Source organism: Tachyglossus aculeatus, unplaced genomic scaffold (assembly GCF_015852505.1).
Source record: "Tachyglossus aculeatus isolate mTacAcu1 unplaced genomic scaffold, mTacAcu1.pri SUPER_34, whole genome shotgun sequence".
NCBI lineage: Eukaryota > Metazoa > Chordata > Mammalia > Monotremata > Tachyglossidae > Tachyglossus > Tachyglossus aculeatus.
Genome location: NW_024044839.1, coordinates 2,197,071 through 2,339,758, shown reverse-complemented (window position 1 = coordinate 2,339,758; position 142,688 = coordinate 2,197,071). Strand labels below are relative to the sequence as shown.

The 142,688-nt window shown below is 52.3% G+C and overlaps 1 protein-coding gene across 3 annotated transcripts; it reads left to right on the top strand.

The window, feature by feature from the left end:
- Positions 1-35,785: 35,785 nt before the first annotated feature.
- Positions 35,786-135,907, top strand: RBFOX3 (RNA binding fox-1 homolog 3). 3 transcript variants are annotated; one of them, XM_038742023.1, is made up of 13 exons: positions 35,786-35,912; positions 47,396-47,436; positions 121,730-121,999; positions 123,392-123,532; positions 124,067-124,120; positions 125,039-125,131; positions 128,730-128,790; positions 129,748-129,801; positions 129,928-130,072; positions 130,259-130,298; positions 131,374-131,435; positions 132,509-132,611; positions 134,763-135,907. In XM_038742023.1, the coding sequence occupies exons 3-13, from the start codon at positions 121,760-121,762 to the stop codon at positions 134,763-134,765; spliced, it is 996 nt and encodes a 331-aa protein (XP_038597951.1). In that variant the 5' UTR covers positions 35,786-35,912; positions 47,396-47,436; positions 121,730-121,759; the 3' UTR covers positions 134,766-135,907. The 3 variants fall into 3 exon arrangements, with proteins under 3 accessions (XP_038597951.1, XP_038597950.1, XP_038597949.1); XM_038742021.1 differs by lacking the exons at positions 35,786-35,912; positions 47,396-47,436 and adding an exon at positions 93,203-93,465; XM_038742022.1 differs by lacking the exons at positions 35,786-35,912; positions 47,396-47,436; positions 125,039-125,131 and adding an exon at positions 93,197-93,465.
- The last annotated feature ends 6,781 nt before the right edge of the window (positions 135,908-142,688 follow it).

Here is a 142,688-nt window from a genome sequence, read left to right as displayed (position 1 = left end):
GCTGTGGGAGAGGGATGGGTCTGGGGGCGCTGAGCAGAGCCCGGGGGGCTGGGTTGGGGGGCCGGGGTCACTGAGCAGGGTCCGCGAGACAGGCAGCCTTCCCCCGGCGATGGTGTCCTGGACCAGCTCGCAGAGGAAGAGAGAAGCAGCGTGGTTTAGTGAAAAGAGCCCAGGCTTGGGAGTCAGAGGACGTGGGTTCTAATCCCAGCTCTGCCACTTGTCTGCCATGTGACCTTGGGCAAGTCGCTTCACTTCTCTGTGCCTCAGTGACCTCATCTGGAAAATGGAGATTAAGACTGTGAGCCCCATATGGGTTTTGCCTCCCCCTTTTAGACTGTGAGCCCACTGTTGGGTAGGGACTGTCTCTATATGTTGCCAATTTGTACTTCCCAAGCGCTCAGTACAGTGCTCTGCACACAGTAAGCGCTCAATAAATACGATTGATGATGATGATGATGATGATGATGATGACAACCTGATTACCGTGTATCTACCCTAGTGCTTAGGATAGTGCTTGGCACATATTACTCTATTTTATTTGTACATATTTATTCCATTTATTTTATTTTGTTAATACGTTTTGTTTTGTTCTCTGGCTCCCCCTTCTAGACTGTGAGCCCACTGTTGGGTAGGGACCGTCTCTATATCTTGCCAACTTGTACTTCCCAAGCAGTTAGTACAGTGCTCTGCACACAGTAAGCGCTCAATAAATACGATTGAAAGAATGAATGAATGAATAGTAAGTGCTTAATAAATACCCTTAGGCTGGGGAACATTACCCCTGAATCCTTTTAGGCCGCTCCCAGCGGCAGATTCACTCTAGGATGGGGACAGTACTGGAGCCGAGGGGAAGGGGGCCGGATGCTTACTCCCTTTATTCATCCCCCCCTCTCCCAGCCCCACAGTACTCATGTCCAGATCTGTCAGTTTGTTTCTTTCTATTCATGTCTGTCTCCCCCTCTAGACTGTGAGCTTGTTGTGGGCAGGGAATGTTTTATATTGTTGGATTGTATTCTCCCAAGCGCTTAGTCCAGTGCTCTGCCCACAGTAAGCACTCAGTAAATAGGATTGAATGAATAGAGGGCTGGGGGCACTGAGTAGAGTCTCAGGGGGTGGGATTGGGGGGCCTGGGGCTTGGAATGGAGGCCCAGGCTCTCGGGTGGGTATCCGGCCTAGGCTGAAGTGAAGAGGAAGAAGAGGGGTGAAGGAGGAGTGGATTTTGGGGTTCGGAGGTGGGGCTGGAGAACGAGAAGCAGGTCCACGTCCAGGGGTAAAGATGATAAGCTCCCGCTGCGGATTCTTTGTTATTTAAGTGCTTACTATGTGCCAGGCACAGTACTAAGTGCTAAGGTTGATACAAGCTAATTAGCCTATCACACAGGTCTGCTGTATGATCTTGGGCAAGTCACTTCACTTCTCTGGGCCTCAATTCCCTCATCTGTAAAATGGGGATGAAGACTGTGAGGCCCACATGGGACAGGGATCGGGTTCAACCTGATCAGCTTGTGTCTACCCCAGCGCTTAGGTCGGTGCCTGGCGCATAGTAAGTGCTTCATAAAGACCATTAAGAAAAAAAAAGTGAAGGGGAAAATCTTCATGGACATTTCCTTCCTTGAAGACAGTCTTTGTGCCTCCCCGCTGCTTAGAGGGCTTTTCTTCTAGCCAGACTTGACCGCACCTTTTAATCGCACCATCGGCATCCCTCGACTAGCTGAGAATCCCTGGTGCTACTCCCCAGCTTCATGAAACATTCAGGCATCCTAAGCAACTTATTCGCTGCTGCCCCTAGGAAGCAGGGCTCTCTGCACTCTGGCCATCTCCTTTTATAGCTTATTTCTGCTCTGTTTCTTATTTGTTCTCCTGTTAAATACTTTCTCTCTCCTCTCTCTCTTCTCTTACCCTTATTGACTGTTTATTTTCCTTTCTCTCCCCCTTGTCTCTCCCCCTATTTTTCCCTCCCTCCCTGTTTCTCTGCTTCCTACCCTCCCTCTCTCCCTCCTTACCTCCCCCTCTCTCTCCCTCTTTCCCTTCCTCCCTCTCTACCTCCATCCCTCCCTGTCTCTCCCTCCCTTTTTCTGTCCCTCCCTCTCTCCCCCTCACTCTCGCTTTCTCTCTCTCTCTCACTCACTCACATATACAGACACATCATTACTTTTTTTGTCCATCTAGACATGTAAGTTCCTTGTTTAGACTGGAAGCTCCTTGTGGGCAGGGAGCGGGTCTACCAACTGTATTGCATTATACTCTCCCAAGCATTTAGTATAATGCTCTACACCCAGTAAATACTCAATAAGTGCCACTTCTTGATTGATTGGTTCTTAATTTATTAAGTACTGACATGTGCTAAGTGCTGGGATAGATAGAGGATGATCAGTTGGGTCCCAGTTTCCGTCCCGCTATGGGCTCACAATCGATTTTTATCCCCACTTTACAGAGGAGAAAAGTGAGGCTCGGAGAGGTTCAGTGACTTGCCCAGGACTACACAGCAGGTCAGGGGCCAAGGTGGGACTCAAACCCAGGAATCCAGATTCCCAGTCCCATGCGCTTTTCACTAGGCCGCACTGGCCCTTTTCCATACATAGCGAGGGATGTGGATGACTAGATTTCACGCTTCTAAGTTGACTCTGGGAGCCTGGAGTTTCATAATGAAATGAATGAGTAATGGTAGCCATTCTAAACTGGCACATCTAGAATTGAACCGATAATTATGGTATTTTTGGTATTTGTTAAGCACTAACTATGGGCCTGGCACTGTACTAAGTACTGGGGTGGATACAAGCAGTTGGGTTGGACAGATGAGGCCCTTCACTGAAATCAGTCATTAGTTTTTATTGAACTCAACTCTCCATGATGTGTACTCTGAGAAGTGCTGGGGACAGTTCAACAGAGTTCATTCACTCCTATTTCCTGAGCACTTACTTCTAGAGCACCATACTAAGCACTTGGGAGAGTAAATATAGCAATAAAGAGACACATTCCCTGCCCACAATGAGCTTACAGTCCAGAGGGGGAGGCAGGCATTAATAGAAACAAATCAGTGACAGATATGGACAGAAATCCTGTGGGGCCGCGAGGGGGGAATGAATGAAGGGACCAAGTCCGGGCGACGCAGAAGGGAGAGGGAGAAGAGGAAAGGAGGGCTTAGTCGGGGAAGACCTCTTGGAGGAGATGGGCCTTCAGTGAGGCTTTGAAGGGGGAGAGAGTAAGAGTTAATACACTCTATCCTTGCCCTCAAGGTGCTTAAGTAAAATCTAGCCAACTGTGAGCAGATCACTGTGCCTAAGCACTGGGGAGAGTACTATAGAGTAAGTAGACATAATCCTTGTCCTCAGGGAGCTTACAGGCTAGTCAACTATGTGCAGAGCCATTATCTAGAGCTTACAAACTAGTTGGAGAGATAGGCACTAAAATCAAGTACAGGTAGGGAGAAGCAGCAGAATTTAAAGATTCATTCATTCAGTCATATTTATTGAGCGCTTACCATGTGTAAAGCACTGTACTAACCGCTCGGGAGAGTACAATATAACAAACAGACTTATTCCTGCCCACAGCAAGTTCACATGTAAGTACAAGGAATGGAGGGGGGTGGGGGCTGAAGAAGTGGGATCCAAGGCTATCGGTGGAAGACCCTTGGGAAGCTCCGCTCTCCATCACCTCGCCCCCTCCTACCTCACCTCCCTTCTCTCCTTCTACTGCCCAGCCCGCACCCTCCGCTCCTCCACCACTAATCTCCTCACTGTACCTCGCTCTCGCCTGTCCCGCCATCGACCCCCGGCCCACGTCATCCCCCGGGCCTGGAATGCCCTCCCTCTGCCCATCCGCCAAGCTAGCTCTCTTCCTCCCTTCAAGGCCCTGCTGAGAGCTCACCTCCTCCAGGAGGCCTTCCCAGATTGAGCCCCTTCTTTCCTCTCCCCCTCGTCCCCCTCTCCATCCCCCCGCCTTACCGCCTTCCCCTCCCCACAGCACCTGTATATATGTATATATGGTTGTACATATTTATTACTCTGTTTATTTATTTATTTATTTATTTTACTTGTACATTTCTATCCTACTTATTTTATTTTGTTGGTATGTTTGGTTCTGTTCTCTGTCTCCCCCTTTCAGACTGTGAGCCCACTATCGGGTAGGGACTGTCTCTATGTGATGCCAATTTGTACTTCCCAAGCGCTTAGTACAGTGCTCTGCACATAGTAAGCGCTCAATAAATACGATTGATTGATTGATTGATTGATTGAAGCCCTAAACGGGTGTCCCAATGAAGATTTTTTTTTTTTTTAAATTTAAGTGCACGCATTTGCGGAACAAACCTGCCACCTCAATTTTTCAAAAGCAAAGCAGACTGCAGATAAACGTCCGGGAAAATTTATTGAGGTAATAAATAGCATGAGAGGAGTTTTATCATTTATGTGGGAGGCTTGGGAGGGTCCAGGTTAACGGTCTGTTTTTTTTTTCCTTTTTTTATTAATCTGAGAAAAGAGTGCCCAACCAATCGGTGGTATGTATTGAGTGCTTACTATATGCAGTGCACTCTACTAAGCGCTTGGGAGAGTCTACTGCAACAGACTTGGTAGATACAGTCCCTGCCTGCAACGAGCTTGCAGTCTAGAGAAATTGTGGGGATGATATGAACAAATAAATAAATCATTGGTATTTACTGAGCACTTACCGTGTGCAGGGCACTGTACTAAGCTCTTGGGGGAGTCCAGTACAGCAGAATTAGTAGAAACATTCCCTGCCCACAGTGAGTGTACAATCTAGAGAGATTGTATGGCTGATATGAGTGAATGAATCAAACAGTGGTATCTGAGTGCTTACCTTGCGTGGCTCAGTGGAAAGAGCCCGGGCTTGGGAGTCAGAGGTCATGGGTTCAAATTCCGCTCCACTGCTTGCCAGCTGTGTGACTTTGGGCAAGTCACTTAACTTCTCTGTGCCTCAGTTAACTCATCTGTAAAATGGGGATTAAGACTGTGAGCCCCCCATGGGACAACCTGATCACCTCGTATCCTCCCCAGTGCTTAGAACAGTGCTTTGCACATAGTAAGCGCTTAACAAATGCCATCATTATTTATTATTATTACCTTGTGCAGGGTGCTATACATTCACTTGGGAGAGTTCAGTATAACAGAGTTGGTAGACCCATTTCCGGCCCTCAACGAGCTGACAGTCTAAAGAAATTGTGTGGATGATGTGAATGAAAGAATCAATGAATGGTATTTATTGAGCGCTTATTGTGTCCATAGCAGTGTACTAAGCACTTGGGAGAGTCCAGTACAACAGAGTTGGTAGACAAGTTTCCCTGTCCACAAGGAGTTTCCAGTCTTGAGGTCATGTCCGCCAACTCTACTGGATTGTGCTCTCCCAAGCGCTTATTCATTCAATCGTATTTGAGCGCTTACTGTGTGCAGAGCACTGTACTAAGCGCTTGGGAAGTACAAGTTGGCAACATATAGAGACGGTCCCTACCCAACAACAGGCTCACAGTCTAGAAGGGGGAGACATACAACAAAACAAAACATGTGGGCAGGTGTCAAGTCAACAGAACAAATAGAATTAAAGCTAGATGCACATCATTAACAAAATAAATAGAATATTAAATAGGTACAAGTAAAATAGAGTAATAAATCTCTACAAACATATATACAGGTGCTGTGGGGAGGGGAAGGAGGTAGGGTGGGTGGAATGGGGAGGAGGAGAGGAAAAAGGGGGCTCAGTAGTGAGATACTCTGCGCATTGTAGACTGGAAGCTTCCCTGGGCAGGGATTGTAGTCTCCCAGCCACTTAGTGCAGTGCTTTGCACACAATCAATCAATCAATCAATCATATTTATTGAGCGCTTACTATGTGCAGAGCACTGTGCTAAGCGCTTGGGAAGTACAAATTGGCAACATACAGAGACAGTCCCTACCCAACATTGGGCTCACAGTCTAAAAGGGGGAGACAGAGAACAAAACCAAACATACTAACAAAATAAAATAAATAGAATAGATATGTACAAGCAAAATAAATAAATAAATAGAGTAATAAGCACCCAATAAATATGATTAGATGAGTGTATAGTGTCTTCCAACTCTACTATAGTGTCCTCTCCCAAGTGCTTAGTGCAGCGTTCTGCCCACTGTAGACTGGAAGCTACCCGTGGGCGGGGAGCATGTCTACCAACTGTGTTCCGCTGTCGTCTCCCAAGCGCTTAGTCCAGCGCTCCGCACACAGTAAGCGTTTAGTAAATGCCATCAATCGCTCAGTGCCGAGTGCTGTTTCCTGGGGCGGTCTCTGAGCCTGGAGCTGGGCGTTTGGGGTATCTTGGTGAGGATGCCACCTGAAACCCTCCTTGTCTGTGCATGTGTGTGTCCCTCTCCCTCTCTCCCTCCCTCCCTCTGAGTCCCAGGCCTCGTCAAACTGCTGGACTCTAGATCAGAGTGTCTCCCTGCTCCCTAGGAGCTGGGGAAGGTACCTTAGGGATGCTGTGCAGCCTGGAGGTCAACCTGGGAGAGGGTTTTAGGTAGTAATAGAATTTATTAAGTGCTTACTGTATGCAGAGCACAGTACGCAAGAAGAAGTGGGGGAAAGGAGGAGGAAGGGGGGTACCATCTTACCTCCTTCCCTTCCCCACACCACCTGTATATATGTCTTTATGTTTGTACATATTTATTACTCTATTTATTTTACTTGTACGTGTCTATTCTATTTATTTTATTTTGTTAGTATGTTTGGTTTTGTTCTCCATCTCCCCCTTTTAGACTGTGAGCCCACTGTTGGGTAGGGACTGCCTCTATGTGTTGCCAACTTGTACTTCCCAAGCGCTTAGTGCAGTGCTCTGCACACAGGAAGCGCTCAATAAATACGATTGATGATGATGATGATAAAAGAGGAGGAGGGGGAGTTAGTCGAATCTGAGTCTTTTGACTCCCAACCCATACTCTTTGCACTGACCCACCCTGTCTTCCTCAGGGGTGGGCAGGGTTGGGGGTGCAGGATGTGGTGTCCCACTTAGGTGGGATCATGTAATTTAAAGGTGGGAAGAGTCCGATGCCTCCCCTTCCTGCCCGCCCAGGGATGTGGGGCAGGAGCCAGGGCAGTCGTCGCTCGTCCTGCCCTGCTTCCCTTCCAAGGGGATTAGAAGTCAGGAGCTGCTCTGTTTTGGATTTCCTGCCCCCACAGCTCATGAAAGCAGTATTCAGGAACCCTGTGATCTTTGGGGGGAAAAAAACAAAACCCAAAACTCAAAAAATCCACTCGAACAACCCACCAACTTTTTTTTTTTTTAAATTCGGTGACATCACCATGGTTACCACCCCGTTTGGCTCCCTCGCCCCCGTCGGCTTCAGCAGGACTGGCGGCGGTCGGAATTGAAACCAGTACCCTTGGGGGCGTCTGTGCCCTCGATGCCCGCCCCCCGGAAAATTCGCCGGTGCCCTCGGGAGGGGCAGAGCGGCCATGGATTTGAGGTTCGTTTGGCTCGGGGCCGGGGAACGCCATAGCCTGATGTCGGCACTTTGGAGTTATTGGAGACAGCAGAATTTCTCTCCCACGCTAAAATAATTATAGCCGGGAGAACAGATAATCCAGCATGCTAAGTTAAGGTCCTTAACAACGAGAAAGAGAGCGAGGGAGTGTGTAGGGAGGGGTGTGTGTGTGTGGGGGGGGGGTGCTCGCATGCACACACACACTCACACACAGACATCTCTCCCTGTGAAACAGCACGGCTTAGTGTCAAGAGCCCAGGCCTAGGAGTCTGAAGGACCTGGGTTCTAATCCTGGCTCTGCAAACGCAGGCAAGTCACTTCACTTCTCTGGGCCTCAGCCACCTCATCTGTAAAATAGGGATGATGACTGTGAGCCCCATTTGAGTCATGGACTGTGTCCAATCTGATTAGCTTGGTCCTACCCCAGTGCTTAATACAGTGCCTGGCAGATAGTAAATGCTTAACAAATACCATTGGAAAAAAAACTTGAAAAGTCCGTGTCGATGCGTTGGGGAGAATTGAGGCAGGCACGGGAGGCTAAGGATGGTGAAGATGGAGAGGAAGGGGTCAATCAATCAAGCAGTGTGGCTTAGTGGAAACAGCACGGTCTTGGGAGTCAGAGAATGTGGTTTCTAATCCTGGTTCCGCCACTTATCTGCTGTGTGACTTTGGGCAAGCCACTTAACTTCTCTGTGCCTCAGTTCCCTTATCTGTAAAATGGAGATTAAGACTGTGAACCCCACGTGGGACAACCTAATTACCCTGTATCAACCCCAGAACTTAGAAGAGTGTTTGGCATAAAGTAAGCGCTGAACAAATACCGTTATTATTATTGTTATCTATTGAGCGCTTACTATGTGCAGAGCACTGTTCTAAGGGCTTGTAGAAGCTTGTATGTTTGCACCGAGGGCCCCCCCCCCCGGCCTGCTGGCCTCCAGCTGGCAGAGGCAGGCCTGAAACGCCCACGCCAGAGGGCACGGACTCTTCTCCGCCCACTCCGGAGGGGAAGTCCGGCCGGCCAAACCTCCCCCTCCCCCTGGCCAGGGTCAGCTCCCCCCGCCCGTCCGGAGCAGCTCGGGACCCTGCCGCGGCGGGTTCTGAGAGCCAGAAATGGACGGCATGCTCGGAGGAGGTCTCGGGAGCCAGTCGGGTGGACCAGGGCCAGGAACTCTCCGGATGCTGTCGGGGTGCTGAGTGGCCAGCTGCTGGGCTGAGGAGGAGGGGGCCCACGTCCTGGCTGGCACCCAGAGAGGAGTCCCCTCTACCACCACCCCTCAATCTTGTCTGTCTCACCGCCGACTTCTCGCCCGCACCTGTACCAGCCTCCCTCTAAATATCTCTTTCCTCTTCAAAGCCTTATTGAAGGCTCATCTCTTCCAAGAGGCCTTCCCTGACTAATCACCCCCTTTCCTCTTCTCCCGTTGCCTTCTGCATCACCCTGACTTGCTCCCTTTATTCATCCCCCCTCCCAGCCCCACAGCACTTATGTTCATATCCATAATTTATTTATATTGACGTCTGTCTCCCCTTCTAGACTGTGAGTTCACTGTGGGCAGGGAATGTGTCTGTTCTGTTCTGTTGTACTGTCCCCAGTGCTTAGTACAGTGCTGTGTACACGGTAAATGCCCAATAAATACGGTTGACTGACTGACTGACCACCCTCTGCCCCGTCTTCTCCTCCTTTTCCTTGGGAGCTCCTGGAGGCATCGTTGGTCCGGTGGTGGATGTGTTGTCATAGCAACAAGTGTAGGGTACCAAGGTCTTGGCCTTGGGATGGGCAGATGGGGAGCCTCCCAGCATTAGAGCCAGTTTCCTCCCTGCAAGGAGAGAGGAGGGCTGGTTCCATCACCCTCCTCATTGTGGTAGTTGGTAAATGCTTTCTATTTCCCCATCATGGTACTCAGTGCTGGGGTGGACGCAAGATTATCAGATTGGACAAGGCCCCTGTCCCATGAGGGGCTCACAGTCTAAGTAGGAGGGGAGAACAGGTATGGAATCCCCATTTTACAGATGAGGAAACTGCGGCCAGAGAAGCAGCGCAGGTCTCACACGTAAGAGATGGCACTTGGGGGGTCACAGGGATGATAATAGTGGTATTCGTTAAGCACTTGCCCTGTGCTAAGTGCTGGGAGAGGCAAAAGAAGGCTGATGAGGTCGAACACAGTCTGCATCCCACACAGGCCTCATAGTCTGAGAAGGAGGGAGAGGGAGCAGGGATATGATCCCCATTTTACAGATAAGGAAACTGAGGCCCATTGTCCTTCCCGCTGCCTCCCTGGGAGGGTGAGTTGGGAAAGACTTCTAGACTGTGAGCCCGCTGTTGGGTAGGGGCCATCTCTATATGTTGCCAACTTGTACTTCCCAAGCGCTTAGTACAGTGCTCTGCACACAGTAAGCGCTCAATAAATACGATTGAATGAATGAAAGAGTTGCTCATGACTGCAGGGAAGAAGGGGTTTCTAGGGTTGGCTTCTACGGTTGGCTTGTCTTGAGCAATTAAGCATTGTGTGGGGGTGGTCCTTCGGGCCTGGGGGAGAACGAAAGAACAGCTGTTAGTGTTCCACAGCTCCTCCTTTCCCCTCTCCTCCTCCTCCACCTCCTGTTCCCAGACAGGCCCGAGATGGGAATTGGGAAGGATTGGGGAAAACCCTGACAGAGGGCTTCCCTGTCTCACTCCGAAAAATAAGACCACCCAGGGAAGGAGGAGGGTGGGGAACCCTCCTCCTCCTTCAAGCGCTTAGTACAGTGCTCTGCACACAGTAAGCGCTCAATAAATACGATTGATGATGATGATGAACCACTTAGGCCTTCTTGAGGGTCGTTCTACTCCGGTATCACCTGCCACTGACCCGCTGCCATTGTTGGTGACCCACCGGGCAGCCAGGGAGATGCCCCGGGCCGATAGTCCTGAGGTGGGCGGGAACTGAACTGGGCATCCTCCATGTCTTTCCCTTCATCCTGCCCTTCGGCCCGGTTCTCCTTCTCCCCCTGTCCCTCCTCCTGTGGTTTTTCAGCTCTGACCAAGCCTAGGAAACTGACACTTTGGGAATTTCTGCTAACAAAGGGAGCCCCTTCTGTTTGCTCCATGCAGTCTGTCATCAGAAGGATGATAATGAGGGGAAGGGTTAATGACTTACTATGTGCTAAGCGCTAGGGAAGAGAAAGGGCAATCAGATCAGACCCAGTTTCTGTCCTACAAGGGGTTCAGAGTCTAATCAGTGGTCTCTATTGAGCCCTTACTGTGTGCAGAACACTATATCAATCAGTGGTATTTATTGAGCGCTTACTATGTGCAAAAGCCCTATACCAACCACTTGGGCGAGTCCAATATGACAATAAAAAGATACATTCCCTGCCCACAATGAGCTTATAATCTGGAGGAGAGAGTGGAGATTAATAATAATAATTATGGTGTTTGTTAAGCACTTACTATGTGCCAGGCACTCTATTAAGTGCTGGGATGGATACAAACAAATCAGGTTAGGACACAGCCCCTGTCCCATGTGGGGCTCATGGCCTCAATCCCCATTTTACAGGTGAGGTAACTGAGGCCCAGAGAAGTGAAGTGACTTACCCAGGGTCCCACAGCAGACAAGTGGCAGAGCCTGGGATTAGAACCCATGACCTTCTCACTCCCAGGCCCGTGCTCTACCCATTATGCCAGGCTGATTGAATCCCTGTTTTCCAGAGGAGGAAACTGAGGCCCAGAGAAGTGAAGGGGCTCAGCCAGGGTCACCCAGCAGGCAAGCGGCTGAGCCAGGATTAGAACTCAGCTACGAGCGCTTTCCACCACCAGGTCATGCCTGTCCGTCTGCGGGTCTGCCCACTTGTTTTTCCCACCACCCCCTTCCTGGGCGACGCAAGATTTTTCTGGCAGCGTCAAGGCAACGTGACCCTGTTTGGTAATAAAGAGGAGGCTTATTAGAATTAAAGCCCAGCGCCGTTAAAAAAAAGCAGCCTCTGCAAGATTCAGGCCACAGGGGAATTGCAAATTCTCCGTAAAGGCCTCGTCCGAGCATTGGAACGAGAAGGAAACGCATGTGCTGGAGGAGAGACCCACATTTAGGAGCCCTGAGCCAAGCAGAAGGAGCCCAGAACCTCTTTAACAAAGACGAAAAGGAAAAAAGGAAGGAAGTCCCTCTAGACTTGAAAGACTGGAAGCTCCTTTTTTTTTTTTTTTTTTTAGGTTTTTTAGGTATTTAAGTGCTGGGGTAGATACAAGGTTGTCAGGTTGGACCCAGCCCCTGTCTTCATCCTCTTTTTACAGATGAGGGAACTGAGGCTCAGAGAAGTGAAGTCACTGGGCCAAGGTCATACAGCAGACAAGTGGCAGAGTGGGGATTCTGATGATTCTGATCGTATTTATTGAGCGCTTAGTACAGTGCTCTGCACATAGTAAGTGCTCAGTAAATACGATTGATGATGACTTGACACCTGTCCACATGTTTTGTTTTGTTGTCTGTCTCCCCCTTCTAGACTGTGAGCCCGTTGTTGGGTAGGGACCGTCACTATATGTTGCCAACTTGTACTTCCCAAGCGCTTAGTACAGTGCCCTGCACACAGTAAGCGCTCAATAAATACGATTGAATGAATAAATGAATTAGAACCCAGGTCTTTCTGACTCTCAGGTGTGGGCTCTTTCCACTAGGCCATGTTTGCTTCCTTATAGGCAGGGAACGTGTCTACCTACTCTTTTATATTGTACTCTCCCAAGTGTTTAGTTCAGTGCTTGCACGCAAAGTGCTCAGTAAATACCGTTGATTGATTGAGGGGCAGGAAAATGGCCATAAGCAGCCAGGAGAGTGGGTTGTTCCGTCCTTATCGGGGTCACGGTCGGTCTTTCAGAAGAGGGATATCAAAAGACGTTTTCCCCGTGAGTGTCGGAGCCCCTGCCCAGCCCCTCACCCACCTCTGGGACTGGGGGGGTGTTGCACGCGGAGTAAGGTACATCTGGGTGTGGAGATCACAGGACTAAGGATAAAGGAGGTTGCGGTCGTAACCACAACAGCAATTTTATTGTAAAAGTTGCCACAAAGAAAAGCAGTCACCAGTAAATCAAGGATCTGCAGGGGATCACCAGGGCCTCCTGGTTAATATGATTACGATGGTAGTTATTAAGCGCTTCCTACATTCATTTCATTCAATCGTATTTATTGAGCGCTTACTGTGTGCAGAGCACTGTACTAAGCACTTGGGAAGTACAAGGGAGCCCGCTGTTGGGTAGGGACTGTCTCTATTTGTTACCAACTTGTACTTCCCAAGCGCTTAGTACAGTGCTCTGCACACAGTAAGCGCTCAATACATACGATTGAATGAATGAAGTTGGCAACATATAGAGACGGTCCCTACCCAACAGTGGGCTCACAGTCTAGAAGGGGGAGACAGAACAAAACAAAACATGTTAACAAAATAAAATAAATAGAATAAATATGTACAAATAAAATAAATAGAGTAATTATATATATATATATATATATAATACTATATATCAGCACTGTTCTAAGCGCTGGGGTAGATCCAAGCCAATCAGGTTGGACACCATTCCTGCCCCACATGGGGCTCCCAGTCTTCATCCCCATTTTACAGATGAGGGAACTGAGGCCTAGAGAAGTGAAGCGATTTGCCCAAGGTCACAACCGGCTGACATGCAGCAGAGCCAGGATGAGAACCTACGTCCTGTGACTCGGTGGCCCGGGCTGTATCTACTAGACCGCGCCGCTTCTCTGGTTTGAAGGGGGAGGAAATTGCGGGTGGGAGAGTTGAGAGCCTGGCACAGCTATGAGTGGGCACCGGGGCCGCTCCTCTTGGGGCGGGGGAAGCCCGGCCTGCCCCCGCCTCCCGGCTCTCATCCCTTCCCGGCTGCCAGGGCATGGCTGTATATATGTTTGTACATATTTATTACTCTATTTATTTATTTTACTTGTACATATCTATTCTATTTATTTTATTTTGTTAGTATGTTTGGTTTTGTTCTCTGTCTCCCCCTTTTCGACTGTGAGCCCACTGGTGGGTAGGGACTGTCTCTATATGTTGCCAACTTGTACTTCCCAAGCGCTTAGTACAGTGCTCTGCACACAGTAAGCACTAAATAAATACAATTGATTGATTGATCCCAGCTGGCTGTCCTTCCTGTTTTCAAGGCCGGCCGGAGGCAGCGGCCCAGAGGGCCAAGCCCGGCGGAGACGCGTATTTTTAGGAACCAACCTGATGGCGCAGGAAGACTGCGCGGGAAAACCTCACAGGAAGAGCAGGAGCCTCACTGGAGCCGGGCTTTGGGGCCAGGGAAGTGTGGGCTTGACCTCCCCAAGGAGGGAAATCAATCAGTCATTTGAGAAACAGCATGGCCTAGTCGGTAGAGCCCGGGCTTGGGAGTCAGAGGACTTGGATTCATTCATTCAGTCGTATTTATGGAGCGCTTACTGTGTGCAGAGCACTGTACTAAGCGCTTGGGAAGTACAAGTCGGCAACATGTAGAGACGGGCCCTACCCAACAGCGGGCTCACAGTCTGGAAGGGGGAGACGGACAACAAGACAAAACATGTGGACAGGTGTCAAGTCATCAGAATAAATAGAAGTAAAGCTAGATGCCCATCATGAACAAAATAAATAGAATAGTAAATATGTACAAGTAAAATAAATAGAGTAATAAATCTGTACAAACATATATGCAAGTGCTGTGGGGAGGGGAAGGAGGTAGGGCGGGGGGGGATGGGGAGGATGAGGGGGAAAAGGGGGCTCAGTCCTGGGTTCGCACGCAAACCTGCCCACTCATTGCCTTAAACCGCCTCATTCCATCGTATTTATTGAGCGCTTTCTGGGTGCAGAGCACTGGACTAAGCGCTTGGGAAGTACAAGTCGGCAACAGATAGAGGCGGTCCCTACCCAACAACGGGCTCACAGCCTAGAAGCAACGTGGCTTCTCTAAGGCTCCCGGGCTGGGGAGTCAGACGTCATGGGTTCTAACCCTGCCTCCGCCACTTGTCTGCTGTGTGACCCTGGGCAAGTCACTTCACCTCTCTGGGCCTCACCTCCCTCATCTGGAAAATGGGGATTGACACTGTGAGCCCCATGTGGGATAACTAATTCCAGCTCCACCTCTGACCTGCTAAGGGTGACCTCAGGCTAGTCATTTAACCTCTCCTCTTCAAATCTGACAATTACTCCCCCGCACCCCCAATACCTTATTGTAGGCACATCTCCTCCAGGAGGCCTTCCCTGACTAAACCTTCCTTTCCTTTTCTCCCATTCCCTTCTGCCTCGCCCTGGCTTCCTTCCTTCATTCCCTGCTCCCAGTCCTACAGCACTTATTTATATGCCTGTCGTTTATTTATTTCTATTAATGTCTGTCTCCCCCTCCAGATTGTCATCTTGTTATGGGCAGGGAATGTGTCTGTCTTGTTATTATAGTGTCCTCTCCCAAGTGCTTAGTACAGTGTTCTGCACACAGTAACCATTCAGTCAATATGTTCGACTGACCGACTCTCTGGCCTTTGGTTTTCTCACCTGGAAAATGGGGAGAAGATCTCGGCTGCCCCTTCAGTCAGTCAATCCATGGTATTTATTGAGCGCTTACTGTATGCAGGGCACTGTACTAAGCGCTTGGGAGAGGACAACACAACAGTCTGAGACATTCCCTGCCCGCAACCATATAAAGGGGGAGGCAGACATTGATATAAATCAATAAATGACAGAGATGGACATAAGTGCTCCTTTCCTCTTTGACTGTGAGCTCCACGTGGGCAGGGACTGTGTCCACCCTGGTGATCCTGTATCCCCCAGCTCCCAACTTTGAGAAGATGTGTGTCGTGGGGTGGTGAGTTTCAGGGGTGAAGCTGTAGTGGTCTCTTTTCTTGGGGAAAGAGACAGGTTCTTTAATCTTTCATTTTAAAATAGCCCAAACAGGCACTGGCTTTAAAACTGGTTTGCATTTCTTTTCCATATCTGTTATATTGGTCATTTATTTATATTAATGTCCGTCTCCAAACTGTAAGCTTGTGGGCAGGGAATGTGTCTACCGACTCTACTATATTGTATTCTACCAAGCACTTAGTACAGTGCTGTGCACACAATAAGCACTCAGTAAATACGGTTGATTGATTGATTCCAAGATCATTAACAGTCTCCTTGAAGAGGCTGAAATGGGAAGTGTGGGAGGGAGTTTCCTTTGGAGAGCTAAGTTGTTTCCAGCCTGAGGCTGGTTTTTACCTGGCCAGCCCACCCCCTGGGGGCTTCTCCCTTTGGAAGGGCTTTCCTAGCTCGAGAAGGAGGGAGTACAGTGCTCTGCACATAGGAAGCGCTCAATAAATACGATTGATGATGATGTAGAGGAAGAGAGAGAAGGAGACAGAGAGGAAGGAGAGAGAGTGGTGAAAGAGAGAGAGAGGAGAAAATGGAGGGGGAGAGTGGAGAAAAAGGAGGGAGAGGGAGGAGAAAGAGAGAAATAGAGGAGAAATGAGGGGGGAGAGAGGAGAAAAAGAGGAGGAGATAGAGGGGGAGAGAGGGGAGAAGAAAATGCCATCATTATTATTAAAAAGGAATGGGAGAGAGAAGAGAAAAAAGGGAGAGGAGAGAGAAGAGAAAGAAGACATGGTTGGTGGGAGATGTCTTTACTCTCTGCCCGTAGTAATAATAATTGTGGTATTTGTTAAGCACTGTACTAAGCTCTAAGGTAGATACAGGATAATCACTTCCCATACTGGGCTCACAGAGTAAGTAGGAGGGAAACAGGTAAAGTAGAGATTAAGATTGTGGGACCTGGACTGTGTCCAACCTGATTAGGTTTTATCAATCCCAGCGCTTAGTACAGCGCCTGGCAGATAGCACTTAAAAATACCAATAAAAACAAACAAGTCAGGTATTGAATTCCCATTTTGCGGACAAGGGAATTGAGGCCCAGAGGAGTGAAGTGACAGACCCAAAGCCACCCAGCAGGTAAGTGGTGGAGCCAGAATTAGAACCCAGGGCCTCAAACTCCAAGGCCCAGGCTCTTTCCATTAGGCCACAATGCTCACTGCCTCTTGGATTAAAAAACAACCCACTCACCCCCGCAGCACCTTAAGACTACCCTGTTCTGTGTTTCCCCCTTCTCCCCCGTGCCCTTGGTGCTGTTTCTTTTTGTCCAGGGGAACCGAGGGTCCGTTAGTTGGCTGCCGCTCCCCCATTTCTTTAGCACATGGTTGAGGCTCCCGTGCCCCGTGAATTAGACGGGAGCGGCTGAGGGGGTTTGGGGCTGAGTCTTCACCAGACGTGTCCTGATGCCCTCCCCGGGACCACCACGAGGTGCTCGGTGAGAGGATAAAATACGAGGCCCGGAATGCTTTGACTTAAAACTTAATTAAAACTATAGATCAAAAATGTAAGACCTCAGGCTTCATAAAACCCGGTCAAACGATCCAAATACACATGAATTTCAAGCCGGGTGGGGGAGAGGGAGCCTGGAATCCATTCGCTGAGGAGAACTTTTTCCTAGGCAGGGTTTAAGGAGCTGCCTTGCTTACATGGCAATAATTGTGGTATTTGTTAAGCACTTACTAGGTGCCAGGCACTGTATTAAGCGCTGGGATGGGTACAAGCAAATCTGGTTGGACACAGCCCCGTCGCACGTGGGGCTCACAGTCTCAATCCCCATTTTACAGATGAGGCAACGGAGGCCTTGGGAAGTGATGTGACTTGCCCAAGGTCACCCCGCAGACAAGTGGCAGAGCCAGAATTAGAACCCATGACCTTCTGACTCTCAGGCCCAGAGTGCTTTTGCCACTATGCCAATACATCCAAGGCAGGAGAGTTGTTTTTTTTTTTATGGTATTTAAGCACTTACTATGAGCCCCCCCCCCCCCCCCCCTTTTAGACTGTGAGCCCACTGTTGGGTAGGGACTGTCTCTATATGTTGCCAATTTGTACTTCCCAAGTGCTTAGTCCAGTGCTCTGCACATAGTAAGCGCTCAATAAATACGATTGATGATGATGATGATGAGCCAGGCTCTGTACTAACTGCTGGAAGAGGTACAGCTAATCAGGTTGGACACAGTCCATGTCCCACAAAGGGCTCATAGTTCTTAATCCCCATTTTAGACTGTGAGCCCACTGTTGGGTAGGGACTGTCTCTATATGTTGCCAACTTGTACTTCCCAAGCGCTTAGTACAGTGCTCTGCACACAGTAAGCACTCAATAAATACGATTGATTGATTTTCCAAACGAGGTCACAGTCCCGGAGAAGTGGTTACTTGCCCAAGGTCACAGAGCAGACAAATGGTGCCAGGATGAGAACCCAGGCCCTTCGGACTGGGCTTTGTCTATTGGGCCATGCTGGGGTGTACACTAAAGTTAGTAGGTGTGATCCCTGCCCTCGAGGAGCTGACAGTCCACCGTGGGCAGAGCACTGGACTGAGCCCCCACTCCCCTCTGCATCGCCCTGATTTGCTCCCTTTGTTCTTTCTCCCTCCCAGCCCCACTGCCCTTATGACCATATCGTCACTTAACTTCTCTGTGCCTCAGTTACCTCATCTGTAAAGTGGGGATTAAGACTGTGAGCCCCCCGTGGGACAACCTGATCACCTTGTAACCTCCCCAGTGCTTAGAACAGTGCTTTGCTCATAGTAAGCGCTTAATAAATAATGATAGCATTTATTAATAATGGCATTATATGCCATAATGATAATTATGCCGTCATTGTTATTATTATCAGTTATTATGTTATTGTTATGTTATTATATGTTATTATTATCACTGTTATTATTATTATCTGTGATTTATTTGTATTGATGTCTGTCTTCTCACCTCTAGACTGTAAGCTTGTTGTGGGTATGGACTGCGTCTGTTTATTGTTGCATTGTGCTCTTCCAAGCACTTGGTACAGTGCTCTGTACACAGTAAGTGCTCAGTAAATACGATTGAATGAATGAATGAAGGAATGAATGAGAAGTAGAGTTAGTAATAATAATAATAATGGTATTTGTTAAGCACTTACTATGTGCAAAGCACTGTTCTAAGCGCTGGGGAGGTCACAGGGTGATCAGGTTGTCCCACAGGGGGCTCACAGTTTTAATCCCCATTTTACAGATGAGGTAACTGAGGCACAGAGAAGTGACTTGCCCAAAGTCACACAGCTGACAGTTGGCAGAGCCGGGATTTGAACCCACGACCTCTGACTCCAAATCCCGGGCTGTTTCCACTGAGCCATGCTGCTTCTTATAGTAATAATAATAATAATAATGATGGCATTTATTAAGCGCTTACTATGTGCAAAGCACTGTTCTAAGCGCTGGGGGAGATACAAGGTGATCAGGTTGTCCCACAGGGGGCTCACAGTCTTCATCCCCATTTTACAGATGAGGGAACTGAGGCCCGAAGAAGTGAAGTGACTTGCCCAAAGTCACCCAGCTGACAAGTGGCGGAGCCAGGATTTGAACCCATGACCTCTGACTCCAAAGCCCGGGCTCTTTCCATTGAGCCACGCTGCTTCTCAGAAAACCGCTGAATGAATGAATGATAATAATATAAGCGCTTATAATAATGATGAAGGCATTTATTACGCGCGCTTACTACTGTTCTAAGCGCTGGGGAGGATAAAAGGCGATCAGTCCTCCTAGACTGTGAGCCCGCTGTTGGGTAGGGACCGTCTCTATATGTTGCAAACCTGTCCTTCCCAAGTGCTTAGGACAGTGTTCTGCACACAGTAAGCGCTCAATAAATACGATACGATTTATATGTAAATTTAGCTATTTAGCTACGATAAATAGTAGACACAATCCCTTCTGTCAAGGAACTTCCAGTCTAGCAGGCAGCTTAATTCACGCGTTTTTCCCTTGCCCTGTTAAGCCCTTGACCCCCTCTTTATCCCGTGGTCTTTCCTGTGGTCTATCTCGGATCCCCTAGATTCCAAGACAGCCTCACTCCGGGAACATAGATACGTCTATTCCCGAGGCGGAGGGGACCCTCCGCTCCGCGTGTAAAATTAGCACTGTCTTGTTAGCCCTTTTCAGCCTAATTCGGAGTGAAATGTTTTAGCAATGGCGGGCTGATTCTATCAGGAGAACAAGAACTAATTAAATTCACTCTGACCATCAAGCCGTAAATTATTTATATCCAGACAGATGCAATCTAATCTGCGGCCCCCGGTTCAACCGAACACGCGCCGGACTTGGGTCCGAGGAGGCTTGGGTTCGGCTGGGACGAGGAGAAGGTTAAACACATAAATGAGTCGGAGGGGGAGGAGGAGTTGGAGAGGGGAAGAAGGTGACTTTTTCCAGCGGACATTAACGCCCCAAAATTGTGCAGCAGCCTGAGAACGTTGACTTCGTTTCTGGCGAAAGTTTCTCTTTCCCATCTCTTCCTGGTTTCCCGCAGACTCGTGTGGTCTTTTCTTTTTCTTTTTTATTACGATGTGCCCGGCACTGGGGGAGATAGAGGCTAATCAGGTTGGACACAGCCCGTGTCCCACGTGGGGCTCACTGGCTTCATCCCCGTTTTACAGATGAAGGAACGAGGCCCAGAGAAGTGAAGCGACTCGCCCCAAGTCACACAGCAGACAAGCGGTAGAGCGGGGCTTAAAACCCTAGGTCTTTCTGACTCCCAGCCTTCTGTCCTCTCCTCCTCGCCATATCTCCTTCCCCTCCCCACAGCACTTGTATGTATTTGTACAGATTTATTACCCTATTTATTTTACTTGTACATATTTACTATTCTATTTATTTTGTTAATGATGTGCATATAGCTTTAATTTTGTTTGTTCAGATGATTTCAACACCCGTCTCCATGTTTTGTTTTGTTGTCTGTCTCCCCCTTCTAGATGGTGAGCCCGTTGTTGGGTAAGGACCGTCTCTATATGTTGCCGACTTGTACTCCCAAGCGCTTAGTACAGTGCTCTGCACACAGTAAGGGCTCAATAAATACGATTGAATGAATGAATGTATGAATGAATTGGCCGTGCTGCTTCTCTTTTGTTTGTAGGTTTGATGCTTTGTCTCAGAGTTAATCCATGCATTTATCCTGTCCCACCTTGATTACTGTATCAGCTGGAGAGAAGCAGCGTGGCTCAGTGGAAAGAGCCTGGGCTTTGGAGTCAGAAGTCATGGGTTCAAATCCTGCCTCTGCCAATTGTCAGCTGTGTGACTTTGGGCAAGTCACTTCACTTCTCTGTGCCTCAGTTACCTCATCTGTAAAATGGGGATTAAGACTGTGAGCCCCATGTGGGACAACCTGATCACCTTGTAACCTCCCCAGCGCTTAGAACAGTGCTTTGCACATAGTAAGTGCTTAGTAAATGCCATCATTATTATTATTATCAGCTTCCTTGCTGACCTCCCTGCCTCCTGTCTTTCCCTACTCCAGTCCATACTTCGCTCCGCTGCCCGGATCATTTTTCTACAAAAAGTTCAGGCCATGTTTCCCCACTCCACAAGGAGCTTCCAATCTCAAGGACGGAAACAATCTAGGTTTCGGTGGTGCCGCAGGTCAGAGTGGCTGAGCAGTGTGGTCCAGTGGATAGAGCCCAGGCCTGGGTGTCAGGAGGACCTGAGTTGTATTTCTGGCTCTGCCACTTGCCCGATGTGTGACCTGGGGCAAGCCACTTCACTTCTCTATGCCTCAGTTTCCTCATCTGGAAAACGGGGATGAAGACTGTGAGCCCCATGTGGAACAGGGACTGTGTCCGACCTGATTATCTTGTATCCCTCCCATGCTTAATGCAGTGCCTGGCACATAGGACGTGCTTAACAAATACCCGAAAAAAAAAAAAGAAAGGGGGGAAAGCCTCTCTTTCAGGCAGATGGGGCTGCCCCTCTCTGCCTCCTGGACTCCCCTCCCACTGCCCCCACCTCCCTGGGGGTCCGGCCGAAGGGGAATATGTCAGGCTTCGTTGAAGTTCCCCACTCTAATAATAATAATAATGGCATTTATTAAGTGCTTGCTATGTCCAAAGCACTGTTCTATGCGCTGGGGAGGTTACAAGGTGATCAGGTTGTCCCACATGGGGCTCACAGTCTTCATCCCCATTTTCCAGATGAGGCAACTGAAGCCCAGAGAAGTTAAGTGACTTGCCCAAAGTCACACAGCTGACAATTGGCGGAGCCGGGATTTGAACCCATGATCTCTGACTCCGAAGCCCCTGTGAACTCATTGTGGGCAGGGAATGAGTCACTTTATTGTTGTATTGTACTCTCCCAAGTACTTGGTACACACATTGAGCGCTCTGCACACAGTAAGCAGAGCAGCAGCGTGGCTCAGTGGAAAGAGCACGGGCTTGGAAGCCAGAGGTCATGGGTTCTAATGCCACCTCTGCCACTTAGCTGTGTGACTTTGGGCAAGTCACTTCACTTCTCTGGGCCTCAGCTACCTCATCTGTAAAATGGGGATGAAGACGGTGAGCCTTACCTGGGACAACCTGATCACCTTTTATTCCCCCCCACCCCCAGCGCTTAGAACAGTGTTTTGCATATAGTAAGCGCTTAACAAATGCCATTATTATTATTATTATTAGCGCTCAATAAATTTGATTGGCTGAATGAATGAATCAAGGAATAAAGCCCACAGCCTGGGGGGTGGTCTCATATCCCCTTCCTTGGCCCCATCCAGGAGCAAGCCGGGTGGCAGGCCCGGTCCCAGACGGACCAGACGGGACCCAAGCTGTTGAGTCCCCAGCAGAAGGCCCAGCAGGCACCCAATTTCCTGTTCCTCCTTTCATGCTGAAATGTGGCCCCGTTTCCCAGGGTTTTTAACCCTTTCCGTAGAATGCCTTCCTCTTCCCCAAGTCCCGTTCCTTTCTGTCAGTTCCGTCAGCGGGGATTCTTGAGAAGCAGCAGGGCCCAGGGGACCGAGCCGGGCCCCCAGAATCAGAGGACCGGGGTTCTAACCCCGGGTCTGCCATTGGTCCGCTGAGTGACCTTGAGCAAGTCACTTCACTTCTCTGGGCCTCAGTTACCTCATCTGTAAGATGGAGTTCAAGGCTCTGAGCCCCATGTGGGGCAGGGATTGTGGCCAACTTGATTAGTTTGGATCTACCCCAGTGCTTAGTATGGTGCCTGGCACATAGTAAGGGGTTAACAAGTACCATTAAAAAAATGTACTGGAAGACTTCCTTTTCCCCTTGGACTGGGAGCCCCATGCAGGGCAGGGACTGTGCCCAATCCGATGATCTTGGAGATACCCAAGTGCTTAGAACAGTGCCTGACACACAGTAACAGGGCTTACCTGTTCCGTGACCTTGGGTAAGTCACTTCATTTAGACTGTGAGCCCACTGTTGGGTAGGCACTGTCTCTATATGTTGCCAACTTGTACTTCCCAAGCGCTTAGTACAGTGCTCTGCACATAGTAAGCGCTCAATAAATACGACATGATGATGATGATGATTTCTCTGGGTCTAAGGTCCCTCAACTGCAGAATGATGATGCTGAGGATGGTATTTGTTAAGCGCTTACTATGTGCAAAGCAGTGTTCTAAGCGCTGGCGGGGGGATACAAGGTGATCAGGTTGTTCCACGTGGGGCTCACAATTTTCATCCCCATTTTACAGATGAGGCAACTGAGGCCCAGAGAAGTGAAGTGACTTGCCCAAAGTCACACAGCTGACACTTGGCGCAGCCGGAATTTGAACCCACACCCTCTGAATCCAAAGCCTGGGCTCTTTCCACTGAGCCACGCAGAATGGAGATTCAATCCCTGTTCTCCCTCATTCTTAGACCGTGAGCCCCATGTGGGCCACGGACTGTGTCCAACGTGATTAACTCGTATCTATCCCAGTGCTCGGAATAGTGCTTGACACGTAGTAAGCACTTAATAAATACCTTAAAAAGGGAAGGGCTTAACAAATGCAATCATATTAATAATTTAGAAAAGAGCATTGTACTAAGAGCTGGGGACCAGTAATAATAACTGTAGTATTTGTTAATACCAAGCACTGTGCTGAGCAGAGGGAGAGATTCAGGCTAATCAGGGCAGGCACGGCCCTTGTTCTACATGGGGCTCACAGTTGAAGTAAGGGGGAGACCAGGTGTGGAACCCCCATTTTACAGAGGAGGAAACTGAGGCCTAGAGAAGTGTCACAGAGCAGACAGGTGGGATTAGAACCTAGGTCCTCTGAGGTGGTATGGCTGGTGAGCTGGGACCTTTTTTTTTTTATGGTACTTTCATTCAGTCATATTTATTGAGCACTTACTGTGTACAGAGCACTGTACTAAGCGCTTGGGAAGTGCAAGTTGGAACGTATAGAGACGGCCCCTACCCAGCAGCGGGCTCACAGTCTAGAACGGGGAGACAGACAACAAAACAAAACATATTAACGAAATAAAACGTACCTGTTACATAACGTAACTAGTTACATGCTTTCCACGTACTAGGCACTGAACCAAGTGCAGGGGTAGATTCAAGATAATCGGATCTGACACAGTGCCTGTCCTACATTGGACTCACAGTCTTAACCCCCATTTTACAGATGATGGAACTGAGGCCAGAGAGGGAAGGTGACTTGCCTAAGGTCACACGCGGCTGAGGATTGGCGGAGCTGGGATTAGAACCCAGGTCCTCTAACTCCCAGGGCCGGAGTCTTTCCACGAGGCTGTGCTGCTTCTTATTTGTCTTTTCTCTCCCCTCCTCCCTCACCTGGACTTCAGGGTGGGCTCTGAAGAGAGCTCTTTGGGGTGGGGAGGGCGTCTTGAACCCATGGCTCTTAGTCACAGAAGCCCCTAGACAAGACCTCAACATCATACCCCCACACTGATCTCCGTCAATTCCCGCCGCAGTATTTGAGCCCTAACCAGCTTTAAATTGAATCAGGACGGAGTCATCAGTAGAAAAAGAGCCCAAGCCACACAGCCTTTCAATTTGAGAGAGAGGGAGGAGAGAGAGAAAGTTATACATTTCATAACGGCCATCTACCTCATAATGAACAGGAAAAATAAATTAGATTCCAAGCTGAGGGTATATTTATGCAATTTCATTATGTGCCTATGAGCAAAGCCCGGCTTTCCCAAAGATAAAAATGAGCCCTAAGCAACACTTGCACTAAATAAATGGAGTGATTTAGCGGCTTAATGAGGAGTTGTGAAAGGGGGATTTGGGGACAGAGGCCCAAACGGGCAAATAAAAAGATAAAGGTGGGACGTCGGTCCGGGGCCGGACGGGCCCCTCCTGGAGTTGCCCATCTGGTCACTGCTCCCCGGCCACCGTCCGGCTTTCCCTCGCTCGGTTCACCCGGCTGTGGCTGATAATGTGCTGTTTGTTCAGCGCTTACTCTGTGTCAGGCACTGTACTAAGCGCTGGGGTGGATCCAACTAACCTGACTCCGAGACCCGCACATTTGGCTCCTCTAATGCCAGCCTTCTCACTGTGCCTCCATCCTCGTCGATCCCACTGCCAGCTTCTCGCCCACGTCCCGCCTCTGGCATGGATCGCCCTCCCTCCTCATATCCGACTAACAGTGACTCTCCGCGCCATCAAAGCCTTACTGAAGTGCTTTCTCTTCCAAGAGGCCTTTTAGACTGTGAGCCCACTGTTGGGTAGGGACTGTCTCTATATGTTGCCAATTTGTACTTCCCAAGCGCTTAGTACAGTGCTCTGCACATAGGAAGCGCTCAATAAATACGATTGATGATGATGAAGAGGCCTTTCCTGACTAAGCCCTTTTTTCCTCTTCTCCCTCTCCCTCTGCATCTCCATGATCCAGGCCGGAGACCGATCTGTCCGTTGCTGTTTGTCTGGGTGGTGTTGTAATGGTGCTGTGATGTCGGGCTTCTCAGAGGGGAAGCAGTGTGGCTTAGTGGAAAGAGCCCGGGCTTGGGAATCAGAGGTCGTGGGTTCTAATCCCGCCTCTGCCACTTGTCAGCTGTGTGACTTTGGGCAAGTCACTTAACTTCCTCTGTGCCTCAGTTACCTCATCTGGAAAATGGGGATTAAGACCGTGAGCCCCATGTGGGACAACCTGATTACCTTGTATGTACCGTAGTGCTTAGAACAGTGCTTGGCACAGAGTAAGCGCTTAACAAATACCATCATTATACTGAGAAGCAGTGTGGCTCAGTGGTAAGAGCCCAGGATTTGGAGTCAGAGGTCATCAGTTCAAATCCCGGCTCCGCCACTTGTCAGCTGTGTGACTTTGGGCAAGTCACTTTACTTCTCTAGGCCTCAGTTACCTCATCTGTAAAAATGGGGATTAAGACTGTGAGCCCCCCGTGGGACAACCTCATCACCTTGTAACCTCCCAGCGCTTAGAACAGTGCTTTGCACAGAGTAAGCGCTTAATAGACTGTGACTGTGAGCCCACTGTTGGGTAGGGACCGTCTCGATATGTTGCCAACTTGTACTTCCCAAGCGCTTAGTACAGTGCTCTGCACACAGTAAGTGCTCAATAAATACGATTGAATGAATGAATGAATGAATAAATGCAATTAATAATAATAATGGCATTTATTAAGCGCTTCCTATGTGCAAAGCACTGTTCTAAGCGCTGGGGAGATACAAGGTGATCAGGTTGCCCCATGGGGGGCTCACAGTCTTATTATTATTATTGTTAAGGGGAGGGGAGAGGTGCCGGGCAGAGGTAGGGAGTCCTGTCTCCACGGGAAGCCGGTTTGAGTTCCTGAGGGTTGGGTGCCACCCCCTCTAGGCTGTAAACTAGTTGTGGTCAGGGAACGTGGCTACCAGCTCCATTGTGTTGGATGTCCCAAGCGCTTAGTACAGTGCTCTGCACACAGTAAGCACTCAATAAATACGATTGATGATTGAGCGGCTCCAGCTCGGCTGCCCCGGGCAGGCCCAGCCGCCCCGGGGTCAGACCCAGATGGTGTGGCCAGACGGCGAGCGGGGGAGGCCGGGCTGGGAGCCGGCCAGCTGGAGACGGCCAGGCCGGGAGCTGGCTGGTCTGGCCCTCCGGCAGGCGGTCGGTCCTCCGGTGGGCTTGGGTGGTCGCCAGGGGCTGAGGCCAACGGCCCACCCCCGGCCCGGGAACTGGCTCAGGCCCCAGGGGGACGCGGCTGCGGGCAGCACCCCCTTCCTGCCCCGGACCGAGGGGTTGTTGTGCTTTGTTTGTTTCTCTACTTGCTTTGTTTTGTTATTTGTCTCCCCCTTCTAGACTGTGAGCCCGCTGTTGGGTAGGGACCGTCTCTCGATGTTTCCAACTTGTACTTCCCAACAGTAAGCACTCAATAAATATGATTGAATGAATGGATGAATGTGCTTCTCCTTCAGGGATGATTACCGGGGAAGAACGTGTGTGCTCATCAACCCCAGATAATCCCTCGTCCCTTTCCACCCCCATTCTCTATTGAACAAATAGAGCCCTACTGAGAGATCACTTCCTCCAGGAGGCCTTCCCAGACTGAGCCCCTTTCTTCCTCTCCCCCTCGTCCCCCTCTCCATCCCCCATCTTACCTCCTTCCCTTCCCCACATCACCTGTATATATGTATATATGTATGTACATATTTATTACTCTATCTATTTATTTTACTTGTACATATCTATTCTATTTATTTTATTTTGTTAGTATGTTTGGTTTTTTTCTCTGTCTCCCCCTTATAGACTGTGAGCCCACTGTTGGGTAGGGACTGTCTCTATATGTTGCCAAATTGTACTTCCCAAGCGCTTAGTACAGTGCTCTGCACACAGTAAGTGCTCAATAAATACGATTGATGATGATGATGATGAATGAATGAATGTGCTTCTCCTTCAGGGATGATTACCGGGGAAGAACCTGTGTGCTCATCACCCCCAGATAATCCCCCGTCCCTTTCCACCCCCATTCTCAGGGTGACGAGGAGACAGATGCTCCGGTACTTAAAGTTGAGAAGAGTTTCTAGTGAGGGCCGAAGACAGTCAAGATGACAGCTTGTGGGCCTGACAGCTCTTCGAAGCCTGCCCCCTCCCAATCCTCATCCCTCCTCACCCTTACACAAACACACAGCGCGGTCCCTACCCCCTCTCCACCAACGTACTCAGAGTGAGAGCTGACAACACCTGAGAATTTTCTGTCAGGACTGAAGATGCCCCAAATGGTGGCTTGTGGGCCCGTTGGTTGTTTGAAGACTTCCCCCTCCCAATCCTCACCCCCTCACAACCACAGTCCCCGCCCGTTTTCCACCCTCATACTCAGAGTGAGAGCTGACAAGACCTGAGATTTTCCAGTCAAGACGGAAGAGACCTATAATGGCGGCTCTCGGGCCCGTTGGTTCTTTCATTCACTCATTCAGTCGTATTTATTGAGCGCTTACTGTGTGCAGAGCACTGTACCAAGCGCTTGGGAAGTACAAGTCGGCAACATATAGAGACGATCCCTCCCCGGCAACGGGCTCACAGTCTAGAAGGGGGAGACAGACAACAAAACAGAACACGTAGACAGGTGTCAAAATCGTCAGAACAAATTGAATTAAAGCTAGATGCCCATCATTAACAAAATAAATAGAAGGCTGCCTTTGAAGCCTGCCCTTCCCAATCCTCATCTCCCCCAACACCCCCTTTTCAGTTCCTGTCCCCTTTCCACCGTCGTAGAGTGTGAGCTGACAAGACCTGAGAGTTTCTTGTCAGGACTGAAGAGGCCCAGAATGGCGGCTTATGGGCCTGTTGGCTCTTAATCAATCAATCTTAGAGGCCCGCCCCCTCCCAGTCAGTCAGTCAGTCAATTAATGACATTTATTGAGCGCTTACTGTGTGCAGAGCACCAGAATAAGCGCTTGGAGGAAGGTGATATAGCATCATCAATCGTATTTATTGAGCGCTTACTGTGTGCAGAGCACCGTACTAAGCGCTTGGGAAGTACAAGTTGGCAACATATAGAGACAGTCCCTACCCAACAGTGGGCTCACAGTCTAAAAGACTGTATCAGAGTCGGTAGACACGTTCTGTACCCGCAAGTGGCTTCCAGTCTAGAGGGGGAGACCGACGTTACTGTCCGTTACTAAAGCTCCAGATTCTCCGCCTGTTCCGTGAGCTTATCTTGATGTCCCACTGCCTCTCTCCTGCTCCGTTTCTTCTTGGACAGGCGACTGGAGGGTGGGGATTTCCAAAGTATCCGCCTGAGAACTGGGAAAACGAGAACTCCACATCCCCTGGGGTCAGGGGCAGTGAAGCCACCCGGCCTGCAGGCAGGAGCGTTCCCCATCTGCTCACAGTGCTCTGTACTGTACTGAACTCTGCGGGGAGATCCAAGCTAATGAGGTTGGACACAGCCCCTGTCATCAATCATATTTATTGAGTGCTTACTGTGTGCAGAGCACTGTACTAAGCGCTTGGGAAGTACAAATTGGCAACATATAGAGACAGTCCCTACCCAACAGTGGGCTCACAGTCTAAAATGGGGCTCCCAGTCTTCATTCCCATTTTATAGATGAGGGAATTGAGGCCCAGTGAAGTGACTTGCCCCAGGCCCCTCAGTAGACAAGTGGCTTTGGAGTCAGAGGTCATGGGTTCAAATCCCGACTCCGCCAATTGTCGGCCGTGTGACTTTAGGCAAGTCACTTCACTTCTCTGGGCCTCAGTTCCCTCATCTGGAAAATGGGGATGAAGACTGTCAGCCCTCCCGTGGGACAACCTGATCACATTGTAGCCTCCCCAGCGCTTAGAACAGTGCTTGGCACATAGTAAGCGCTTAATAAATGCTATCATTATTATTATTATTATTAAGTGGCAGAGCCAGGACGAGAAGTTAGTTGCTTCTGACCCAAGCCTGGGCTCTATCCACTAGGCCACACTGCTTCGGCTCTCTGGAGGAGATGGGCTGTGAGCACTGTGCTATAGGAGCACAGAGGTGCTGGGGCGGGAGGGGAGAGCAGTAATACTAGCAATAAGAGTTGTAATAATTGGTATTTGTTAAACGCTTAATAGGGGGAAATCCAGTACAATCAAGTCAGAGACCGCGTCCCCATCCCACAGAGGGCTCACAGTCTAAGAGGGAGGGAAAACAGGTATTTTAACCCCATTTTACAGCGGAGGAAACAAGGCCCACTGAAGTGAAGTGACTTGCTCCAAGTCACACGGTGTCAGAGCTGGGATTAGAATCAATAGATCAATGAGTGAGTGCTTACTGCATGCAAGGCACTGTACTAAGCGCTTGGGAGAACCCAGGCTTAGTGGGGGTGAGGGGCGTGGGTGGAAGGGAAAGTTCGGACTCGCCGCTGGCTAGTCAGGGCCCCCTGCCCCGTACCCCTTACCTTTTCTGCCCCTTGAATGGGTTTTTATATAATCACTCCAGTACACTTTTAAAAGAGTGATAGATCACATTCATTGCTTTGGCTTGTGATTAATTTCCCATAATAGCCCTCCGTAGCACGAAGGCGAGAGGAGGAGAGAGCGAAAATGCATTATCCACTTTGTGCTCAGAGTATAAATGAATTAGATTTAATTTCTGTTTAATTGTTTCCATAGCTCAGTCTCTGCTAACTTTGCAGGATAATTTATTTTGCAGGCTTGGGGAAAAGGAGGAGGGTGGGAGGGAGGGAAAGAAATAGTCGGGGAAGCCAAGCTGTCTGCCCAGGGATGGTGTTTAATTACCGCTGATAGTGTTATCTCCTTGTAATTATGGGGGTCTCCTTGCCTACCCTGCTTTCCCCTTGGCTTTCTCTTGGGGGTTTCAGAATACAGACCCACCCCAGGGAAGCATCCCCCCACCCCTTTTTTTTGAATGGTATTTTTTTAGGCATTTATTATATACCAGGCTCTGTACTAAGCACTGGGGTGTATCCAAGCTAATCAGGTTGGACACAGTCCTTGTCCCACACGGGGCTCACAGTCTTCATCCCCATTTAGCAGATGAGGGTCCTGAGGCCCAGAGAAGTGAAGTGACTTGCCCAAGGTCACAAACGGCAGCCAAATGGCAGAGTCTTCTGGAAGGAGTGGGAATGGAGAAGGGAGGGTTTGAACGGTTGCTGGGGAGAAACGAAGAGAGGGAAAGAGAAGAATCGTAATCTTAGTGGGATTTATGTGTTAGGTGTTTGGGAAAGAGCCTGGGCCCGGGAATCAGAAGACCTGGGTTCTAATTCTGCCTCTCTCACATACCTGCTGTGTGACTTTGGGCAAGTTGCTTAACTTCTCTGGGCCTCAGTTTCCTCTTCCGTAAAAAGGGCGTTAAGTCCTACTACTTCCTACATCCTGTGAGCTCCTTGTGGACAGGGACTATGTGCAATCTGATGGTATCGCGTCTTTCCCAGCGCTTAGTACAGTGCCTAGCACACAGTAAGTGCTTAACAAATATGGCTATTATTGTTAGGAAGTACGGAATAAAGAAAAGGCATTTTCTTTGTCCAGAAGGACCTTTTAAGTCATGAGACAGACAGAAAAATATGTACAGCTAGTCATTAAAATAATTGAGCGGGGCGGTCAGGAGTGGGATGGGAGGTAAAAAGGCAAGGGAGAAAAACTGTGATCTGGATCCAGCAAATTCTGGGTTTCTGGTGCTATTGTCATATTATTATTAATATTAAGTCAGGCAGTGTTCTAAGTAGTGGGGTAGATGATGTCTGTCTCCCCCTCTAGACTGTAAGCTCATTATGGGCAGAAATTGTTTCTGCAAATTCTGTCATATTGAACTCTTCCAAGCACTTAGGCCAATGCTCTGCATATATAAGCACTGGATAGATATGATTGACTGATTGATATGATATCATTATGTCAGACCCAGCCCCTGTCCCACCATGGGCTCCCAATCTAATTAGGAGGGAGATCAGGTATTCCATCCTCTTCTCACAAACGAGGACCTTGGGGCACAGGGAAGTGAAAGGACTTACCCAAGGTCACAACAACAGGCTAGTGGCAGAGCCGGGATTAGAATCAAGGCCTCCTGACTCCTGGGTCGGGGCTGTTTCCATTAGGCCGAGTTACTTCCCAATTATAATAGTACAGCACAAGTGTCAAGCTTTTCATGTGGCCAAGGTTGTGAGATCCACACTGACCTTTCCAGGCAGGCGTGCTCTCACTCTCTCTTTCTCTTTCTCTCTTGGATGGTCAGTGGTGTATTTTTCATATGCAAAGGACCACTAAGGAGTAGTAGAATCAGTTGACTGGGCTGTTTGAAATGCACTGCTGGTCTTGTGGAGGGAGAGAGGGAAAAGTGGAAGAGGGAGAAAGGGATAGGGAAAGGAGGAGGGGGAGAGGAAGAGGGGAAGGGAGAGGGGGAAAAGGGAAAGAGGGAGAGAGAAAGGGGAAGAAAAAGAGGGAGGGAGAGGGAAAAGCCCACTTCAGGGCCCCTCTGTCAGTCTCCTTCCTGCAAGACAGGCTCCCTGAGGCCGGTCCATCACTTGCAGAAATCACCATCCCAGCCCTGCCGGGGAATGTTAATTCATGCAGCTGATGCGGCGGTCTGCAACATGCACCGCCTGCCAACACCCCCCACCCCCCAAGCCTGGCACGCACCCCTCCCACTGAGGCCCAGCGCGACCGGGACGAAGACTGGACCCATCAGTTGTATTTATTGTTTACCGAGCACTTACTGCATGCAGAGCTCCGGACTAAGCGCTTGGGAGAGGATGATACAACAGAGTTGGTAGGCACATTCCCTGCCCACAATGAGCTTACTACAGCCTAGAAGGGGAGACAGCCACTAATATAAGTAAATCAAGGATTTATCTGGACATAAGTGCCGTGGGGCTGAGTGGGGGATGAATTAAGGGAGCAAATCAGGCGACGTAGAAGGGAATGGGAGAAGAGGAAAGGAGGGCTTAGTTAGGAAAGGCCTCTTGGAGGAGATGGAGGACTTTCTGTTTGATGTGGCAGTGAAGTACCATTAATAGGCTAGCCTGAAAGGAACTAAGAGTTTGAGCTGGGGTGTCATGAGAGGAGAGGCAGGGGGATGAGCAGGCTGCCTTTTCGCTCTCATTTTCCACCTCGCGAACACAGAACGCAAGCCCGGGGCTGGATAGCTTAACCAACCTCATTGCTCTTGCTCAGTTAGCAGGTTGGAGGAAGAGAACAGTGGATAGGTCTGACCCAATTTTCCATTTTGCCACTGCCACCGTGTACGGCCAATCTTTGGAGACCCTCGGTGGGGAGGCTGAGAGGAAGCAGTTTGTATTAGAGGGCGCCTAGCGGAATACTAAGCACCGTTGCTTGTCCCCTCCTTGGGAGCTGGAGTCCTCACCACCCCTGGTGCCATGGTTGCAGGTTCCCTCAAATCACCTCCAATCATGTGGCGTTGGTTCCTGCCCTTTGGCGATGGTGGCTCACAGGCGGGAATTTCCTTGCGTGGTGCTGTCACTTCCTCTCCTGGGAGCCTGGATGTCCCTTGGCTTCAAACCCTCAATCCCCTTGCCCCCTCCTATCTCACCTCGCTGCTCTCCTGCTCCAACACAGCCCTAATACTTCGCTCCTCCAATGCCTTCTCACTCTAGCTCAATCTTGTCTGTCTCGCCACCGACCTATCAACCACGTCCTGCCTCTGTCCTGGAACCCCCTCCCTCCTCATATCCGACAGACAATTACTCTCCCCACCTTCAAAGCCTCATTGAAGGCTCATCTCCGAGAGGCCTTCCCTGACTAAGCCCTCCTTTCCTTTTCTCCCACTCCCTTCTGCGATGACCTAACTTGCTTCCTGTATTCATCCCTGCACCCAGCTCCACAGCACTTAAGTACATAGCTGTCATTTATTTATATTAATGTCTGTCTCCCCCCGGAATGTAAGCTCGTTGTGGGCAGGGGCTTCCTTTCCCAGCCCCTGGGCAGACCCCAGAGGTGGAGGATCAGTAGGCCCAGGGAGGCGGGACAGAAGGAGCTCGACATCTTTGTCAGCGGGAGGAAGCCGTTGATCGGCTGACCCGAGTCTCGTTCCCCTTGGGGCGGAGGAAACACCCCAGAAAAAGAGAGAAAGCAGGGGAGCAAGGAAGGAAAGGAAGAGAAGCAACGACTCACCTAAGGTCACCCAGCAGGCCGCTGGGAGAGCTGGGATTAGATCCCAGGTCGTCGTCAATCGTATTTATTGAGCACGTACTGTTTGCAGACAACTGTACTGAGTGCTTGGGAGAGTCCAGTGGACCAATGAAGAGACATACGCCCTGCCCACAGCGAGCCGACAGTCTACCTTCCATGCTGGCTGCACTCCATCCTATGGGCCCCATCACACTGGACCAGTGTGTACAGTGCTCTGCACACAGTAAGCGCTCAATAAATATGATTGATTGATTGTTAGTATGTTTGGTTTTGTTTTGTTCCTTTCACTCTGCTCCCTTCAATAAGGCCACATTGCCCCCCTCCGCCCCACCTTGTGGAAAACCGCTTCCCAAATTACACCCCTCCGCCGGGCGCACGTTAAACACACCCATCGAGGATACGGAAATTGCATAAGCCCGCTCCTGTTCCTGCTGGATATATTAAAGAATATAACATTTCAAAAATCCCGAAAGGTGCACTGTATTATTAACACACGCTGGCACCAAAAAAAATAAAAAAATAAAGCCTCAACAGTAAAATTGTCACAGACTCCCACTGGATGCTAGAATAATAAAACCCAAATTATGTTGCCTGAGACAGGATTCATAGGGGATGAGCGGAGTCAACGGGTTTAAAAAAAATAACGGGGTAGGGATTTAATTTATTCTGGAAATTTTAAATTCCTTTAGTTATTACAAAATGGAGCCAGGCAGGTGTTTTCTCTCTCTCTCTTTTGAAATAAAGGGGAGGTTAGCTCTTTCGGGTTTAAGACAAGAATCATCGATTCACCTCAAATTTCTGAATTGGATTTTAATTGCTTGGGCTTCGAGGAGGTTGGGAGGGAAAGAATAGGAAGAAGAGGAGGAAGAGGATGGAGGCTGAGATCTCTTTGGGGACCCTTGCCATCGGACAGTGGAGATCTGATTGGTGAAAAAAATGGGGGCGGGGAGGGGCTCGTCACTTGGCCAAACCATGTACCTGACTGTGGAAGATAATGAGGAGCAGACACTCTAATGAGTGCGAATAATTAGGAGGGAGAGGGAATTCCAGTGAGTTTGACTGTTTTTAGAACTTTTTTTTTTTTTTAGCAGAGCACTGACTTACTCCTTGATCATCCCCACCCCCAGCACTTTTCTAGTTTTGTTTTTTTCTGGCAAGGTAATGAGAACTCTTCATTAGTCCTCTTAGTTCCCCAGGTGATGATCCAGACTAGACTGTAAGCTCCTTGTAGGCAAGGAGGGTATCTAACATCTCCCTCTCTCTTGGATGCACCAGGACAGAGGTGTAAACACAGGCTTTAAGAATCCCCCACCCCTCGCCATGCCTCTCTCAAGCAAAGACACAATACAGGGAAAGGATAAGAATAATTCTGGTTAGTAATAATAATGATAATACTAATGTATCTGTTAAGCACTTATTATATGTCAAGCACTGTTCTAAGCCCTGGGGTAGGTACAAACTAATCAGGTTGGACACAGTCCTTGTCCCACATGGGGCTCAAAGTCTTCATCCCCATTTTACAGATGAGGGAATGGAGGCCCAGCTAAGTGAAGTGATTTGCCCAAGGTCACACAGCTGGAGCCGGGATAGGAACCCAGGTCCTTCTGATTCCCAGGCCCGGGCTCTATCTATCAGGCCATGCCGCTTGGTTAAAGGCGCCAAGCACTGTACTAAGTGCTGGGGGAGATACAGGATAATCCGGTCAGACCCAGTCCCTGCCCCTCAGGGGGCTTGCAGTCTAAATAGGAGGAAGAACAGGCATTGAAACCTCATAAGTCAATCGATCAATTGTATTTATTGTACTAAGCTCTTGGGAGAGTCCAGTATTACAGGGTCGGTCGACATAATGCCCGTCCACAAGGAGCTTACAGTCTAAAGAAATTGTGTGGATGAGATGAGTGAATGAATGAATGAATCAACCTATCAGTGGTATTTATTGAGCACGTACCATGTGCAGAGCAATGTACTAAATGCTTGGGCGAGTCAGTCATTCAATCGTATTTATTGAGGGCTTACTGTGTGCAGAGCACTGTACTAAGTGCCTAGTCCAGTATAACCGAGTGGGTTGACACATTCTCTGCCCCCAAGGAGCTTACGGTCCTGGGGGGAGGACAGACATTATTATAAATAAATTATGGAGTTAGGCGTAATCCATCCATGGTATTTATTGAGTCCTTAATTGTATGCCGAGTACCATACTAAGCGCTTGGGAGAGACCAATACAGCCCAGTGCTGTGGGGCTGAGGGAGGGGTGAATAATGGGTGTGAATCCAAGTGCAAGGGCGACGCAGAGGGGAAAGGGAGCGGGGAAATGAGGAGTTTGTCAGGGAAGGCCTCTTGGAGGAGGTGTTCCTTCAATTAGACTGGGAAGCGGCGGAGAGTGATGATCATCTTGTTACCAAAGTGAAGGTTTGCCGGGAACTGCATCACATGGGATTCTCCTTCTTCTCCATCAGGTTGGAAATCTGACTCTGAGGGAGAATCCGAGGGCTCCTGGCCGTTGATGCTTCTCCCCTCGCCCCCTCCCCGCTTGGCTCCCGTGACCCCCCGGAGGACGCCTTCCCCGACGGCTGGCGCCGGGATCTGCTGAAGCAGACTCCTGCGGTGCTCGGTAAGCAGGTTCCTCCGGTGCTCCGTGGGCTTTTCCGGCTTTCTGGCAGGAGTGGCGGCTCGGTGGGGAGAGGGGGTGGTTGGGAAGGTCCACGACGCTTTATCCTGGGGGTGGGGGGTGTGCGTGCCGTCCCTCTACAGACCCTCGACAAGGATCGGGGGCCTCGGGGAGCGGGGAAGGGAGGGGTGATCCCGGGGTGAGGAAGACCTGCTGTGGGGAGGGGGAGTCACCTCTGAGCGAGGTGGGGTGAGAGGGGTCCAATCCCATCCCTAGGGCATCATCATCATCATCAACAATCGTATTCATTGAACGCTTACTGTGTGCAGAGCACTGTACTAAGCGCTTGGGAAGTACAAATTGGCAACATATAGAGACAGTCCCTACCCAACAGTGGGCTCACAGTCTAAAAGGGGGAGACAGAGAACAAAACCAAACATACTAACAAAATAAAATAAATAGAATAGATATGTACAAGTAAAATAAATAAATAAATAGAGTAATAAATATGTACAAACATATATACATATATAGGGCAGGGTGGGCACACTGAATCCCTGCCTTTCCGGACCCCTGAGGCTCCATTAACAAGCTGGGGGCCTTTTCCGGGAAGGTTAGGGAGATGGTGGGGCCTGGGGAAAGAGCACTTGATCAGGAGTCAGGAGACCCTGAGATTTTTTTATGGTATTTGTTACTATGTGCTTGGCACTGTACTAAGCGCGGGATAGATCCAAGGTTGGACATAGTCCCTGAACATGGGGCTCACAGTCTTAATCCTCAGTTGACAGATTGGGATAACTGAGGCACAGAAAAGTGAAATGACTTGCCTAAAATCACACAGCAGGCAAGTGGCCGAGTAAGCATTAGAACCCAGGTCCCTCTGACCCCCAGGCCCGGGCTCTGTCCAGTGGGCCATCTGCCTTGGGCCTGATGGGTGACCTCCAGGAGGTGACTTCATCTCCCCGGGCCTCCACTTTCCCCTTCTGTAAAATGGGAATAATCCGCCTGCTCTCCCTCTGTTTTTGAGCCCTGGTACGGCCAGGGACTGGGGGCTGGGGGGGACGGCTCCCCTCTCCCCAAAGAGGTTCAGCTTGTCCCTCGGGGTGCTGCATGCCAACTCTCCCCGCTCACACCGCCCAATTAGTATCTATCAGCCACTCAGAGTGTTAAGGCATTAAGAACAATTAAGGGTGAGAAGTTTTTCCAGAGGCAGCACAGGAGCCTGTCTCCCTCTCCGCTCTCCCAATGAGAAGCAGCATCTTCTAGTAGGTAGAGCCCAGCCTGGGAGTCAGAAGGGCCTGGGTTCTAATCCTGGCTCCGCCACCTGTCCGTTGGGCGACCTTGGGCAAGTCACTTCACTTCTCTGGGCCTCATTTGTAATAAGGATTGGGGAAGATACAGGAACATCAGGTCGGACACAGTCCCTTTCCCACATGGGGCTCCCAATCAAAGAAGGAGGGAGAACAGGTATATATAAGTCCCCATTTTGCAGTTGAGGACGAGGCCCAGAGAGGTTAAGTGACTTGTCCAAGGTCTCACAGCAGACAAGGGGCAGAGCCGGGAAAAGACCTCGGGGCTTCTGGCTCCGAGACCTGTGTGTTCCTGCCTCTGGCCTGGAATGCCCTCCCTCCTCATATCCAACAGACGATGACTCTCCCCTCCTTCAAAGCCTTATTGAAGGCCCTTCTCCTCCAGGAGGCCTTCCCTGACCAAGCCCTCCTTTCCTCTCCTCCCACTCCCTTCTGCGTCACCCTGACTCGCTCCCTTTATTCATGCTCTGCACACAGTAAGCGCTCAATAAATACGATTGATGATCCCCCCTCCCAGCCCCACACCACTTATGTCCATATCTCTCATTTATTTGTTTAAATTAATATTGTCTTCCCCTCTAGACTGTAAGCACATTGTGGGCGGGGAATGTGTTCTGTTGTTCTTTTGGACTCTCCAAGTGCTCAGTACGGTGCTCTGCATGCAGAAAGTGCTCAATAAGTATGACTGACTAATTTTTCCCCAAGGGGCTTCACTATCCAGAAGCACATGCCATGTCCACCCTCTCTCTGACTTTGGAGGTGTCATATCTATAGATTACACGTTATACATTCATTCATTCAATCGTATTTATTGAGCGCCTACTGTGTGGAGAGCACTGTACACAGTGTACACAGTACACTGTACACAGTATGTGTGTACTGTGTTCATTCATTCATTCAATCGTATTTATTGAGCGCCTACTGTGTGCAGAGCACTGTACGCAGTGTACACAGTACACTGTACACAGTACGTTTACTATGTGCAGAGCACTGTACACAGTGGGAAGTACAATTTGGCAACATATAGAGATGATCCCTACCCAACAGTGGACTCGAAGTCTAGAAGGGGGAGACAGAGAACAAAACAAAACATATTAACGGAATAAAATAGGTAGAATAAATATGTACAAGTAAAATAAATAAATAGAGTAATAAATACGTACAAACATATATACAAAAAATTTGGTGATATCATTGTCCGTCTCCCCCTCTGGACTGTCAGCTAATTGTGGGCAGGGAACATGCCTACCAACTCCATGCTCGAGTGTTCGAGAAATACCATCGGTGTTGATGGTGTGTTCAATTAGATCCTCAGTGCTTTGCCCAGCTTGCTCCGGGCAGGGACTGTGTCTGCTAATTCTGTTGCATCACCCTCTCCCAACCACTCGGTCCAGTGCTCTGATGATGATGATGGCATTTGTTAAGCGCTTACTATGTGCAAAGCACTGTTCTAAGCGCTGGGGAGGATACAAGGTGATCAGGTTGTCCCACGTGGGGCTCCCAGTCTTAATCCCCATTTTACAGATGAGGTAACTGGGGCTCAGAGAAGTGAAGTGACTTGCCCAAGGTCACACAGCAGACATGTGGCGGAGCCGGGATTCGAACCCATGACCTCTGACTCCAAAGCCCGGGCTCTTTCCGCTGAGCCACGCTGCTTCTCTGCACATAGTAAACGCTCAGTAAATACCTCTGGTGGATGGATTGATTGATTGGCGCTGCGTAACTACTACTGCGACTAGACTGTAGACTGTAAGCTCATCGTGGGCGGGGAGCATGTCAGTTCTAGTATCCTCACCCAAGCGCTTAGTCCAGTGCTCTGCGCACAGTGAGCGCTCAGTAAATATGAGTGACGGACTAACTACCAGGGCTAAAAAGCCGCAGCGTGAAGCGCTGTCGGTCCCGTGGCAATCCAGTCATTATGTCATCCGTCAGTCCCACCCCGCGCGTCAGGACATTTGTGGGTCTACCTGGTGGCTTTAATTGCACCAGGTGGGGAGAGAACTTGGGGGCCCGACCGGCTAATCAGCCGTCATTTCATGACTCCCCATGGAAACCTCTCCGCCAATAGCCCAGGCGGGTGGCATCACCCCTTAGCAACGAAGCTTGGCAACGGCAACTGCCACGCAAGAGGAAAATTAGCAGACTTGCCTCAACAAAATAAACAAATAAATAAATAAATAAATGCACCCCCCTCCCCATGATCATTGTATTTCCTCAGTCAGTAAACGAAAATTTAACACCTCGCCCCCACTCACCTCAAAAGCCCAAGACCCCGAAATTTCATATCTATTCTATGTATTTTGTTTTGTTAGTATGTTTGGTTTTGTTCTCCGTCTCCCCCTTTTAGACTGTGAGCCCACTGTTGGGTAGGGACCGTCTCTATGTGTTGCCAACTTGTACTTCCCAAGCGCTTAGTACAGTGCTCTGCACACAGTAAGCGCTCAATAAATACGATTGATGATGATGATTGGTTCAAAGGGCACATTGCAGGCATCGCCTTTTGGGGTCTGGGTGTCTAAGGGTTGATCGGGGGTAACGTGAACCCCCGTTGAGGCCGTCCCTTGGCTGGGGAATGGGGGGCTGATCCCACCATACTCATTTTGCAGATAAATCCCCTTCCCTCACAACTCCCAAACACACAAACACACACACACACACCCACCCACCCACCCCAGGTGATGAGAGACTTTGCCGCCCATCTGCCTGTCACTGCCTGTTCTGGGACGTCTAGACAGTGGGAGGCAGGGAAGGTCCTGATAGGAGAGAAGCCACCCATCACGAGTATTTATTGAGCACCTCCTGCCAGGAGAGCATTAGACCCGGTTCCTGGGAGAGTCCAATAGAGTTAAGTAGACAGTGTTCCTGCCCTCAAGGAACTGACTATCTAATGTGCTCAGAGCACTGGGTTTAGCGCCTGGGAGAGTTACAGTTATTATAACTAATAATTGTGGTATTTGTTATAATAATAATAATAATAATAATTATGGCATTTATTAAGCCCCTACTGAGAGCTCACCTCCTCCAGGAGGCCTTCCCAGACTGAGCCCCCTCCTTCCTCTCCCCCTCAACCCCCTCCCCATCCCCCCCACCTTACCTCCTTCCCCTCCCCACAGCACCTATGTATATATGTATATATGTTTGTACGGATTTATTGCTCTATTTATTTTATTTGTACATATTCTATTTATTTTATTTTGTTAATATGTTTTGTTTTGTTCTCTGTCTCCCCCTTCTAGACTGTGAGCCCACTGTTGGGTAGGGACCGTCTCTATATGTTGCCAACTTGTACTTCCCAAGCGCTTAGTCCAGTGCTCTGCACACAGTAAGCGCTCAATAAATACGATTGAATGACTAGGGACTGTCTCTATATGTTGCCAACTTGTACTTCCCAAGTGCTTAGTACAGTGCTCGGCACGCAGTAAGCGCTCAATAAATACGATTGAATGAATCCCCATTTTACAGATGAGGGAAGTGAGGCCCAGAGAATAATAATAATAATGCTGATATTTGTTAAGCACTTACTATGTGCAAAGCACTGTTCTAAGCGCTGGGGGGGGGGGGTTACAAGGTGATCAGGTTGTCCCACAGGGTGCTCACAGTCTTAATCCCCATTTTGCAGATGAGGTCACTGAGGCCCAGAGAAGTTAAGTGACTTGCCCAAAGTCACACAGCTGACAATTGGCGGAGCTGAGGTTTGAACCCATGACCTCTGACTCCAAAGCCCGGGCTCTTTCTACTGAGCCACGCTGCTTCTCTGCCTTAAGTGCTTTGTTAAGCACTTACCGTGTGCCAGGCACTGTTCTAAGCACTGGGGTAGATACAAGATAATTGGGTTGGGCACAATCCCTATCCCTGTGAGCATGCAGGAAGCGGGGCAGAGACACCAGGAGGAGATCAGTCAATCAATCAATCCTATTTATTGAGCGCTTACTGTGTGCAGAGCACTGTACTAAGCGCTTGGGAAGTACAAGTTGGCAACATATAGAGACAGTCCCTACCCAACAGCGGGCTCACAGTCTAAAAGTGGGGGGAGATGGCCAAACCCATCATCAAATTCATTCAATTGCATTTATTGAGGGCTTACTGTGTGCAGAGCACTGGACTAAGCACTCAGGAGAGGACAGTACAACAAGAAACAGACACATTCCCCACCCACAATAGGCTTACAGTCTAGAGGGGGAGACAGACATTAATCCAAATAAATAAATTACAGGTATGTGGCCTGAGTGAGGGAATAGAGGCAGGAGAGCAAATGCCCCTGAATAGCAAACTACCTCCTCCACATCTACACACACTCACATGTCCACATAGGGAAACACACACACGTACACACAATCAAACTCACACAACGTGCCTGTGTGCACATGGACATCATCATCAATCGTATTTATTGAGCGCTTACTGTGTGCAGAGCACTGTACTAAGCGCTTAAGCTTAGTACTAAGCTGTACTAAGCGGGTGGGTACATGCAAATCAGATTGGACAAAGTCCTTGTCCCATGTGGGGTTCCCAGTTTCCGCATCACACGTGGAAACCACCCACTCACTTGCACACGTGTGCGTGCCCACCCCCGGCCACTCACACCCCCACATAGATGCAGACTCTCCCAGAAAATCAATCAATCAATCAATCAATCGTATTTATTGAGCACTTACTGTGTGCAGAGCACTGTACTAAGCGCTTGGGAAGTCCAAGTTGGCAACATATAGAGACAGTCCCTACCCAACAGTGGGTTCACAGTCTAAAAGGGGGAGACAGAACAAAACCAAACATACTAACAAAATAAAATAAATAGAGCCTCCGGGCCACACCCTGGGGCCAGGAGAAGGGAGTGAGTGAGGGGGAATCTAGGGGCTCGTGTCATTCATTCATTCATTCATTCATTCAATCGTATGTATTGAGCGCTAACCGTGTGCAGAGCACTGTACTAAGCGCTTGGGAAGTACAAGTTGGCAACACATAAAGACAGTCCCTACCCAACAGTGGGCTCACAGTCTAAAAGGGGGAGACAGAACAAAACCAAACATACTAACAAAATAAAATAAATAGAGCCTCCGGGCCACATGCTGGGGCCAGGAGAAGGGAGAGAGTGAGGGGGAATCTAGGGGCTCGTGTCATTCATTCATTCATTCATTCATTCATTCAGTCGTATGTATTGAGCGCTTACTGTGTACAGAGCACTGTAATAATCAATCGTATTTATTGAGCGCTTACTGTGTGCAGAGCACTGTACTAAGCGCTTGGGAAGTACAAGTTGGCAACATATAGAGACAGTCTCTACCCAACGGTGGGCTCACAGTCTAAAAGACTGGGAAGTACAAGTTGGCAACATATAATATTAATTTCAATAATAATAATAATTCAAATAATAATAATAATAATAATGGTATTTGTTTAGTGCTTACTATGTGCCAGGCACTGTATTAAGCGCTCGGGTGGGTACATGCAAATCAGATTGGACAAAGTCCTTGTCCCGTGTGGGGTTCCCAGTTTCACTCTCCAGTGTCAGTACCAATGGGGCACAGGGCACTGGCCCCCAACTCCGGAGCCTCGTCCGTCTGCCCACCTCCCGGCCCTCAGAAAGGGGACAGCGAGCCAATCCAGCCGGCTGCCCCGCGCCTCCGCCCCCTCCCAGTTCCCAACCCGCCACTTGTCTCCGTCCCCCGTGCCCGCCGCTTCCTTAAGATGCAGCGAGTGTTTCTCTGGGCGAAATGTAGATGTATTTCTGAGCGTGTGCGTGCCCGCATGTCACCGTGGGTAGGTGGCGTCCTGACTGATGGCAATTAGCATTTTCCAACGGTAACAGATGTTCCCATCGCCGGGAGGCCCATCCCCGCCCGCCACCCCCGCCGGGGCCGCCATCTGCTCCCCCGCAAGCTCCCGGCGACCCCGACCGGCCCCCGACTCCCAACCCGAGCCCCCCGCCCCTTCCCAGCCCTGGCAGTGGCCCCCATCGCCACCGAGGGGAAAGGGGAAAGACGGAGGGTGAGGGGATTTTCTTTGGGTTTAGAGACAGGGCCCGCCCTTCATTCCGGACCGTGTGGAGCTCGTCCGGGGAGCCCGGCGGGATTCCGGAAGACGGGTTGGGGAATCTCCTCCAAGAGGCCTTCCCTGACTAAGCCCCCCTTTCCTCTTTTCCCACTCCCTTCTGCGTCACCCGGACTTGCCCCCTTTATTCATCCCCTCCTCCCAGCCCCACACCACTTACGTCCATATCCGTCATTTGTTTATTTATATTAATATCTGTCTCCCCCCTCTAGGCTGGAAGCTCATTGTGGGCAGGGGATGTCTGCTATGTTGTTAAATTGGACTCTCCTAAGTGCTTAGTACAGTCTCGCCCCGCTAGGCTGGAAGCTCATTGTGGGCAGGGGATGTCTGCTATGTTGTTAAATTGGACTCTCCTGAGTGCTTAGTACAGTGCTCTGCACATAGTAAGCGCTCAATAAATACATTTAACTGAACGATGCAAATTAGGTTGGACACAGTCTCTGTCCCACACGGGGCTCCTGATCTTAATTCCCATTTTGCAGATGAGGGAACCAAGGCCCGGAGAAGTGAAGTGACTGGCTCAAGGTCACACAGCCAAGTGGCAGGACCGGGGATGAGAACCCATGTGATGAAAACCCAGGATGAGAAACCAGAGAAGCAGCGTGGCTCAGTGGAAAGAGCCCAGGCTTGGGAGCCAGAGGTCATGGGTTCGAATTCCGGCTCCGCCACCGTCCGCTGTGTGACTTTGGGCAAGCCACTTAACTTCTCTGGGCCTCAGTTCATCTGTAAAGTGGGGATTAAGACTGTGAGCCCCACGTGGGACAACGTGATCACCTTGTATCCCCCAAGTGCTTAGAACAGTGCTTTGCACATAGTAAGCGCTCAACAAATACTACTAATAATAATAACAATGGCATTTATTAAGAACAGTGCTTTGCATGTAGTAAGCGCTCAACAAATACTACTAATAATAATAACAATGGCATTTATTAAGCGCTTACTACGTGCGAAGCACTGTTCTAAGCGCTGGGGAGGATACAGGGTGATGAGGTTGTCCCACGGGGGTCTCACAGTCTTAATCCCCATTTTCCAGATGAGGTAACTGAGGCACAGAGAAGTTAAGTGACTTGCCCAAAGTCACACAGCTGACAATTGGCCATTATGTCCTTCTGACTCCCAGGCCTTGGCTCTAGCTACTAGGTGGCACTGCTTGTAACAGGCTGGGCTGGCCCATAATAATAATAATAATAACAATAATAATAATAATAATGGTATTTCTTAAGCGCTTACTATGTGCAAAGCACTGTTCTAAGCGCTGGGGAGGTTACAAGGTGATCAGGTTGTCCCACGGTGGGCTCACAGTTTTTAATCCCCATTTTACAGATGAGGGAACTGAGGCACAGGGAAGTGAAGTGACTTGCCCAAAGTCCCACAGCTGACAATTGGCAGAGCCGGGATTTGACCCCATGACCTCCCTCCCCCAGACTGAGCCCCCTCCTTCCTCTCCCCCTCCTCCCCCCTCCATCCCCCCCACCTTAGCTCCTTCCCTTTCCCCACAGCACCTGTATATATTTATATATGTTTGTACATATTTATTACTCTATTTATTTATATTTATTCTATTTATTTTATTCTGTTAATATGTTTTGTTCTCTGTCTCCCCCTTCTAGACTGTGAGCCCACTGTTGGGTAGGGACCGTCTCTCTATGTTGCCAACTTGGACTTCCCAAGCTCTTAGTCCAGTGCTCTGCACGCAGTAAGCGCTCAATAAATCCGATTGAACGAATGAATGACCTCTGACTCCCAAGCCCGGGCTCTTTCCACTGAGCCACGCTGCTGCTCTAAGGACACAAGTGACTCGCCCAAGGTCACACAGCTGGCCCATGGCGGAGTCGGGATGGGGACCTCGGTCCTATGGCTCCCAGGCCCGGGCTTTATCCACCGAGCCGCGCTGCTCCTCCTTACCTGTGGCTGCCGCCGCTGCCGCCGGCAGCCCCGGGGTGCCTTTGATGCTTAAAGCCGGGGTCAGCTCCCCGCTTCGAGGGACAGGCCAGCTCAAAATAGAACCCGCCGAACCGATTCCGGAAGAGGAAACTGGGTCCCTCTTAAATAGAGCAACATCTGAAGAGTCCTCAGGCCGGGGGGGGGGTCTCGAGCCGGGCTTTACCCCAGCCAGTCCCACTCCCGCGTAATTGCCACTTCACAAAACGCTCCTCCGGGCAAGACAAAGGCCTCCACATTCACCAACCGGCCCGCTTAAACTCTTGGGAACCAACACTGGGGCGTTATGGGGAGCACCCCCATTACCCGCTTCTTTTCCCCTTTGTTTTTGTTGCCCCTCTCGATCCATCAGTCTATCGGGGGATTTATTGAGCATCTACCGTGTGCAGAGCGCTGTCCTAAATGCCAGGGCATATCTGAGATAATCAGATCTGACACAACCAAGGGTGCCAGAGGAGCAGCGTGGGATAGTGGCTAGAGCCCGGGCCTGGGATTCGGAGGACCTGGGTTCTCCTCCCAGCTCCGTCCCTTGTCTGCCGTGGGACCTGGGGCGGTCACTTCACTTCTCTGCGCCTCCGTTTTCTCATCTGCCAAATGGGGATTCAGTTCCTGGTCTCCCTCCTTCTTAGGCTGGGCGCCCCACTTAGGTCCAGGGTGATCCCCTAGACCGTAAGAGGGTTGTGGGCAGGGAATGTGTCTGTTTATTGTTATGTTGTCCTCTCCCAAGCGCTTAGTACAGTGCTCTGCCTACAGTAAGCAGTCAGTACATACAATTGAATGAATACCTCAGCCCTTAATACAGTGCTTGGTACAAAGTAAGAAATACCAGTGATGATTATCATGGCCGGAAGGAGAGCGGGGCTTGGTGTTTTCCCTGGTGTTTCCTTTCACAACTCGCCTCCCCTTCCCTCAGCTCTTCACATCCCCCTCCCTCCAGCCCCCCATTTCTCTGCCTCGTCATTTCAGCCAAAGGCATCCATCCAGCGGGTGGGTGTGGAGATGCATATGTTTGGTGCACTCGTGGATGTCTTTGTGCATGGGTGTGGGTTTATTTTTGTGTGTATATGTGCGCTTATGTGTTTATTTATTTTTATTAGTGTCTGTCTGGGTTCTAATCCCGGCTCTGCCACTTGTCTGCTCTGTGGCCTTGGGTAAGTCACTTCACTTCTCTGGGCCTCAGTTACCTCATCTGTAAAATGGGGATTGAGACTGCGAGCCCCACTTGGAACAGGGTCTGTGTCCAGCCTGATTTGCTTGTGTCCACCCCGGCGTTTAGGACAGTGCCTGGCACACAGTAAGTGCCTAAAAGAGAAGCAGCGTGGCTCAGTGGGAAGAGCCCGGGCTTTGGAGTCAGAGGTCATGGGTTCAAGTCCCGGCTCCGCCATTTGTCAGCTGTGTGACTTTGGGTAAGTCACTTCACTTCTCTGTGCTTCAGTTACCTCATCTGTACAATGGGGATTAAGAATGTGAGCCCCCATGGGACAACCTGTCCCAGTAAGTGCTCAATAAATACGATTGAATGAATGAACAACCTGATCACCTTGTAACTTCCCCAGCGCTTAGAACAGTGCTTTGCCATTATTATTATTATTAATAATAATAATACCACAATTATTGGTGTTATTATTATCAGCGGCCCAGGTTCCGCTGACCGGATCTGCCTAGGCATCCCCTGATGTTGGAGGATTTATTCCAGTTTTTGAGTCGACTTTGAAAGATGACCCCTCAGCTGCAGGGCCACCGGGCCAGCGGCCACATGGAAACCCGCCTCGTGGGCGCAGAGACCGCTCAGCCCCTGCCCGCCTCGGGAAACCCCTTTCCGATCGATTGATTAATGGATTTTTTAAAAAAATGGTATTTGTTAAGCGCTTACCATGTGCCAGGCACTGGACTAAGAGCTGGGGTTGGATGCAGTCACTGTCCCACGTGGGGCTCACCGTCTTGACCCCCATTTTACAGATGAAGGAACGGAGGCCTAGAGAAGCGAAGCGACTTGCCCAAGGTTACACAGTAGATGAGTGGCGGAGCCAGGATGAAAACCCAGATCCTTCGGACTCCCAGGCCTGGGCTGTGGCCACTAGGCCGTGTTGCCTTTTTTATTTTTATTTTTGGGCAAGCTTGCTTTTTGTTTATTATGCCCAAGCTAATAATTCCTCTCACAAGCCTTTCATCTCTCTCAAATGACAGGTCTGATCCGAGGGGCTTGGCTTCGCAGACCCAGGTCAAGGGTGAGTACCTTTACACACTCTTCTTGGGTTCTTCCTCCCTCCATCCCATCCCTCTCCTTCCTCTCCTCCTCACTTCCCACCCCTTCCTCTTGCCCTTCCCTCCTCCCTGGCACCATTCCTAGGGAGAATTCCGCGTTTGCCCCACTCTCCCCGCCCTCCGTCTCCACCGGCACCGGCTCAGTCCACTTTAGGAGAGCCTGCCCTATCGCCCGGCAAGGAAGGCCGGTTTCATGGGATTCCCAATCCGTGGGCTGGCACAATTGTTTGGAGGGCTGTTCAATGACCGGGAACTTACCGGCTGGAGAGAAGTTTCTGCGTGTGCGTGGATGTGCTGCCGGGGAAGGGCTTGGCCCGGTTGCTTCTCCTTTTCCTGGGAGGGCAGAGATCGGGTGGCGCTCCTGCGGTGGTCGGGCCGCGGTTAGTTTCTGTGTTTCTGTTTGTGAGAACGAGGGGAGGGACCTAGAGAGAAGTTGGTGCGTGGGCCGCCGTGGAATTTTGGTTCTCCTTTCCCTGGGAGGGCAGCGGGTGGGCAGGCGGAGGTTGGGTGGTGGGTTTCTGGGTTTCCGTTTGTGAGCACTAAAAGAAAAAGGGTGGGCGGGAGCAGGTGGGGAAAGGGCTCGAGCCCAGATCGAGGCAGTGGTCTCTACTGAGCGCTCACTGCGTGCAGAGCACTGTACTGAGCACTCGAGTGTGGCAGCGAGAGGCGCTGCAGGCCCGCGGATCTGGTGTCCTTGGCACGTCCACGTCTGGTCTAAAATAACACTTGCGGGAAAGGTCCGTGTTTTCATCCATCTTCCTGTGGACGGGGAAGAAATGATTCCTAATTAAAAAGCCATAATAATGCAGTGGGAAGGAACCCAGCAGTCCGGCGCTCAGCAAAGAGGGAGCAGTAAAGCAGGCAGTCACTCTCTAACGGTCGCCCCGGCAATGGGATTTTTCTCTCCTTGGGGAAGGCCAGCCTGCCCGTTTGCATTTATTAGAAGTCGCTCCCCCAGGCCCCGGGTGGGGCTCGGGACAGGATTGACCCGGCGTGGTGGGGGGAAAGTGGGGAAGGAGGCGGGTTCTAATCCCAGCTCTGCCATTTGTCTGCTGTGTGACCTTGGGGAAGTCACTTCACTTCTCAGTGCCTCAGTTTCCTCCTCTGCAAAATGGGTATGAAGACTGTGAGCCCCACGTGGGACGGGGACTGTGTTCAAACCTGATTATCTACCCCAGCTCCTAGAATAGTGCCTGACACATAATAAGCGCGTAACGAATGCCACAATTATTATTGTTGTTATTACCCCAGCTGGGGTCTGTTTTTGTTGGTTTTTGTGGTATGAGAAAACATTAGTGACTCCGCACTCTGCACACTCCACCCTCAGTAAGTGCTCAATGAATACCATGGATTGATTGATAACTCTCCCTGTGTCCTCACACCACTGTGGTCTGGCGCTACCTAAGCAGCGCAACGAAGCGTGGGCCTGTGGCCTTTGGCTCCCGGGCCAGCGGAGGGGCCTCCCCGGGGCCATGGGACCCCGATTTCAGGGCCGGGGCGATGGGTCTGCTCTCCCCACCTCCTGCTGACTGAGCAGGGTGTGGGTGAAGGGGAGGGGATCAGGAACTTGCCCTGATGAGGACAAGACAGGAATTTTCCAGGTGTCCCTGTCCCCTCAGCGGGGCTTCCCCCGGGAGCGGTTTCTGGTGTTTTCCTCCGGCGCTTTTGGATGTGAGAGGCTTCTGGGAAAAGGCCCAAGTCTTCTGCCTTCATGGGAGGGCGGGACCATCACGGGCTCAGCGGAAGCGGAGACTATAAATACCCTTGATTTGGTCGAGGGCTGTCCTTCAGGACATCTCTACGGAAATGTCCCACCGACACCTCCACCTTACCCTGGCCAAAGCAGGGCTTCTCCCTTTAAATCCTGTCCTCTTCCCGTGACTTTCCCCTCGTTGTAGACGGCACCGCCATCCTCCCTGTCTCTCAAGCCCGTGCCCTTGGTGTTCTCCTCGACTCCTCTCTCTCATTCCACCCACATATTCAATCTGTCACCGAGTCCTGTAGGTTCGACCTTCACAGCGTCGCTGAAATCCGCCCTCTTCTCTCCATCCAAACTGCGACCACATTGATCCAAGCACTCATCGTATCCCGCCTTAATTACTGCATCAGCCTCCTCGCTGACCTCCCTGCTTCCCATCTCTCTCCGCTCCGGTCTATACTTCACTCTGCCGGTTTTTTCTACAAAAGCGTTCAGTTCACGTCTCCCCACTTCAGTCTATATTTCACGCTGCTGCCTGGATCATCTTTGTGCAGAAATGCTCTGGGCATGTTACTCCCCTCCTCAAAAATCTCCAGTGGCTACCAGTCAGCCTACGCATCAGGCAAAAACTCCTTACCCTCGGCTTCAAGGCTGTCCATCCCCTCGCCCCCTCCCACCTCACCTCCCTTCTCTCCTTCTCCAGCCCAGCCCGCACCCTCCGCTCCTCTGCCGCTGATCTCCTCGCCGTGCCTCATTCTCGTCCATCCCGCTGTCGACCCCCGGCCCACGTCCTCCCCCTGGCCCGGAATGCCCTCCCTCCACACATCTACCAAGCTAGCTCTCTTCCTCCCTTCAAAGCCTTACTGAGAGCTCACCTCCTCCAGGAGGCCTTCCCACACTGAGCCCCCTCTTTCCTCTCCCCACGGCACCTACGTATATGTTTGTACAGATTTATTACTCTATTTAACTTGTACATATTTACTATTCCATTTATTTTGTTAATGATGTGCATCTAGCTTTACTTCTATTCTGATGCCTTGACACCTGTCCTTGTTCCGCCTGTCTGTCTCCCCCTTCTAGACTGTGAGCCCGTTGTTGGGTAGGGACCGTCTCCATATGTTGCCGACTTGTACTTCCCAAGCTCTTAGTCCAGTGCTCTGCACCCAGTAAGCGCTCAAGAAATACGATTGAATGAATGAATGAACGTTGCCCATGCACCTCTGCATCGAACAAAAACTCCTCACCGTTGGCTTTAAAACCGTCAATCAGCTCGCCCCCTCCTACCTCACCGTGCTGTTTTCCTACTCCGACCCATCCCGCCCACCTCGCTCCTCTAATGCTGACCTTCTCACTGGACCTCGATCTCGTCTCTCTCGCCGCCGACACCTTGCCCACATCCTTCCTCTGGCCTGGAACTCCCCCTCCTTGTTGCCAGGATCGACAACCAGAGTCTACCCCAGCGCTTAGAACAGTGCCTGGCACGTAGTAAGCGCTTAACAAATACCACCGTTATTATTTTTATGATGATGAGACGCAAGCGCCTCCCCACGCGGGGCTCCGAATCCAAGCCGGAGGGAGTCCGGGGATTGGATCCTCATTGTACAGATGAGGAGACCGAGGCCCAGAGAAGGGAAGTGACTTGCCCGAGGTCACGCGAGGTAATTGGGTTCTTGCTCACTTCCCAAGAGCGAGCAGACTAGGGCCTTGAAAGCCAAAGGAGGCAGCGTAGCTTAGTGGTTAGGGCCCCCGGTGAGGAAATCCAGAGACCGGAGTCCCGGGTCTGGCTATTTCGGGGGTCTGTGCCTCCCTACCTTCCCTTCATCCCCCGCCTCACTGCTCATCTTCCTGCTTCCAGGATGGGAGAGGCCTGTCGGTGGGATGGAAAACCGGGAATCATCATCATCATCATCATCAATCGTATTTATTGAGCGCTTACTATGTGCAGAGCACTGTACTAAGCGCTTGGGAAGTACAAATTGGCAACATATAGAGACAGTCCCTACCCAACAGTGGGCTCACAGTCTAAAAGGGGGAGACAGAGAACAAAACCAAACATACTAACAAAATAAAATAAATAGGATAGATATCTACAAGGAAAATAAATAAATAAATAGAGTAATAAATATGTACAACCATATATACATATATACGGGTGCTGTGGGGAAGGGAAGGAGGTAAGAAGGTGGGGATGGAGAGGGGGACGAGGGGGAGAGGAAGGAAGGGGCTCAGTCTGGGAAGGCCTCCTGGAGGAGGTGAGCTCTCAGAAGGGCCTTGAAGGGAGGAAGAGAGCTAGCTTGGCGGAGGGGCAGAGGGAGGGCATTCCAGGCCCCGGGCGATGACGTGGGCCGGGAATGTTGCTTTGTGATCAGGGCCCGCGGTCCCAGTGGTCAGTAGGTTGGTGGGCATGAGGGAAATCAGATTCTTGGTGGCTCCTTTTTTTTTATAGTCTTTGTTAAGTGCTTACTATGTAGCAGACACTGTACTAAGCTACTCGGAGAAGCAGCGTGGCTCAATGGAAAGAGCCCGGGCTTTGGAGTCAAAGGTCATGGGTTCGAATCCCGGCACCACCACATGTCAGCTGTGTGACCTTGGGCAAGTCACTTAACTTCTCTGAGCCCCAGTTCCCTCATCTGTGAAATGGGGATGAAGACTGTGAGCCCCACGTGGGACGACCTGATCACCTTGTATCCCCCCAGCGCTTAGAACAGTGCTTTGCACATAGTAAGCGCTTAACAAATGCCATCATTATTAGAGAAGCAGCATGGCTCAGTGGAAAGAGCCCGGGCTTTGGAGTCAGAGGTCAGGGGTTCAAATCCTTGCTCTGCCACATGTCAGCTGTGTGACTTTGGGCAAGTCACTTTACTTCTCTGTGCCTCAGTTACCTCATCTGTAAAATGGGGATTAAGACTGTGAGCCCCCTGTGGGACAACCTGATCATCTTGTAACCTCCCCAGCGCTTAGAACAGTGCTTTGCACATAGTAAGCGCTTAATAAATGCTATCATTGTTATTATTATTAAGCCCTGGGGTAGATGCAAGCTACTCGGGTTAGACACAGCCCCTGCCCCGTGTGGGGCTCGCAGTCTTCATCCCCATTTTACAGGTGAGGGAACTGAGGCTCAGTGAAGCGAAGTAACGTCACTTCACTTCTCTGGGCCTCAGGTCTTGCATCTGCAAAATGGGGATTCCATCCCTGTTCTCCCTCCTACTTAGACTGTGAGCCCCGTGGGGGACCTGATGATCTTGGATCTACCCCAGCGCTTACTACAGTGCTCGGCACATAGTAAGCACTATGTAAATGCCACAATTATTGTTATTAATAATAATAATGACATTTATTAAGCGCTTACTATGTGCAAAGCAATAAGACCGGGCTGATCAGAGGGTCCAGCTCCATAGGGGAAAGCAGAGAGCCCGTGGGGACCCCCCGCACCCCCACCCCAAGTCCTTCTGTGCTCTGATTCCACAAGGAGTTTTGGAAAAGTTGGGATGGGTGGGAATGAGTCATCTGGGTAGAATCTCTCCGGGGAGAGTTTGTCCCACCAGCGGTGAAATTTAATCAGCAGCAATTAATTCTCTGTCAAGAAAACCTAGGTTTCGTTCCGTAAGGGGGAGAAAAAGCAACTAAATCCGCAGTCAGGCAAGCGAGTGAGCCCACTGTTGGGTAGGGACCGTCTCTATATGTTGCCAACCTGTACTTCCCAAGCGCTTAGTACAGTGCTCTGCACACAGTAAGCGCTCAATAAATACGATTGATTGATTGATTGAGTGCGCCGAAGGCCGAGTGTCAGTCTGACGGCATCTTTCTGAGGCTTGTGGGGAGGGTCAGGTCCTCCCCAAAGGACCGCCTCTCTGAGGGACTCTGTAGTTTGGCCTCCTGGGCCTCTGGGTGAAACAAGTGGCAGAACCAGGATTAGAACCCACGGCCTAGGAGTCAGAAGGACCTTGTCCTCCTCCCGGCTCTGCCACTTGTCCGCTGGGTGAGCTCGGACCAGTTACTCCACTTCTCTGGGCCTCGGTTCCCTCTCTGGAAAATGGGGATGTTGTATTGAACTCTTCCAGGAGCTAAGATGAGGGAACTGGGGCCCAAGGAAGTGACGTGACTTGCCCAAGGCCACACAGCAGACGAGAAGCAGCGTGGCTCAGTGGAAAGAGCCTGGGCTTTGGAGTCAGAGGTCGTGGGTTCGAATCCCGACTCCGCCACTTGTCAGCTGTGTGACTTTGGGCAAGTCACTTAACTTCTCTGTGCCTCAGTTCCCTCATCTGTAAAATGGGGATGAAGACTGTGAGCCCCCCGCGGGACAACCTGATCACCTTGTAACCTCCCCAGCGCTTAGAACAGTGCTTTGCACATAGTAAGCGCTTAATAAATGCCATTATAAAAAAAAAAGTGGAGGAGCCAGGATCAGTGACCGGGGCTCTAGCCATTAGGGCACACTGCTCTCCCTCCCCATTGTGTCTGACGAGAGTGAGACTTTAGGGGTCTCATCTGTGAAGCAAGGATCGTTGAGAGAGATGCCCCCCAAAAGAGATGCCCCCCAAAAAGGGGAGAGGGGTTCCCTGCTCCCGCAGGAAAGGTGGAATTGGACCCTTCAGGGTGGGTGGGAGGATGTAGGCTGAGCTGGGAACTGAGGCTTGTGGGTTCCACGCCTTAGCCCCACTGGTTGATTCGCTGTTTGATAATAATAGTAATAATAATGGCATTTATTAAGCGCTTACTATGTGCAAAGCACTGTTCTAAGCGCTGGGGGGGGATACAAGGTGATCAGGTTGTCCCACATGGGGCTCACAGTCTTAATCCCATTTTACAGATGAGGGAACTGAGGCACAGAGAAGTTAAGTGGCTTGCCCAAGGTCCCACAGCTAAATGGCGGAGCCGGGATTCAAACCCGTGACGTCTGACTCCAAAGCCCTTGCTCTTTCCACTAAGTCACGCTGCTTCTCCAATCTGTGGTATTTATTGAGCTAATCTATGGTATTTATTAAGCGCTTACTATGTGCAGAGCATTCATTCGGCGCGTACATACATTCGGAGCATTCATACAGGGCACTGTAGTAAGCGCTTGGGCGAGGACAGTCCAACAGAATTAGCAGCCACGTTCCCTGCCCACAAGGAGCTTCCAGTCTAGAGCTTCTTTGCTCCTCGTAGGTGCCCCAAAGGGTGTCCACGTTCCTGGGGGTCTAGAGCGACCACCTCCCCCTCGGGGTCTGACCCCGAGGCCATCCGGGCCAACCTCGCTTGTCAGGCAGGGCTCATCAGGCTGGGCACCGTGGCCAGTCAGCGGAGCCAGGGATAAACCGTTCCCGCGAAGAAGATAATTGAAAAGCAAAAAAAAGACTCGGTTAATTTGATTAGGCAGAGCCCGTAGTCGGATTGTTCTTCATCAAAAGAGATTTAATTTTGACATGCAATTAAATCCTTCTGCCGTGCCGCCGGTGCCCTCCTCCTCCCCTCCTCACCGCCCCCGGGCGCTCCCCGCACTCAAGACTGGCCTGAGCCCGGAGTCTGAGGCCGGTGGGGGTCGGGGGGAGCGGGGAGGGCGAGGAGGGGATGGGGCCGCCCAAGGGGGGAGAGAAAGAGAGCGTCCACGGGCAAATGGAGAAGTCTGCAGGAGCAGAGCACGGTGAGGGAGGCCGGAGGAGAGGATGGAGGCCAGAGGGTGGAGGCCCACGGGAGGGTAAGGAGGAGAGCCGGCCATTTGTCCGTCCTGTCTGTCATTGCCTGTCCTGTCCGTCCAAGGGGAAGAAGAAGAAAGAGCTGAGAAGAAAAGAAGCGGTGCAGACCAGTGGACAGAACTCAGGTCTTGTACTTTCCAAGCGCTTAGTACAGTGCTCTGCACACAAATAATAAATAATAAATAATGATGGCATTTGTTAAGTGCTTACTATGTGCAGAACACTGTTCTAAGCACTGGGGAGGGGATACAAGGTGATCAAGTTGCCCCATGTGGGGCTCACAGTCTTAATCCCCATTTAACAGATGAGGTTAAGTGAGGCTCAGAGAAGTTAAGTGACTTGCCCAAGGTCACGCAGCAGACATGTGGCAGAGTTGGGATTTGAACCCATGACCTCTGACTCCAAAGCCCGTACTGTTTCCACTGAGCCACGCAATAAATACGATTGAATGAATGAATGAAAGGTCTAGGGGTCTGAAACATCTGGGTTTTCATCCCGGCACCGCCTCGGGCAAGTCGCTTCACTTCTCTGGGCCTCAGTGCCTCATCTGGAAAATGGGGATGAAAGCTGGGAGCCCCATGTGGAGCAGGGACTGTGTCCAATCTGATGAGATTTTACCTACTTTCTATGCTTAGTAATAATAATGACAATAGTGGTAATAGTAGTGGTAGTAATAATAATAATATTTGTTAAGTACTTAGGTGCCAAACGCTGTACTAAGTGCCAGATTAGATACAAGATACCCAGGTCTGACAGTGGACCCACAGAATAAGTAGAAGAGAGAACAGGGAGTGAATCCCCATTTTGCGGATGAGGGAACTGAGGCCCAGAGAAGTGAAGTAACTCAGCTAAGGTCACACAACAAGCGCTTAGTACAGTGCTCTGCACATAGTAAGCGCTCAATAAATACGATTGAACACAACAGGGAAATGGTGGAGCCAGGATGGGAACCCGGGGCTGGGCTAGACTGAGCCCACTGTTGGGTAGGGACCGTCTCTATATGTTGCCAATTTGTACTTCCCAAGCACTTAGTACAGTGCTCTGCACATAGTAAGCGCTCAGTAAATACGATTGATGATGATGATGGGCTCTCTCCACCAGGCCACACGGCTTCTTGGAGTGAGCCGGGCCCCCTCGGGGATCTGATGTAGGCCGTGCCTTGACTTGGATGGGGGCTCGGGGCTGTCCCGATGAGATGGAGAGCTGGAGAGCCACAGAAATAGCTTAATTAAGGAAATGAGCTTTTCCACCCAGGGATTGAGTTTGTGCTTCATCAGGGATTTTGGGGTTTTTTTTTCTTCTTCTTCTTCCTGGCAAGCTCCCCTAAAAAACATGCAAAAAAAAAAACCAGATACCTTCCCCGATCCGCGGCCCCTGTGTGAAGAAGCAGATCTCCCCCCACTTCCCATTCCGCCCCCCACTCTGGAGAGGGAATCCTGTTTCCGTGGAATTCTTGTCAGGAGGGTGAACGGAGGGAACTGGTGGGGTTTGGGGCTCGGGGGTGGGGGTGGGAGGGAAGAAGGAGCAGAGGCAGAGCACACTAGAGCCCCCCAAACCTCTCAGCAGCACATCCAACCCTCAGAGGAGCCTGGATCGTGGAACGGCCTCATAGGAAATGCCCGGTCGGGCACCCGTCTTCCTCTCCCAGTTCCCGGGTGGTGGGAAAAATGACCGGGGACCCCCAAAATGGCCATCAAGGGACAAAGACCAACCCCTATTCTGGGCATCTTTCTGGAACACCCCCCATCCCATTCATTCATTCAATCAATCGTATTTATTGAGCGCTTACTGTGTGCAGAGCACCGTACTAAGCGCTTGGGAAGTCCAAGTTGGCAACATAGAGAGACGGTCCCTTCCCAACAGCGGGCTCACAGAGCCTCTGATTTTGTGGGCAGGGAATGTGCCAGTTCTGCTGTTGTACTGGATTCTCCCAAGCACTTTAGCACAGTGCTCTACCCATGGTAAGCACTCAATAAATACGATTGACTGAGTGACTGATGAGTCGGTGGAGTGAGGCATTTGGATTGGCTTACTCGGTTTCTCCTGTGTGTATGTTTGTGTGTGTGTGTGTGTGTGTCTTCAGATCAACATGAGGACCCGTCGCCACCGTTGCAACATGCCATCTCGCCTCTCCCCTCCTCCCTCTCCCCGTCCCCAGTCCCCACCCGCCGCCCCCTCCCCTCCCGGGCTCTTCTGGAGAGAGATAATTGAGTGAACCCACAGCAGGCCAGGGACAGCGAGGCCAGTGTTAATGTAATTGAATCAATTTGTTCACAACGGAGTATCGCCTCTCGCCCAACATTTTCGGAAGGAATTCGCCTACACAGTGGGCTTGGCATGGGCTGGGGGCTATGTGTTTGTGTGTCGGAGTGGGAGCTCCGGGGTGGGGATTGCGACTCCTTGTCTCTGAGCGGGCACCGTTCCACACCGAGGTGGCACCCGCTCCTGCGGTGGGGATGCGGGCACGGCCCATGCCAATATATCTGGGAGGGGAAAGCCCTGGGGACCTCTCTTCGCTTGCTCCCTCTCCCACCTTCCCCAGAAATCTGCGCTCCCGGGCCCCGGGAAGACGGTCTCAGCAGAGACACCCCTGCCAATCTCCCTTTCAATCGTATTTATTGAGCGCTTACTGCGTGCAGAGCACTGTACTAAGCGCTTGGGAAGTCCAAGTTGGCAACATCTAGAGACGGTCCCTACCCAACAGCGGGCTCACAGTGTAGAAGGGGGAGACGGACAACAAAACATATTAACAAAATAAAATAGAATAAATATGTACAAATAAAATAAATAGAGTAATAAATACGTACAAACATATTTACAGGTGCTGTGGGGAGGGGAAGGAGGTAAGGCGGGTGGGTGTGGGGGGATGGGGAGATCTGCCACACAGGTCTTGCCCAAGGCCCGCGGTTGAGAGCCATGATTCCCTGGGTTGGGCCGGGAGTCCAGTCAGTCCTATTTGATTGACTGTCAGCTAGTTGTGGGAAGGGAGTGTGTCTGCTAATTGTTATACTGTAGACTCCCAAGTACTGAATATAGTGCTCTGCACCCCGTAAGCGCTCAATAAATCCGACTGACTGACCAACGTCGCTCTTCTCCCTCCCTCCTTGCCCTTTTCTCCTGACTGTCCTGGCCGTTGTCTGGCGGCTAATCAGCTTAATGAGTCTTTTTCCCTCTCAGCTATTAGCAACTCTTGCTCCAACAGCCTGAGAGCCAAGAGGCAGGGAGAGGTGAGAGAACTCTTCCTCCTCCTCCTCCTTTTCCTCCTCCTCCTCCTCCCCCACCCCCAGCGGGGAGAAAGCGGCCCGTCTGCCCAGACCGTACCCACTCCCAGCCCTGGCAGCGAGGCGAGGAGTTCCTGGCGCTCCATCCCCCCCATCTTACCTCCTTCCCTTCCCCACAGCACCTGTATATATGTATATATGTTTGTACATATTTATTACTCTATTTATTTTACTTGTACATATCTATTCTATTTATTTTATTTTGTTAGTATGTTTGGTTTTGTTCTCTGTCTCCCCCTTTTAGACTGTGAGCCCACTGTTGGGTAGGGACTGTCTCTAGATGTTGCCAACTTGTACTTCCCAAGCGCTTAGTACAGTGCTCTGCACACAGTAAGTACTCAATAAATACGATTGATGATGATGATGATGATTTGGACAGGTGGAGCCGGGCCGGGACTTGGCTTCCCGAGGCTGGCACTGGTGGGCCGGGAGCGGGGCCCAAGAGGCAAATCCGGCCAAGACCCCGCTTGGGGCTGGACTTCCCGCCCCACCGCGGGGAAACTGAGGAAACGAACCCCCACCATATTGGTCTGGGCTTTGGGAAGCAAGCGGGAGGATGGACCGTCCTGTCCTCATCATCATCATAAGCACTGCAACAGCATTAGCGGCAGAAGCAGTCGTCGTAGCAGTAGTGAGACGGTCATATTTATTGAGGGCTTACTGTGGAAGAGTAGGTAGACACAAGTGGCGAGCTTCCTGATCTATGGTATTTATTGAGAGCACTTATTGTGTGCAGAGCACTGTACTAAGCACTTGGGAGAGAACGATAAAACAATAAACAGACAAATTCCCCACCCACAACGAGCGTACAGTCTGAGGGGAGACGGACATTAATCAAAATAGATAAATGACCGATGCGGACATAAATACTGCGGGGCTGAGGGGGCCGGTGAATAAAGGGAGCAAGTCGGGGTGACAAAAGGGAGTCTCTTCTTGCAGCCTTCCCCCCTGCAGGCGCCCCCCAAGCCCCAAGGGTTCTCATCATCATCATCATCATCAATCGTATTTATTGAGCGCTTACTATGTGCAGAGCACTGTACTAAGCGCTTGGGAAGTACAAATTGGCAACATATAGAGACAGTCCCTACCCAACAGTGGGCTCACTGTCTAAAAGACTTCTAAGAGAGTCTAAAAGAGTCTAAAAGCAGAACAAGCCCAGGCCTACGAGTCGTGGGGCTTGGGTTCTAATTCTGGTTCTACCCAATGCCTGCTGGGTCACCTCACTGTCCACTCCGTCGTATTGTCATTCGTCCATTCAGTCGTATTTACTGAGCGCTTACTGTGTGCAGAGCACTGTACTAAGCGCTTGGGAAATACAAGTTGGCAACATATAGAGCCCAACAACGGGCTCCTCTCCCAAGTGCTTAGTACAGTGCTCTGCGCATTGAACCCAATATAAATCAATCAATCATATTTATTGAGTGCTTACTGTGTGCAGAGCACTGTACTAAGCGCTTGGGAAGTACAAGTTGGCAACATATAGAGACAGTCCCTACCCAGCAGTGGGCTCTCAGTCTAAAAGGGGGAGACAGAGAACAAAACCAAACATACTAACAAAATAAAATAAATAGAATAGATATGTACAGGTAAAATAAATAAATAAATAAATAGAGTAATAAATCATCGACTGAATAATGTCTTTCTCCCCACCCGGACTGTAAGCTTGTTGTGTGTTTGCCAACTCTCATAGGCTCCTCTCCCAAGCGCCTACTCCAATGCTCTGCACACAGTAAGCGCTCAATAAATACCATAGATCGGGAAGCTCGCCACTTGTGTCTACCTAGTCTTCCCCCCCCAAAAAAAATGGGGGAGAGAGAGGGCTTCCCCCCAGTCCCTCCAAAACAGTCTGCAGTGGGAACAATGAATCAAGCACTTAGTACAGTAGTACAGTAATCAAGCACTTAGTACAGTGCTCTGCACACAGTAAGCGCTCAATAAGTATGAATGAATGAATGAACAATGAGGCCGGGGAGGGTGAGGCGGGGTCGGCCGGTTGTGCCCGTTCCACCCCCGGCAAGGCTGGACTGCAGCCGGCTGCAGGAAGCTCTGCGGAGCAGATTCCAAGGCCGGGCCTGGCTAGAGATAATCATCATCATCATCATCAATCGTATTTATTGAGCGCTTACTGTGTGCAGAACACTGTACTAAGCGCTTAAGAAGTATAAGTTGGCAACATATAGAGACAGTCCCTACCCAACAGTGGGCTCACAGTCTAAAAGGGGGAGACAGAGAACAAAACCAAACATCCTAACAAACTAAAATAAATAGAATAGATATGTCCAAGTAAAATAAATAAATAAATAAATAGAGTAACAAATATGTACAAGCATATATACAGGTGGGAGATATCCCATCCCATATAGAGATGGGAATGCTCTCCCCAGTCATTTCTCTGTTCCTGTGTTGCTGCCGCCTCCTCCTCCTCCTCCTCCTCCTCCTCCTCCTCCTCCTCCTCCTCCTCCCCCTCCTCCCCCTCCCCCTCCTCCCCCTCCCCCTCCTCCCCCTCTTCCTCCTCCTCCTCCCCCTCCTCCCCCTCCTCCCCCTCCCCCTCCCCCTCCTCCTCCTCCTCCTCCTCCCCCTCCCCCTCCTCCTCCTCTTCCTCCTCCTCCTCCTCCTCCCCCTCCCCCTCCCCCTCCCCCTCCTCCTCCCCCTCCCTCTCCTCCTCCTCCTCCTCCTCCTCCCCCCCCCTTCATCGGCAGCAGCGGGCCTGACGCAGTGTTCTGCACACAGTAAGCGCTAAATAAATATGATTGAATGAATGGCACGCTAGCCTCAGCTCTGGGGATCGAGCCTACTGACGCCGTTGTTTTATGGCATTTCTTAAGTGCTTACTATGTGCCAGGCACTGCTCTAAGTGCTGGAGGAAATACAAAGTAATCAGGTTGGATGCAGTCCCTACCCGACATGGGGCTCACAGTCTTCATCATCATCATCAATTGTATTTATTGAGCGCTTACTGTGTGCAGAGCACTGGACTAAGCGCTTGGGAAGTCCAAGTTGGCAACATATAGAGACAGTCCCTACCCAACAGTGGGCTCACAGTCTAAATCACAGTCTCACATCCCCCATTTATGGGGCCCAGAGAAGTGAAGTGACTTGCCCAAGTTCTCACAGCACACATGTGGCAGAACTAGGTTGGTTTATTTTTTTTAATTTATTTTAATGGTCTTTGTTAAGCGCTTGCTATGTGCCGGGCACTGTACTAAGCCCTAGGGTAGATACAAACCAATCAGGTTGGACACAGTCCCTGTCCCATGAGGGGTTCACAGTCTTCATCCCCATTTTACAGATGAGGGAACTGAGGCCCAGAGAGGTGAAATGATTCGCCCAAGGTCACACAGCAGCCATTCCATGGGGTTTTGCCTTATTTTCTCAAGGCTAACTCTAATCCATTTATCTGAGCAGGCAGGCAGGCGGGGTGGTGGTGGGGAGGGTGCCATGGGGCTGCTGCTCTGAAAGTCATTGAAATTAAGTATGAATTAAATGCATCATTAAAATTAAGTGTCATTCCAGGCATCTAATGAGTTTTATTCTTTTACCAGTTTCATTCCTCTGTTTTTGATGCCCAGTCAACTTCCTCTTTCATTGTCTCTTAGTGGATTTTCATTTAGGAGTTTGTCATATTACTTAACATAAAAGGGGAGGTGATTTTCTTTTTTCCTGAAGTGAAACCAATTCCCTCTGGGCCCTGCCCGAGATCCATGTTGGTTCAGATCATCACGAAATGGGAAAAAAACATAAAGCCACGCCGAGGGCGTTGCGAGGCCGAGGAGGAAACAGCGATCAGTCAGGTTTAGTGACTGAGCGTCTACCGTGTGCAGGACACTGGGCTGAGTGCTCCGGAGAGGCGTGGACTGTGTCCAGCCGGATTAGCTTGGATCCACCCCAGAACCTGACACACCGTCAACATCTAACAACTACCATAAACAAAATGGAGAAGCAGCGTGGCTCAGTGGAAAGAGCCCGGGCTTTGGAGTCAGTGGTCATGGGTTCAAATTCCGGCTCCGCCAATTGCCAGCTGTGTGACTTTGGGCAAGTCACTTCACTTCTCTGGGCCTCAGTGACCTCATCTGTAAAATGGGGATTAAGACTGTGAACCCCCCTTGGGACAACCTGATCACCTTGTAGTTTGTACATATTTATTACTCTATTTATTTATTTATTCATTTTACTTGTACATATCTATTCTATTTATTTTATTTTGTTAGTATATTTGGTTTTGTTCTCTGTCTTCCCCTTTTAGACTGTGAGCCCACTGTTGGGTAGGGACTGTCTCTATATGTTGCCAACTTGTACTTCCCAAGCGCTTAGTACAGTGCTCTGCACACAGTAAGTGCTCAATAAATATGATTGATTGATTGACTGTAGCCTCCCCAGCGCTTAGAACAGTGCTTTGCACATAGTAAGCGCTTAACAAATGCCATCATTATTATTATTATTGTTATTGTAGCCTCCCCAGCGTTTAGAACAGTGCTTTGCACATAGTAGGCGCTTAGCAAATGCCATCATTATTATTATTATTGTAGCCTCCCCAGCGCTTAGAACAGTGCTTTGCACATAGTAAACGCTTAACAAATGCCATCATTATTATTATTATTGTTATTGTAGCCTCCCCAGCACTTAGAACACTGCTTTGCACATAGTAAGCGCTTAACAAATACCATCATTATTATTATTATTGTTATTGTAGCCTCCCCAGTGCTCAGAACAGTGCTTTGCACATAGTAAGCGCTTAACAAATGCCGTCATTATTATTATTATTATAAAGTACAGTTAATTTATTAGTCATTTCATTTATTGAGCGCTTACTGTGTGCAGAGCACTATATTAAGCGCTTGGGAGAGGACAATACAATAAATAGACACATTCCCTGCCCACAACGAGTTTACAGTCTGGATACTAATAGAAATAAATAAATGGCATATATGGACATAAGTGCAGAGGGGGTTGGGGGGGGATGAATAAAGGGAGCGAGTCAGAGGGATGCAGAAGGGAATGGGAGATGAGGAAAGGAGGGCTTAGTCAGGGAAGGCCTCTTGGAGGAGATGGGTGTTCAATAAGGCTTGGAAGGGGGAGAAAGTAATTTTCAGTTGGCTGTGACGAGGGAGGGCATTCCAGGCCAGAGGCAGGATCATCATCATCATCATCAATCGTATTTATTGAGCGCTTACTGTGTGCAGAGCACTGTACTAAGCGCTTGGGAAGTACAAATGTGGGCGAGAGGTCGGCGATGAGATAGATGAGACGGAGGTCCAGTGAGAAGGTTGCACTAGAGGAGTGAAATGTGTGGGCTGGTTTGTAGTAAGAGGGTAACATCCTTATGATCCTGCCTTCACGTCTTTTAGACTGTCAGGTCGTTGTGGATAATAATAATAATAATAATAATAATAATAATAATAATGATGATGGTAGTTGTTAAGCACTTACTATGTGCCAAGCACCATTCTAAGCACTGGATAGGTAACGTGTCTACCGACCCTGTTCCGTCGGACTCTCCCAAAAGCTTAGTAGGGTGCTCTGTACGCAGAAAGCTCTCAATAAACACCATCGATCGAAGGAACTTACAGTCTACTTGGTGTAGAGTACTGTACTAAGCACTCAGGAGAGTCCAGGAGAGTTAGAAGACACGTTCTAAGCAGTGGGTTGAGATACAAGGTAATTAGCGAAAAGCACGATTAATATTCATTCATTCACTCGTATTTATTAAGCACTTACTGTGCGCAGAGCACTGTACTAAGCGCTTGGGAGGTACAAGTTGGCAGCATATAGAGACGGTCCCTACCCAACAGCGGGCTCACGGTCTTAATATTGTTGTGAAGTGGCAAAGCAAAGAGGCAGAGCACCGTTGTTAGTGTGTTTGGTTTTGTTCTCTGTCTCCCCCTTTTCGACTGTGAGCCCACTGTTGGGTAGGGACTGTCTCTGTATGGACTTCCCAAGCGCTTAGTCCAGTGCTCTGCACACCGTAAGCGCTCAATAAATACGATTGATTGATCCAGGAGCCGGAAGGCCCGGGTTCGAGTCTGCCGAGTAGACCGCGGCCCAGTCATAAGTTCTCTGTCCCCGAGTTCCCACAGCTGTGAAATGGGGATGATCATCACAGCCCCCTTCCCTCCCCACCTCGCAGGGTTGTCAGGAGGGCGGAAATTAACCAGGGAAAGTGAGAGCGCTTTGGGTGCGAAAGCGCCCTAGGAAACCAAGCTATTATCATTTTTATTATCGTTTTCCCCAGCCCGAATGCCCTCTCCCACTCAATCAGTCAATCAGTCGTATTTATTGAGCGCTTACTGTGTGCAGAGCACTGTACTAAGCGCTTGGGAAGTACAAGTTGGCAACATATAGAGACAGTCCCTACCCAACAGTGGGCTCACAGTCTAAAAGGGGGAGACAGAGAACAAAACCAAACATACGTGTTTCGAGGGCTGATTCTTCGTCCAGACTACTCCGAGACCCTCCCCATGCCGGGGGCCGGAGACCCCAGGGGAGGGGAGGGGGCCCAAGGAGCGGCGGTAGTGACCCCTCGACGACGCAGGGACCGGCAGCCGACGTCCCCCTCGTCCCCGACGGAGCCTCCGCTCGGAGGGCGCCGTGTTATTTACAGAGCGCCTCGGCCAACGCTCTCGGGAGACCCAACGCCAGGCGCGCATTAAGATGGAGAGAGCAATTAGGTACCAAAATAAGACACTTTTATGCCCTTTTTACGGACGTTTTAATGAACAAATAAAGAAACCCGAGGAATCCGCATGCGCCCCGTGAGCCGTAAAAACCTGACTAAATCAAGATAGAATGGCAAAAAGGAAAAAAAAGGGCAACTCCCCTGCGGAAAGGGAAAGAAGAGGAAATATCAGCTGCCATGTTCGATGGTAAGAGTGAGGCAGGAGGAGGCCAGCTCATCTCTTCCTCCCTTCGAGGCCCTACTGAGAGCTCACCTCCTCCAGGAGGCCTTCCCAGACTGAGCCCCTTCCTTCCTCTCCCCCTCGTCCCCCTCTCCATCCCCCCCATCTTACCTCCTTCCCTTCCCCACAGCACCTGTATATATGAACATATGTTTGTACATATTTATTACTCTATTTATTTATTTATTTTACTTGTACATATCTATTCTATTTATTTTATTTTGTTAGTATGTTTGGTTTCGTCTCCCCCTTTTAGACTGTGAGCCCACTGTTGGGTAGGGACTGTCTCTATATGTTGCCAATTTGTACTTCCCAAGCGCTTAGTACAGTGCTCTGCACACAGTAAGCGCTCAATAAATACGATTGATGATGATGATGATCTCAAGGGAGGGGCAGACGTGGCAATTCCCGCAGGGAACTGTCAGATGGAAGTGCACCGTGCCGGCCAGGCTCCGGAGAGGTACATTCTGGGAATACAGCCGCATGGCCAGACAGGACAAGAAACAGCCCTGCCTAGAGGAAAGAGCCCAAGCCTGGGAATCAAAGGACCTGAGTTCCAATCCCGGCTCTGCCACCTACTCATTCATTCATTCAATCGTATTTATATATATATATATATTATATATTTTTGTCCCATGGGGGGTTCACAGCCTTCACCCCCATTTTCCAGATGAGGGAACTGAGGCCCAGCGAAGTGAGGTGACTTGCCCAAAGTCACACAGCTGACAAATGGCGGAGTTGGGATTTGCACCCATGACCTCTGACTCGGGCTTTGGAGTCAGTGGTTATGGGTTCAAATCCTGGCTCCGCCAATTGCCAGCAGACTTTGGGCAAGTCACTTCACTTCTCTGTGCCTCAGTTACCTCATCTGTAAAATGGGGATTAAGACTGTGAACCCCCTGTGGGACAACCTGATCACCCTGTAACCTCCCCAGCGCTTAGAACAGTGCTTTGCACATAGTAAGCGCTTAATAAATGCCATCGTTATTATTAGTATTATTATTATCCTTTATTATTAGAGGTTCAAAAGTGCTGAGGAGGTTGGAGGTGAGTAGGTAGGTGCCTAGGAGATGAGGACGCCAATGTGTAGGCGACTCAGTAGGGAGGGAAAATTGGGTGGGGAGGTGAGAGATGAGTCAGGGAAGGCTTCCTGGAGGAGATGTGATTGTAGTTGGGCTTCACCGATGGGGTGTGTGGTGTCTGTTCCTTCTGATATTACAAACCTCATCAGCGTCCCATGCAAAGAAAGACATACTTCCCAAACGCTTAGTACAGTGCTCTGCACACAGTAAGCGCTCAATAAATATGATTGAACGAATTAATAGTGAAGCAGTGTGGTCCAGTACAAAGAACTTGGGCTTTGGAGTCAAAGGACCTGGGTTCTAATCCCAGCTCTACCACTTGTCCGCTGCGTGATTTTGGTCAAGTCACATCACTGAGGCACCGGGAAAATGGGGATTAAGACCGTGAGCCCCAGCTGGGGAACGGACTGTGTCCAACCCGATTCTCTCGTGTCTGCACCAGTGCTTAGTACAGTGCCTGGCACATAGCGTTTAACAAATGCCGCAGTTGTTATTATATGTATCAATGGCACGAGGACACGGATGACAGAAGCACGGGAAGCATTTCCATGTTCTCTGCAAGAGGGTGTGTTTCCCCGCTTTTCATGGTTTTTCCTCCTCCAGTTCTTCCTCCTTCTCCTCCCCCCAATTCTCCTGTTTCTCCTCTTCCATCCTCCTCCATTCCCCATCCGTCATCCTCCTCCGCCCCACTCCTCCTCCCCCGCACTGCTCTTGTCCCTCCTCTTCCATCCTCCTCCTTCCCCCATCCTCTTTACCCCAACTCTTCCTGTTCCTCCTCCTCCTCTTTCTCCATCCCCATTCCTCCTCCTCCTCCCCTCAATCCTCCTGTTCCTCCTCTTATGTCCTCCTCCCTCCACTCCGTTCCTCCTCCTCCTCCCCCTCCTCCACCTTCCATCATCCATCCATCCTGCTCCCCATTCCAACCCCCATCCACTGCTGTAGCCCCTCCCGGCCCCAGGGCCTTGGCTCCGCGGAGAATCAAATTTCCTGTGCGGCAGTAATCGCTCGTTCATCAACTTGACTCGGTTTTCCCAGGTGCAGCCAAATGTGTCCGATCGGAGAGAGCGAGAGTGAAAGGCAGAGACAGAGAGAGAGCGAGCACCCTGGCTGCCCGTGGAGCCCGCCGGGCACCCCCAGGGGCTGGGCCCTCCTCCGGGTGGGTCAGTCCATCCTGATGCCCCCTCTGCCCCCCATGCTGGGTTGCCCGGTGCCCCCTCAGCCCCCCTGGTTCCCAGGGAGAGCCCAACCAAGGCCACCAAATGCTTCAGGAGGAGATTTAGAACCAAGACCCTGCCCACCCGTGCATAAACACCCACACACCCACACACGGGCATATGTGGCATTCGTCGGCCAGCCTACGTGTGTGCACAGGCACCCATGGGCGTTCAGGGGTGCCATCCTGGGTCACAGGTGCCCGTCCTCCCACGCGCCCAGGTGGGACAGGATTAGGCCCCGGGGGAGCCGGTGAGGGAGGAGGGTACTGCTTAATCAGTCAACCGATCAATCAGTTGGCAGTGGTATTTATCGGGCGCTTACTGTGGGCAGAGCAGTCAGTCATATTTATCAAGCACTGACTTTGTGCAGAGCACTGGACTAAGCGCTTGGGAGAGTCCAGTATAGCAATAGCACAGACACAGTCCCTGTCCACAGGGAGCTTACAGTTTAGAGGGAGAGACGGACATTAATAGAAATAAATTAGTGACCCTGGGGGCTCTATTTGCCCGGCTGCCCTCTCTCTGCCCGCCAGGCCTTCTCTCCCTCCCCTCCCATCCGGGGGGGTCCTTTGAGTGCAGCCCCCAGCCCCAAGCCAGAACATCTCAGCTCTTCCTCACAGACGAGCAGGTCGGGAGCAGCGGGAAACTCCCCAGTTTTCTGTCCTGCTGTGGACCACAAGGACACCAATGGGCTAAGGGTGGGGAGCACCCCTTCTGGGCTTGGCATGGGGGCATCTTTCTGTCCTGGGAGGGTCTGCCTGGCAGCCGGGTTGTGGTTCCTGTTGGGGGCCGGGGGGAGACTCCATCCCGGGACCCCCAACCTTCCCCACTCCCTCTCCCGGACGCTTTTCCAGGGGAGCTGCCGGCCGCAGAGGGGACCAGTGCAGGGATTGGGGATGGTTCTGTGCCAGCCATCTCTCCTGCTGCAAAAGCAACTCCTGTGCCTGCCCTGCCAGCAGTGGGATGGGCCTTTTCCGTCTGGGGTCTGGGGATTGCCCACCTGGATGGCAGGGGCCTCGGAAAGCCTCCTGAGGGTATCTTCATGTGTTTCCCTCCTGGAAAAACATGCACACACATGCACTCACATTCACACGTGTCTCTCTCTCTTCCTCTGTGTCTGGGCCACCGATCTGCCTTGGGCAGCTGCGTCGCCTGACGCCTCTCTTCAAATCCTGGTGGGTCGGCTGGCCCCCGGGAGGGCCCGGAGATCGAGGCAGGGGTGGTGGTCCCCCCAAAATGAGGGAGAGGCCCCACCCGGAGCCCGTCAACCCGTCCCCAGCTTCAGCCCTGCCCGCTTAAAACCGGCATCCAGCTGTCACCGTACCCCAGCCCGGCCCCTCAATCAATCAATCAATCAATCGTATTTATTGAGCGCTTACTATGTGCAGAGCACCATACTAAGCGCTTGGGAAGTACAAATTGGCAACATATAGAGACAGTCCCTACCCAACAGTGGGCTCACAGTCTAAAAGGGGGAGACAGAGAACAAAACCAAACATACTAACAAAATAAAATAGAATGGGGGAGGGAGAGAGCTTCCTGTGGGCAGGGGATGGGCACATCCCTCACTGCCGCCGTTTCTGCAGCACCCCCAGAAAAGTTTCACCCCCTCACTGCCACCCGCGCCCACCCGTCGGTGGCCGGCGAGTGGGTGAATGTGTCAGCGTGTGAGTGTGGTGTTGGGGAAGTGGGGGCTGGGGCGGGGAGAGCCCACTGCCCGCCGGACCCACGAAGATGCCCTCCCCTGCCATCGCACTGGGCTCCTGGGCCTGCTCTCTGAGGGCCAGGTGGGCCAGGCAGGTGTCCAGCTGAGGGGGCCTCTCCTGCGGGGGTCTCGGGGAAGCAGCCGCGGATGCGTGTGCCCAGTTATCCGGCGGAACCCCCAAACGGGACCCCCCTGACCCTCACAGGGGCACGAGCTCGAGGAACTCGGGCTAGAGAAGCAGCGTGGCTCAGTGGAAAAGAGCCCGGGCTTTGGAGTCACTCCGCCAGTTGTCAGCTGTGTGACTTTGGGCAAGTCGCTTAACTTCTCTGTGCCTCAGTTACCTCATCTGTAGAATGGGGATTAAGACTGTGAGCCCCCCCGTGGGACAACCTGATCACCTTGTAACCTTCCCAGCGCTTAGAACAGTGCTTTGCACATAGTAAGCGCTTAATAAATGCCATTATTATTATTATTATTATTGGATATAAGAAAGGACTTCCCAGCTGGTGGAGGGCAGGCGGGCAGTCCGACGCTAGAAAGGGGGACACAGGGAGGCAGCGGAAGCCCCCCTACCCGCCCCCAACCATCGTCCCGGAGCCCCGCCGAGCCCGCAGATTGGCCCATCCTCTAGACTGGAAGCTCACTGTGGGCAGGGCAGGGCACATGCCTCTAACTCTGTTGTAGCAGACTCTCCCAAGCGCTCGGTCCGTGCTCGATGAAAAATATGATTGACGATGATGACCCTGTCGCCCTGGAGGGAGCCTCGGACCCCCTCTCCCGCTGGGACCGGGGTATCCCCAGGGCTGTATTCCAGACAACATTCCCATCCCAGTCCGAGGGAGCCGGACTTCGCTTCTCCCCAGGACGCTCGCCAGTTCCTGCCTCCGCAGAGCGGGCGGCCGCTGGTTTTTATTTCGAGCGGCAGAAACCCATCGTTCAGATCCGTGCCTTTCCCTTTCCCCACAGCACCCCCCCGCCACCATCTCCCTCCCCCATCTTCCCCCGGCCGAAGGCCCTTCTCCCTTTCCCGCACCCCGCCTGCCACCAGGCTCCGCTCCAATATGTCAAAACTCCAGAGGGAAGGGAAAACAGCAGCAAACCCTCCCGCAAGTAGGTCGGCCTGGGGAGGGAAGGGGGGGACACCGCCCCCCAAAACCCGTCTGCCGTGAAATTGGCTCTTGCATCCCTTAGCTTTCAGCCCCCCTCTCCCCACCCCACCCCCGCCGCCGCCCCCCGGAATATTTAAAAACGCGGCTCTTGGCACACGGTTTTCCAATCAGAGCTCCTCGGGCCAACGATAAAAATTCCCCAAGTTATTGCTCAGGCTATTTCCTGCCTGCGTCCCCGGAAGGGGAGAGCCAAGTGGAGAGGGCGGGGGGTTGGGGGGGAGCCGGGGGGAATCGCGCAGGACTCAAACCCGGAGCCTCTCGCCCCTGTTCGTTTTGTTAAGCGGCCCCTTTGGTCACCTGCCGGCTCGGGCCCCGGCTTGAATCGTTGGGTTGGAGTTGAACTCCTGGTTTGGGAATTTTTGCGGCCCAGTCCCGCCTCTGTTTCTGCATCCCTGGCTCACTTCTTAGTACAGTGCTCTGCACACAGTAAGCGCTCAATAAATACCATTGATTGATTAATTGACATTGATTGATCGCCACTCCTCGCTCCCTGGCATTGAGACTGTGAGCCCACTGTTGGGTAGGGACCATCTCTATATGTTGCCAACTTGTACTTCCCAAGCGCTTAGTACAGTGCTCTGCACACAGTAAGCGCTCAATAAATACGATTGATTGAGACAGCCTTGACATTCATTCATTCATTCATTCAATTGTATTTATTAATAATAATAATGATAACATTTATTAAGCACTTACTGAGTGCTTACTGTGTGCAGAGCACTGGACTAAGCTCTTGGGAAGTACAAGTTGGCGACATATAGAGACGGTCCCTACCCAGTCATGGGCTCACAGTCTAGAGGGGGGAGACAGACAGCAAAACAAAACATGTGGACAGGTGTCAAGTCGTCAGAAGAAATAGAAATAAAGCTAGAAGCACATCATTAACAAAATCAAAAGAATGGTAAATATGTACAAGTAAAATAAATAGAGTAATAAATCTGTGCAAACATCTATACGGGTGTCGTGGGAAGGGGGTTAGGGACCTCTGGGCTGCACATTCGTAGCCCTGGCAACTCTGGGCTTGTCAGTTCGTTTTTCGTGTAGCCACTGTTCTCATTCTGTTTATTTTATTTTGTTAGTATGTTTGGTTTTGTTCTCTGTCTCCCCCTTTTAGACTGTGAGCCCACTGTTGGGTAGGGACCGTCTCTAGATGTTGCCAATTTGTACTTCCCAAGCGCTTAGTCCAGTGCTCTGCACATAGTAAGGGCTCAATAAATACGATTGATGATGATGATGATGATTATATTTTGAGCCCTGCCCCGGGCAGGGAGATGGATGATCTGCCGCCCTCCGAGCCCCACAGAGCACTCTCCCCGTATTTCAAAGCCCGTCGACCACAGGTTGGACACAGTCCATGTCCCACGAAGAACTCCCTCAGTCTTAATCCCCATTTTTTACAGATGGATAAGCAGCTTAGCCTAGCGGAAAGAGCCTGGGCCTGGGAATCCGAAGGCCCTGGGCTCTAGTCCCCAGCTCCTCCCTCTGTCTGCTGTGCGCCTTTAGGCAAGTCACTTCACTCCTCCGGGCCTCTGGTCACTCATCTGGAAAATGGGGGTGAAGACAGCGAGATGGCGTCCAACCTGGTTAGCGTGTCTGGAGCCCAGCGCTCAGTCCAGTGCCTGACACACCGTAAGTGCTTAACGAACACCCTAAAAAAAAAATGAAAACAAGGAGCCGGAGACAGGCGGTGGGCTTTCACGACTCGGAGAGCCGGGAGCTAAATGGGGAAGGCGTTGTTGGAGGCGGGGATCTTGGGAAAAACCCTCCTCGCCTTCGTGTCCCGAGTTCACCCCAGGCGGGGCTGGGGGAGAGCCTCCATCTCCTCTGCAGCGAGCATCTCCGAGAGTTATTTCGGGAGCCTCCCTCCTCCCCGTCTCCGCTCCCACCCCCAGGCATCTGCGCTCTCCGCGGTGAGCGCACAGGGGTGGGAAGCCCGGCCGATCTGGAGATGATTTCCCCCCTTCCACCGCCCGCCACTTCCCGGGGAGGACTCGGCGGCTCCGGTCCCCTTCCTGCCGCCCGCAAGCGGTGTGGCCTAGTGGATAGAGCCCCGGCCTTGGATCTCTGTCTGTCAGCTCGTGGTGGGCGGGGAGTGTATCTGTTTATTATATTGGGCTCTCCCAGGCGCTTAGTACAGTGCACTGCACACAGCAAGCGCTCAGTAAGTACGATTGAATTGAGCGAATGAATGGACTTCTAGACTGTGAGCCTAGAACATTTTTCAGACAAGGGAAGTGAGGCCCAGAGGGGTGAAATGGCTTGCCCAAAGTCACACGACAGGCGAGCGGTGGAACCAGGATTCAAACGCATGTCTCGGGCCCGGGCTCTATCCGCTAGGCCAAGCTGCTTTTATTATTATTATTACCCCTGGCTTCATTCGTTTATTAAATCTTATTTATTGAGCGCTTACTGTGGGCAGAGCACTGTACTAAGCGCTCGGGAGAGTCCAACAGAACAATAAACAGACACATTCCCTGCCCGGAACGAGCGCAGCATTCTTTCCCGGGTGGGGAAAGAGCCCGGGGCAGGGATTGAATGAATGAATGAATACGATTGAATGAATTCTGTTAATTTTATTTTGTTAATATGTTCTGTCTTGTCTGTCTCCCCCTTCTAGACTGTGAGCCCACTGTTGGGTAGGGACTGTCTCTATATGTTGCCAGCTTGTACTTCCCAAGCGCTTAGTACAGTGCTCTGCACACAGTAAGCGCTCAATAAATATGATTAATTGATTGATTGATTGATTGAAGAGAGGCCCAGCCGGGGAGTCAGAAGGACCTGGGCTCTTATTCTGGCTCCGCCAACTTGCCTGCTGTGGAACCCTGGGCAAGTCACTTCTCAGTTCCCTCACCTGTAAAATGGGGGTTTTGTTCTCTGTCTCCCCCTTCTAGACTGTGAGCCCACTGTTGGGTAGGGACTGTCTCTATATGTTGCCAGCTGGTACTTCCCAAGCGCTTAGTACAGTGCTCTGCACACAGTAAGCGCTCAATAAATACGATTGATTGATTGATTGATTGATTGATTAAGACCGTGAGCCCCCGGTGGGGCAGGGATGGCGTCCAGCCTGATCGCTGGGATCTACCCCCAGCGCTTAGTATAGTGCCTGGCACAGAGTAAGCGCTTAACAGGTAGCATTAAAAAAAAAAAGCCCACCACACACTGTGACAGTGGCCTACACACCCACAGACCCAGGTGTGCAGGGCACAAAGATACCCTCTCCTATGTCTTCTCAAGTGGGGAATTGCTTGCGTGTGCAATCAATCAATCAATCGTATTTATTGAGCGCTTACTGTGTGCAGAGCACTGGACTAAGCGCTTGGGAAGTCCAAGTTGGCAACATATAGAGACGGTCCCTACCCAACAGTGGGCTCACAGTCTAAAAGGGGGGAGACAAAGAACAAAACCAAACATACTAACAAAATAAAATAAATAGAATAGACATGTACAAGTAAAATAAATAAATAAATAAATAGAGTAATAAATATGTACAAACATATATACATATATACAGGTGCACAGCACACACAGAAACACACACACACACTCTCCCCCTCATCCCTCGGTTGGCAGGGGGACGGAGAGCCCGGTTGGCTCTTAGTACAGTGCTCTGCACATAGTAAGCGCTCAATAAATACGATTGATTGATTGATTGGCACCTCTGAACTAGGAGGAGCCCTTTGGTAGCAACAGTTATTGGCACCGTGGTGGCATTCATTGAGCCCTTACCACGTACCAAGCGCTGTGCTGACCCCTGGGATAGGCAGGGGACAATCAGGTCGGACCCCATCTCTGTCCCACCGTGGGCTCAGTGTCTAAGAAGGAGGGAGAACAGCGGATCCCACCCCCGTTCTATAGGTGGGTAAACCGAGGCCCAGAGTGGGTGAGTCTTCTGTCCTTGGCGTCGCCTCATTTTTCTTGGTCGAACAGTTTCTGCTGTTTCAGTGCCTCGGAGAGGGTGGCCCGGCCAGACCCAGGCAGCGAGGGAGCGGGTGCTTCAGGATGCATCAGCCTGGGGGTCCGGGGGCGGGGGGATGAAGACTGAGCCCCCCGTGGGACAAGGCCTCTGTCCAACCCGATGATCTCGTATCCACCCCAGACCTCAGTAACAGAGCGTAGCACGTGGCAAGCGCTTAACAAATACTGTTAAAAAAAAAAAGTTATCAAAGCCCCGTTTTACAGATGAGGAAACTGAGGCCCGGAGAAGTGAAGCGACTTGCCCAGGGTCACACAGCGGGCAAGTGGCGGAGCCAGGATTGGGACCCAGTTCCTTCTGATTCCCAGGCCCGTATAAGTCAGTCTGCGTTGAGTGGAGCATATGGTATCACCCAGACGTCTCTAAGGCCCCTCCCCCTGGCTCCGCTAATCAATCAATCAATCAGTCGTATTTATTGAGCGCTTACTGTGTGCAGAGCACTGTACTAAGCGCTTGGGAAGTACAAGTTGGCAACATCTAGAGACGGTCCCTACCCAACAGTGGGCTCGCAGTCTAAAAGTGTAAGCCCGCTGGAGGGGTGAGGGATAATAATGACGGCATTCGTTAAGCGCTTACTATGTGCAAAGCACTGTTCTAAGCGCTGGGCAGGTTACAAGGTGATCAGGCTGTCCCACGTGGGGATCACAGTCTTCACCCCCATTTTATAGATGAGAGAAGCAGCGTGGCTCAGTGGAGAGAGCATGGGCTCTGGAGTCAGAGGTCATGGGTTCGAACCCTGCCTCCGCCACATGTCTGCTGTGTGACCTTGGGCGAGTCACTTCACCTCTCTGAGCCTCAGTTACCTCATCTGTAAAATGGGGATTAAGACTGTGAGCCCCATGTGGGACAACTTGATCACCTTGTATCCCCCCCAGCGCTTAGAACAGTGCTTTGCATGTAGTAAGCGCTTAACAAATGCCATTATTATTATTATTATTATTATTATGAGGGAACTGAGGCCCAGAGAAGTGAAGTGACTAGCCCAAAGTCACACAGCTGACAGTTGGCGGAGCCCGGGATTAGAATCCATGACCGGGATTGTCAGGGCCCCCTCACTGCCTCCCACCAAGGGGTCTCCAGGGCCCCAAGGTGAAGCAGCCCACCCAGGCATGTCTTTTTTTTTTTTAAGGTCATTGTTAAGCGCTTACTATGTGTCAGGCGCTGTACTAAGCGCTGGAGTAGATACAAGCTAATCAAGTTGGATCTAGTCCCTGTTCCACATGGGCTTCACAGTCTTAATCCCTGTTTTCCAGAGGAGGGAACTGAGGCCCAGAGAAGTGATGTGACTCGCCAGTCACACAGCAGACGAGCGGAGGAGCCGTGATGAGAACCCAGGTCCTTCTGAGTCCAGGGCCCCAGACTCTAACCGCTAATAATAATAATAATAATGATGGCATTTATTAAGTGCTTACTATGTGCAAAGCACTGTTCTAAGCGCTGGGGAGGTTACAAGGTGAGCAGGTTGTCCCATGGGGGGCTCACGGTCTTCATCCCCATTTTACAGAGGAGGTAACTGACGCACAGAGAAGTTAAATGACTTGCCCGAAGTCCCACAGCTGACAAGTGGCGGAGCGGGGATTTGAACCCAAGACCTCTGACTCCAAAGCCCGGGCTCTTTCCACTGAGCCACGCTGCTAGGCCACGCTGCCCGGAGACCTCCCCTCCGAGGTTGGGCTGCGGCTTCAGGGCCAGAGGACGGGGAAACTGAAATGCGAATAATAATAATAATAATGATGGCATTTATTAAGCGCTTACTATGTGCAAAGCAATGTTCTAGGCGCTGGGGAGGTTACAAGGTGATCAGGTGGTCCCATGTGGGGCTCACCATCTTAATCCCCATTTTACAGATGAGGTAACTAAGGCACAGAGAAGTGAAGTGACTTGCCCAGAGTCACCCAGCTGACAACTGGCGGAGCTGGGATTTGAACCCGTGACCCCTGACTCCAAAGCCCATGCATGCTCTTTCCATTGAGCCACGCTGCAGTAAATGGGTGACCTTGGGCAAGTCACTTCACTTCTTTATGCCTCAGTCCCCTCATCTGTGCATAGTAAGCGCTTAACAAATGTCATTATTATTATTATTATTATATGATCCATGCCCTCGAGAGGCTTCCAGTCTAAAGGGGAAGACAGACGTTAAAATAAATGACAGGTCGGGGTAACAGTAGAATATAAGTATATGGATATATATCCCAGACTGAGCCCCTTCCTTCCTCTCCCCCTCATCCCCCTCTCCATCCCCCCATCTTACCTCCTTCCCTTCCCCACAGCACCTGTATATATGTATATATATTTGTACATATTTATTACTCTATTTATTTTACTTGTACATATCTATTCTATTTATTTTATTTTGTTAGTATGTTTGGTTTTGTTCTCCGTCTCCCCCTTTTAGACTGTGAGCCCACTGTTGGGTAGGGACTGCCTCTATATGTTGCCAATTTGTACTTCCCAAGCGCTTAGTCCAGTGCTCTGCACATAGTAAGCGCTCAATAAATACGATTGATGATGATGATGATGATCTGTGAAGTGGGGATTGAGTGTGAGGGAGCCCCACGTGGGACAGGTACTTTGTCGAACCCCATTAAGCGGTGTCTACCCCCGCGCTTAGAAGAGGGCTTACCACATAGTAAGCGCCCAACGAACACTATTATCATCATCATTATTATAAGTAGTATTTGTCGAGCACCCACCGTGCGCAGAGCATCAGACTTGGGAGAGGGCGAGGCAACGGAGTCGGTCATTTCTGTTTCTTCGAAGCCAGGTGGGGAGGAAAGGGAGAGTCCGGCCGCCTTCCAACTGCCCCCCGTCCGGCAACGCGCTCCGCGATTCCCATCGAGGCCCAGAACGGATCGGAGGGAAATGGAGCCGGCTCGCAATTAGTTTTCAAAGTACTTATCTCATTAAAGTAAATGAATTATTGATTGAGTGAGGCACTCAGGCTTTTAGCGAGTGGCCCGATGCCATCCCTCCCCCTCGGTCCCTGGGGCGCTGGTCCGAAGTGGCCGGCTTCAGCCGGCCTGCTTAGGGTGGACGATTCCCTTCAAGGCCCTGCTGAGAGCTCACCTCCTCCAGGAGGCCTTCCCAGACTGAGCCCCTTCCCTCCTCTCCCCCTCGTCCCCCTCTCCATCCCCCCATCTTACCTCCTTCCCTTCCCCACAGCACCTGTATATATGTATATATGGTTGTACATATTTATTACTCTATTTATTTATTTATTTATTTTGCTTGTACATTTCTATCCTATTTATTTTATTTTGTTGGTATGTTTGGTTCTGTTCTCTGTCTCCCCCTTTCAGACTGTGACCCACTGTTGGGTAGGGGCTGTCTCTATGTGTTGCCAATTTGTACTTCCCAAGCGCTTAGTACAGTGCTCTGCACACAGTAAGCGCTCGATAAATATGATTGATTGATTGATTGATTGATTGATTTTCCTTCCTTTTTTTTTTTTTTCCTTTTTCCTTTTAATATTTCCTCTTCGTAATTTAGCTTTGTAGTGAAAGTGGATCCCCCATGATGGATGAGGGGGGGAGAGGAGGGGGTAATGGGAATGGAGCCCCCAGGGAGCTCTTCTCCTGCCCGGGAGACTAGTTGGGGGTGAGGAGGGGCCGGGATGGGAGTGGGAGGGGGCGCTTCTTAAGTAGCTAAAGCGGGCACCGTGCCCGGCCCATTAGGGCAACTCCACTGTGGGTCCGCCCCAGGGGATCCCCATTTCCCCTTCGCTTTCCACCTGCCAGGGGGTGGCCTCCACATCAGTATGGGGGCATTCATTCGATGCTATTTATTGAGCGCTTACTGTGTGCAGAGCGCTGTACTAAGCAACCCCCTCTGCGGGTTTGGACATTGTCATTCATTCATTCATTCAATCAATAGTATTCATTTATTCAATCAATCGTATTTATTGAGCGCTTACCGTGTGCAGAGCACTGGACTAAGCGCTTGGGAAGTACAAGTTCATTCAGTCGTGTTTATTGAGCGCTTACTGTGTGCAGAGCACTATACTAAGCGCTTGGGAAGTCCAAGTTTATTCAGAGCTTACCGTGTGCAGAGCACTGTTCTAAGCGCAGGGGCGAGTACAGTGCAGCAATCAGCAGACATTCCCTGCCCACAATGAGCTTGTAGTCTAGAGGGGGGTCTTGTCTGGTCTTACGCTGTCAACTCATTCATTCATTCATTCATTCATTCATTCAATCGTATTTATTGAGCGCTTACTGTGTGCAGAGCGCTGTACTAAGCAACCCCCGCTACGGGTTTGGACATTGTCATTCATTCATTCATTCAATCAGTAGTATTCATGTATTCATTCAGTCGTATTTATTGAGCGCTTACCGTGTGCAGAGCTCTGTACTAAGCACTTGGGAAGTACAAGTTCATTCAGTCGTGTTTATTGAGTGCTTACTGTGTGCAGAGCACTGGACTAAGCGCTTGGGAAGTCCACGTTTATTCAGAGCTTACCGTGTGCAGAGCACTGGACTAAGCGCTTGGGAAGTACAAGTTCATTCAATCGTATTTATTGAGCGCTTACTGTGTGCAGAGCACTGGACTAAGCGCTTGGGAAGTCCAAGTTTATTCAGAGCTTACCGTGTGCAGAGCACTGTTTTAAGCGCGGGGGAGAGTACAGTACAGCGATCAGCAGACATTCCCTGCCCACAATGAGCTTGTAGTCTAGAGGGGGGTCTTGTCTCCTCTTACGCTGTCGACTCATTCATTCATTCATTCATTCATTCAATCGTATTTATTGAGCACTTACTGTGTGCAGAGCGCTGTACTAAGCAACCCCCTCTGCGGGTTTGGACGTTGTCATTCTTTCATTCATTCAATCAATAGTAGTCATTTATTCATTCAATCGTATTTATTGAGCGCTTACTGTGTGCAGAGCACTGGACTAAGCGCTTGGGAAGTACAAGTTCATTCAGTCGTGTTTATTGAGCGCTTACTGTGTGCAGAGCACTGGACTAAGCGCTTGGGAAGTCCAAGTTTATTCAGAGCTTACTGTGTGCAGAGCACTGTACTAAGCGCTTGGGAAGTACAAGTTCATTCAATCGTGTTTATTGAGTGCTTACTGTGTGCAGAGCACTGGGCTAAGCGCTTGGGAAGTCCAAGTTTATTCAGAGCTTACCATGTGCAGAGCACTGTTCTAAGCGCGGGGGAGAGTACAGTGCAGCAATCAACAGACATTCCCTGCCCACAATGAGCTTGTAGTCTAGAGGGGGGTCTTTTCTGGTCTTACGCTGTCAACCCATTCATTCATTCATTCATTCAATCGTATTTATTGAGCGCTTACTGTGTGCAGAGTGCTGTACTAAGCAACCCCCTCTGCGGGTTTGGACATTGTCATTCATTCATTCATTCAATCAATAGTATTCATTTATTCATTCAATCGTATTTATTGAGCGCTTACCGTGTGCAGAGCACTGGACTAAGCGCTTGGGAAATACAAGTTCATTCAGTCGTGTTTATTGAGCACTTACTGTGTGCAGAGCACTGGACTAAGCGCTTGGGAAGTCCAAGTTTATTCAGAGCTTACCATGTGCAGAGCACTGTTATAAGCGTGGGGGAGAGTACAGTACGGCAATAAGCAGAGACATTCCCTGCCCACAATGAGCTTACAGTCTAGAGGGGGGTCTTGTCTCGTCTTACGCTGTCGAGTCATTCATTCATTCATTCATTCAATCGTATTTATTGAGCACTTACTGTGTGCAGAGCACTGGACTAAGTGCTTGGGAAGTAACTCGGTAAGATATAGAGATGGTCCCTACCCAACAGCAGGCTCACAGTCTAGAAGGGGGAGACAGACAACAAAACAAAAACTATTAACAAAATAAAATAAATAGAATAGATATGTACAAATAAAATAAATAAATAGAGTAATAAATACGTACAAACATATATACAGGTGCTTTGGGGAGGGGAAGTAGGTAAGGCGGGGGGATTGGGAGAGGAAGGAGGGGGAGGTCAGGGGTTCAAATCCCGGCTCCGCCAATTGTCAGCTGAGTGACTTTGGGCAAGTCACTTAACTCCTCTGGGCCTCAGTTCCCTCATCTGTGAAATGGGGGTTAAGATTGTGAGCCCCCCGTGGGACAGCCTGATCACCTTGTATCCTCCCCAGCGCTTAGAACAGTGCTTTGCACGTAGCAAGCGCTTAACAAATGCCATCATTATTTATTACTGTTATTATTCTCTGGGCTTCAGTTCCCTCATCGGTAAAATGGGGGTTAAGAGTCGTCTCCGGCGCATAGCGACTCCACGGGCACATCTCTATTTATTTATTTATTTTATTTTACTTGTACATATCTATTCTATTTATTTTATTTTGTTAGTATGTTTGGTTCTGTTCTCTGTCTCCCCCTTTTAGACTGTGAGCCCACTGTTGGGTAGGGACTGTCTCTAGATGTTGCCAACTTGGACTTCCCAAGCGCTTAGTACAGTGCTCTGCACACAGTAAGCGCTCAGTAAATACGATTGATGATGATGATGATCTCTCCCATAACGCCCCTCCTCCATCTGCAGTCATTCCGGTAGCGTATCCGGAGAGTTTTCTTGGTCAAAATGTGGAAGTGGTTTCCCGTCGCCTTTTTCCGCGCAGGAGACTTGAGTCTCCGCCCTCCATTCTCTCCCGGGGCGCTGCCGCCCAGCACAGGTGAGTCCTGACTGGCGAGATGGACATTAATATAAATGAATAAAAAATGAATAAATAAATTACAGGTATAATAAATAAATTAGAGGTATGACCACAGTGCCTTGGACGGGGCCCGAATGGCAGGGGTGGGAAGGAGGCATTGGCTGGCGTCCGCCTGGGAGCTTATTAGAACTGATAATAGAAATATTTGTTTTATATAAATACACACACACACACCTATACACAGACGTTATATTATAAACTACTTATTTAGTCCTATTAATGTGTGCCTCCCCCCTAATAATAATAATTATGGTATTCGTTAAGCACCCATTAAGCGCCAAGCTCTGTTCTAAGCTCTAGACTGTCAGCTCGTTATAGGCAGGAAACGTGTCTGCTCATTAGAGAAGCAGCGTGGCTCAGTGGAAAGAGGCCGGGCTTTGGAGTCAGAGGTCACGGGTTCGAATCCCGACTCCACCACATGTCTGCTGTGTGACTTGGGCCGGTCACTTCACTTCTCTGAGCCTCAGTGACCTCATCTGTAAAATGGGGATTAAGGCTGCGAGCCCCACATGGGACAGCCTGATCACCTTGTATCCCCCCCCCAGCGCTTAGTACAATGCTTTGCACATAGAAAGCGCCTAACAAATGCCATCATTATTATTATTATTCTGTTCTATTGGACTCTCCCAAGCCCTTAGTACAGTGCTGTGCACATAGTAAGCGCTCAATAAATACCATTGATGGATCGACCAATTGTTAGACACTATGTTTCCGAGAATCAGCGTGCCTTAGTGGAAAGAGCCCGGGCTTTGGAGTCAGAGGTCATAGGTTCAAATCGCGGCTCCGCCAATTGTCAGCTGTGTGACTTTGGGCAAGTCACTGAACTTCTCTGGGCCTCAGTGACCTCATCTGTAAAATAGGGATTAAAACTGTGAACCCCCCCATGGGACAACCATGATCTTGTAATCTCCCCAGCCCTTAGAACAGTGCTTTGCACATAGTAAGTGCTTAATAAATGCCATTATTATTATTATTATACTAGTGCTTAATAAATGCCATTATTATTATTATTATTATTATTATTATTATTATTATTATTATACTAAGCGCTGAAGTTGTCAGAGAAGCAGTGTGGCTTAGTGGACAGAGCCCGGGCCTGCACGTCAGAGATGGGTTCTTCGTGAGCTCATTGTGGGCAGGGAATGTGCCTATTGATTGTTATATTGTCCTCTCCCTAGCGCTCAGTACAGTGCTTCGCACACGGTCAGCGCTCAATCAATACAATTGAAAGAATAATTCCGACATGGGAAAGGACAAGAGAATCAGGAGGCATGATCCCAGCACTCAAGGAGCTGACAGCCTTGCAGGAGAGAGAGACCAGGAATACAAGGCAGGAGGGTCGGGGGGCCAGGGTCCAACCCGATGATCTTGCCCAGCGCTTAGTACAGTGCCTGACACATGGTAAGCGCTTAGCAGACCCCACTATTATCATTATGATGGTGCTGGAATGCCCCATTTCCACGGCCCGGAATGGAGCCTGGGTATCCCGGGCCGGGCTTCCGGCTTGTGCCGTCTGTCCGCCCCCGTCTCCCCGGGACCCCACCTCCGCCAGGCGCAGATGGAACTGGGATGAAAACCCAGGAACTCTGACTCATTCATTCATTCACTCATTCAATCGTATTTATTGAGCGCTTACTGTGTGCAGAGCACTGTACTAAGCGCTTGGGAAGTCCAAGTTGGCAACATAGAGAGACGGTCCCTACCCAACAGCGGGCTCACAGTCTAGAAGGGGGAGACAGACAACAAGACAGAACATATTAACAAAATAAAATTAATAGAATTCATTCAATCGTATTCATTCAATCCCGGCCCTGGGCTCTTTCCCCGCACGGGAAAGAATGCTGCGCTTGTTCCGGGCAGGGAATGCGTCTGTTTATTGTTCTGTTGGACTCTCCCAAGCGCTTAGTACAGTGCTCTGCCCACAGTAAGCACTCAATAAATAAGATTTAATAAACGAATGAAGCCAAGGGTAATAATAATAATAAAAGCAGCTTGGCCTAGTGGATAGAGCCCGGGCCCGGGACATGCGTTTGAATCCTGGCTTCACCGCTTGCCTGTCGTGTGACTTTGGGCAAGCCATTTCACCTCTCTGGGCCTCACTTCCCTTGTCTGAAAAATGTTGCCAACTTGTACTTCCCAAGCGCTGCACACAGTAAGCGCTCAATAAATACGATTGAATGAATGAATGAATGAATGATAATAATGGTATTTGTTAAGCGCTTACTATGTGCAAAGCACTGTTCTAAGCGCTGGGGGGATACAAGGTGATCAGGTTGTCCCACGTCTTGATCAGTCTTAATCCCCATTTTCCAGATGAGGTAACTGAGGCCCGGAGAAGTGAAGTGACTTGCCCAAAGTCACACAGCTGACAGTCGTCGGAGCCAGGATTTGAACCCATGACCTCTGACTCCAAAGCCCGGGCTCTTTCCGTTGAGCCACGCTGCTTCTCCCAAGTACTTCCCCCTGCTCCCTCTGGTTGGAAGTGGGGGGCGATCCAGGTCTGCTCAGGGAGGCCCATGTCTGGCGTAGTGGAAAGAGCCCGGGCTTGGGCATCAGAGGTCATGGGTTCTAATCCCGGCTCCTCCACTTGTCAACTGTGTGACTTAGGGCAAGTCACTTCACTTCTCCAGCCCTCAGTTACCTCATCTGTCAAATGGGGATGAAGACTGTGAGCCCCACGTGGGATAGCCTGATTACCTTGTATCTCCCCGAGCGCTTAGAACAGTGCTTGGCACATAGTAAGCACTTAACAAATACCATTATTATTATTGTTATGTCTGCTCAGGATGGCCCACATCTGGTCAGGACAGTTCAGGTCTGCTCGGGATGGCTCTTGTCTGCTTGGGGTGGCCCAGGCGTGCTCAGAGGAGCCCAGGCCTGCTCGGGGGTGGCCCATGTAATAATAATGATGGCATTTATTAAGCACTTACTATGTGCAAAGCACTGTTCTAAGCGCTGGGGAGGTTACAAGGTGATCAGGGGGGCTCACAGTCTTAATCCCCATTTTACAGATGAGGTAACTGAGGCCCAGTGAAGTGACTTGCCCAAAGTCACACAGCTGACAGGTGGCGGAGCCGGGATTTGAACCCATGCCCTCTGACTCCAAAGCCCGGGCTCGCTCGGGGCGGCCCATGTCCACTCGAGTTGGCTGTTGTCTGCCCAGGACAGCCCATGCCTGCTGAGGATGGCCCATATCTGCTCAGGGCGGCCCAGTTGCCTCGGGGCCTCCTCCCGTGAAGAGAACTTGGGAGAAGCAGCGTGGCTCAGTGGAAAGAGCCCGGGTTTTGGAGTCAGAGGTCATGGGTTCAAATCCCGGCTCCGCCAGTTGTCAGCTGGGTGACTTTGGGCAAGTCACTTGACTTCTCCGTGCCTCAGTTCCCTCATCTGGAAAATGGGGATGAAGACTGTGAGCCCCCCGTGGGACAACCCGATCACCTTGTAACCTCCCCAGCGCTTAGAACAGTGCTTTGCACATAGTAAGCGCTTAATAAATGCCATTATTATTATTATTAACTGCCAATCCGCCGGCTTTCTGACCCAAGCAGCAGGCTCAGACTGTAGAAGGAACGGGACCCTTTCCCCCATACCCGAACCCAGCATCCTCCTCAGCCCCGCCCCGCGCCCCCCATCACCGTATAATAAGAATAATAATGATGATGGTATTTATTAAGCGCTTACTATGTGCAAAGCACTGTTCTAAGCGCTGGGTGTCCAGCTCAGCCCCCCCCAAAACCCAGCAAGGACCCCTCCCTCCCCTGCGCTCTCCCCCCACCCCCCACCCCGAGTCCAGGGCCGCTGTCACCTGCCTCTACTCAGCCCCCATCCGTCTCCCCCCCCGCAACTGCCCCCCTCACCACCCACAAAAACACAATCTCCCTTTGTCACAAAAAAATGTCATTTAATTAAAAATGTTGACATTGCACCTGGACATCCTGCCAGCGAAAGTGGTTATAAATTAAACGTTAAATCTTTAATGGGCCATAAAGAAATATTCGTTTTGGGTTCCGTATATACTGGCTATAAATAGAGGGCAGGGAGGGGTTCTCGTTGGGGCTGCGGGCAGGCGGGGGGGGAGATGCTTTTTGTCCCCAGCCAGATAATCTCCGCTAATGAATTTAATTAAAAGCCAAAGGAATCTGCATCTTTCCTTTCTTGCCAACTGTCCATTCCGCAGAATCCCGAGGGCCGGGACCCTGCGTGGACGGGGGCGGGGGATAGGTTCCGGAGTGGAGGGTCCGTGGACGATGCCACCCGCTTTGGGGGGCTGGACAAAGGGTCACCCCCCGCCGCGGGCCCCTTATAATAATAATAATGGCATTTGTGAAGCGCTTAGTATGTGCAAAGCACTGTTCTAAGCGCTGGGGAGGGGAAACAAGGTAATGAGGTTGTCCCATGTGGGGCTCACAGTCTTCACCCCCATTTTACAGATGAGGGAACTGAGGCCCAGAGAAGCAGCGTGGCCCAGTAGAAAGAGCATGGGCTTTGGAGTCAGAGGTCATGGGTTCAAATCCCGGCTCTGCCAATTGTCAGCTGAGTGGCTTTGGGCAAGTCACTTCACTTCTCTGTGCCTCAGTCCCCTCATCTGTAAAGTGGGGATTAAGACTGTGAGCCCCCCGTGGGACAACCTGATCAACCTGTAACCTCCCCAGTGCTTAGAACAGTGCTCTGCACATAGTAAGCACTTAATAAATGCCATTATTATTATTATTATTATTATTATTAAGTGACTTACCCAAGGTCACACAGCAGACATGTGGCAGAGTCGGGATTCGAACCTATGATCTCTGACTCCAAAGCCCGGGCTCTTTCCACTGAGTCACGCCCATATCTACCCCAGCCCCCTACCCCGGCTTCCCCACTTGGACGGAAGGTCCTTCTAGACTGGGAGCCCGCTGTTGGGTAGGGACCGTCTCTATATGTTGCCAACTTGGACTTCCCAAGCGCTTAGTACAGTGCTGTGCACCCAGTAAGCGCTCAGTGAATATGAATGAATGCCAAGTGCTCAGTACAGTGCTCTGCACACAGTAGACTGGAAGCTTCTCGTTGGGAGGAATGGTATCTAATAGCTGTGTTGGATGCTGCCGAGCTCTCAGTACAGTGCTCGGCACACAGTAGACTGGAAGCTCGCCAAGGGCAGGGATCGTGTATTCACTCTATTGTACTCTTCCAAACGCTCAATACACTGCTCTGTACACAGTAATAATAGTAATAATAATGATGGTGTTTATTAAGCGCTTACTATGTGCAAAGCACTGTTCTAAGCTGTTGGGGAGGTTACAAGGTGATGAGGTTGTCCCACGGGGGGCTCACAATCTTCATCCCCATCTTACAGATGAGGGAACTGAGGCACAGAGCAGTTAAGTGACTTGCCCGAAGTCACACAGCTGACAGTTGGCGGAGCCGGGAGACGGGAAGCTCCTCTAGAGCACGGATCGTGTCTACTATCTGTATTGGACTCTGTCGAGCGCTCAGTACAGTGCTCTGCACTCAGTGGACCAGAGGCCCCTCGTGAGCATTGTTGTAAGCGCTGAGAAATCGTCATGACTGAACTCCTTAAAATCAGCCTATTTCCTGAGAGCTTTCGTAAATCTGTAAAGTCAGCTATTTACTGACCGCGCCTAAATCCGTAAGATCCTCCTGTTTACTGACCGCTTTCGGAAATCTGTCAAATCGTCCTATTTACTGAGCTCCCGTAAATCCCTAAAACCGTAATGACTGAGCACTTTCGTACCTTTTTGAAATCAGCCCATTTACTGAGCGGTCTCGTAAATCCCCAAAGTCAGCCTATTTACTGAACGCTTTCCTAAATCCGTCAAATCGTCCTATTTACGGAGCGCTCTCGTAAATGTTTTGTTGTCTGTCTCCCTCTTCTAGACTGTGAGCCCGTTGTTGGGTAGGGACTATATGTTGCCGACTTGTACTTCCCAAGCGCTTAGTCCAGTGCTCTGCACGCAGTAAGCGCTCAATAAATGCGATTGAATGAATGAATGAATGAATGAATGAGGGCAGAAATCATGTCTAATAACTCTATTGTGCTTTCCCAAATGCTCAGTACAGTGCTGTGCACATCGTAGACTGTAAGCTCCCAGAAGGCGTGGATTGTGCTTTCCTCTAATTCACTCTCCGAGTACCGTACAGCGCTCCGCAAGGCGTCCAGTAAATTCCGACCGGTCGCTCAATTGCCAGGAGGGTACGGACTGAAGAAGCTGCAGTTGTACCCGATGCCGAGACTCGCCAAGCAGCGAGAGGTTCGGTCCCACGTGGGATGAGGGACTGTATCCAACCCCATCACCTTGTATAATAATGACAACAATTGTGGTATTTGTTAGCGCTTACTACGTGCCAGGCACTGTTCTAAGCGCCGGGGGGCGGGGGGAAAACAACTAAATTGGGTTGGTCACAGCTAGTATCTACCCGAGAGCTTAGAACAGTGCTTGGCACGCAGTAAACACTTAATAGATACCATAAAAAAAACCCCATTTGCGTGCCTGCAGAGATCCCCTTAGAGAAGCAGCGTGGCTCAGTGGGAAGAGCCCGGGCTTTGGAGTCAGAGGTCGTGGGTTCAAATCCCGGCTCCGCCAACTGTCAGCTGGGTGACTTTGGGCAAGTCACTTCACTTCTCTGTGCCTCAGTTCCCTCATCAAGGCCCTACTGAGAGCTCACCTCCTCCAGGAGGCCTTCCCAGACTGAGCCCCTTCCTTCCTCTCCCCCTCCTCCCCCTCTCCATCCCCCCCATCTTACCTCCTTCCCTTCCCCACAGCACCTGTATATATGTATGTATGTTTGTACATATTTATTACTCTATTTATTTATTTTACTTGTATATATCTATTCTATTTTATTTTGTTAGTATATTTGGTTTTGTTCTCTGTCTCCCCCTTTTAGACTGGGAGCCCACTGGTGGGTAGGGACTGTCTCTATATGTTGCCAACTTGGACTTCCCAAGCGCTTAGTACAGTGCTCTGCACATAGTAAGCGCTCAATAAATACGATTGATGATGATGATGATGATGATAAAATGGGGATGAAGACTGTGAGCCCCACGTGGGACAACCTGATCAGCTTGTATCCCCCCAGCGCTTAGAACAGTGCTTTGCACCTAGTAAGCGCTTAACAAATACCATCATCATCATCATCCTCGACACCCACGCAAAGCTCCACACGCTCTCCCTTCCCGCAGCTCAGCTCCCGTCCCCGCTCCTCGAAGGAAGCGGAGAGGAGAGAGCTCAAGGCCCGGACGGTAGAACCCAGGACAGTTTGACGCCTTCGCTCGGCCCACGTGGGCCCCGGGGAAGAATAGCCCGGGCTTGGAGAGAAAAAAAACGCCCTTTGTTCGGTTTTACCTTGAAAACCGCCATCTCTCGCCTCCGCTAAGTGGAGTCTGACAAAACCGGAGGAGCCCCGGCTCCGGAGAAGTTCACCACAAAGGGCCGCCTCAAATCATCTCCCCGCCGGAAAATTCCAATCACAAAGAGCGAGCGATGCCTAAACAATGCCACCCTGCCTCTCTCTCTTGCTCCGATTCATTCATTCATTCAATCATATTTATTGAGCGCTTACTGTGCGCAGAGCACTGGACAAAGCGCTTGGTCCGGCGGGGCAATAGGGGAGGGGGCCGGAGAGGGTGGTTGCAGAATGGGGACTTCTGTGGTGTGGCCGCTTCCTGGGACAACGTGGGCAATATCCCACTTGCCCTATCAACAAGAAGGATTGGGGCTCCATTCATTCATTCATTCAGTCGCATTTATTGAGCGCTTACTGTGTGCAGAGCACTGGACTAAGCGCTTGGTCCGGCGGGGCAGTAGGGGAGGGGGCCGGGGAGGGTGGTTGGAGAATGGGGACTTCTGTGATGTGGCCGCTTCCTGGGACACCGTGGGCAATATCCCACTTGCCCTATCAACAAGAAGGACTGGGGCTCCATTTATTCATTCATTCAATCGTATTTATTGAGCGCTTACTGTGTGCAGAGCACTGGACTAAGCGCTTGGTCCGGCGGGGCAGTAGGGGAGGGGGCCGGGAAGGGTGGTTGGAGAATGGGAACTTTTGTGGTGTGGCCGCTTCCTGGGACACCGTGGGCAATATCCCACTTGCCCTGTCAACAAGAAGGATTGGGGCTCCATTCATTCATTCAATTGCATTTATTGAGCGCTTACTGTGTGCAGAGCACTGTACTAAGCGCTTGGTCTGGCGGGGCAGTAGGGGAGGGGGGCCGGAGAGGGTGGTTGGAGAATGGGGACTTCTGTGGTGTGGCCGCTTCCTGGGACACCGTGGGCAATATCCCACTTGCCCTGTCAACAAGAAGGATTGGGGCTCCATTCATTCAATCGCATTTATTGAGCGCTTACTGTGTGCAGAGCACTGGACTAAGCGCTTGGTCCAGCGGGGCAGTAGGGGAGGGGGCCGGAGAGCGTGGTTGGAGAATGGGGACTTCTGTGGTGTGGCCGCTTCCTGGAACACCGTGGGCAATATCCCACTTGCCCTATCAACAAGAAGGACTGGGGCTCCATTCATTCATTCATTCATTCAATCGCATTTATTGAGCGCTTTCTGGGTGCAGAGCACTGCACTAAGCGCTTGGGAAGTACAAGTTGGCAACGTATAGAGACGGTCCCTACCCAACAGCGGGCTCACAGTCTAGAAGAGTTCCAGATGAGGGAACTGAGGCCCAGACAAGTGAAGTGATTTGCCCAAGGTCCCAGAGCAGCCAAGCGGCAGAGCCAGGATGAGGAACGAGGACCGTCTGATCCCAGGCCCCGGGCTCATCCCACGTCATGCTCTCCCTCCTCCCCTTCCTCATCCCCTCTTCTCCTCTATCCCCTCAATCAATCAATCAATCGTATTTATTGAGCGCTTACTGTGTGCAGAGCACTGTACTAAGTGCTGTGCACTTAGTGCCCTCTCCTCCTCTCCCACCCCAGACCAGGCTCAGCCAGCACGAGTCAATCAATCAATCAATCAATCAATCGTATTTATTGAGCTCTTACGATGTGCAGAGCACTGTACTAAGCGCTTGGGAAGTACAAATTGGCAACACATAGAGACAGTCCCTACCCAAGGGTCATAACCCCCCGTGGGCACCAGCTAAATTGTAATAAAGAGGGTACTTGTTAAACGCCAAGAGCTGGGGCAGATTGAAGAAAATCGGGGTGGATACGGTCCCGGTCCCACATGGAACTCACAGTCTAAGTAGGAGGGAGGACAGCGTGGCTCAGAGGAAAGAGCCTGGGCTTTGGAGTCAGAGGTCATGGGTTCAAATCCAGACTCCGCCAATTGTCAGCTGTGTGACTTTGGGCAAGTCACTTCACTTCTCTGGGCCTCAGTTCCCTCATCTGGAAAATGGGGATTGACTGTGACCCCTCTGTGGGATAACCTGATCACCTTGTAACCTCCCCAGCGCTTAGAACAGTGCTTTGCATGTAGTAAGCCCTTAATAAATGCCATCATTATTATTATTATCTTCTAGACTGTGAGCCCACTGTTGGGTAGGGACCGTCTCTATATGTTGCCAACTTGTTCTTCCCAAGCGCTGAGTACAGTGCTCAGCACACAGTAAGCGCTCAATAAATACGATTGAATGAATGAATGAATGAATTTTGCAGTTGAGGAAACTAAGGCATGGAGAAGTGAAGCGACTCGCCCAAGTTCTCACAGCCAGCTGGTGATGGAGCCAGGATAATAATAATAATAATGATGGCATTTATTAAGTGCTTACTATGTGCAAAGCACTGTTCTAAGCGCTGGGGAGGTTATCAGGTGATTAGGTTGTCCCACGGGGGGCTCACCGTCTTCATCCCCATTTTCCAGATGAGGGAACTGAGTCCCAGAGAATAATAATAATAATATTAATGGCATTTATTAAACGCTTACTATGTGCAAAACACTGTTCTAAGCGCTGGGGAGGTTACAAGGTGATCAGGTTGTCCCACGGGGGGCTCACAGTCTTCATCCCCATTTTCCAGATGAGGGAACTGAGGCCCAGAGAAGTGAAGTGACTTGCCCAAAGTCACCCAGCTGACAATTGGTGGAGCTGGGATTTGAACCCCTGACCTCTGACTCCAAAGCCCGGGCTCTTTCCACTGAGCCACGCCGCTTCTCGTGATGAGAGGCCAGGTCCTCAGATTTCCAGGCCCGGGCTCTCTCCACTAGGCCACACTGCTTCTGGGGTCGTCGGGGAGATTCTTTCCCTTTTCCCAACATCGGGGAGGGGGTCAGTGGCCCAACAGAGACTCAGACCCCCATCTTGATTATAATAGCAAAGGGGAAGCTACGTGGTCTAACGGAAAGAACCCGGGCCTGGGAGCTGGGTTCTAATCCCGGCTCCACCACTTGTCTGCTGTGTATCCTTGGGCAGATCATTTTTTCACTCTTCCATGCCTCAGTTTCCTCATCTGTAAGATGGGGATTCAATCCCCGTTCTCCCTCCGAGACTGTGAGCCCCAAGTGGGACAGGGACCGTGTCCAACCTAACTGGGGTCTACCCCAGCTCTTGACACATAGTAAGCGCTTAACAAATACCATCGTCATCAAAGATAACAATACTGGTTCTTATTAATCAATCAGTCAGTGGTATTTATTGAGTGCTTACTGTGCAGTCCAATATAACAGACGCATTCCCCCGCCCTCAGCGAGCTCACAGTCTAGATGTGGCCGAATCCATCCCCGTCCCACACGGTTCTCACAGTTTCAGTCGGAGGGAGGGAAGGCGGTGAGTCCCCATTTTACAGAGGAGAAAACTGAGGCTCTGAGACGTGAAGTGACTTGGACAGGCCTGGAACCCAGCTCTCCCGCCTCCTGGTCCCGGGCTCTTTCCGCGGAGCCGCCCGGGGCCGCTGGCACCGAACCGCAGAGACGTCGGGCCCGAGGTGCTCCGGTGGATCTGCTCCCGTCGGGAGCAGGTGTGGCACCGGATGCCCTCATGTCTGCCATTTACGGGCAGCATCCGATCCCCTCCGCCTCGTCTCTCGCTGCCGAGGACTGGGGCGTAGAAGCGGCTCCCGTGGGCCCCGGGATCCCGGAAGGTCCGGAGCAAAGATGGGGGGCACTGGAGGTCCCTCGGGGAACCTCCATACGACTGGGCAGGCTCGGGCAGGCCCCCGCCTTGTCGCCCTGGCATCCCGCGTGTGATGTCGCTGGTGTTTTCCCAACCAGCCTGAGCGAGACCCGCGCGGACCGTACCCCATCTGCGGGCCGGGGGAACTCGGGGCGCCGTGGGCTCCGTGCCCCTTCCTCGGGGCCTGGGGGCAGAGGGCTGCAGCTGAGGGGTCTTGACCGGGTGCTCGGTGGTCTCTGGAAGCGTAAGGCAGGCCCGGCCTGGAGCTGGGGGACTCCGGGTAGTCAGATTTTGGTGGTCCTTGGCTGGGGAGTGGGCATGGTGGCCTGGAGGGGAGAGCGGGAGCCCCCGCCACACTCCCCCAACCAGGGGGTTTCCAGTGGGGGTGGGAGGCACCCAAGATGGCAGCTTTCTGGCTCATCGGCCCTTCGACGCCCGCTCTCCCCCACTTCCCCCTGACAATCCCCGTCCCTCATCTCCACAGCCCCCTCCGGGCTGATGCCCCCTGGGTCTCCGCTGAGCAAACCTAACCCGCCCCCTGCCCTCCCAGCTCCCAGGGGGTCCCAGAAGGGCAGGGGAGCAGCTGGGGGCCGGCAGCTTGCGGGTTAAGCGGGGAGGCGTCCGATTCCCGTATTGATGGGGAAAAAAAGGCTCTGAAAAGTGCTGAGGCAGACGGCACCTCGCTCACTGTCAGAAGCAGAGCCAGCCCCCCCGCCCCGCCCCCTCCACCTCCTCGGCCCCCACTCGGACCACCCCAAAAACCGGGGACCCGCTCCCCGGTGGCCCCTCTGCTCCCCAACTCAGGTCCGTCGATCCCCGTGGGCCACGCTGGATCAGAAGGGCCTCCCGGCTCTGCTCCGCTTCACCCCTGGGGTTAGGCTGGGGGCTGGTGGGGGACCCCCCCCAACCCGTCCCCAGCCCCCCGACCCTCCCTGCGAGCCCCAGAAACCATCCAGCCTGCTTCCCTTCTCACCCCGTCGGGTTGGGGGTTAGCCCCAAGTAAAACTTCTCTTCTCGCATCTCCCCAAGCCCTATCCCAGGACCTGCCCTTCCCTCCTCTCCCCCCGCCCCGTCCCCACCCCCGCCACCCCGCAGGGGAAGCCCTCTCTCCCTCCGGTCCGGTCCATGCGGGAAAAGGCTGGCAAACAGCGGGACGACGAGGACAGAGGCGCATCCCCGAGCTGAGGGCCGGCCGGCCGGCAGGGAGTGACGGGCCCCGCCGAGCCGGGACCCCCACCCTCCCACCCGCGGCCGAGAACGGGCTCCTCTCCGGACCCGGACTAACGGAACCAGACCGAGAGGCGGAGGGAGGACCGGGAAGAGCGAGAGAGAGAGACACACGGGGAGACAGAGATAGAGAGACAGAGAGAACAGCCCTCCGGAAAGCATCAGCGAGGGCGACAGCTAAATCAGAGAGCGAGCGTCTACCCGAGTACCCCCGGTTCTCCCCCACCCTCCCCTCCCTCCCCTGCTCCCTCACACCCACCGGCAGCTCACCTGGTTGGACCGCTTTCCTCCGCCCGAGATCCCCGTCCCGGCCGCGGCTCCGAAATGATGCTGTATTTCTGGGTACGTACCGAGCGGCGGGATGCCCTCCCTTCTCTCCCACCCCCACACCGGGCCAGCCCGGCTCGCTCGGGTCCCTTGGGGACCCGGGGCTCCGGGGGCCTCCCTCCGCCACCTGGCCGGCGGGCCCGTGCCTGGGCTAGGGGTTGGCTAGTCTCCTCCGGCGGGATTTGGCTTGGGGCTCGCCCGGGAGGATAGCCGCACCGAAGCCCAGATCCTCTGACCGACGGGGAGGGGACGGGGGACGTTGCGGTCCCTGGCCAGGCTTGGGGAAGAATCCCCCTTAATTCGGGCCTGCCCAGAGCCCTCGGTCTTAGCTCTGGGGGATTGGGGTTCCTTTCTCTGCGTCTCTGGGTCTGTCTCCTTTCCCTCCGAGCTGTGCAGAGGGAAACCAGCCGGCCGGCCACGCAGTGATGGGAAAAGAGGAGGAGGAGGAGAGTGGCCCTGTGGTGCAGAGCTCAGGGCTCAGAGCGCTCAGCTCCCCCAGACCTCTGCCCCCCAGCCCCTTTTCTGGGCCGGGAGAGGAGCCGGAGGGCAGAGGGGGGCAACGGGAAGGAGGCGGGGGTGCGCTGAGAGGGTGGGTTGCGTCTGGAGCCGGGGGGCCGGGCCGGCTCCGAAATGGGGAGAGCGGAAGGCGATGTGGGCATGTTTGTGTTGGAGTGTGTGTGGGGGGCAGTTAGGGACCGGTCCCTCTTTAGAAGGGGGCCGTGTAGCTCCCTGGACCCCAGGAAAGGGCTGGCAATGCCGTGCCATGACCCGGGGCCGGCCGGGTCAGCGGGGGCCAGAGAAGACGGGTCACGGCCCGGCAGCAGGCCCCGCGGGGCCGGGGTCGGCCCTGTCCCGGGCCAGGCCTCGGCCCCTCTCCCACCTGTCCTCACCCAGAGATTGCCGGGCACAAGCGGCGGGGGGCCCGGGTTCTAATCCCCCACTCGGCCACCGATCTGCCCCGTGGCGTCGGGCAAGTCAACCGGGACTCAGTTTCCTGGTGGGTAAAATAGGGAGAAGCTTCCTCTTCCCCACCTCCCCCTAGACTGGGGGCCCCAGCTGGGACAGGGTCCGTGTCCGGTCTGATCGTCTCGTTTAGCACAGTGCTCGGCCTCTAATAAGTGCCTAACGGATGCCGTCGTCATCATCATCAGGGCCGGAGTTGCGCTGGGGAGAAGAGTGGCAGGGTGTGTGGGGGAGAATGGAGGCCGCAGGCCTGGGGGAAATGATACAAACACACACGTACACACGCTCCCCCCCCCCCCCACAAACCCTCTCAAGGCTTTGTCCCCCCCCGGGAAGTTCTGGGGGGCCAGGGGGAGCAAAGGAGGAGCAAATTAGGGTGGTCCCTTGCGGGGAAAAGGCCCTGGTTCTGGAAAAAACAGTGAGAGGACCCAATGTGCCCTGGACCTTCCCCAGACCTGGTGTGCTACCATCGTCCCAGTGTCACCTGCCATGTGAGGAGACGGGGGACCACCTCCCCCCTCCCCGACCCCCAGTGGGTCTGGGGTCCCTTTGGGGGCAGCGGGCAGCGGCTCGGCAACAGGCGGAGGAGCCGCAGAAGAACGTCTCCAAATTAGCGGTAACGGCAGGAGAGATGAAGAGCAAACAGGGCGGGCTGAATGAGGTTTCTGTAAATATGATGTTTTTTTTCAAGTTTGCCCTGGAGTAACAGAAGCCGTTTAAGCGCTAATATCCCGTCCGGGCATTTAAAAAGCCGTATAATGAGGACATAGTGTCTCCGTGGCGAACCCGGGCCGTCTCCTCCCCCGACCCGTGGTCTGTCTGTCTCGCCCGTTGCCTGTGGGAAAGTGGGGGGGGTCCCCCACAATTAGGGCAGCCCCCCACCCCCAAGCTCACGGCCCCCTCTCTGCTTCCTCAAACTCTCGCCCCTCTCCTCCTGCTCCTTCCATTCATTCATTCATTCAGTCGTATGTATTGAGCGCTGACTGTGTGCAGAGCACTGTACTAAGCGCTTGGGAAGTACAAGTCGGCAGCGTATAGAGACGGTCCCTACCCAACAGCGGGCTCACAGTCTAAAAGGGGGAGACAGACAACAAAAGAAAACATGCCCCTTCCATCCCCTCCGGGGCCCAGCTGCCAAAATGGTACACATACAAAATATGGGGAAAACATTCATTCAGTCAGTCGTATTTATTGAGTGCTTACTGTGTGCAAAGCACACAGTACTACTACTACTACTACTACTACAATTATTATATATTAGATTATATAATATATTATTATTATATTATATATATTATATTATAGTACTACTATTACTACTAATAATAATGATAATAATTGTATTTGTTAAGCACTTACTACTTTCCAGGCACTGTACTAAGGGCTGGGGTAGATACAGGCTATGTTGGACGCAGTCCACGGCCCTTGTGGGACTCAGAGTTTTCATCCCCATTTTACAGATGAGGTTACTGAGGCCCAGAGAAGTGAAGTGACTGGCCCAAAGCGCTTGGGAGAGCCCAGTGGAACAATAAACAGACACGTTCCCTGTCCGCAACGAGCTTACAGTCTAGAGATAGCTTTCATGTTCCGTGACATCCGTGTTCCACATTGTCCTTGTTTCACATAGTTTGTGGTCCAACCTAGAGTCCGTGGTTTTTGTTTTTTGGGGGAGATGGGGGAGGGCGGTTATGGTTGGTTTTTCTTTTTTTTTTTTTAATAGTTTTTGCTAAACACTTACTGTGTGCCAAGCTGGGGTCGATAGCAGCTAACCAGTTTGGGACACAGTCCCTGTCCCGCATGGGGCTCACAGTCTTCATCCCCATTTCACAGAAGAGGGAACTAAGGCCCAGAGACGTGAAGTGACTTGCCAAAGGTCACACAGCAGACGAGCAGCGGAGCTAGGATTAGAAGCCAGGTCCTCCCAAGTCCAAGTTCTAGCCAACAGGCCACACTGCTTCTTGTTCCATGTAGACCGTTTAAAGCTTGTTGTAGGCAAGGAACATTTTTACCAACTCTGGTGTATTGTACTCCCCCAAGCAGTTAGTAATAATCATAATGGTGGCATTTGTTAAGCGCTTACTATGTGCCAAGCACTGTTCTAAGCACTGGGGGGGATCCAAGGTGATCAGGTTGTCCCGCGGGGGGCTCACAGTCTTCATCCCCATTTGACAGGTGGGATAACTGAGGCTCAGAGAAGTGAAGTGACTTGCCCACGGTCACACAGCAGACACGTGGCAGAGCCAGGATTAGAACCCATGACCTCTGACTCCCAAGCCCGGGCTCTTTCCACTGAGCCATGCTGCTTCTCTAAGTAGTACAGGGATCTGCACACAGGAAGTGCTCAGTAAATACCGTTCTGATGTTCCATGTGTTCTAAGTTCTATATAATAATAACTGTTGTTATCTCTAAAGCCCTTACTATGTGTTGAGCGCTGGAATAAACACAGAATAATTAGGCCGGACACAGTCCCTGTCCCCCATGGGGCTTACAGTCTAAATAGGAGGAACAACAGTCACCAACTTGTACTTCCCAAGCACTTAGTACTGTGCTCTGCACACAGTAAGCGCTCAATAAATACGATTGAATGAATGAACAGTCATTAAATCACCATTTTACAGATGAGGAAACTGAGGCTCAGAGAATTGAAGTAACTTGCCCAAGATCCCGCAGCAGATAGGTGGATCTGGGATGAAAATAATAATGATAACATTATTATTATCATTGTTATCATTATTGTTATTATTACTGTATTTCATTCATTCAATCATATTTATTGAGCGCTTACTGTGTGCAGAGCACTGTACTAAGCGCTTGGGAAGTACAAGTTGGCAACATATAGAGACGGTCCGTACCCAACAACGGGCTCACAGTCTAGAGGAGTGTATTTGTTAAGCACGTACTATGTCCCAGGAACTGTACTAAGCACTAGGGTAGATACAAGCTAATCAGATCCGGCACAGTCCCTGTCCCACGTAGCGCTCACAGTCTTCATCCTCATTTTACAGATGAGGTAACTGAGGCACAGAGAAGGAAAGGGACTTGCCCAAGGTTACACAGCGGACGGGGGTGGAGCTGGGATTCGAACCCAGGCCCTTCTGATTCACAGGCCTGGGCCACTGTGGCTCTCTCCCCGACCAGGCCGTGCTGCTTCCAAACCTCAGAAAGAGGTAGGGGCAAAGCTCATGGATTTTGTTACCTCAGAAAGCTGGGCCACGGGAGAGCTTCCGGGGGTTCAGGAAGTAGATAGAAACTCTAGACTGTAAGCTAGTTGTGGGCAGGGAATGATGTCTTTTTGTTGTTCTGTTTTTCTCTCCCAAACGTTTAGTATAGTGCTCCGCACCTAGTAAGTGCTCAATAAATACGATTGAATGAATGAATGAGTGTCAAGGATGAAGGGGGAAAGGGAGATGGGCGCCCAGAGTCCCAGCCCTCCGACCGGCCCCGGGAATTTCCAAATTGGCGGCTTTCGAGCCTGCCGGCTCTCTGAATCCTTCCCCTTTTCATCATCATCATCATCAATCGCATTTATTGAGCTCTTACTGTGTGCAGAGCACTGTACTAAGCGCTTGGGAAGTACAAATTGGCAACATATAGAGACAGTCCCTACCCAACAGTGGGCTCACAGTCTAAAAGGGGGAGACGAAACCAAACATACTAACAAAATAAAATAGAATAGATACGTACAAGTAAAATAAATAAATAAATAAATAGAGTAATAAATATGTACGGACATATATACATATATACAGGTGCTGTGGGGAAGGAAAGGAGGTAAGATGTGGGGGATGGAGAGGGGGACGAGGGGGAGAGGAAGGAAGGGGCTCAGTCTGGGAAGGCCTCCTGGAGGAGGTGAGCTCTCAGTAGCGCCTTGAAGGGAGGAAGAGCTAGCTTGGCGGGTGGGCAGAGGGAGGGCATTCCAGGCCCGGGGGATGATGTGGGCCGGGGGTCAGTGGCGGGACAGGCGAGAAGGAGGTACGGTGAGGAGATTAGCAGCAGATTTCCCATCCTCATCATCCCTCCCGCTCTCCAGCTCTGCGATCCAAGGGAGAAGTTGGCTCTTTGCCCAATGAGCGAGCGGAGGGAAGACCTGCGGAGTCAGAAGGCCCTTGGCTGAGTCACGCAGAGAGCCAAAGGCCCCACAGACAGAGGTGACGCCCAACCCCATCAATCACTCAGTCAATCAATCGATGGTATTTATCGAGCACTTACTGTGCGCAGAGCACCGGGCTGAGCTCTCGCACTCGGGAAGTACGATATAACAGAGTTGTTAGACCCGTTCCCTGCCCACAAGGAGCTGACAGTCTAGAGGGGAAGACAGTCATCAATATAAATAAATAAATGACGGATAGGGACATAAGTGCTGTTGGGACCGAGGGAGGGGTGAGTAAAAGGAGCAAGTCAGGGCGACGCAGAAGCGAGTGGGAGAAGAGGAAGTGAGGGCTTAGTCAGGGAAGGCCTCTTGGTGGAGATGGGCCTTCAGTAAGGCTTACAAGGGTGGGGAGAGTGATCGTTGTCTATCAAATATGTAGAGGGAGGGCATTCCGAGCCAGAGGGAGAACGTGGGCGAGAGGTCGGCGGCGAGATAGACGAGATTGAGCTGCAGTAAGTAGGTTGGCGTTATAGGAGCAGAGTGTGCAGGCTGAGTTGGAGTAGGAGAGCAGCGAGGTGATGTAGGAGGGGGCGAGAGGATTGAGGGCTTTAAAGCCAACGGTGAGGAGTTTCTGTTTGATCAACTTGTACTTCCCGAGCACTTAGTACGGTGCTCTGCACACAGTAAGCGCTCAATAAATACGATTGAATGGATGAATGAATGTGGAGGCGGATGAGCAACCTCCAGAGGTTCTCCTCGAGAACCAAAGGCCCCACAGAAAGAGGTGACGCCCAACCCCATCAATCACTCAGTCAATCAATCGACGGTATTTATCGAGCACTTACTGGGTGCAGAGCACCGGGCTGAGCTCTCGCACTCGGGGAGTACGATATAACCGAGTTGTTAGACCCGTTCCCTGCCCACGAGGAGCTAAGAGTCTAGAGTCTAAGCGGGAGAGTGAACGGTCATTGACTCCCCATTTTACAGGCGAGGAAACTGAGGCACAGAGGAATTAAGTGATTGCCTAAAGTCACCAGCTGGGATTAGAGCTCAGGTCCCAACGCCAGGCTCTTTCCACTAGGCCACACTGCTTTTTGGTAGGTACGTTTGTTGTAGCTTCTCAGGTGTTTAATATACAGTGGACTACACCCAGTAGGCACTCAATAAGTAGTTACTACCACTACTACCATTACTCATCATCAATCGTATTTATTGAGCACTTACTATGTGCAGAGCACTGTACTAAGCGCTTGGGAAGTACAAATTGGCAACATAACTCCTGCTTCTACTCAGTGCTTAGTACAGTGCCTCACCCATAGTGAGTGTTTAATACCGTAATTATTAATTAATAATAATAATAATAATAATGGCATTTGTTAAGCGCTTACTATGTGCAAAGCACTGTTCTAAGCGCTGGTAATAGTAATAATGGTAATTATTATTACTATTCCATCTACTTTTTCTACTGCCACGATTACTGCCACTACTGCTGCTATTACTATTGCTACTATTAATGGAGACCGTGAGCCCACTGTTGGGTAGGGGACCGTCTCTATATGTTGCCAACTTGTACTTCCCAAGCGCTTAGTCCAGTGCTCTGCACACAGTGAGCGCTCAATAAATACGATTGAATGAATGAATGAGGGGAAGACGGTCATCAATATAAATAAATAAATGATGGCTAGGAACATAAGTGCTGTTGGGACCGAGGGAGGGGTGAATAAGAGGAGGTTCTTGAGGAGTGGGGAACGTTTTTGTCAGAGCCTCCAATACGGCAAGTTGGGGTTTGGAGGGGATGTGGTGGAAGGGTTAGGGGGTGTCCTTCCCCTGTACGGGATTGTTCTGGGAAGACCGTGGTCCACCCATCATCACGGGGTGCTGGGGGTGGGGAGGGACGGGCGGATGTGGGGTCCAGGCCGTCGGGGCTTGTGCGGTTTTACAGTACAATCAAATAGCCATGAAGGGCGAGGGGGTCACTTAACCCAGCGGTACAGGAATTGGCATCGAAAAATGGCAGTCATCACCATCAATCGTATTTTTTGAGCGCTTACTATGTGCAGAGCACTGTACTAAGCGCTTGGGAAGTACAAATTGGCAACATATAGAGACAGTCCCTACCCAACAGTGGGCTCACAGTCGAAAACCTCAGTCGTGGTGGTATCCTCAAACGATCGCTTCCCCCAATCCATTCATCGTATCGATCAGAGGTATTCATTGGGGGCTTACTGTGCGCAGGGCACTAGACTAAGCGCTTCGATTCCATCGACTCAGTGGCTACTAGAGGCGGTTTTCTCATAACACGAGATTGAGAATTCTGGGAGGCCAACCCGTATCAATCAATCAATCAATCAATCAATTGTATTTATTGAGCGCTTACTATGTGCAGAGCACTGTACTAAGCACTTGGGAAGTCCAAGTTGGCAACATATAGAAACAGACCGGGAGGACTACTTTTCTGACCAAGTTCTGACCCAGCGTGGCACCGTTTATGGCGTTAACGTCCGTCTGAGCGGGGTCGGAGGGGATGCGGTCTGAGCTAGCGTCCGTCCAAGTGGGGCTGTAGAGGACGCGAGCCGAGCTGAGGTCTGGCCAAGCGGGGGTGGAGAGGAGGTGGTCCAAGCCGACGTCCGCCTGAGCTGGGACGGAGAGTGCGGTCCGAGTTGGTGTTCGTCCGTACGGGGATGGAGGGAACACGGTCCGAGCCAGCATCCGTCCGGGTTGGGGTAGAGAGGATGCCGTCCGAGCCGACGTCTGTCCGAGGGGGGATGGAGGGGACGTGATGTTAGCTATCGTCCATCCGAATGAGGATGGAGAACACCCGGTCCGACTCGAGAGAGAGAGAGAGAAAGAGAGAGATGAGCAGCAGCCTCAGACAAATAAATAAATACATAACAGACGTACAGGAAGATGTCCAGCTGCCGGAGAGGATACTGGGATGGGAGACCAGAAAGCCCAGGGTGTTAGGAGGCCAACACCCTCTTTCCAATTTCTCTAGACCGTAAAGCTCATTGTAGGTGGGGAATGTGTCTGCCAACCCCGCTGTGTTGGACTCTCCCAAGTAGTCCAGTGCTCTGTACAGAGTAAGCACACAATAAAATACGATCAATTGATTCACGGTATGGGGACCGGGAAGAAGAGGGAAAGGGGTTGCCCATCCCCAGGAGAGAGGGGATGTGGTGCCTGGCACATAGTAAGAGCTTCACAAATACCACGTTGATTGTTTTATTATTATTATGGAAAGGGGTGCGGAGGAGGTAAGAGGAGGAGGAGACCGGATCCCACCTGGGGAAGGATTTGCAGGGGGAACTCAAAACGCTGCTCTTGTTCAGCAGCCGCCCCGGCTTTTCTGAGGGACAAAGGAGCCCCCCTATCCATCAGTGCCCCCCGCCTTCCCCGCCCCTGAGCAGGGCATAGTGGATAGAGCCCGGGCCTGAGGTCCAATCCAGGCTCTGCCACCTGTCTGCTGTGTGGCCCTGGGCAAGTCACTTCATTTCCCTGTGCCTCAGTTACCTCCTCTGTAAAATGGGGATTAAGACTGTGAGCCCCAAGTGAGACAGAGACTGTGTCCAACCCGATTTGCTTGTATCCACCCCAGCGCTCAGTGCAGTGCTTGGCACATAGTAAGCGCTTAACAAATACCGTTTTCTTTTTTACCCCAGCCCAAAGCAGCCCCTCGGGGGGCGTTCCGGGGGGAAGGGGTCCCCTCATCGCCCACCCTGCCGGGATGGCAGGGGTGAGGGACCCCACGGACCAGGTCTCACCGCTGCAGCACTGCCCGGTCCCGTCCCTCCGTCTACCCCCCTGCCCCTGGCACCAAAGTGGAGCCAGATGGCACTGGAGCCCAGCCCATTCCTCTCTGGCTTCTGTCACCTGAAGAAACCTCTCCCGGCATCTCGGGGCCCGGAGGCTTCTCTGCTCCTTGCAGCCTCCTGCAAAAGAAGCTTCCTCCGCACGCGGCCCTGAGCCCTCTCCTCCTCCTCCTCCTCCCCTCTCCCGCTGCTTCCGCCTCAACCGGCCGAGGGGGATTTGCCCGGCCTAAACTAGGAAGAGTCAGCATCATCTGTAAGATGCAGATTAATCGCAGTGTTCATTAAGCGCTTATTATGGGCCAACAGCAATACTAGCCGCTGGGATAATAATAAAAATTGTGGTATTTGTTCGGCGCTTACTATGTGCTAAGCACAGGGGAGGGATACAAGCAGATCGGGTTGGATGCAGTCCAACTATAGTCCAGCTATTTATTTTATTTTGTTAGTATGTTTGGTTTTGTTCTCTGTCTCCCCCTTTTAGACTGTGAGCCCACTGTTGGGTAGGGACTGTCTCTATATGTTGCCAATTTGTACTTCCCAAGCGCTTAGTCCAGTGCTCTGCACACAGTAAGCTCTCAATAAATACGATTGATGATGATGATGATGCAGTCTCAGTCCCACACGGGGCTCCCAGTCTGAATCTCCATTTTGCAGAGGAGGGAATTGAGGCCCAGAGAAGCGAAGCGACTTGCCTAAGATCACATGGCAGACGAGTGGCGGAGAAGGGAGTAATAATAATAGTAATAATAATAATAATGGCATTTATTAAGCACTTACTATGTGCAAAGCACCATTCTAAGTGCTGGGGAGGTTACAAGGTGATCAGATTGTCCCACGGGGGGCTCACAGTCTTAATCCCCATTTTACAGATGAGGTAACTGAGGCCCAGAAAACCAACACACCGAAGGAAAGGGCCGCGGGATGGGTGAGTGTCTCGTGGGTGGCACCCCGGTGCCCCACTGCTCATGGGGATCCTGACTGGATTCCTCCCGTGTACTGAGAGCTCACCCCCTCCAGGAGGCCTTCCCAGACTGAGCCCCCTTTTTCCTCTCCTGCTCCCCATCCCCTCTACCTCCTTCCCCTCCCCACAGCACCTCTATATGTATTTGTACAGATTTATCACTCTATTTTACTTGTACATATTTACTCTTCTATTTATTTTGTTAATGATGAGCATCTAGCTTCTGCTTCTTCTGTCGACTTTATTTTTTCTTGTACATAGCTATTCTATTTATTTTATTTTGTTAGTATGTTTGGTTTTGTTCTCTGTCTCCCCGTTTTAGACTGTGAGCCCACTGTTGGGTAGGGACTGTCTCTATATGTTGCCACTTTGTACTTCCCAAGCGCTTAGTCCAGTGCTCTGCACATAGTAAGCGCTCAATAAATACGATTGATGATGATGATGATGATGATGATGAAGTGACTTGCCCAAAGTCACATAACTGACAATTGGCGGTGCTGGGATTTGAACCCATGACCTCTGACTCCAAACCCCGGGCTCTTTCCACTGAGCCACGCTGCTTCCCCTGGAGTAGAACCCAGGGTTGGACGCAGTCCCCGGCCAAACGCGGGGTTCCCGGTGTGAAGTGGTGGGAGGGCAGGCCCAAGCGCTCGGGTGACATAGGAAGGAGAGCGAGTAATGAGGGTTTAGTTGGGAATGGCCTCTTGGAGGAGATGGGCCTTCAATAAAGCTCGAAGGGAGGGGAGAGTAATTGTCCGTTGCATGTGAAGGGGGAGGGAATTCCAGACCAGAGGCAGGACACGGGCGAGGGGTCCGCGGCGAGAGAGACGAGATCGAGGTCCAGTGAGCGGATTGGCGGTAGAGGAGCAAAGTATGCGGGCTGCGTTGCGATGGGACAGCAGCGACGTCAGGTAGGAGGAGGCAAGCTGGTGGACCGCTTTAAAGCTGATGGTGAGGGGCTTCTGTTTGATGTGGAGTTGGATGGACGACCACTGGAGGTTCTTGAGTGGAGAGAACGACCCATCCTCCGTCCCAGGCACATCCCCCGGCCGCTCAGTCAATCAGTCAGTCGTATTTATTGAGTGCTTACTACGTGCAGAGCACTTGGGATAGTTCGGTGTAACAATCTTACCATTCCCTGCCCACAGAGAGCTTACAGTCTATCAATCAATCAGTCAATCAGTCGTATTTATTAAGCGCTTACTGTGTGCGGAGCACTGTACTAAGCGCTTGGGAAGTACAAGTCGGCAACACATAGAGACAGTCCCTACCCAACAGCGGGCTCACAGTCTAGAAGGGGAAGACAGAGAACAAAACCAAACGTACTAACAAAATAAAATAAATAGAATAGATATGTACAAGTAAAATAAATAAAGAGTAATAAATATGTACAAACATATATACATCTATACAGGTACTGTGGGGAAGGGAAGGAGGTAAGATGGGGGGGATGGAGAGGGGGACGAGGGGGAGAGGAAGGAAGGGGCTCAGTGTTGGAAGGCCTCCTGGAGGAGGTGAGCTCTCAGTAGGGCCTCGAAGGGAGGAAGAGAAGGAACCAGAAAGGTCTCTCCTTTCTTCCTTCCCCCCAACGCCACACCCCCCCTCGAGTTAGAGGACCTGGGTATGATGTGGCAGCCAACAGCCCTGGCGATAAGCAGTAGCCCACAGGCCCAGGGGCTAAAAGTAGCGAAGCCCCCGCCTCCCCGCTCTGCCGCTCCTCTGCTGGGTGACAGTGGGCAAGTCACTTCCCTTCTCTGGGCCTCAGTGCCCTCCTCTGTAAATGGAGGTGAAGACCGCGAGCCCTATGTGGGACAGGGACTGTGCCCAACCCGATTAGCTTGTATCTATACCAGTGCTTAGAACAGTGCCTGGCGCATAGTGAGCATGTAACAAATACCACAATTATTATTATTATTGTCATCACCATCATCTCAGAGCAGCGTTGAGGCTCGGCCTGTTCTCCCTCTTCCCTAGATTGGGAGCCCCATGCGGGACTGGGGGTGTCTGACGTTATTCACTTGTATCTGCCGCAGCGCTTAGAACGGTTTTGGACACATAGTAAGGGCCGAACAAATACCATTTTTAAAAAGTGGGGTCTCCATCCTGGGGTGTTTTGTGGCCAAATGGTACCAACCACCACGGGGAAAAGGGGATGTTTACCCCAAGGCACTAAGCAACTTGTACTTCCCAATGGCTTAGTACAGTGCTCTGCACAAGTAAGCGCTCAATAAATACGATTGAATGAATTGAATCAATCAATCAATTGTATTTATTGAGCGCTTACTGTGTGCAGAGCACTGTGCTAAGCGCTTGGGAAGTCCAAGTTGGCAACATCTAGAGACGGTCCCTACCCGACAGCGGGCTCACAGTCTAGAAGGGGGAGACAGACAACAAAACAAAACATATTAACAAAATAAAATGAATAGAATAGTAAATATGTGCAAGTAAAATAAATAGAGTAATAAATATGTACAAACATATATACAGGTGCCGTGGGGAGGGGACTCATGGATAGAATTCCAGGCCGCTTTTTGCCTGACGGATAGAATTCCGCCCCCCACACACACGGTTTTTACCCCTGCCGCCTCCTGGTCCTGAAAAGTGTAGCAACCAACTGAAAATCCACGCAGATGATATTAAGATATTTTCTTAAAGAGGAGGGTGGGGAATAAATCCAGTGGATCGGGAGAGCAGAAGAAGTTCCAGCTAAAGGGGCGTTTGCTCCCTCCCGTCTCCTTCCCCTCCATCTCTCCGTCCCCCTGCTCCCCAGACTAATGTGTGGTGTCGGTGACAGCAGGGATCGAAGAGAGAAGATCTCCGAGGGGCCTCATCCCAGCAAGGAAGAACTGGACAGGAGGCAGGAAAGAGGCTCAGAGCCTTCTGAGGTGCCTCTCCTCCTCCCCGATATTTATAGAGGTGCCCAGGAGCACAGAAATAATTACAGCTCTCTCTCTCTCCCTGCCTCCGTAACAACGTCCCTCTCACATCCATGCCGGAATCCTTTTATCCTCCAGCTAACTTATTATTTTTTTTTAACGGTAACGATATTACCGTCAGATTGACGAGCCTTTCCCAGGTAGCAACCCCAGGCTCTCCGGGAGGGGAGGAAGCAGAGACTCAAGAATATTGAAATTCCCTCTCCTCTTCTATCCATCCCCACAAATCTGCCCACCTCATGTGAATCAATCAATCAATCAATCAATCAATCAGTCGTATTTATTGAGCGCTTACTGTGTGCAGAGCACTGTACTAAGCGCTTGGGAAGTCCAAGTTGGCAACATCTAGAGACAGTCCCTACCCAACAATGGGCTCACAGTCTAAAAGGGGGAGACAGAGAACAAAACCAAACATACTAACAAAATAAAATAAATAGAATAGGTATGTACAAGTAAAATAAATAAATAAATAGAGTAATAAATATGTACAAACATATATGCATATATACAGGTGCTGTGGGGAAGGGAAGGAGGTAAGATTAGGGGAATGGAGAGGGGGATGAGGGGGAGAGGAATCAATAGTAGTGATCGAGCACTCACACAGAGCACTGGACTAAGTGCTTGGAGAGTCAATCAGTGGTATTTATTGAGTGCTTTCTGTGTGCAGAACACTAGACTCAGTGCTTGGGAGAGTCAATCAATCTGGTATTTATTGAGCTCTTGTTTATTCATTGTCATATTTAGTGAACGCTTACTGTGTGTGAAACACCGTGTTAAGCGCTTGGGAGAGTCAATCAATCAGTCATATTTATTGAGCACTTTTTGCGTGCAGAGCACGGGATTCAGCGCTTGGAAGAGTCCAGTATAACAGAATCGGTAGACATATTCCCTGCTCACAAGCAACTTACAGTCCAGAGGGGGAGACAGGCGTTAATAGAAATAAATAAATTGTGGATATGGACATAAGTGCTTTGGAGCTGAGGGAGGGGGTGAATGGAGGGTGGAAATTCAAGTGCCAGGGCGATGCAGAAGGAACTGGGAGACCCGGGAGTCAGTAAGACCTGGGTTCGAATCCCACTCCATCACTTGTCTGCTGGTTGACCTTGGGCAAGTCACTTCACTTCTGTGCCACAGTTGTGTCATCTGTAAAATGGAGATCAGGACTGTGAGAGGCCCATGTGGGACACAGACTGTGTCCAACTTGATCCTCCCTAGTGCTTAGAACAGTGCCTGGCTCATAGTAGGTGCCGAACAAATGCCATAAAAAAAAGAGATGAAATGAAGGCTTAATCGGGGAAGGCTTCTTGGAGGTGGAGTGCCTTCCCAAGCGTTTAGCACAGTGTTCTGCACACAGTAAGCACTCTGTGCATCTAGCTTTATTTCTATTTGTTCTGACGACTTGACACCTGTCCCCATGTTTTGTTTTGTTGTCTGTCTCCCCCTTCTAGACTGTGAGCCCGTTGTTGGGTAGGGACCGTCTCTCTATGTCGCCAACTTGGACTTCCCAAGCGCTTAGTATAGTGCTGTGCACACAGTAAGCGCTCAATAAATACGATTGAATGAATGAATGCTCAAAGCTATATGCCTGGCCTGTCCCTCTCCTTAATCGATCTGTGGGATTTATTGAATGTGTACAACGTGCAGAGCACTGGACTAAACTTCTGGGGGAATATAACAGATAGATACATCCCTTCCTTCAAGGAGCTGAGTCTGCCGTGAGCAGAGCAGTATACGAAACGGTTGGGAGAGGAAAGTGGTGTTAGTAGACCCCATCGCTGCTTTTTGAGGAGGAAACCGTCTCCTGCGTGCAGAGCGCTGGGTAAGAAGGCCCTGGGTTGGGGAGCTCACGGTCTAAGAATGGGGGGGCGGTTTGGATTGGTTTCCCGTGGCCTGGGGAAACCTTGACCGGCAGCGAAGGGGAGTGGAGGGGAGAGCAGGGAAGGGGAGCAGTTGTGGGGAGCCCTGTAAAGACTGCATCACCAGAACTCCCGGCCTGGCCTGGTCTGGCGGAGGGACTGCTCCTCTCCCCCGCACCCGACCCCAAGCTCTGCAGGAGCTGGACACCCCAAACACAGAGGGACGGACAGACACAGAGACCGGCAGATTGAGAGACAGAATGAGAGAGGCCGACAGAGACAGGAAGAACCACAGAGAGATGGAGGTGAGAGCCAGATTGGGAGTCGGAGAGAGCAAGAGTCAGAGAGGGGCAGAGAGACACACAGAGACAGAGCGAGGGAGTCGGAGAGATAGAGGGGGAAAGGGAGGGAGAAGCAGAAGTGGAGACAACAGAGGGTCGCAGAGACGGACGGCGAGAGAGGCAGAATGAGTCGGAGAGGTAGAGGGGGAAGGGAGGGAGAAACAGAGGTGGAGACAAGAGATGGGCGCAGAGAAGGGCATTTTGAGAGGTGGAGAGACAGGGAGAAAGAGAGTGAGAAGCAGAGAAGTAGACAAGAGAATAGCAGAGGTGGACACCGAGAGACAGAGTGACACAGGGAGACGGGGAAAAACAGATGGAGACAAAGAGGCAGACACAGAGATGGACCTCTTGAGAGACAGAAGGAGAGAGATGGAGAAAGAGATGGAGACAAGAGAAAGGCACAGAGATGGGCATTTTGAGAGGTAGAGAGTGGGAGAAGGAGAGTGAGAAGCAGAGGAGTAGACGAGAAAGCAGAGATGGACACCGAGAGACAGAGTGAGACAGGGAGAGGGGGAAAAACAGAGATGGAGACAAAGAGGCAGACACAGAGATGGACCTCTTGAGAGACAGAATGAGAGATGGAGAAAGAGATGGAGACAAGAGAAAGGCACAGAGATGGGCATTTTGAGAGGTAGAGAGACAGGGAGAAAGAGAGTGAGAAGTAGAGAAGTAGACAAGAGAATAGCAGGGATGGACACCGAGAGACAGAGTGAGACAGGGAGACAGGGAAAAACAGAGATGGAGACAAAGAGGCAGACACAGAGATGGACCTCTTGAGAGACAGAAGGAGAGAGATGGAGAAAGAGATGAAGACAAGAGAAAGGCGCAGAGATGGGCATTTTGAGAGGTAGAGAGACAGGGGGAGAAGGAGAGTGATAAGCAGAGAAGTAAACAAGAGAAAGCAGAGATGGACACTAAGAGACAGGGTGAGACAGGGAGATGGGGAAAAACAGATGGAGACAAAGAGGCAGACACAGAGATGGACCTCTTGAGAGACAGAATGAGAGAGATGGAGAAAGAGATGGAGACAAGAGAAAGGCACAGAGATGGGCATTTTGAGAGGTAGAGAGACAGGGAGAAAGAGAGTGAGAAGTAGAGAAGTAGACAAGAGAATAGCAGGGATGGACACCGAGAGACAGAGTGAGACAGGGAGACAGGGAAAAACAGAGATGGAGACAAAGAGGCAGACACAGAGATGGACCTCTTGAGAGACAGAAGGAGAGAGATGGAGAAAGAGATGAAGACAAGAGAAAGGCGCAGAGATGGGCATTTTGAGAGGTAGAGAGACAGGGGGAGAAGGAGAGTGATAAGCAGAGAAGTAAACAAGAGAAAGCAGAGATGGACACTAAGAGACAGGGTGAGACAGGGAGATGGGGAAAAACAGATGGAGACAAAGAGGCAGACACAGAGATGGACCTCTTGAGAGACAGAATGAGAGAGATGGAGAAAGAGATGGAGACAAGAGAAAGGCACAGAGACAGAAATCTTGAGAGACAAAATGTCCGAGAGACAGAGGGATAGAGATGAGAGAGACAGAGGGATAGAGATGAGAAATAAACACACACAGGCTCGACCCCGGCCCCCACCCCCCTGCATGTGTGCGCGCTCACGGGCAACAGGCCGGAGTCTCGGATGCGGGATCCTGTCCCCGGCACTGGCCAGCAAGAAATGTGCGCAGGAAATGCCTCTGTTATACTGTTATGTTGTCGTCTCCCAGCGCTTAGAACAGTGCTTTGCACATAGTAAGCGCTTAACAAATGCCATCATTATTATTAGTAGTAGTACAGTGCCCCGCACACAGTAAGTGTTCAATAAATACGATTGATTGATTGATTGTTAAGCCTTTGCCCCGGGGGTCAGAGGAAGCAGAATTTTGGATTAAGATGTCAGCCCCTGCCTATGGGAGAGGGATCTGGGGGACTTCCAGGTGAGACAGGGGAGCACTTTCAGACCCCAAACTGAGCAACTGTGAAGTACCTGTGAACGCACGGAGGCCCAGGGACAATTTACCCAGGCAAACGCCAGGGATTTTTGTCAGGATAATTACTTTATTGTTAAAGCTCCGTGTCATAGAGAAGAAAATCTCATCACTGCATCCAATTACAGAGAGGGATAGATTGCCCGGGAAGGAAAGGGGTCTTGAGGGTCATAAAAAAAAAGAATCATTAACCACCGTGGGTGGAGGTGGCTGATCGCAGGGCCTTAGGGAAAAAGAGGCAGTCACTCTGGAGAGGAGGATGGTTTTAGAGGGGCTCAAATCAAGGACCCCATCAAGCTCTTTTTTTGTTATTTGTTATGTGTCAGACACTATTAATCTCTGAAGAGCAAGATGGTTTTAGAGGGGCTCACATCAAGGATCCCATCAAAGATTTATTTTTATTTATGGTATTTGGTAAGTGCTTACTAAGTGCCAGGCACCGTACTAAACGCTGGGGTAGATACAAGATGATCTGTTTGCACACAATCCATGTCCCAGGTGGGGCTTCACAGACTTAAACCCCCAACTTGCAGAAGAGGCAATCGAAGCCCAGAAAAGTGAAGCGATTTGTCCAAAGTCCCACAGCTCACCAGCAGTGGAGCTGGGATGAGCTCTTCTGTTTATTTTATTTTGTTAATATGTTTTGTTTTGTTTTGTTGTCTGTCTCCCCCTTCTAAACTGTGAGCCCACTGTTGGGTCGGGACCGTCTCTATATGTTGCCAACTTGTGCTTCCCAAGCGCTTGGTACAGGGCTCTGCACACAGTAAGCGCTCAATAAATACGATTGAATGAACAGCGCTTAGAACAGTGCTTTGCACATAATAAGCGCTTAATAAATGCCATTATTATTATTATTATTATTATTATTATTATTATTATGAGAACCCTGGTCCTTCCGACTCCCGGGCCCAGACTCTAGCCACTAGGCCATTCTGCTTCTCTCTTTAAACCAGGGGTTGGGTGGGAGGGCAAGCCCCCGCCCAGACCCCCAGGGGATCCCCAAGACTGTTTGGAGGAGAAATCGCAAACCTCGGTTCTCATTAATAGCTGCGCCTTTTGCTCCGAGGTATCAGAGCTGCTAATCACGGGAATTTTTAATAAGAAGTAATTACCACGCCAAGCTCATTTGTCACCCACGACCCTGTGCGCTTAGGCGTTTCAATTCCCCGCCGTCCCCCACCTCCTCTGGCTGCGGATGATGATGATGATGATGATGATGGCATTTGTTAAGCGCTTACTATGTGCAAAGCCCTGTTCTAAGCACTGGGGAGGTTACAAGGTGATCAGGTTGTCTCACGGGAGGCTCACGGTCTTCATCCCCATTTTACAGATGAGGTAACTGAGGCACAGAGCAGTGAAGTGACTCGCCCAAAGTCACACAGTTGACAGCAGAGCTGGGATTCGAACCCATGACCTCTGACTCCAAAGCCTGGGCTCTTTCCACTGAGCCACGCTGCTTCTCTAGTTGCGGATCTGCAAGCTCTGAGGACCCCCCACCTTCCCACCCCTTCCTGGAGCCCCCCATCCGCTAGGTCATCAGAGCGCGTACCAACTCCGGCTCCTGAGGCTGTGTTGGCCACAAGGTGCTTGGCCATGGGCCCGGGGAGGGGGATGGATACGCGTGAACGTGGACGATTCCTTGCCCTCCGCCGAGGCCGGGAAAACCCTTCCCTTCCCCGTGCTTCCGGGAAGTTCTCTTTCTGCTCTTGCCAGCCCAGTTCGCCAAGGAAAAGCAAAGATGGACACAGGGCCGGTGGACTCTCAACTCCTGCACCTCTCTTCCCCCAGCCCCTCTCTGGGCACCTTCTCAGGGCAGAGCACTGTACTGAGCACTTGGGAGAAGGGCGGGAGCACTGTTATTGACTGGGCACCCATGGAGCGCAGAGCACTGAACTAAGCGCTTGGGAGAGAGTTCAGCAGAAGCCTAAGGCCCACCCCCAGCCTTGAAGAAGCTTTTTCTTTAGTGTCAGTCCTTGGACGGTTCTGACCGGGATAGTGTGTTGGCCAAGTTGTGAGCCAACGTCTTCCTGTGGTGGATTGGGGGGGTGTAGGGGGGAGAGTGTGGGTGTGGGTGTGTGTGTGTTTGTGTGTTTGTGTGTTTGTGTCTGTTTCCACCCAGAACCCACCCTTCCAGTCAGTGCAGGTTGATTGCACCAGCCCCGGGCCCGGGGAAATGTGTCCAAGGCCCCAGGGGAAGGTCTCTGGTGGCAGAGAAGGGGCCTGGGGCTTCTGTGGTGCTTGCCCCCGGTGGGTGATGGGCACCTTCATGGGCACTGCTGCGGGCATTACTACTACCGCTATAGAAAAGGCTCAGGCCCGGCCCTGGGGCTGAATGCCCCGCTTACCTCTCCCGGGTGGGTGGAAGGGAGGACGGGAAGGGGCAGGTGCGGGCAGGCCGAGCCCGGCGAGGCACAGAGCGGCATGCCCGCCCGAGGCTGCCGCCTCAATTCCTCCACAGTCCCTGCGTGCCATGGGATGCTCAAAGCTGAATGTCTCTGTGCCAGGGAGGAGCGAGACTTGGGCCCTTGGGCACCCTGCCGGCTTCAGGGCAGTGCCCACTGTGGTGTCTGCGCTCAGCCCCAGTAGTCCCAGGGCGGTGGTGGGGAAGGGTGCCCCCCCATCCAAGCCCACCACCTTGAGGCTTTCACCCTCCCCCTCTGCCAGCCTTGCCAAGAGACTATTGCTCTTTCCGGGGTAATTTTTATTATCAACCGTGTGCTGAGCACTGCCCTGAGCACTGGGGTGAATCAAGGCAGTCCCTGTCCCCTTCGACAGTCCCTGTCCCCGACGAGGCTCATGGTCTAAAGGAAAGGGATTGCCAGTTTTCTTCCCCCATTTTCCAGATGGGGAAACGGAGGCCCAAAGGTGTTCCGAGGCTGGCCTGTCCTCCGCCAGCAAGCCAGGGGCAAGCTGGGACCGCACCCTGGGGCTCTGGATTCCTAAACCTGGAGCGAGGCCGCGGTTCGAAGCTGTACTTGTGCCACCGCTCGAGACTGAGCAAGCTTATGCTGAGCGGGATTGACCCTTGACCTCTGGGGTCACCGGGAAGCGGGATCTCTGGCACCAGAAGCCCCTTCCAGGGAAGGGAGCGGTGCCGGGAGGAGGCCCAGGTTGGGAGAGGAGAGGCCACGGGCTCTGATGGCGACACGCGTGGGGTCTCTCGGACCGGGCCTTCCCCCCAGGGCCGTGGGCACGGCACCCTTGGGCTGTCCAGGCTCTCGGGGCAGGGCACCTGGTTGGCCCTTTTAGGTCTCCCTGGCCCCGCTGCGGGCCCCTGAGCTGGACCTGGCCCTCTCTGAGCCTCGGTTTCTCCAAGCACATCGCAAGGAGGAGGCTGCTGACCTACTTAGCGATAGCGGAGCCCCTGTAAATGTCCGCACTCCAAGTGGGACTTCAAGCGTCAGCACCTTCCTCAGGGAGGAGGCTCGGACAGGGGAAGGCAGGGGGTGACAGGAAGAAGACAGAGTGGGTGGAGAGCAGCTGGTCTTGGCCAAGGCGACCAGGTTCCTCAGCTCTAGCACAGAAAAGGCTAGATCTCCTTCGATTCGTGCACCAGCCTTGGAGATAGACACTGGTCTGGGCTGCAAATTTCAGGCAGGGAAGTCAGAAGGACTTGGGTTCTAATCCTGGTGCAGTTGCTGGTCTGCTGTGTGTGACCTCGGGCAAGTCAGGTCACTGCTCTGGGCCTCAGTGACCTCATCTGGAAGATGGGGATTAAGACTGGGAGACCCCGGAGGGACTGTGTCCGACCCGATTTACGCGTGCCCACCCTAGTGCTTAGTACAGTGCCTGGCACAGAGTAAGCACTTAACAAATACCACAATTATTATCACGGTTGTTATTGTGCCCAGCAGGAAGAGATGGGCCCACCTATTCCCTCTGGACCACTGACTGCTTTCTGCTACGTGACCGGGAGTGAGTCCCCTTCCCTCTCTGGGCCTCGCTTTTCCTGCCTGGAAAATGAGGAGAGGACCTCTCAGTGTCCTCCCTCTCAAGCTTTGGCAGGAGTCAGGGACCGTCTCTGACTTGATTTTTTTTTTTAATGTATTTTTTAGCATTTGTTAAATGTAATGGCATTCACTAAGCACTCACTATGTGCCAGGCACTGTGCTAAGCGCTGGGGTAGATACAAGCTAATCAGGTCCGACCCAGTTCATGTCCCACATGGGGCTCACAGCCTTCATCCCCATTTGACAGATGAGGTAACTGAGGCCCAGAGAAGTGACTTGCCCAAGGTCCCACAGCAGACAGGTGGCAGAGCTGGGATGAGAACCCAGGGCCTTCTGACTCCCGGGCCCAGGCTCCAGCCACTAGGCTGCCACGCCGATTAGCTGGGGTCTAGCCCCGCGCTCAGCCCCGAGGAAATACTTCCCAAATCCCAGGCTGATGCGACACTCGGAATCTCAACCATCAGGGAGGAAGTCTCGTCGCGGGCTGGGCCGGACCTCTGCAGTTGGGAGCCTCGATCGTCTGGGAGAAGGTGGAGTTTTTCCCGGAGAAAATTCCACCTTTCGCCCAAATCGGTGCCAGCAGGAGGGATGGGGAGGAGGCCAACTTCCTCGTCGCTCGGGATGGGTCACCACCTTCAGGCCCACGCCTGGGGGCCGTGGGACGGCTCCCCGGGGTAGGGACCGGCAGCCCCCTCCCCGCCAACCCGGTCAGCGGCGGCCCAGCGGGGGTCTGGTCTGGTCTCCCCCAATCCCACACCCCACCTCCTTCCCCGGCTCGGGCCCCATCACCGTTCTGCAGTGCGACAGAGCTGCGGATCGAGCAGCCGAGATTCTGCCCCATCTCCCTGGTGTCCCAGGGGCTGCTGGAAAATGGGCATTTGCTGACCCCCGATCCCAGTCCGCACGGACTCTCCGTCCAGGCTGGGTGGAAGTCCCCCGGGAGAGGCAGGGGAAGCTGCCAGGCTGCGGTTATCCGTGGGGCCGGGCCTGGAGCCAGGAGTCCCCTCTGGGCTTCGCCTGGTGGATGGAGCCCTGAACTCTGACCCCACGGGCCGGAGAGGCCCAGTTGGGCGGGAGCAGCGGGAGCCGGGGCCCGGAGTTCCACCCGGCATCCTGCCTGCAGCTGGAAGGTCGGGACCCCGGCCCAGATTCTCAGGGCCACTTAGTCCCCGTGCCCTTCTGCTTCCTGAGAACCTGGGCCAGCCCAAGACCGCTCCCTCCCCTGCTTTCCCCCTTGTGGACTGCTGCCCACCCAAGGAGACCCCGCGGGGCAGAGCCAGCTGGCAGGGCCCGCCCCGGAGCAGGGCAGAGGGACAGATCCCAGTCCTCGGACCGGGGCCGGAGGGTCTGTCAGCCGGCCTGGGGCCAGTGGCGGCGTTGGGTTGGGGGACGGGGATGGGAGTGGGGGCGGTGCCCGTGGGAATGGATGTAGAGGAAGGGCTCCCCTCGCCTCCCCTTCTCACCGTGCCGGGCACAGACTGCAGAGGACAGCGGGAGGGAGGGGGAGGAGGAGGCAGCTGGGGGGCGGCCTTCTCCACACCCCTGGGAGGAAGGGTCTCCGGCTGGGAGGGCTTCCCATCCTCATCACCCTCATCCCCCCTGGGGTCCCTTTCCGGCCCCTTCCCTCCTCCCACCCCAGTCCCCACCACCCCCTGCCCAAGACTTGGCTCTCTCTCTCCCTGACTCTGCCTCCTTCGCTCTATCTTTCTCCATCTCTCCTCTCTCTTTCATCTCTCTCTCTTCTTTCTCCCTCTTTATAACTCTTTCTCTCTTCATCTCGCTCTTTCCTTTCCTCTCTATCTCTCTTCTCTGCCTCCCTTTCTGTAGCTCTCTCCATCTCTCCTCTCTCTTTCATCTCTCTCTCTGCTTTCTCCCTCTTTATAACTCTCTCTCTCTTCATCTCCTCTCTCTTTCCTCTCCTTTATCTCTCTTCCCTACCTCCCTTTCTGTAGCTCTCTCCATCTCTCCTCTCTTTCATCTCTATATCTCTCTGTCTCTTCATCTCTCCTCTCTCTTTCCTCTCTTCTCTATCTCCTCCTCTGTCTCTCCCCTTTTTTTAACGGTATTTATTAAGCACTTACTGTGTGTCGGGCACTGTACTGAGCGCCGGGGTAGATACAAGATAATTGGATTGGACACAGTCCCTGTCCCACTTGGGGCTCCCAAGTCTTAATCCCCATTTACAGATGAGGAAACTGAGGCTCAGAGAAGTGAAGTGCCTTGCCCAAGGTCACCCAGCAGACAAGTGGCAGAGCTAGGATTAGAACCCAGGTCCACCTGGCTCCCACGCCTGGGCTCTATCCACTAGGCCATGCTGCTTCTTCCGATCCATTTTCTCGCCTTCAGTTGTGCTGTCTGACAAACACTGTGCTAAGTGGTGGAATCAAGAGAATCAGGTGGGACCCAGTCCCTGTCCCCCACGGAGCTCCCACTGTAAGCGGGAGCAGGGGTCTTCTCCCTAGTTTACCGAGGGAGAAATGGCAGATCAGAGAGAGTAAGTGACTTGCCCGGGGTCCCACAGCAGAGTAGTGAAGGAACCGGGTTTCCTGCTTTGGGCATCGAGGCCAGGCACTGTGCCATCCCCTGGCCCCCAGACTCAGCGACAGATTTAACCCATCCCCAATACCAGACCCCTCCTGGGGGACAGAAGCCACCTTGGCACACTTCACCCCCTTCCTCGCCCCTCTGCTCTGCTGTGCGCTGCCAGGCTGCTGCAGGACGCGTCAGAGCCGGGCTCACCCGCTGGTGCTCGGAGATCTAGGGAGCACCAGGTCATCCCCCAGCTCTTAGAACAGTGCTTTGCACATAGTAAGCGCTAACAAATACCATCATTATTATTATTATTATTATCCCCCACCCCGAACCTGGCCTCCCCTCAGCTGGCCCACCCGGCCCGGCCCCTCCTCTGCCCCTTTGAGCCCCCGGGGCCGGCCCAGGCCCCGCCAGCAGTGGCTCAGAGGAGGCAGGGGTGGCCCAGATCCATCGGCTTTTAGACTGTGAGCCCACTGTTGGGTAGGGACTGTCTCTAAATGTTGCCAATTTGTACTTCCCAAGCGCTTAGTACAGTGCTCTGCACATAGTAAGCGCTCAATAAATACGATTGATGATGATGATGATCGGCTGCCATCTGGCCTGGAGATGCTAGTGGCACCCGGGCCGGGAAAAGCCGGTGGGCAAACGGAGGTGGGCACAGAGGCGGGTGCAGAGCATCCTACAGCTGGCTGGTCTGCCGGAAACCTGGGGCGCCCTCCGGCCCCCGGCTGGCTCCAGGGAAACGGGGGTGGGCCCGGGGGCCGGCTCTGGGCCTCAGTTCCCTCATCCGTAAAACGGGGTTTGAGTCTGTGAGCCCTAGGTGGGACGGGGACTGGTCCAACCTGATTAACTCATACCTTCCTCGGCGTTTCGTACAGTGCCTGGCACAAAGTAAGTGCCATCTGGCATTTGTTAAACACTTACTGTGTGCCAGGCACTATATTAAGCGCTGAGGTGGATATAGGTAAATTAGGCTGGACCCGGTCCCTGTCCCCCATGGGGCTCCCAGTCTTCATCCCCCATTTTACAGATGAGGGAACTGAGGCCCAGAGAAGTGATGTGACCTGCCCAGGGTCACTCATAGCAGACAAGTGGCAGAGCCAGGATGAGAACCCGGGTCCTTCCGACTCCCGGGCCTGTGTTCTATCCACTAGGCCCTGCTGCTTCCCAAGTGCTTACTACGGGCCAAACAATGTACTAAGCGTTGGGGTAGCAGCATGTGAAGCAGCCTGGCTCAGTGGAAAGAGCCCGGGCTTGGGAGTCAGAGGTCATGGGTTCAAATCCCTGCTCCGCCACGTGTCTGCTGTGTGACCTTGGGCAAGTCACTTCACTTCTCTGAGCCTCAGTTACCTCATCTGGAAAATGAGGATGAAGACTGTGAGACCTGATCACCTCGTATCCTCCCAGCACTTAGAACAGTGCTTTGCACATAGTAAGCGCTTAACGAATGCCATCATTATTCCCCCTCCCCATCCCCTCCGCCTTACCTCCTTCCCCTCCCCATGGCACCTGTATGTATGTATGTATGTTTGTACGTATTTATTACTCTATTTTATTTGTACATATTCATTCTATTTATTTTATTTTGTTAATATGTTTTGTTTTGTTGTCTGTCTCCCCCTTCTAGACTGTGAGCCCGCTGTTGGGTAGGGACCGTCTCTAGATGTTGCCAACTTGGACTTCCCAAGCACTTAGTATAGTGCTGTGCACACAGTAAGCGCCCAATAAATACGATTGAATGAATGAATGGGGTAGATACAAGATTGTGCCCCCATATTTTCAGTGACATAGAGTTTAGTGGCCATCACACCATTCCCCGTCTTCACCCCGACCCCCATCCTGCCGCTCCCCTCCACCCTAGCATCTTCCCCAGCCCCCCGAAGTGCTTAGGCAGGGGAGGAAGGGGAGGGCCTTCCCGCAGGTGGGTGAAATCATGATAAACCCAGCGAGCGGGGTTTTTGTTAAATGAAAGTGTCGGTGTGGTAAATCGTGTCTTTATTTACTGCGAGCTGGTGATTTCGGCCCAGCTCCTCTGAAAAGCGACAATATTTCATTTCCCTGGATCCAGACAGTGTTTCAGGAGGATCGGATAATGAAAAGCACGCCGACGTCTTCCCCCCACCCACCCCATCTTTTCTTCCTCGCCCTGGCCCCTGAGCCCTCTAAGCATTTAGGTATGAGCACAAACTAGTAGGGAAGTCTGGTGCATTTGGGTATTTAGTATTTGAGGGGGCCTTATGGTATTTGTTGAGTGCTTACTATGCGACGGGCACCGGACTAAATGCTGAAGTAATGACTTCCCGGGTGCTTAGCACTTGGTGGGGAGTTCGGGATAGTCAGAGCTCTGTCCATCGCGGGACTCTCGGTGTAAGCGGGAGGGAGAGAGGGAAACTGATCCCCCATTTTGCAGAAGAGGAAACTGAGGCCCCAAGGGGTTAAGTGTTTGGGCCATGGTCTCACAGAAGGCCAGCGGCATTGGAATCCGGGTCGCCTGACTCCCAGCCCAAGGAGGGGGGAACCCAGGGGTGTGGGGGCCACCATCTACACAGTCTGGAACCACCTGAAATGTGGGGTGATTGAGCTCCGCCGTCTACAGCCGGGAGCACCTAGAGGTGTCGCGGCACCCTCACTTAGCTCCGGCAGACTCGGAGGGACAGTGGTCAGTTAATTAGTCGGTGGTATTTATTGAGTAGCTACTGCGTGCAGGGCACTGTTTTAAGCTTTTGGGAGGGGACAGTTCCACAGAGTTGGAAGCCGCTATCCCTACCCCCAGGGAGCTTCCAGTCCGCAGGGGGAGATGGACTTTGGATTGCGGGTAGGGGAGATGGCGGAGTGTAAGGACGTGGGCGTCGGGGCTGTGGGGCTGGGGTCTGCCATCGGGAATAATAATGATGGCATTTGTTAAGCGCTTACTATGTGCCAAGCACTGTTCTAAGCGCCGGAATGGCGGGTGCCCTCCCACCCAGAGACCCTCTTGTCCGTCTCCTTCATGCTCCCTTCGGAGTGCGGGGCCCGCTGGCGGGCACGGTGCCCGCAGCCCGGTGCCAGGCCGCTGTTACCCAGCAGGCGATGGCCTGGGTAGCCTCTGCGGTCTTCCCCATCTCGCCCTTCTTGGAGACCCCCGGGATATCCCGGGAGCCGGGCAGGAGGCTCCCCATCCCCACTCCCCGACTCCCCCTCTCCCCGGCGCGCTCTCCCCCCACGTCCCCGCAGCATCTGTTGCCATGACAACCCCTCCGGCCAGCGGAGACACACCGCCTCGTTCGAGGCTCTGAGCATCTCCCCACACGGCGGGGTGGCGGAGGGCTGGCGTTTGGGGGGTCTCTCCCGAGGCCATTTCCCTGCAAGGGGCCGGGGAGCGGGTGTGCCCAGGTGAGCTGGGAGCAGGGAGTCGGGCGGCGGAAGCAGGGCCGGGCTGGAGGAGCGAGTCTTGCCCTTGGTCTTGGTCTCTTATAAAAATCGTTGGGGTGCTTGGGAAGCATCTACTATGTGCCAAGTGCTTGGGAAGCGTTTACTATGTGCCAAGTGCCGTAGAAAGCACCGGGGTAGCTACAGAGTCATCAGGTTGGATCCAGCCCCTGTCCCACATGGGGCTCCCAATCGAAATGGGAGGGAAAACAGTAAATAATTGGTTGGGCTTACTGAGCCCACAGAGATTGGCGATTATTGCTCCATCGCTCCCCACTACCGAGGTGGCAGGGAGAGTGGAGGAAGAGGAGGAGGGAGGGGAAGGAGGAAAGATGGGGACCAGAGGAGGAAGAGGCCGGGAAAATCGGGTAAGTTCAAGAGAAGGCTCTAATCAACTAGTTATCGGTTAATTGATCTGTCTCATCAACCGAAAGACCCATTTGTCTGCTGTGTGACGTGGGCAAGTCGCTTAACTTCTCTGGGCCTCAGTGACCTCATCTGTAAAATGGGGATTAAGAGTGTGAGCCCCATGTGAGACAGGGACTGTGTCCAACCTGATTAACTTGTATCTACCCCAGCACTTAGAACAGTGCTTGGCACGTAGTAAGTGCTTAACGAGTGCCATAATTATTATTATCATTTGGGGAGACGGACAACTCCCAGCCGGGGCCTTCTGTTTCCATCGGCGGTGACTGCAGTGTCTGGAACATAGTGAGCGCTTAACCAGTACCGCCATCGGTACAGAGTGCTGGGGAGACTTCAGTGGAGTTCACAATCTGATGGAGGAGACGGGCAGATGAACATGATTTACAAACAGCGGAAGCAGGGAAAGAATAAGGAGCTGGGTGCCAGTCTGTCTGGAGGAAATAACCAGAATCAATATTTGAATGGCCGGGGGAATACACAAATACACCTAGGAGCTGAAAGAACTAAGGGCAGCTGTTGGATGGACAGGAATTGGGGGTGAATTGGGGAAGTGGTGAAAGATGGGGGCTTTGAAGATGGGGAGGCCAGTGGTCTGGAGGATTTGGGGTCAGGGAGGGTGATCCGGGCCGGGAAGTGGCGTCAGGGAGGGACCGAGAGGGAATTGTGTCCGAGAGGTGGGGGAGGACTGATGGGTGACTGGGGAGGGGGTGGGAGAGAGCTGATGGCTGAGACGGGGGGCCGAGGGAGAGCAGTGAGGCCCGGGGGGGCGGAGAGCCGATCGGTGCCACGGAAGGGCTGGGGGCGAGCCGACGGGTGAGATGAGGCGGGGGAAGAGCAGCGGGGAGATGGGCAGGAGTTTCCACATGATGTGGGGGGAGGAGGGCGGCCGACGGAGGGCCCCCAGTCTGGGGAGCAGCGACCTCGGGGAGCGGGGGCCGGAGCCAGCGGCCAGGCCCCCAGTCTCACCAGCATCTCCCGTTCTCTCTCTCTCTCTGTTCCTCTGTCTCTGCACCTCTGTCTCCCCGCAGGGTAGTCAGGAAGCCACGGCCCCGGAGAGGATGGCGCAGCCCTACCCCCCAGCCCAGTACCCCCCGCCGCCCCAGAACGGCCTCCCCGCTGACTTCGTGCCCCCTCACCCGCCACCCCCACCCCCACCCGACTACGTGGGCCAGACCCCGGGGCCGGACCCCGGCCTCGCCCTCTACCCGCCGCCGCCGCCGCCGCCGCCTCAGGCCCACCCGGACCCACCGGGCCCCGACCCCGGGACACGGCCCGGCCCCGGCCCCCAGGCTGCCCCGGTAAGGACCGGCCACCTTCGTGGGACGGGATGGGGTGGAGGGTCGCGGGGGACACCGGGTCCCACCCCCGGGACGCGGCCCGGCCCAGGCACGAAGAAGACCGGCCGCCCGCCCAGAAGGAGGGACGGGGTGGGATGGAACGGGACGGGTCGTGTCCGGGCTCTGGCCGGTGAAGGGGAGCTAGCGGGGCTGGGCCCATCCCAAGAGGAACCAGAGGAGCCGGGGAGGGGTTGGTGCGACCTCCGCTGAAGAGCGGGTGATGCCGGGGTGGGGGGGCTTCTATGACAAGGAAGACCCCAGGCCAGTCAGTGAGGGAGTCTCAGGTGGTGGAGGTGGTGGCTACCCCCTACCCCGGGGCAGCCTCTCACCTGGACCTCACGGGCCAACCAAGCGGGCGCGGGGTAGATGGGAGGAGAGTGGACGGTCGCTCCCAGCGGGTGAGGGGGTGCTCAGCCAACGTGGGGGTCCCGCCGGCCTCAGCCAACCCTCCCCTCCCTCACCCCGCCGACCTGCAGCCCTCAGGGTCCCGGGGGGCAGGAGCGGGATAATCGAACTTCAGTTTCAGTGGCGGTTTCCCGGGCCCCTCCCTGCCGTGTGCCAAGCACTGTGCCGAGCTCTGCGGAAGGCCGTGGTGGAGGTGAGGCAGGACCGGACCCTTCCCCTCAAGGAGTGCCCTAACAGCCTTGTCGCTTCTCCCCCACACGATGGGGGTCCGGGGGTCCCCGAGGTGGCCTGTTGTAGGCAGGGAACGGGTTCGGGACAAGCTGGGGATTCATCAGGGACGAGAACCGTGACTTTGTCCCATCTGATTGGTTTGGATCTCCCTCAGGGCTTAACACACAGTTCAAACTCGACCGATCTGTGGTATTTAGTCTAGTGGAAAGAGCCCGGGCCTAGAAACGCGGGGTTCTCATCTCAGCTCTGCCACCTGCCTCCTGTGTGACTTGGGCAAGTCGCTTCACCTCTCTGGGCCTCAGTTCCCCCCTCTGTAACATGGAGATTGAGTTCCTGCTCTCCCTTCCCTTTACACCACAGAGACTGTGTCCAACCTGATGGTCTCGCATCTCCCTCAGCGTCTAGCCCAGTGTCTGGCCCGTAGTGAGCACTTATTAATCAATCAGTGAATCGGTGGTATTCATTGAGCGCTTACTTTGTGTGGAGCACTGAACTAAGTGCTGGGGCGAGGGCAATGCAAATAAATATCGCCATTAACGTCATTATTATTATCAGTATTGGCTCAGCTCTGCCCGAAAGGGAGAGGGAGGATTCGTCGGGGTCCCGCCGTGGCCGAGGGCTCTGGTGGGCCGGCCTTCCCTCCCCTCCGCCCGACCGCCCCGGCCGGGAGACCTTCATCTCTCTGTGTCTCCGTGTCTCTGTCCGCGTCCTCCCCAGCCAGCCGACGAAGCCGCACCGACAGACAACCCGGCGGTGCTGCACTCCTCAGAGAACACAGACAAGCAACAGCCCAAGAGGTTACACGTCTCCAACATCCCTTTCCGGTTCAGGGATCCCGACCTGCGGCAAATGTTTGGGGTGAGCACCGGACCCCCGGCCCTGGCCCGGGTGACCCCCATCCCCTTCTCCAGGACAGGGAGCCCTGTGTATGTGGACACACATACACACTAGACACACTCCCCCCATCCCCCACCCAAAGTCTGCCCTCATCTGTGACACTGAACGCCTTCCCGTTTCCTCCAATATTCCTGGGACTCCCCACAACGTCCCCTCCCCACCCTGGGCCCCTGACCTCTGTGCAGGCAGTCCCCTGCCTCCGGGCCGCTAAGTCCGCGTGGCAGGACTTAGGGTGCCCGGTGGGCCGGGGACGGGAGAGGGGGGCTTGGCTTTGATATGGCAGGTGGTGGGCAGGGGGCCGGACCTGGTGACCCTGGCTCAGAGGTGCCCCTGGGACTGGGGGGGTGAGGGGGAGACTGGGAGTCGGCTGGGGCCCAGACCAAGGTTGGCAAGAGGATGGAGCCGCCGGGAGGGGGTGAGGCAGGGGGTGGGGGGGGGTGCATCCTCACCCGCCCCCCAACTCCCCGTCCCCCCCTCTCCCTGTTCTCTCCCCAGCAATTCGGAAAGATTTTAGACGTGGAGATCATTTTTAACGAGCGGGGCTCCAAGGTGGGTCCTGCGGAGACGCCGCCCGCCCTTCGGCCGTAGCGAGCCGCCCGGCTAAAGGGTGAAATGTGCGTCTCCTCCGCGCTGAGCCCCCCACCCACGCCCGCCCCCGCCCCCAACACCCACCCGACGCCCCTGAGCCGCACCGCTGCCTGCTTGTATTCCCCGCTGTCCCCCCTCCGGCCCCCCGACTCCCCAAGCTGGTCCGCACCGCCCGACCCCTCCACCTCCTCCCCGTCCTCTTCCTCCTCCTCCTCCTCCTCCTCCTCCTCCTCCGGCCCAGACCCAGACCCACCAGGCCCTGCCTTCCCTTCGGGGTCGGCTGAGCAGGGTCCCCCGGGGCGGAGGGTCCCGAGGAGCTGTCCTGGCCCTGTCCCCCTCCCGCCCCCAGCCGCCCCCCAGCTCAGTGCATCCGGGGGGCTCCAGCCCCCTCCTCCCCCGCCCTCCCGCGCTCCTGACCTCCGTGCGGGCAGCCCCCTGCCTCCGTGCCGTCCTCAGGCCTGCAGCCGTGGCCGAGGTTGGGATTGTAGGTTGGGGGGGTGGGGTTGGGGGGGTGGAGCTCTCCCGCCTGAAGCCCCAGATTTCCCCTGCGTGTGACTGGCACTAACAACCGGACCTTTTTTCTGCAGTTCTCTGCAGCCTGAGTTTTTTCTCTATCAACTCTCCTGACTCACCCCTTCTCTCTCTCCCCCTCTCTCCCTCTCTTTCTCTCTCCCTCCCTCTCTCGCTCTCGCTCTCTCTCCACTCCCTCCTCTTCCTCCTCCTGCTCCTCTTCCTCCTCCTCGCCCTCTCCTTCTGCTCCTCCCCATCCTCCCCCCCCGCCCCACCTCATCTTACCGTCCCCCCCCCCCCCCCCGCCTCCCGTGTGCCCCGCCCGCCCCCCTCCCTCCCCCCGTGTCTGTGCTTCTCCTCCGCTCACAGGGTTTTGGGTTTGTAACTTTTGAAACTAGCACAGATGCCGATCGGGCGAGAGAGAAGCTGAATGGGACAATCGTAGAGGGACGGAAAATAGAGGTGCTCAGATAAGTGTGTGTGTGTTTGTGTGCGTGTGTGTGCGTGCGCGCGTGTGTCTGTGTGGGTGGGTGTGTGCATCTGTGTGTGGGGGTGAGTGTACGTGTGTGTGTGTGTGTGTGTGTGTGTGGAGGCGCGTGTGGCGCAGGAGGTCCGGGGGCCCCCCTCCCCCGCTGCCCCGGCCTCCATGTTCTCCCTGGTCCATCCTCCCGGGGCGTCCTCCTTCCCCACCTCCCTCATTCCTCCCCATCCTCCCTGGCCTCGCTGGCCTCGCCATCCTTCCTGGCCTCCCCCACCTCCCCGCCATTCTCACCTTCCCCGGCCTCCCTCACCACCCTGTCCTCCTGATCCTCCCCACCTCCCCAATCCTTCCCATCTCCCTCTTTCTCCCCCACCTCCCCAGTCCTCCCTGTCCTTCCCATCTCCCTCATTCTGTCCCATTGTCCTGGTCCTCCCTGCTCTCCCCATCCTTCCGGAACTCACCCTCCTACCTGTCGTCTCCCACCTCCCCGTCCTCACCACCATCCCCATCCTCCCCCACTCCCCCGTCTCCCTCATTCTCCCCCTCCTCCCCTTCCTCCTTCACCTTCCTCACCCCCCCTTCTTCCCTCCCCACTTCCCCCTTCTCCCCGCAGCCTCTCTGCCCTTCCTCCGTTCTTCGTTCTTCGCCTTCCCCATTCTCTGCGGCTTTCCTGTTTTCCCCCTTTCTCCCCCACCTCCCCATCCATCCTTGCCGGCCTCCCCAGGCTCCCTTCCCTCCGTACCTGTCCCGTTGTCCCTGCCTCCCTCCTCCCCCATCTCCGTGTCCCCCAGCCCGGCCATGTCCCTCCGCCACCACCCCTGGCCCTGGGACTTTCCCTCAGGGCTTGGGGGAACTGAATGTCACCTTCTCTTCCTCTCCCTCCTCCTCCTCCTCCTCCTCTTGTCCTTCTCTCTCCATCCTCCTCCTCCAACTCCTCTCTGTCCTCCTCCTCCTCTCCATCCTCCTCCTCCTTTCCTCCTCTTCTCCTCTCCTCCTCCTCCTCCTCTACATCCCCCTCCTGTCCCTCCTCCACTGCTCCTGCCCCCATCGTCCTTGGTTGTCCCGGGAGGTGGAGGCTGGGGGCAGTTGCTGGCAGGCGGGAGGATCGGGGGGGTGGGAAAGGAGGGACGGGAGACACAGGACACATGGGGGCGGGGGGGGTCCCGGCCAGAGGGGGACAGGACAGTCTTGGGGGCAGGGGGTAGGGGGTGAGGCCCGGCCAGGGGAAGGTGACGGTCAGCCCAAGCGGCCCACGCAGCTTCCGCCATGCCAGCCTCCCGCCCCGTGTGCAGGTGGGCCCCCTCCCCCCGGGCTCCCTCGGACCAGACCCCACCCCCAGCCGTGCCCGGCTCCTGCCCCTCTTTGGTAGAGAAGGCGGTGGCACCGTCATGACCCTGGCCTTGACTCTGGGGCTGGCGGGGGAGGAGGGCCCTGACATCCGGGCCCGTCGGGGGGCTGGGGGCCGCCGGCTGTGGTGGTTGGTGGGGGGCTCTCCCTCCCTCTCCAAAGATGATGGAGTTTGTGCAGCAGCTGGGCAGGGGGTGGCGGGGCAGGGGCCAGCGGGGTGGGGTACAGGAGGGCCCGGGGGCATCTGAGATGGGGAGAACAAGTGGGTGCCAGAGGAGAACAGGGAGAGACAGGAGAAGTGCTAGGATCATTGTAGTAGCATTTTGGACGGAGAGGAGAGGGAGGACGTTAGCAACGTTGTGAAGGTAAAGCCGGCAGGATTTGGTGACAGTTTGAATATGTGGGTTGACTGAGGGAGATTGGTCAGTCAGTCATGTTTATTTATTGAGTGCTTTTTTGGGTGCAGAGCAGTGTACTAAGTGCCTGGGAGAGGCCAGTGTAGCAATATGTCAGACATTCCCTGCCCAAAACGAGCTTACAGTCTCCAGACATTAATAGAAATAAATAAAAGGACAGATGGGGACATAAGTGCTGTGGGGCGGGGCGGGGTGGGGGGATGAATAAAGGAAGCATGTCAGGGTGACGCAGAAGGGAGTGGGAGAAGAGGAAAGCAGGGCTTAGTCAGGGAAGGCCTCTCGGAGGAGAACTGCCTTCAGTAAGACTTGGAAGCCGGGAGAGAGTCATTGTCAGTCGGATATGAGGAGGGAGGGCAGGGCGTTTCAGTCCAGAGGCAGGATGGTGGTGAAAGGTTGGTGACGAGAGAGAGGAGCCAAGTGTGCGGGCTACGTTGGAGTAGGAGAGCAGCGAGGTGAGGTAAGAGGGCACGAGGTGACTGAGAATGTCAAAGCCGCCGTTGAGGATTTCCAGTTTGATGTGGAGGTGGAAGGGCAACCACTGGAGGTTCTTGAAGAGTGGAGAAAGATGGCCTGAAACATGGCATTATTTTTCTGTAGAAAAATAATATGGGCAGCAGAGTGAAGTATGGCCTGGAGTGGGGAGAGACAGGAGGCCGGGAGTTCAGCGAGGAGGCTTGAAGGCAGGTGGAGATGCAACACTGCAGAGGGGAAGAGAGATCAGGGCTGGAGATGGAAATTTGGGAATCATCCTCAGAGGTGGTAGTTGAGGCCGTGGGAGCAGATGAGTTTCTCCAAGGGCACGGGTGTAGATGGAGAATAGACGGGGAACCAGAACTGAGCCCTGAGGGAGTGGGAGTTGAAAGAGGAGCCCGCCAAGGAGACTGAGAAGGAGCGGCCAGAGATAGGAGAACAAGGAGAGGACAGTATCCCAGATCCAACCCTCGATTCCTGGGGGCTTGCACTCTCTTTTCTCCTTCCCTCTTTCTCTTTCTCTCTCTCTCTCCCCCCTTCCCTTTCTCTCCCTCTTCCCTTCTCTCCCCCTCTACCCCTCTCTCCCTCTTTCCCTCTCTTCCCCTCTCTCCCTATTCCTCTCCCCTTTTCTTTCTCTTTCTCTCCTCTCCCTCTCTCATTCCCTCTCCCCTTTCTTCCTCCCTCGATCTCTTCCTTTCGATCTCTTCCCTTCTCACTCCTCTCTCTCACTTTCCCTTTCTCTTCCTCCCTCCTCCCCCGCTCCATTTCCTTTTTCTCTCTTGCTGTCTCTCATTCCCAGGATTGCCCTTTCCCCCGCCCCCAGGGAGCTGGGTTGGGGGAGGCGGGTGGGAAGGAGAAGGAAGAGGGAGAAGGGGGGAAGGAAGAGGAAGTAGAAGTGAAGGGGAAGGAGGAGGAGGAGGAGATAGGGAGGAGGGAGAGGAGGCGGAGGAGGGAGAACCCTTAAAGCCCGCCCTGGGGATGGGGCCGGAATGGGTTCCTGGTGGAAGGTTAGGGAAGGTGGTGTTGGTTGCTGCCGAAGGGAGCTGGCCGGGAGAGGAGGGGGTAGGAGGAAGGGTTTGGAGCCAGGTGGGGATGGCGGTGGTGGCGGGTGGGGGGGGTGTCTGTCCCAGGGCCCGCCCAAACCCCCGGGGACCCTGGAAACCGCCCTAGGGCCTGGAACGGGCGGGCAGAGGCTGGGGGCAGCCCCAGCCGGAGTCTCGCTCACTCACGGCCCCCGCCGCCCTCCCTCCGTCCTTCCCTCCCTCCGTCCTTCCTCCCTCCGCCCATCCCTCCGTCCTTCCCTCCCTCCCTCCCTCCGTGCATCCCTCCATCCCTCTCCCTGCAGGTGAACAACGCCACCGCCCGGGTGATGACCAATAAGAAGACGGCCAGCCCCTACACCAATGGTAGGGGAGGGACGGCAGGGCACCGGTGGGGCAGTGGGCCCGCGGGAGCCATAGGAGGGCAGAGGGGACAGGCGGGGGGCACCACGGTGCTCGGCACATAGAGCCAAATGGACACCATAATCATCATCATCATCAATCGTATTTATTGAGCGCTTACTATGTGCATAGCACTGTACTAAGCACCGTACTAAGCACCATACTAATAGCCTTCCCCCGGGACAGGAGGTTGATTGATTTTTGGATGACCGATTGATGGATGATTGGTGGCAGTTGGAAGGCGGGAGGGGTCTCCTCCTCAGATGCAGGGGCTCTGAGATTTGGGAGCTATAGTCCTGGGTCCGCCCCAGCTCTGCTGGAGGACACCTAGCTGAACCTTGGTTTCCCCGTGTGAGTGTGTGCCCTCCCCCTGACCCCAGCCCAGGAGTCGGGGCAGGGATGAGTGCTCTGTATGTGTGGGGACTAGCGCTGTCTGTGAACAGGGAAGATGCTCTCTATGAGCGGGGCGAGTGCTCTTTGGGTCTGGGGACAAGGCCCATCTCCTCCAAGAGGCCTTCCCTGACTAAGCCCTCCTTTCTTCTTCTCCCACTCCCTTCTACATCGCCCTGACTTGCTCTCTTTATTCACCTCCCCCTTGCCAGTCCCACAGCACTTATGTCCGCATCCATCATTTATTTATTTCTATTAATGTCTGTCTCCTCTTCTAATCTGTTAGCTCGTTGGAGGCAGGGAATGTGTCTGTTTTATAGTTACATTTCACTCTCCCAAGCACTTAGTCCAGTGCTCTGCCTGCAGTAAGCGCTCAGTAAATACAGTTGGCTGACTGATAGGTAGTCTCTGTGAGCAAAGGTGTGCTTAGCTGGGGGTCCGGGGGGCCGGGTCCAGCTGGGAGGTGGGGCCCGGCGGTTCCCCGGGACCGGTTCCGGCCACCTGGACCTTCTCTTGTTGTGTCTCCATCAGGCTGGAAGCTGAACCCTGTGGTCGGGACCGTCTATGGCCCGGAATTCTATGCAGGTGAGGCCGGACGCCGGACCGTGGGATCCCCCGGGGGCGGGGGTGGAGGTGAGGCTCTCCCAGGTCTTCCCCATCCCACCAGGCTCTCTGACGACATCTCCCCCCGGTTTCTCCCCCCTCCGACAGTGACTGGATTCCCGTACCCGGGCCCGGGCGCCGCCCTGGCCTACCGAGGGGCCCAGCTCCGGGGCCGAGCGCGAGCCGCCACCGCCGCCGTCTACAGCCCCTTCCGGCCCGCACCGCCCCCGCCCCCCATCCCCGCCTACGGAGCGTGAGTGCCCACAGGGCACCCAGGGGGCCGAGGGGGCGGGCACCGGCGGGCGGGCATCACCTCTCACCCTCCCTAACCCTCCCGTTAACTGGGCGGCCCCCTCCCTCCGCCCCCCGGGGAACAGGGGAGCGGGCCTGGACCCTCCTTGAGCATCCCCAGCCCTCTCTCTGGTCTGTCGGCTTCCAGGGTCGTCTACCAGGACGGGTTTTACGGCGCCGAGATTTACGTAAGTGCCCGCCAGTCGGGGCTGGGGGGCTTCCCTCTTGACTTCTCCCACCTGCCCCCCCCAGCTTAGTCAGTGGGACCCCGTGCCCCACCGCCCTCTGTAGCCCCATGGCTGGGGTCGTGCCCAGGCGAGCCCCGCAGCGCCCTGAGGGCAGCAGCCGGACCCTCTCTCTCCGCTGATGTCCCCACAGTGCTCAGTGCAGTGCTCTGCGCACAGCGGGCTCTCCTCCAGTACTACTGAGCAGAGAAGGAGAGTGGCTCAGTGGAAAGAGCCCGGGCTTCAGAGTCAGGGCTCATGGGTTCGAATCCCAGCTCCACCAGTTGTCAGCTGTGTGACTTTGGGCAAGTCACTTCACTTCTCTGGGCCTCAGTTACCTCATCTGGAAAATGGGGGTTAAGACTGCCCCTGTGGGACAACCTAATCACCTTGTAATCTCCCCGGTGCTTAGAACAGTGCTTTGCACATAGTAAGTGCTTAATAAATGCCTTTATTATTAATGATCGACACCGCCCTCCCCCCTCATACACACACACCAGAGGAAACCAGGCGGTCTGGACTTGTAGGGCCTGGGGTGGTGGGAAAAGGGGCACGGGGCCCACCTTCCCCATCCCCGTACGAGCTCAGGGACCGGCCCGTCCCGGGGACACCGGGGGTCTCGGAGCCCTGCCCAGCATCTCCGTTTCCGGCTGAGGCGGGGGAGACCCCCACGCTGGCACCAAGCGAGGCGCATCCAGAGCCGGGGGTCCTGGCGAGGGTCCCGATTCTCACCTCAGAGATTCAGTCCGTCAGTCAGTCGTGTTTATTCCGCGCCTGCCTTGTGCAGGGCACTGGACTGAGCGCTTGGGAGAGGACAATAGAACGATAAACGGACACGTTCCCTGCCCGCATCGAGCTGACAGTCTAGAGGGCCCCAGGGGAACCGGACCTCTGGGAGCCCCCGTTGAGCCCCTGGGCTTTCTCTCTTCTTCTCTCCGTCCGCCCTCTCTTCTCTCCTCTGCTGTCTGCTGTCCCGTCCGCCCTCTCTGTTCGGCCCTTTGCTGTGTGCCGTCCCCTCCGCGTCCCCGCCGCCGCTCAGGGTGGCTACGCAGCGTACAGATATGCACAGCCGGCGGCGGCGGCGGCGGCCTACAGCGACAGGTGAGGAGCCGGAGACGGGGCGGGGGGATCACAGGCCCGGCCGGCTTTCACTGCAGCGACTCCTGCACAAGGCTCAGGTCCACCGCCCCTTCGAGAAAAGGGGGTCCTGGACACTCTGCAGCCTCTGCCGGGGACTCCTCAGTGCCCTTTCCCCTTATCCCGCCCCCGAGACCCCCAAGATTTCCTCAGCCCTGGGTCCCAGGGGGAGCGTTTCCATTTATTCATTCATTCATTCATCCATTCAATTGTATTTACTGAGCACTTACTGTGTGCGGAGCACTGTACTAAGCGCTTGGGAAGTCCAGGTCGGCAACAGATAGAGACGTCCCCACCCACCAACGGGCTCACAGTCTAGAAGGGGGAGACGGACAACAAAACAGAACTTGGAGACAGGTGTCAAAACCGTCAGAATAAACAGAATTATAGCTATAGCTACACCGTTAGCAAAATGAATAGTAAGTATGTACAAGTAAAAGAAATAAGAGTATTAAATCTGTACAAATGTATATACAAGTGCTGTGGGGATCATCATCATCATCAGTCGTATTTATTGAGCGCTTACTGTGTGCAGAGCACTGTACTAAGCGCTTGGGAAGTACAAATTGGCAACATATAGAGACAGTCCCTACCCAACAGTGGGCTCACAGTCTAAAAGATGGGGAGGAGGAGAGGAAAAAGAGGGCTCAGTGTGGGAAGGCCTCCTGGAGGAGGTGAGCTCTCAGTAGGGCTTTGAAGAGAGTTAGGTTGGCGGATGTGTGGAGGGAGGGCATTCCAGGCTAGGGCCCCAGGACCACGATGGGACCCCCCACTCCCTCCCTGCCCTCCACCCCCTGGTTCCCTGAGCCCCGGCAGGAGGCACAGGGAGGAGTGGCAGAGGCTTGGTGCTCAGGGCCCCGCCAGACACCTGTCTGATCCTAGAAGGCTTCCTGGAGGCATTGGCTTCTGCGGAGGGGAGGTAGGGAGTGGAGCGGGGGCAACTTGGGCACGGGGGTCCCACTCACCCGCTTCCTTCTCCTCCTCCTCCGCGCTGCGCCTGCCATCCCCCCCCTGCTCTGGGACGGGCCCACCCCCAGCTACGGGCGAGTGTACGCCGCTGCCGCCGCCGCCGCCACGGACCCCTACCCGCCCCACCACCCCATCGGCCCCGCCGCCCCCGCCTACAGCATCGGAACCATGGTAAGGGGCGGCCCGGTTGGCCTCGGGGGGAGAAGGGATGGACGTGGGGGAGGGCCTTGGACCGTGGAGGGGTGCGCTCAGGCACGGGGGACCTGGGAGCCTGCCTCATTTTGGGTCCTGGGGTGTGGAGTGGGGAGACCCCCACTCTGCCATATCCCCTCCAAAGAGCGCACCCCCTCCCCCTCCAAACCCCCAGCCAGGCACTGTACTACACGCTGGGGGAAACACAAGTTAATCATCATCATCATCATCAATCGTATTTATTGAGCGCTTACTATGTGCAGAGCACTGTACTAAGCGCTTGGGAAGTACAAATTGGCAACATATAGGGACAGTCCCTACAAAACAGCAGGTCGAACACGGTCCCCGTCCCACCTGGGGCTCCCAGTCTTAATCCCCATTTCACAGACAAGGTAAATGGGGCCCGAGGTCACACAGCAGACAGGTGGTGGAGCCGGGATTAGAACCCAGGTCCTTCAGATTCCTAGGCCTGGGCTCTAGCCACTAGGCTGCGCGGATTGGGAGAGCCCAATGGCGTGATTAGTCAAGATCCCAGCCCCTAAGGAACTGAGGATCTCATTTAACCAAGTTAAGCAAAAGGCAGAGCCACCAGGAAGAGACACTGACCCTCGGCAACTCTACAACGATAGATTTTTTTTTAATTTTGTTTTGTTTTGTTTAACCTCGAGCTGCCCTCTCCCCCTCCCCATGGGGTCGCCGATCCTCCTCGTTGCTGTGTGTCGTCCCCTCCATCCTCCATCTCGAATTGGTCTAGGCTCCCAAGTTATGGGACCGAAACGGGAGAGGTCGGCGGGCCGAGCGGCCTTCCGCAGGACCGGGACCGCTTCCCCTCAATCCCCCACTCGCCGCATCCCCCCGCCCCATTTAGCCGTAGAGCTGGGGTCTGCTGGGGTGTGGCCCCCCAAATACACACACACCGCCCTGACGTACCTTCCTCTTCCCCTTCAAGAGGCCCACGAGCGGCCGGGGATGCGATCCAGTCAGCCGCAGCCGCCCCCACGTCCCTTTCCCAGTATACTCCTCACTCTGCCTTCCATCCGGCATGGCCAGGGTTGAAATCGGGTGGGAAAAGGGGCTGAGGCCACAGGCTCCGTCACCCCATTGTTGTCATCCTGCCTCTTCCATTTGGCTACCCTGTGACCTCGGACTTGTCACCTCCCCAGACCCCTGCCAGGATGCTCAGCCAGGGCTTCCCCCACCCCGAGTGGCCCCCCGTGCCCACAACCGCTGCTGTTCGCCACTGCCCACGTTGAACCATGTGGCCCCGTTGGAAGACGCATGGGAATCTAATCCCATGATTGTTCCCGCTGGGCTGAGGGGATGGGGAACACCCCAGGCAGCCCGGGGCCGAGGGCCAAATCAGTCAGTCAGTCAGTCAGTCAGTCAGTCAGTTGTATTTCTCAAGCGCTTATTTTGTGCAGAGCACTGTACTAAGCATTCGGGAGAGAACAATACAACAATCAATCAATCAATTGTATTTATTGAGCGCTTACTGTGTGCAGAGCACTGTACTAAGCACTTGGGAAGTACAAGTTGGCAACATATAGAGGCAGTCCCTACCCAACAGTGGGCTCGCAGTCTAGAAGGGGGAGACAGAGAACAAAACCAAACGTACTAACAAAATAAAATAAATAGAATAGATATGTACAAGTAAAATAAATAAATAGAGTAATAAATCTGTACAAACATATATACATCTATACAGGTGCTGTGGGGAAGGGAAGGAGGTAAGATGGGGGGGTGGAGAGGGGGACGAGGAGGAGAGGAAGGAAGGGGCTCAGTGTGGGAAGGCCTCCTGGAGGAGGTGAGCTCTCAGTAGGGCCTTGAAGGGAGGAAGAGAGCTAACTTGGCGGATGGGCAGAGGGAGGGCATTCCAGGCCCGGGGGAATAAACAGACACATTCCCTGCCCACAGTGAGCTCACAGTCTGTTGGGGGGGACGACTTCTGGGGGACCCAGGCCCACCCAACCTCCCTGGGGTTGGGGACGCCGGTGGGAGGGGACACCGTGTCGGTGGTGCTGCGGCGGCGGTTGTTTCTGTGGCCCTGTGAGACGCACCATTACAATTATTATTAATTTTATCATTATCATCATCCACATCATTAACTCTGCCTCTCTGTTTCTGTTGTAGTGAGAGACCTCCTGCCGTCTCCCTCGGGGATGACCAAGGGCAAAATCCACCCGAGACAAACCAACACAAAAAACCACCAGTCAACCAACCAACCCACCAACCCCCCTTGAAAGCAAAGCCACAAGTCCAACGCAACCAGAGGCATCGGGGCCAGTGAAGCGGCCCGCCAAGGCGAGGGCGGGACCCCCCCCCCCATACACTCTCACGCGCCACTGAGGGAGGGGCATACCCCTCAGGAGGCACCGGGCCCTCACCCCCCCATGGCACCCAGAGCCGGAGGGCACCGAGCGGGCCGCCCCCAACCTCCTCCTCCTCCCCCCGGACCACCTGCGGGGCCCCAGGGCAGGGGGCCCCATCGGCTACAACCATCGTCTTCCTTGCCCACAGGCTCCGGGGGTTGCCTGGACAGCGGGGGGCATTGATGGGGGTGGGGAGGGGAGGGTGGCATTTCTCTCTATGGCACGAGCAGGTTCGTCGGGAAAAGGAGTGGGCCCGGGCCTCTTCCCCGTCCGCCCGTCTTCCGGCCTGCAGGGTGGCAGCGGGGCCCGGTCGGGCGAAGCATCTCAGACTGGGGGCTCCCCTGTGGGCTCCGTCCAGCCCCCCACCACCTCCAAGCCGAGCCACCCCGGGAGAGTGGCGAGGGGGTTGGCGTCTGCCCGAGGAGGTGGCGAGGGCCAGGGGAGGGTCCAGGCCCACGCCGTGTGGCAAGCCCGGGGCCCGGGGCCGGTAGCGGCCGGGGGCCGGGAGTCTACCGGAGGGGGGAGTTGAGATGGGAGTGGGGAGGTGGGGGTCTGGCTCTTCCCCCGCCCCCCACGTCCACCCCACCCACGGCCTCGTGGGACGGACGGACGGACGGATGGGCCTGGGCGGGATGGACCGGGGGCTCCGGGGGACGGGACGGACCCGGGCGGGGGCGGGAAAAAGGCACCAGGGTTTCAGTCCACGCTCCCTCCACGGCTCATGAAACTTTCAAGAAGAGGAACACGAATTAGTCGAAAAGACCGAACACCTCACTTTATAGTCAGCATCGCCTCCCGAAGCTCCCCAGTTGACATTCTCCTTTTCTATTCCCGGTGTACATAGCCCCGGACCCTTCTCCCGCCCCCCGCCCCCCCTGTATAAAGCCCCGCTCTCCCCGCGCCCCGGTCCCCACCCCAATCTTTCTCCCGGACCCCCCCACTACGGGCAGCCGCCCCCCACCCCCACCCCCCAGGGTGGCTTTAAACCGCTTACTTTCTTACCACCATGTATGCTTCCGGCGTGTGACCATTCAAATGAACAATATCATTATGACGACGATGGTTATTATTAAGATTATTAATAAAGGTTTTCTTTCTTCAACCAGGACTCTTATCGTTATTAAGGGGTCCGCCCCGGGGGCACGGCAGGCACCCCGGGCGGACCGAGATAATCAGGTCGGACCCCTCTCTGACCCCCAACCGGGGCTCCTGCTCTAAGAGGGAGGGAGAACAGAATCTTATCTCCATTTTACAGATGAAGACGCAGGCTCAGAGAGGGTAAGTGACGGGCCCAGGGTCACACAGCAGGATCAAGGACCGGAACCCAGAGCAGGGGGCCGAGGAGCAGTCGGGGAGATGCCTGCTCACCTAGTACGGTGCTCTGCACGCAGTAAGCATTCAAAAAATAATAATGATAATAATAATGGCATTTGTTAAGCGCTTACTATGTGCCCAGCACTGTTCTAAGCGCTGGGGGGGGATACAAGGTGAGCAGGTTGTCCTACGCGGGGCTCACAGTCTTCATCCCCATTTTACAGATGAGGTGACTGAGGCACAGAGAAGTTAAGTAACTTACCCAAAGTCACACAGCTGATAAGTGGTGGAGCCAGGGTTTGAACCCCTGACCTCTGACTCCAAAGCCCAGGCTTTTTCCACTGAGCCATGCTGCATCATTCATTCATTCAATCGTATTTATTGAGCGCTTACTGTGTGCAGAGCACTGGACTAAGCGCTTGGGAAGTCCAAGTCGGCAACATCTAGAGACGGTCCCTACCCAACAGTGGGCTCACAGTCTAGAAGGGGGAGACAGACAGCAAAACAAAACATGTGGACGGGTGTCATCAGAATAAATAGAAGTAAAGCTAAACGCACATCATTGACAAAATAAATAGAATAGCAAATATGTACAAGTAAAATAGAGTAATAAATCATATTCATTCATTCAATTGTATTTATTGAGTGCTTACTGTGTGCAGAGCACTGTACTAAGCGCTTAGGGAAAAGTCGGCAACATCTAGAGACGGTCCCTACCCAACAGCGGGCTCACAGTCTAGAAGGGGGGGAGACAGACAACAAGACAGAACATATTGACAAAATAAAATAAATAGAATTCATTCAATCGTATTTATTGAGCGCTTACTGTGTGCAGAGCACTGTACTAAGCGCTTGGGAAGTACAAGTTGGTAACAAAATAAATAATAAATTATTATTATTTGTAATAATAAATATAACTTAATTATATTAATTAATATATAATAATAAATAAATACGATTGAATGAACATATTAACAAAATAAAATAAATAGAATAGTCCATTGCTTAGTCCAGTGCTCTGCACACAGTAAGCGCTCAATAAATACGATTGAATGAATGAATAGAAGGGGGAGACAGACAAGACAAAGACAGTCCAGTGCTTTGCACACAGTAAGCGCTCAATACGATTGAATGAATGAATAAAATGGGGAGACAGACAAGACAGTCAAGTGCTCTGCACACAGTAAGTGCTCAATAAATACGATTGAATGAATGAACATATTAACAAAATAAAATAAATAGAATAGTCCATCGCTTAGTCCAGTGCTCTGCACACAGTAAGTGCTCAATAAATATGATTGAATGAATGAATAGAAGGGGGAGACAGACAAGACAGAGTCGAGTGCTTTGCACACAGTAAGCGCTCAATACGATTGAATGAATGAATAAAATGGGGAGACAGACAAGACAGTCCGGTGCTCTGCACACAGTAAGTGCTCAATAAATACGATTGAATGAACATTTTAACAAAATAAAATAAATAGAATAGTCCATCGCTTAGTCCAGTGCTCCGCACACAGTAAGAGCTCAATAAATACGGTTGAATGAATGAACATATTAACAAAATAAAAGAAATAGAATAGTCCAGTGCTCCGCACACAGTAAGCGCTCAATGAACACGATTGAATGAATGAACATAGTAACAAAATAAAAGAAATAGAATAGTCCGTCGCTTAGTCCGGTGCTCCGCACACAGTAAGCGCTCAATAAACACGATTGAATGAACATATTAACAAAATAAAAGAAATAGAATAGTCCAGTGCTCCGCACACAGTAAGTGCTCAATAAACACGATTGAATGAACATATTAACAAAGTAAAAGAAATAGAATAGTTCATCGCTTAGTCCAGTGCTTCGCACACAGTAAGCGCTCAGTAAATCCGATCGAATGATTGACAGGATGCCTCTCAGCCCCGTGGCCCCCTTTCCTGCCACCTGCTCCTCCTCCCGGGGGTGGGGCAAAAAAAAAAGGCACGAGGGGGGTGATCAGGTGCCAATTGCCCGCAGCTGGGGCCCTGCCAATCCGGGCCGGGGGCAGGGGGCAGGGGGTGGGCCTTAGAGGAGGGAGCGGGGGAGACGCCACACCTGCTCTCTAGGTGGGCAAGGGGCGACTGGGCCCTTTTCGGGGGGCCAGCGTGCCCACTCGGTGCCCCCCACCCCGGAGGGCCGGGGCCTAAAGGAGGAAGGACCGGCTGGAGACCCCCCGGCCAACCGAAGCAGGGAAGTAAAGAATACGATTTATTACTCTATTTATTTTACTTGTACATATTTACTATTCTATTTATTTGGTCAATGATGTGCATAGAGCTATAATTCTATTTATTCTGACGACTTGACACCCGTCCACATGTTTGGTTTTGTTCTCTGTCTCCCCCTTCTAGACTGGGAGCCCGCTGTTGGGTAGGGGCCGTCTCTAGATGTACATATTTATTACTCTATTTATTTATTTTACTTGTACATATCTATTCTATTTATTTGATTTTGTTAGTATGTTTGGTTTTGTTCTCTGTCTCCCCCTTTTAGACTGGGAGCCCGCTGTTGGGTAGGGGCCGTCTCTAGATGTACATATTTATTACTCTATTTATTTATTTTACTTGTACATATCTATTCTATTTATTTTATTTTGTTAGTATGTTTGGTTTTGTTCTCTGTCTCCCCCTTTTAGGCTGGGAGCCTGCTGTTGGGTAGGGGCCGTCTCTAGATGTACATATTTATTACTTTATTTATTTTACTTGTAAATATCTATTCTATTCTATTTTATTTTGTTAGTATGTTTGGTTTTGTTCTCTGTCTCCCCCCTTTTAGACTGAGAGCCCTCTGTTGGGTTGGGGCTGTCTCTAGATGTACATATTTATTACTTTATTTATTTTACTTGTAAATATCTATTCTATTCTATTTTATTTTGTTAGTATGTTTGGTTTTGTTCTCTGTCTCCCCCTTTTAGTCTGGGAGCCCGCTGTTGGGTAGGGGCCGTCTCTAGATGTACGTACTTATTACTCTATTTGTTTATTTATTTATTTTACTTGTACATATCTATTTTATTTATTTTATTTTGTTAGTATGTTTGGTTTTGTTCTCTGTCTCCCCCTTTTAGACTTTGAGCCCGCTGTTGGGTTGGGGCCGTCTCTAGATGTACATATTTATTACTCTATTTGTTTATTTATTCATTTTATCTGTACATATCTATTCTATTTATTTTATTTTGTTAGTATGTTTGGTTTTGTTCTCTGTCTCCCCCTTTTAGACGGGAGCCCGCTTTTGGGTAGGGGCCGTCTCTAGATGTACATATTTATTACTCTATTTATTCATTTTGCCTGTACATATCTATTTTATTTTGTTAGTACGGTTTTGTTCTCTATCTCCCCCTTTTAGACTGGGAGCCCGCTGTTGGGGTAGGGGCCGTCTCTAGATGTACATATTTATTACTCTATTTATTTTACTTGTACATATCTATTCTATTTATTTTATTTTGTTAGTATGTTTGGTTTTGTTCTCTGTCTCCCCCTTTTAGACTGGGAGCCCGCTGGTGGGTAGGGGCCGTCTCTAGATGTACATATTTATTACTCTAATTATTTATTTTACTTGTACATATCTATTCTATTTTATTTTGTTAGTATGTTTGGTTTTGTTCTCTGTCTCCCCCTTTTAGGCTGGGAGCCCGCTGTTGGGTAGGGGCTGTGTCTAGATGTACATATTTATTACTCTATTTATTTATTTATTTATTTTACTTGTACACATCTATTCTATTTTATTTTGTTAGTATGTTTGGTTTTGTTCTCTGTCTCCCCCTTTTAGACTGTGAGCCCGCTGTTGGGTAGGGACCGTCTCTATATGTTGCCAACTTGTACTTCCCCAGCGCTTAGTACAGTGCTCTGCACACAGTAAGTGCTCAATAAATACGATTGATTGATTGATTCCCAAGCGCTTAGTACAGTGCTCTGCACCCTCCCCCCCATTCTTATCCCGGGGCTCTTCGTGGACATTGGCTTGTTTGTGAAGCGCTTACTTGGTGCCAAGCACTGAGGTCTTCCCAGACTGAACCTGTATATATGTTTGTACCTATTTATTACTCTATTTTATTTGTACATATTCTATTTTATTTAGTTAATATGTTTTGTTTTGTTGTCTACGTCTCCCCCTTCTAGACTGTGCACTTAGTACAGTGCTCTGCACACAGTAAGCGCTCAATAAATACGATTGAATGAATGAAGCACCGAGCTAAGCGCTGCGGGGCCCTGATTGTACAGATTTATTACCCCATTTATTTCTACATATTTAGATGTTGCCGACTGGGACTAACCAAGCGCTTAGTACAGTGCTCTGCACACAGTAAGCGCTCAATAAATACGATTGAATGAATGAATTTACTATTCTATTCATTTTATTTTGTTAATATGTTTTGTTGTCTGTCTCCCCCTTCTAGAGTGTGAGCCCGTTGTTGGGTAGGGACCGTGTCTAGATGTTGCCGACTTGGACTTCCGTAGCGCTTAGTACAGTGCTCTGCACGCAGTAAATGCTCAATCCCACACTGAGCCCCCTATTTCCTCTCCTCCTCCCCATCCACCCCGCCCTACCTCCTTCCCCTCCCCACATGTCATAATCATATTATGGTAATAATAATAGTAATAATGGCATTTATTAAGAGCTTACTATGTGCCAAGCACTGTTCTAAGCGCTGGGGAGGTTACAAGGTAATCAGGTTGTCCCACGGGGGGCTCACAGTCTTCATCCCCATTTTACAGATGAGACCCAGAGAACAATAATAATAATAATAATAATGGTGTTTGTTAAGCGTTTTCTATGTGCAAAGCACTGTTCTAAGCGCTGGGGAGGTTACAAGGCGATCAGGTTGTCCCACAGGGGGCTCACAGACTTCATCCCGGTCTTACAGATGAGGGAACTGAATAATAATAATAGTAATGATGGCATTTATTAAGCGCTTACTATGTGCAAAGCACTGTTCTAAGCGCTGGGGAGGTTACAAGGTGATCAGGTTGTCCCACGGGGGGCTCACAGACTTCATCCCCGTCTTACAGATGAGGGAACTGAATAATAATAATAGTAATGATGGCATTTATTAAGCGCTTACTATGTGCAAAGCACTGTTCCAAGCGCTGGGGAGGTTACAAGGCGATCAGGTTGTCCCACGGTGGGGGGGGGGGGGGGCGGGCTCCCAGTCTTCATCCCCATTTTCCAGATGAGGGAACTGAGGCCCAGAGAACTGACGTGACTTGCCCAAAGTCACACAGCTGACCAGTGGCAGAGCTGGAATTTGAACCCATGACTTCTGACTCCAAAACCCGTGCTCTTTCCACTGAGCCACAATGCTTCTGTGAAGCTTTGAAGGGCGGTCCAGTTCTTCGTTCAATCGGATTTATCCAGCGCTTCACTGTGTGCAGAGCGCTGTACTAAGCGCTTGGGAGAGCCCCATTAGACAATCAGCAGGCACGTTCCCCGGGGGCCCTCTGTGCTAAGCGTTGCGTCCCGCCCCCTGTCCCAGCAACTCCAACTCCCCATTTCACAGAGGAGCAGACTGAGGCCCGGATTTTCAATGCGGCCTAATGGGGAGAGCTCGGGCCTGGAAGTCGGGAGGACCTGAGTTCGAATCCCGCCTCCGCCCCTTGTCCGCTGTGCGACCTGGGGCGGGTCACTTGACTTCTCTGGGCCTCAGTTCCCTCCTCTCTAAAATGGGGATGAAGACTGTGAGCCCCACGGGGGGACAGGGGACTGTGTCCAACCCAGTAGTAATTACGGTACTTGTTAAGCGTTTACTACGTGCTCGGATCCACGCCGGCGCTTAGTACAGCCAATTGTCAACCGTGTGACTTTGGTTAAGTCACTTAACTTCTTTATATGCCTCAGTGACCTCATCTGTCAAATGGGGATGAAGACTGTGAGCCCCCCGTGGGACAACCTGATTACCTTGTAACCTCCTCAGCGCTTAGAACAGTGCTTGGCACAGCACCTGTATATATATATATATATATATATATACACACACATATATGCCCTACTGAGAGCTCACCTCCTCCAGGAGGCCTTCCCAGACTGAGCCCCTTCCTTCCTCTCCCCCTCGTCCTCCTCTCCATCCCCCCATCTTACCTCCTTCCCTTCCCCACAGCACCTGTATATATGTATATATGTTTGTACATATTTATTACTCTATTTATTTTACTTGTACATATCTGGTCTATTTATTTTATTTTGTTAGTATGTTTGGTTTTGTTCTCTGTCTCCACGTTTTAGACTGTGAGCCCACTGTTGGGTAGGGACTGTCTCTTTATGTTGCCAACTTGTACTTCCCAAGCGCTTAGTACAGTGCTCTGCACACAGTAAGCGCTCAATAAATACGATTGATGATGATGATATACGT

Bases quoted from the DNA above. Each gene is read 5' to 3' on its own strand.
- RBFOX3 (XM_038742021.1), top strand. The intron at 123,533-124,066 runs GTGAGCACCGGA...TTCTCTCCCCAG, and splicing joins ACCTGCGGCAAATGTTTGGG to CAATTCGGAAAGATTTTAGA. The intron at 129,802-129,927 runs GTGAGGCCGGAC...CCCCTCCGACAG, and splicing joins TGGCCCGGAATTCTATGCAG to TGACTGGATTCCCGTACCCG.